Raw genomic sequence first — 109,411 nt, 5'->3', positions numbered from 1 at the left:
CATACTATCCTCTTCCATATATCAATATCTTAAGAGCTGCACTTAAAATCTTTTCATTTGCTTAACTTTCTGTTACTAAAATTTATTCATATTGCTTAAGACTATTAATCAAAAGTTCCTGGATCCCATGCTTGATTCCAGCTGCTGTTTAGATTTTGGATAAAAATTGTCAACAGTTGTGGCTGATGACATCTGTTACAAGTGGTTATTTTCGTTCTGTCAACAAACTTGTGAAATATGACAAAGGAGTATTCTGCTTGGATTGAGAAAATGCTTTTAAAGTTGGAAGAATAAGCAATGATTAACAGCATGAGGGTATACAAGGCAATGAGAACAACTGTCTATATATGCACAGGGAATACAGTAGTTGTAAAAGTTTCACGATGATCTCTCCACTGGCAGAAGTTTCTGAATTAGTGCCCCATTTGTACCTCTGGTAGGAGACTGCCAAGGGGTAAATAGCCATGAAATAAAGATTCTCTCTTAAAATATTCTGTTGGTTTTTCAGAAGCTGGAAATTCACAACTCTAAAAGTGGTAGGGAAGCTAGGAAACCTGAAAAGGAAAAAAGTGAACATCAATCTAGATGTAATATAAGTCTGTGATGTGAATTTGAAAGGAGGATTGTGGGTTCAATTAATATAGGGTAACATCAACAGCAGGAAAAATGGTGCTAGTATTTATTATGAGAATGAAGGTGGAACAAAGGACAAAATACTGTGAGCAGTTTCACAATAGGGGTCTTTATATGTCACAATTTACAGTGATCAACACACAGAATAATTGTCCAGCTGTCCATGCCTGCAGCTCACCCGATAGAAGAAGACTGGAGTCAGTCTCGAAGTGATCCAAAATTGGAGTCAGAGTTTGATGGAAGTTTGGAAAACATGACCAAACAATGCAGAAGGGATAGGTACTGTGAGAAACTATTTTTTAACATAGTGTTAACTATTTGCAAAATGTCACATAAAAATTTTGTGGTTTTAGTTTCAAGTTAAATGTGAGACTGAGGTACTGATCGTCAGCTGTGTTTTTGCATTTCATAAACATGTGTGATGCAATGCCAGTGCAATGTTCTCACTATGAGTGATATCTGAGTGATATCTGAGTGATATCCAGCAGTTACATGTTTGTGACATTAAGATACAGATAGCTTAAGGGAATGATCTGCACATAATGCTCAAACCCAAACATCCTGGCTGTCCCACTGTAGCTGGTTACCAAGCCCCCACAGAATGTATCTCTGCCTACGTAGATCAACACCTTCAACCCATTACATGCAGTCTCCCATCCTTCATCAAAGGCACCAACCACTTTCTCGAACGTCTGGAATCCTTACCCAATCTGTAACCCCAGAAACCATCCTTGTAACCATTGCTGCCACTTCCCTATACACAAATATCCCACACGTCCAGGGCCTCGCTGCAATGGAGCACTTCCTTTCACGCCGATCACCTGCCACCCTACCTAAAACCTCTTTCCTCGTCACCTTAGCCAGCTTCATCCTGACCCACAACTTCTTCACTTTTGAAGGCCAGACATACCAACAATTAAAGGGAACAGCCATGGGTACCAGAATGGCCCCCTCATATGCCAACCTATTTATGGGTCACTTAGAGGAAGCCTTCTTGGTTACCCAAGCCTGCCAACCCATAGTTTGGTACAGATTTATTGATGACATCTTCATGATCTGCACTCACAGTGAAGAACAACTCCAGAATTTCCTCTCCAACCTCAACTCCTTCGGTTCCATCAGATTCACCTGGTCCTACTCCAGATCCCATGCCATTCCTCGACATTGACTTCCACCTGTCCAATGGCCAGCTTCACACATCCATCCACATCAAACCCACCAACAAGCAACAGTACCTCCATTTTGACAGCTGCCACCCATTCCATTTCAAACAGTCCCTTCCCTACAGCCTAGGCCTTCGTGGCAAACGAATCTGCTCCAGTCCTGAATCCCTGAACCATTACACCAATAACCTGAAAACAGCTTTCGCATCCTGCAACTACCCTCCTGACCTGGTACAGAAGCAATTAGCTAGAGCCACTTCCTCATCCCATCAAACCCAGAACCTCCCACAGAAGAACCCCAAAAGTGCCCCACTTGTGACAGGATACTTTCCGGGACTGGAACCAGACTCTGAATGTGGCTCTTCAGCAGGGATACAACTTCTTCAAATCCTGTCTTGAAATGAGATCCATGCTTCATGAAATCCTGCCCACTCCACCAAGAGTGTCTTTCTGCTGTCCCCCTAACGTTCGTAACCTCTTGGTTCATCTCTATGAAATCCCCAAACCACCTGCCCTACCCTCTGGCTCCTATCCCTGTAACCGCCCCCAGTGTAAAACCTCCCACCATCACCTACTCCAGTCCTATAACCCAGAAGGTGTACACGATCAAAGGCAGAGCCGCTTGTGAAAGCACCCACATGATTTACCAACTGACCTGCCTTCACTGTGAAGCTTTCTATGTGGGAATGATCAGCAACAAAGTGTCCATTCACATGAACAGACACAGGCACAGAGCATCACCATGTGGCTAAACATGCCTTGGTGCACAGCCGGCACATCTTGACACAGTTTTACCCCATCCGGGTTATCTGGATACTTCCCACTGACACCAACCTGTCCGAACTCCGGAGATGGGAACTTACCCTTCAATATGTTCTCTCTTCACGTTATCCACCAGGCCTCAAACTCCACTAATTTCAAGTTGCTGCCACTCATACCTCACCTGTCATTCAACAACATCTTTGCCTCTGTACTTCTGCCTCGACTGACATCTCTGCCCAACCTCTTTGCATTTACATATAACTGCTTGTGTCTGCGTGTGAGTGTATACCTGTCCTTTTTTTCCCCCTAAGGTAAATCTTTCCCCATTCTATGTAATTCCAGTAGGCAATGTTCTGCGACTGGTGACTTATCAGACTGCTGCAGTCTGGTGTGCAGTCTGTGTTCTCGGCAACAATCTTCAAAAGCATACTGCATCTGACGTATATATTTGTTGCCATATTGGCAAGTCATCTGATAGATCATGGATTTCCATAGTCCAAGGCCACACCTGGCACCAACAAGCAGTGCATTTGTTTTAGCTGAAGGGTGGAATACTATCTTCACTTGACATTTCTGAAGAATTTGTCCTGTATTTCTGGATAATGCACCACAAAATGGAACAAACACAATGGCTACATGCTCCTGAGGTTCCTCTTCTGTTTCCATCAGTTGCACAGAGGGTCTAGGGTTGTAGGGCTCTCCAAATTTGCTGCTCCATGTAGCCATTTTTTTTTCTCCAGGTCTTTCAGAGAGAGGAGCACTTCAACTTCAATGATAGAATTGTTTTGGTGTATGGGACTGAGACTCAGGGTGATTCAGGAGGAATGTCATATAACTTGTGAGGTGATTCTATATGTTTAAATAAACTAAAAAAATCCTATGAACATGTTCTTGATTTTTGATCTTTAGGGAATGGGAGCAATTTGAAGACTACACACATTCATGAATGATTATGAAGACGAGTGTGACTATTACATACCAAAAATGCTGCGTAGGTGCTGTGGTGAACAGAATAATGGTGAGACAGATGACTAATCCATCCTACAAGAAATGTTCAAAAAGCCCCCCCCCCCCCCCCTATATCAATGTACTTCTCAATGTGTTGGAGGGTGTGTTGTGCTGCATATCAGTCATTATCTTGGCAGGCTTTAATGCAGGCAACAGTGTTGGCGATGTGAGCAACCAGCTGTTCAGGTGTATCCACATTCAGAGCATACACACTTCCCTTTAACCAGCCCTGTAAACAGGTACCTAATTGGGTTAGGTTGGGTGATGGTGATCTGGCAGATTAGTTAATGGGACCACAAGGGGCAATCCACTGTTGTGGAAATGTGTTATGGGATAGTTGTCTGGTACAGTCAATCAGGTTTCAGATGCTTTGCCATCATTGCTCTAATGTTATGTCTCCCAAAAGTGCAGGTAGATCTATTAGAAAATGTGCTTATGTTGCAACTGTCACATAATTTGGCAAGAAAATAGGGCAATCACCAGGTTGTCAATCATATCATATATCATATCATACCATACCATACCAAACCATACCACACCACACCACACCACACCAGACATTCACTGAGAACCTAACATGAAATCTTGTCTCCTTATTGTCATTTGGGTTCTCCATCCCCCATGTATGAGAACTGTGGGTGTTCACAATACCAATGCATGTAAATGTAGCCTCATCTGTAAATAAAATGTATTGCACAAAATCTCTGTTGCAATATAAGCTTTGAGCCAATAAGGCCTTTGTTGAAAATAGAACACATGCGCATGCTCGCGCAGAGCATCAAAGTGACTCGGTTATCAGACAACAATTTTATGAATATACAGTATACAGTCTTTTGTTGTGCCCATCTGCAACTCAGCATCTCCACTATATGATGAGTAGCAACTTCCCTTTTCGTAATATTGTTACATTCCATCCTGGTTTCCACACTCGTGTTTGTTGAATACTGAGCTGACAACTAATGCACCATGTACTGTTGGTGGGACTCCATTGTACCATTGCAATAATGTCTTCCCTTTCCTCAAGTGACCAGATGATACGATGTACAGCTGTTAGCTGTGAACTGTGAAGTTGCTTCTAAAACCTTTTTTATTTTTAGAATTTGCTTTATTCACTAGCAATTCATCAAGAACATTAACTCATTTAATCACACTATGTGAGAGTGGAAGTAGTTGCCAGTGGGTAGATGATGAAAACAAATCAAATTTCTTTCAACAAATGATATTTAGAGGGTGCTTTCTGATTATAATTATAATCTGTTTATAAAAAAAAAAATACGAAAGGCTTTTAGGAATAAAATTTTCAAGTGAAAAATTTGTTCTTTCTGCCTCTGAATAAATTGTAACTGTATCAGCTTTCCCCCTGAGAACCTTGCCGCTCCCTTTTGGCATGGCCGTAGTCACGAGCACTAACAACCACCTCAGAAATACTACACTGTCGCAAATCTGCAACACACCAGATTACTTTAAACTAAACATTTTAACAACTCACATAAGCACATAAACTATGCACCCCGTAGGAGGAATGAAAATGGTACAAAACAATAACATTAAAAGATTAAGTTGCCAATGAAGGTGCAACTGGATTAAAAAAAAAACAAACAAAAACACCCTCAACTCTTATGGTGGAAGGGTGGCAACTTTATATACTAAAATGACCATTTAAATAAAAATCCATGAAATGCTGTCTTACATAAAATACACAAGGTTGGCCAAACATGCTCTACATTACACATATACTGCCTCTTAAGATGACAGACAAGATAAAAAGATATTTCAGGAATTCAGCCGTTACACTTCAATCAATAAATTTGTTAACACCGAATCTGACAAACATGAGAGAGGCAGCTATTAACGTCTGGCAGATTGGCAGGGAGATTACCGAACAACCCGAACCACAGGTTGCTCTAACCCACCCCTACTCCACAAGGGAAAAATGAACCACCCAATTCATAAATAACCACCTCCTCGCGGGTGGGCAAACGGAGAAAAATGGTGGGATTGCCCCAAAACAAAGTGGCTGGTGACCTCACCAAGAAAACAAGTAGAATTTAACACACAAATGATGATAACATACCTCCAATCACTTAACTTCCAATAAACTGTGATTTCTGGCAAAGACCTGGTGCAGCACCCCCCCAAAAAGCTCTCCTGCACTGTCCACTGCCAGCTGCTTCAACAGACGCAGGAAGGTGCTCAGGAAGGCGCTGATCTCCTGTCTCATGGCATCGCAGCTCACACTGGCCAGACCGATGTTGTGGGTTGACTCCTGTTTCTCTCGTGTCGGCTGCGAAGCCATTACTCTTCGCTATACGGCACAACCCACTGGACTCAAGTGGCGACCTCACATGCGCCAATGCTCAAGGTGGACAAGTCATCTTGTGTCTCGGTGCGCGACTGACCGACTTATCGATCCAACCACTAATGACCGTTGCCTGAGCAACTCGAGCAGTCTGGCGGCCTAACACGCAGACTCAGATGCAGGAACTCAGCCCCAACCGGGCGACCACTGGTGGTGGAGTGGCAAGACTCCCAATTTGCCAGCTTTAAAGTTTGATCCAAATGACAGACATACCAGCACTCCACACAACAGACACACTAACTGCCTCACAAATGCGAACGAGACAGACCAGCAACTGGTGACGCCCCCTGCGGGTTTGGGGGTTAGATTAGGCCCGCGGTATTCCTGCCTGTTGTAAGAGGCGACTAAAAGGAGTCTCAAACTTTTCGGCCTTATATGATGGTCCCCTGTTGTGTTTGACCTCCATTTCTCAAAATTTTCTGAAGAGCAAGCCGATTGGGGAAGGGTGCCTTACTTGGTGCATTGTGTCCATCTTGCGATCAGACCTTTCGCCAGCTTATACACCATGTAACTGTAGTCCTGTCCACTCTCCATCTCTTGGGAATGACTCTGTTTCTGCATGCAGATAACACCTTGCACTGTGCAGTGCCTCTATCTGCAACGACGGCGACCATGGACCACATGTTACCTAACATCCAGCATGGTAGCCAGTTGGTTGTGGTGAGGCCGCTATGTACCCTGTTGGTTGTAGCCCCCTGAGAACACAGGGATCGCTCTACTGGTGCCTGTGTCGTTACCTCCCCATGTATGCCAAGGAATAGATGCCTATCCTCCTGGGGTATCGGGACTCCTGGCAACGGCCATCCTGCCAGGTGGCTCTTGCCGTGGCTGGGTGGCGGCCGTGGGGAGGGCCCTTGGTTGGAGTAGGTGGCATCAGGGTGGATGACCCACAATGTAGCATGGTACATCGTCTCTCGCTAGTGGCCAGCCGCCAGCAGTCTCTAAGCGTTCTCGGGCTCAGTTTAACGCTCAGAAGTACGATCCGAAAACATTCCCCTCCCTGGCCACACCGTGGGAGGAATGTAAGTCTCAGGAAGGCAGTAGCAGTTATTCGCCCCGCTTCTTAGTTTGTACGAGGGCTGATGGGGAGTCTTTTCTCTCCACAAAGCCTCAGTTCTTCGTCGAACCCCCAATGCAGTGCTTTAAGTGCTGGAAGTTTGGCCATGTGTCTTCTTGCTGCACTTCCAGCCTCACATGTCGAGATCGCGGACGCCCATCACATCCCAATACTCCATGTGCCCCGCCTCCCATCTGTGTCAACTGCGGGGAGCACCATTCACCTTGCTCGCCAGACTGCCGAGTTTTCCAGAAAGAGCGTAAAATCATGGAATACAAGACCCTGGACCAACTAACCTATACTGAGGCCAAGAGGAAATACGACCGATTCCATCCTGTGAGAATGACATCTTCCTACGCTGCTGCTACAACACCTGTGCTAGCCCCGTCTGTTTCTCCAATTGTGGCCGGATCGACGAGTAGTAAAACTCCTCCTGCCCCCTCGCCAATGGGGGGCTCTACCCACCGGGTTGCTCCTGCGCCACCTACCTCAGGAGCAACACCATCCCACCTATCGGGGACATCCGTCCCCACTTCTAAGCCGGAGAAGTGTCCAACTAATCCGGTTTCTCACGTTCGCAAGGGGTCGCTTGGGTCCCTCCCTTCCCAGGTTTCCGCCAGCGAGAAGCCTGGCGACCGACAATGGCGTAAGTGCCCGCAATCAGCTGGTCGTAGGGCTTCACGATCCTCCTCCATTCTGGAGACTGAATCGGTGAAGCCCTCCCAGCCGGTGTGACCCAAGGAACATTGTGAGAAACCCAAGAAGAGCTCTCAGCCCAAGGAACTCGCGGTGGCAGCCATCCCACCGCAACCTTCCAGCTCTGTGTCTGAGGGTGCGGTGGAGATTCTGGCGTCTGCTGAGGACCTCGATCTCGCCGGTCCATCAGACGCCATGGAAAGCACTATCACAGGTGCTAAATCGGAGGCAGCAGGTGACCCAGCGGCGTAATCTCCCTTCCCAGTCCCGTCAAGCCTTTCTCAGCCATGGACAACACCATCCTCCAGTGGAACTGCAGCGGTTTCTTCTACCAACTAGCTGAGCTCTGTCAACTTAGCAGTCTTCACCCTTCCCCCTGCATTGCTCTGCAGGAAACTTGGTTTCCGGCAATGCGAATCCCCACCCTCCGTGGCTACCGGGGTTATTATAAGAACCGGGCAGCTTATGAAAGGGTGTCTGGTGGCGTCTGCATCTATGTCCTGAACTCTCTTCACAGCGAGTCTGTACCTCTCCAAACAACTTTAGAGGCTGTCGCTGTTCGGGTGTGGACGCCACAGGCTGTTACCATCTGCAGTCTTTACCTTCCACCGGATGGTGATGTCGCGCAGCATGTCCTGGCTGCTCTGATAGCCCAATTGTCGCCACCTTTCTTGTTACTGGGCGACTTTAACGCCCATAACCATCTGTGGGGTGGGTCGGTGGCAACAGGTCAAGGCGCCATCGTTGAGCATTTATTGGCGCAGCTCGATCTCTCGATTTTAAATGATGGTGCCTTCACCCACTTCAGTGTGGCGCATGTCACATACTCCGCCATTGACCTTTCGATCTGTAGCCCTAGCCTCTTACCATCTGTCCAATGGAGAGTGCATGACGACCTTTGTGGTAGTGACCACTTTCCAATCTTTCTGTCACTACCACAGCGTCAGTCTCCTGGGCGCCCTAGCATATGGGCTGTGAATAAGGCTGACTGGGACTTGTTCTCCTGCACTGCCGCTATTGAGCCTCTCTCTAACGATGACATTGATGCAGTGGTTCAATCGGTCACCACCGGCATCGTTACTGCCGCCGAATCTGCCATTCTCCGTTTCTTCTGGGTCCCCTCGGCGGCGGACTGTGCCTTGGTGGTGGCCTGAGATCGCTGAAGCGATTAAAGCTCGCCAGCGGGCGCTCCAGCGTTACAAGCGACATCCCTCAATCGAACACCTTATCGCCTTCAAACGGCTGCGTGCGTGAACCCGCCGCATTATCCGCCAACGCAAGCAGGAGTGCTGGGAGCGGTATGTGTCCACCATTGGCCTCCATGTCACTCCATCGCAGGTATGGGCCAAGATTCGCCGCCTCTATGGCTATCGGACCCCTGTCAGCGTCCCTGCGCTCTCACTGAATGGAGCAGTTTGTACTGACTCCGACGTCATTGCAAACCACTTGGCAGAGCACTTTGCTCTGAATTGCGCTTCTGCCAACTACCCCTTGGGCTTCTGCTCCATTAAAGAGCGGATAGAGCATCGGAGCCTTTCTTTTCGCACCCACCATCCTGAATTGTGCAATGTTCCATTCAGTGAGTGGGAAATCCGCAGTGCCCTCGCCGCTTGTCCTGATACCGCTCCTGGCCCAGATAGCATCCACTCTCAGATGCTGAAACACCTTTCAATGGACTGCCAGCGACGCCTCCTCGACCTTTACAACCGTATTTGGGTCGGGGGTGAGTTTCCGTCGCAATGGCGGGAAAGTCTTGTTGTCCCCATTCTGAAACCGGGGAAGAACCCTTTGGAGGTGGACAGCTACCGTCCCATTAGCCTCACCAACGTTCTTTGCAAGTTGCTTGAGCCGGCGCTTGAATTGGGTACTGGAGTCTCTGGGCCTTCTGGCTCCGTCTCAGGGTGGGTTCTGTAAAGGCCGCTCCGCCGCCGACGATCTGGTGAGCCTGGAGTCGGCCATCCGTACTGCCTTTGCCCGCCGTCAGCATCTGGTCGCTGTCTTTTTCGACATGCGGAAGGCGTATGATACGACATGGCGTCATCTCATCCTTTCTACACTTCATGGATGGGGCCTTCGGGGCCCTCTGCCGATCTATATCCACAATTTTCTATCGTATCATACCTTCCGCGTGCACGTCTCGGCTTCATATAGTTCCTCCCAAGTCCAGGAGAACGGTGCGCCACAGGGTTCTGTTCTCAGTGTCTGTCTGTTTTTAATAGCCATTAACGGGCTCGCTGCGGCCGTGGGAAATTCTTTCTCCGCTTCCCTGTATGCTGACGACTTCTGCCTTTACTACAGCTCTATTGGCACTGCAGCTGCTGAACGTCAGCTACAGGGCGCAATCCGCAAGGCGCAGTCTTGGGCTGTAGCGCATGGTTTTCAGTTTTCGGCAGCCAAGACCTGCCCTGCGCCTGCTACATGGACGTCTGAGTCACAGCTCTTGTACAAGATAAGTAATTTAAGTAGTAATAAACTGTTTTTTAACACTTTAAACTAATTTATTACGTTAATTATAGTGCTCTGCAAGCGTACCATTAAAGGTTTTTGTCTTACTCGCGTATTTTCACAGTAATCACGTAAAGTTCGTTTTGTTCACATATCGCGGCCAGGCCGAACTTTTGAGTTTTCAGGTTAAACTTCATACCGCAATCTTAAGTGCATTTACTGATAGTTTAGTGTGCTAAATACGTTTGCTGCCCCTTTATATCTGTAGAGTATCGTCATCTCTTAAGTAATTTCCAGTAAAAAACTTCTGAACCACTGTTTACATAGTCGCGAGTAGGCCTAATTTTTCGTATACGTATTTTCATTGTTTTCCGGTAACTTAATTGTCTTTCTGTCACTAAAATCGATTTGTACCATGACTGTAAAGTGCCTGACGTGCCGTAGGATCGTTAGCTCCGGGGTCTGGTGTGATGGATATAGTAACTTTTTTCATTGGGGCGACTGTAGTGGCGTGGGAATTGGGAAAATGAGCGAGACTCGTCAGTGGTTCTGTAGGCTATGCAGTAGAGATAGGAAGATTGTGGAACAGGAGGGGAAAATTGCTGCCCTTCAGGCTGAGTTAGATGAGGCTAGGCGAGAACTGGGCAGGTTAAGGGGGAGAAGGGTAAACAGGGGTGGGAAGTGGCAACAGGCATGAGGAACAGGCCAAGAAATACTTCTGACAGCTTTGTTATTAATGTACAAAATAGGTTTGACCTGTTGCCTCAGTCAGAAACTGATGAGCCTCTCACAGAAGTAGATGTAGACAGGGCTCAACAAGCTTTCAGCAGCAAATTGATTAAGAATGTAGGAAAGTCTGCAAAGAGAAAGAAAGTCTTGTTGCTAGGTAGTTCGCATGCTAGGGGTGTGGGCCAACTTCTGCAGGATGAATTAGGGTTGGTTTACCAGGTCACAAGTTTTTTCAAACCTAGTGCTGAACTTGGGCAGGTTACAGAGGATTTGGGTTCACTATGTAAAGGTTTTACTAAGGAAGACACCGTGGTTATTGTGGGTGGGCCGGGCAACAGTATTGACAGAGATCCGGGGTACAGCATAAAGTGTGACCTGGCAAAGATTGCATCAGCATCGAATCATACCAGTGTTGGGTTTGTGTCGGTTCTGGAGCGCCACGACCGACCTCATTTGACCTCTTCTGTCAGGAGAGTTAATTTGGAGATGGAACGGCTACTTGGATCTGGTGCAGGGTCACACATTGGTGTGGTTCCTGTTGATTCACTCTGTAGGTGGGACTATACTAGACATGGCCTACACCTCAACAGGAAAGGGAAGGGTAAACTGGCTGGGCTGATAGCAGGAAATTTAAAGGGGGGAGGAACTACATCTCATGGTGGAAACTCTTTTTTAGTGTAAGATCAGTGTCCAGTGGGAAACTCAGTCAGGCAAGTACTAAAGATGTTAAAAAAGTTCAAGATACTCACAAAAGTAAAGTGAAAAATACTGTTAGTATATTTCATCAAAATATTGGGGGATTGAAGAATAAAATTGATGAGCTTCTGCTTTGTTTAGAAGATATAGAAACCAAGAATGTAATAGATATACTATGCCTGTCTGAGCATCACATTGTCACTGATATGCAAAAGGTTAGCATCAATGGGTACAAATTAGCTGCACATGTAAGTAGAGATAATATGATGAGAGGAGGAGTTGCCATATATGTCAAAAGCTTCCACAGTGCAAAAAATTTAGAAACTAAAAATTTTTGTGTAGAGCAACATATGGAAGCATGTGCCACTGAACTTAAACTAAATGATGGCACTTTCATAATTGTAACAGTGTATAGGTCCCCCTCAGGGAATTTCCAGCTATTTCTAGAAAATTTGGATGCTTTGTTGTGCTATCTGTCAGACAGGGGGAAGCAAATTATCATTTGTGGCGATTTCAATGTTGATTCCCTGAAAGAGTGTAATAGGAAGAATGACCTTTTAGTATTACTCAGTTCTTTCAATTTGAGCTCCGTCATTGATTTTCCTACTCGGATAACAAAGAACAGCAGTACATTGATAGATAACTTTTTTATAGACCAAGATAAGTTTAAGGACATAAATGCTTATCCTGTTGAGAATGGTCTTTCAGATCATAGTGCACAGCTTGTTACAGTACATGACATAGCTCCATGCAGTATAATAAAGCAGACTTTCAAAGCAGTGTGTTCAATTAACAATATAAATATTGCAAACTTTAGGGAAAGCCTACAGCAGCTAGACTGGGATGAAGTGTATAAGGAACCCGATGCAAACTTGAAATATAACTTATTTCACAATACATTTTTAAGGGTATTTGAAAATTGTTTTCCCAAGAAAATAGTTAAACATAATTCCAAGAAAACATATAAAAAACCTTGGCTAACTAAAGGAATAAGAATATCTTGCAACCGTAAAAGAGAACTGTATCTAACAGCAAGAGGGAATACTGACCCCGAAATTGTTCAATATTATAAAAACTATTGTGCGGTACTAAGAAAAGTTATTAAAAAGTCCAGAAGTATGTGTATCATGTCTGAGATCAGTAACTCTGATAATAAAATTAAAGCAATTTAGAATATTATTGAAAGGGAAACAGGGCAACCAAGAGCACAGGAAGACTTTAGTGCAATAAAACTGAATGACAAGTGCACTAACAAACAATCAGAAATTGAAAATATTTTGAATAATCATTTTTTAAATGTTGTGGAGAAAATAGGATCTAGATCTTCACTAGAAGAGGCAAGGCTATTAATAGAAGAGGCCATACCTGCGCAGTTTGAAACAACTGTAATTCCACCAACCTCTCCCTCTGAAATCAGTAAAATAATAAACTCACTGAAAAGTAAAAGCTCTTACGGAATTGATGGCATTTCCAGCAAAGTACTTAAAGCTTGTTCCCCACAGATAAGTAGGATTCTCAGCCACGTATGTAATAGCTCTTTGGAGCAGGGTGTTTTCCCTGATAGACTGAAATATGCCATTGTAAAACCATTGCATAAAAAGGGGGATACGTCAGATGTCAACAACTACCGCCCAATCTCTCTTCTGACAGCTCTATCAAAAATTTTTGAGAAAGTAATGTATTCAAGAGTAGCCTCCCATATTTGTAAATATAAAGTACTAACAAAATGTCAGTTTGGTTTTCAGAAAGGCTTTTCAACAGAAAATGCTATATATGCTTTCACTGATCAAATATTAAATGCTCTGAATAACCGGACATCACCCATTGGTATTTTTTGTGATCTCTCAAAGGCCTTTGATTGTGTAAATCATGGAATTCTCTTAGATAAGCTAAATCATTATTGTTTGAGTGGGGCAGTGCACAAATGGTTTAATTCATACTTAACTGGAAGAATGCAGAAAGTTGAAATAAGTGGTTCGTGTAATGTTAAAACAACAGCTGATTCCTCAAACTGGGGTGCTATCAAGCACGGGGTCCCACAGGGTTCGGTCTTAGGTCCTTTACTGTTCTTGATATACATTAATGACTTACCATTCCACATTGATGAAGATGCAAAGTTAGTTCTTTTTGCTGATGATACAAGTATGGTAATAACATCCAAAAACCAAGAACTAAGTGATGTAATTGTAAATGATGTTTTTCATAAAATTATTAAGTGGTTCTCAGCAAACGGACTCTCTTTAAATTTTGATAAAACACAGTATATACAGTTCCGTACAGTAAATGGCACAACTCCAGTAATAAATATAGAATTTGAACAGAAGTCTGTAGCTAAGGTAGAATTTTCAAAATTTTTAGGTGTGTCCATTGATGAGAGGTTAAACTGGAAGCAACACATTGATGGTCTGCTGAAACGTCTGAGTTCAGCTACGTATGCTATTAGGGTTATTGCAAATTTTGGTGATAAGAATCTCAGTAAATTAGCTTACTATGCCTACTTTCATTCACTGCTTTCGTATGGCATCATATTCTGGGGTAATTCATCATTGAGTAGAAAAGTATTCATTGCACAAAAACGTGTAATCAGAATAATTGCTGGAGCCCACCCACGGTCATCCTGCAGACATCTATTTAAGGATCTATTTAAGGATCTAGGGATCCTCACAGTAACCTCACAGTATATATATTCCCTTATGAAATTTGTTGATAATAATCCAACCCAATTCAAAAGTAATAGCAGTGTGCATACCTATAACACCAGGAGAAAGGATGATCTTCACTATGCAGGGTTAAATCTGGCACAGAAAGGGGTAAATTATGCTGCCACAAAAGTCTTTGGGCACCTACCAAACAGCATCAAAAGCCTGACAGATAGCCAACTAACATTTAAAAATAAATTAAAAGAATTTCTAGATGACAACTCCTCCTACTCATTGGCTGAATTTTTAGATATAAACTAAATAAAAAAAAAACAAAAAAACTTAATCATTAGTGTCATGCAATATTTTGTGTAATGTAATTTCTTGTACAGACATCTTTTATTAACCTGACACGTTCCACATCATTACGAAGTGTCGTATTCATGATCTATGGAACAAGTATTAATCTAATCTAATCTAATCTAATCTAATCTATGCATTTCTGCGGCGACGCACTGTTCACCCCACGCCGCGGCTTTATCTTGACGGCGAGCTTCTTACAGAGGTGGAGTTACATAGGTTTTTGGGGGTGGTTTTTGATGCCTGCCCGGTTGACTTGGCTGCCTCATGTTCGGCAGCTTAAACAGGCCTGTTGGCGGCATCTGAATGCTCTGCAATGCCTGAGCTACACCAGGTGGGGCACCGACCGATCTACTCTCCTATGGCTTTACCAGGCATTAATCTGCTTATTCTGCCCATGTTTTTAGCTTGCCCGGGCATCCAAATTATTGTGTCCTGTTCCCGCAGTCTGTCGTCGGTCTGCCAGAACGTCGGCCCCAGTCGGGTTGTCCGATTGCCGTACACGTCAAACAGCTTCTCTATGGGCTTGGGTGTTTCCCTGTACCTCCTCCTTTCTGGGCCCCTCTGCATACACCCCCATGGTGTGTGCCTAACCCTCGCCCTTGCCTTCGGCTCGATTTGGCACAGGGCCCGAAGGACTCAGTCCCTCCGGTGGCCTTCTGACGCCGCTTTTATTCCATCCTGGCCACGTATCAGGGTTCTGGCGTTGTCTACACCGACGGTTCGATGGTTGCTGATCTAGTCGGTTATGCACTAACTCTAGGGGACCATTCTGAACAACTTTCGTTGCCGGATGGCTGCAGTGTTTACACTTCTGAGCTGGTCGCCATCTTTCGTGCCCTAGAGTATATCCGCTCCTGCTCAGGTGAGTCCTTCGTTATCTGTAGCGATTCCCTGAGCGGTTTACGAGCTCTCGACCAGTGTTTCCCTCGTTCTCGTCTGGTGATGGCTATCCAGGAATCCCTGCATACTCTTGCCCATTGCGGCAGATCTGTGGTCTTTGTTTGGACCCCGGGCCATGTTGGGATACCCGGAAATGAAACTGTTGACCGCCTGGCGAAAGAGGCCACTAGTGCACCATCTCTGGAGATTGGCCTCCCGGCGACTGATATGCGGGCACTATTACGCCGTAAAGTTTTCGATTTATGGGACACTGATTGACGCAACCTGCCTGTGCCAAACAAACTCCGCCGTATCAAGGAGACGACTACTGTGTGGCGGTCATCCATGTGAGCCAACCGCAGGGAATCAGTCGTCCTTTGTCGGCTCCGCATTGGCCACATCCGACTCACGCACAGTTATTTACTGTGTCGTGAGGATCCCCCTCTTTGCCTGAGCACAGTTAAAAGGGCGCACTCCAACAGAATATGGACCACCATCAAGGATGCCCCACAATGACAGACTTTTGTGCTGCCTGATACTCTCTCTGCACTTTTGTCTGACGACTCTTCCATAGCGGACATAGTTCTGCGTTTTATTCGGGCAGGGGGATTTTATCACTTAATGTAAGTGTGTGAGTTTTTGTGTTGATTCTGGCCTATGGCCTACGATTTGTCTGATTTTTTTTCATGCATTTCTCGGTGGTTGGCTTTTCCCTTCTTTTTTTTTATATGTTAGGTCAACCACTGTCACACTCTGTGAGATTTTAGTTCATCTTGTCTGGTCTTTGTCTACATTTCTCTTGTTCTGTGTCGTCTGTCTTATCGCCTGTTGATCGTTTTTATTCTCTGTGGGTGTTTTTAGTATTTGGAAAAAGGGACCGATGACTGTAGCAATCTGGTCCCTTTAACCCCCACAAACCAACCAACCAACCAACTGGTGACGAGTGACTGACCCAGACTCACTCCAACTGACCAACTGGTGACGAGTGACTGACCCAGACTCACTCCAACTGACCAACTGACTCCCATTGGCGAGCTTACCACACCCTTTAAATGCACGTGAACAGGCAACCTTTCCCCTTTTCCACCAGAGGAAGACACCAAAGCTGTGATTGCCACAGTGGTGCCACCACCAGAAACGGAGGGAGACTGCTTCACACAACGCGCTGAGGCACACTCTTCAAAACAGCAAACTGTACAATAGGTAGTGTTCCAGATTCACATAATGTCTGAAAAACCTTGGGAAATACCCTTGCACATGGGTTCACTGATCAGAGAAACATCTGTGATATTCTGTACAGCCACATAGGTACTGTCATTATAGTACCTGTATAAACAACACATCTGCTTATTTTACCGCAGGCTCTGCCATTACATTGCCAATACAGGTACATGTCTTCATATTCTGCATGTGTGAACAAATGCAGCATGTTGGTATTCATGGACACAATGGACTTGCTCAATTAAACACCAAAACATCACTCAATGATGACACACGCACACGCACACGCATGGCTTCATGAATGCTCACTGATCCATCCCAGGATTGCAGCTGTTGGCTCGGTGAAGCATCACTGTGCAGACATCTATTGCAAAACCCCGAAACCTTTTGTAGAATGGATCAGTCATCTGTACCACCATTATTCTGTCCATCGCAGTGCCTATACAGCATTCTGATAAGTAAAATTTTCACATGTCTTTATATTCATTCATGGATCTTTGTAGTGTTCAACCCATTCCAGTTCGATAACAACTGAAAATTGAACACACATTCATAGGAATTTTTCCGTTTATTTTCACATGTAGACTCACCTCACGAACTGTGCAACATTCCTCCTGTATCAACCTGTGTATTTAAAGCCTGGGAACTTGCACTTAGACTAAGTAAGAAGAGGTAGAGATACCCAACAACAAACTGACTTAAAGGGGTAGACAGAGCAAGAGTAGAGATGCCACTAGCACATGTGCCTGGCTGTGGCCATTGGAATACAGTCATTCACACATAAACTATTTTGAGGTGAGTGATTCAGGGGAAAGGATGCTATCATTTGAAAAATTTATGATAATACTGATGAGACACCTTCAACTGAACAAGTTAACTCATTGTATCCATTTGCTGCAGGAAGTATTTGTGAGTATCTCTTAGAAATACATTGCATTCTTGTAATTTAATAAATGACTTTCCCCACAACGATAGGTCTTTCTCAACATTTATGATGTATTTGTAACTTCATAAATTTTCACTTACAAACAGTGACACACAACTGTTTTGAACTGAGGTAAATTTTGATTGAATCTGGGCTCTTTGTGCAATCACAGCAGTGGTCACATATGTAATATTATAACAATGTAAAAAAAATTAGGTACCATAAACATTTATGTTATAATAAAAAAGATCAATACAGCTCATTTCATATGTTACTTCAAGGTCAGCAGAGAATGAAGACATATGTCAAACAGTTAAAAGTTCATGTTACAGTTTTTAATTATTTTGATCACTACTACTTACAGAGGCTTAAGTACTAAAATTACATTACTTTGTGCATCCATCTATCTTATCAGTCATGTTTAACATTATTATCTACCTGTACTAAACAGTTCACAATTTCAGTAATTAGTCACAACACTGTATAGTGTTTTTATATCACTTCCTGTTTTTTATATCATTTGCTGTTTTTTTAATTTTATATGAGAGTGCCTGCAGTGCAAACTTGTAAATATGCTATTTCAAATTATTAAAATTTTATAATTTTATGTTGTATTTATCATGAGTAGGTGCTCAATTCACAGATTTTTCACACAGCCTTTTTTTTAGTATATAGTATAATTTTACGTTGTATTTGTCATGAGTAGGTGCTCAATTCACAGATTTTTCACACAGCCTTACATAAGGAATAACAAATAGAAATATAGGCATACAGCAATAATACAAAACATTACAGTACAGTGCAATGTGCTGGGACATGTCTCCTCACGTGGGGCACCACATGTAACGTGCTGGGAAATGTCCTTTTATTAGTGCCTCTTACTAGTTCATGTCACAACGGGATGTACCCATATTATAACATTTCTTCAACCAGTAGATAGTGCGCAGTGTTCTCGACCTACCTTGCTTTGCTTATTCAATATTGTCTTCCCGGTAGCTGCGTCTGTCTCACCTAAATCACACTGAAATTAAGAAGCTAGGATCCTAGGTTAAGTTTTCCAAAATGAAAAGTCAAGATCATATTCATTGTTAAACATTTACGTCAACCACAGTGTGATTTATTTGTTATCACTCGCACACACAATATTCATGTGACCAGACCTCTTACACTTAATCGTCACATTAGGTAGGTCAAAAGCTTCCAGTCTTTAACAGTGTTCACAATTACACTTTTTTGACACAGACTGGAAAAATTAACCGACTTGCTGCACTTTTCTTCCATAAGAATCTGACCGAGAACTTACTAGAGCTGCACCAGCTCGGACCTTATATAGAAAAGCGCTTGAATATTTGACTATTTCTGTTAATATATTATAGTTTATAATTTCCCAGGGTTAAAATGATCCTTTCTAACTGATTTTGAAGTTAACTATTGGGTTTTATTATTTAAATAACATGAGTGAGCTGTATCAATTTAAATACGTGGAACTAACTTAACCATGCGCCTTGGGAATTCCCAACTTATAACCATGGCAGCCCTTTTGAACAATAATTTTTACATATTTGAATTTACTTAATTAATGCACTTAAAATCTGTTGCCTGTATGACTTTCAGTGCCAATTGTGTCCAAACTACTAAATAATTTCGAGATCTGTTTTGATACTTTTGCTACCTTTATTTTTCTACGTAAAGTGACTCCAGTCTCAACTTTTTAAGTCTTAATATCTATTTAACTAACGGACTTTAGGTTAATTTAAACACTTTGCTGGAATTGGTAAAATTTAGGCTTTCCTTTGGATGCAGTCTTATAGCTGAATTTGATCTATTAGCTCACTCGAGTTTTACTTCATATGTATTGCACAATGTACGTCACTGTCCATAGCTGTTAATAGTATGCATTTCCAATAAAACTGATTAGCTCATTACTTTCAGAATAGACATTAGAATGTACTGAAATAATAGATTTTACTAGAGGAATTTTATTTAAACTATTTCTGAATTCTGTACTATGAGGCTGAAGGCCACAGAGTCTGTAGTCAGAATCTGAGTAGTGAAAATGGAAAAAACAATAAAAGTTTATTGCTTAACTAAGTTACTGAATGAGTGTAAAACCAAAACAGGATAGCAGTGGGCAATCCTGCTTCATTACAGATTCTTCATTAATCATCTGTATCCTGTAATGCAGTATGTAATCTCGATCTATTAAGTTACACACAGCAAGAATTTCTTGCATTAATTTATTCACGAGATGTGGCCAGAATATACATGAGACACACAAAGAAAGAAAAATGTAACTTCCAAAATTACAATGACACAGACCAAACTGAATCAGTGTAGGTATTGGTTTGTTACACGTGCCTCTGTAAAGAATAAGTGCTTAAATGGTCTTTTCCAACAAACCTAATTTGTGTAGCTGCCTGCATTGTGTGTGTGTGTACATTGATACAGAAACTTTAGTGTTTCTCACCTCCTTTGATCTTTCTTGGCTCTTTATCCTTCTACCTTACCTCAATTTTTGCTTAAATATTTTCAAAGACAATTACGAGTGTAAATTACTAAATATGTACAAATGTAGGTATAAAATGAGCGAAAAGGGCTCCTTTCTTTTTAGTATTAGCCTAATCCAAGTCCTTGATTACTTAATATAAAAGTTGCTTGTATATATAAAAAATAAATGATATAAAGGAAAGGCAACCGTTATAAACTGTATAAGTTATTTTATTGCTCTATTTGTACAGTGGACCACAGACTTGGCCAGTACATATACACACTCTGATACTTCACTTTCTCTTATTACTGACTGCCTATATTTAAAAACAATATGGAAAACATTGTGTTTTTCCATCACTTTAACACACTCAACACCCCAGTCAGGGTGCTTATCTAAACAGTAGGTTTTGGATAGCTGCAATATTTCTCTCCCACAATGTACTGATGAGTTACTTCCTGGATGATAGGGTGTTGCCTACACCTAATATTTTTCTACCAAGAACTGTTAATTTATTCCTCCAGTCCCTGGGCAAGAATTGAGGGCCATTGTATTATAGTGTGACTTTAAGTGCACTCACTTCTTCCACATATCAATCAGCTATTATCTTACTCTTCTTCTATCACTCTGATCGTTTGATAGTTTTATAAAGTTATTAATTACATCAAACACGAGAAAAATTCATTGGCCCCCACTGAGAGTTGTAGACAATGGATCAAACAAATAGTTTCCTAGTACATCTGCGTCAACACTCCACAAACCACCTGATGGTGTGTGGTGGTGGGTGCTTCTGGTACCACTAACTGTCCCCCCCCCTCCCTTCCCTCTGTTCCAGTCATGAACGAATGGCACACGGGAAGAATGACTGTCAGTAAGCCTCTGTATTAGCTCTAATTTCTCAAATCTTTTCATTGTGGTCATTTCATGAGATATATATGAGGAGAAAGCAATATATTTTCCATCTCTTCCTGGAAATATTCTCTCTGAATTTCAAGAGTAAACCTCTCTGTGATGCACAACGCCACTCCTGTAGCACCTACCACTGGAGTTTGTGTCTGTCTGTCTGTCTGTCTGTCTGTCTCTCTCTCTCTCTCTCTCTCTGTCTGTCTTTATTTCCTGTCAATCTTACCTAGTAAGGTTCCAATATTGGTGAACAATACTCAAGATAATACTTGAACAAGCCATTTGTAAGCCACTTGTTTAGAAGATGAATTATGTTTCCTTAAGATTCTTGCTGTGGATGTGTCTGCCATATGCTTTTCCAACTATTTGTTTTATGTGCTCTTTTGCTCTGGATAAATACTCATAACTCCAACACCTCATGTGCTAGAATATTCTGCGACTCCCCTTGAATTGCTATATTCATATGTTACTCATTTTCGCATCTATCAGAAGAACTGATGCACTGCTTTGTTCTCCTTTCCATAATCTTGAAAATAATGGTTCCTCTAAACTTTTCTTAATATTTTTGCATTCCAAAATAACCATGGTTGACAAGGGCACAATTAGTTTACCAATAAACTTCCATTGCCAACAAATCTTTCAATTTTAATCATCCTCCCCTCTTCTCCAAAACAGAATTCATTTGTGAATGGAGTAATGCTTACCTGTTTCAATATCTTATTGGTCAGTTTTATCTCATATCTCTTGTAACTGCTAATCCCTTCTTTTCGCAGTTTCCTAATGGATACCTTTATGTGCATAATTCTGTATTTTCCTTTGATTCTAATAAGATATCTTTCTGTTGATTGTCTTTGGACATTTGGGGAAATGCACCTGGTACCATATTTGGTTCCCCTTTCACATGAGACATTTTGATGTCAAATTGTTGTAGAAACAATGACCACCACATGACTTTATCATGTAGCAGTTATATGAAAACTTAATGCCAAATCACTCACAGATGAGACAAGATTTATACTTTTGCTTTGCCATGCTCAGCTACAGTTCCTAACTACATTTTCTAATGTTCCTTTTCAAAGGAAAAGGCAGAAGAAACCACTGAAAAGATGAGTGAAATAAGTATGTGTCAGTGACATTGAGAAATGACTTAAATCATTAAAACTGAACACAGCTGTAGTACCCAGTGGAATCCCTATCAGATTCTACAACAAATTTTCAGCAGAGTTGGCCCCTCTTTTAGCTATAATCTATCATAGATCCCACAAATATAAAAACATGCCCAGTAGTTACAAAAAGTAAAGAACACATCCATTTACAAGAAAAGTGACAAAAGTAGTGCGCAAAACTACTTACCAATATCCTTGACAGTGATTTAGTGTATAATCATAGACCATATTCCAAGCTGAAATATTATGAGATATCTCAAACAGAATGACAGTTAGTGTGGATTCCAAAAACATAGATAATGTGAAACCCAACCAGCACTTTTAGCATAACATACTGAAGGCAGTCAGGTCAGGTCAGTGCAGTATATCTTGATTTCCGAAAACCATTTGACTAAGTACCACATCTACACTTCTCAAGACTATGATCATAAGGGGTGTAAAGCAAAATTTCTGGGTGGATTGAGGGTTTTTGGTAGGGAGGATCAGTAAGTTATATTGGATGGAAAGTAATTGACAGAGGTAGAAGTAATTTCAGGGAAGTGTGTTGAGTACTGTTTATATTTATGTTAATGACCTTGTGGACAATATTAATAGTTACCTCAAACTTTTTCAGGTAATACAGTTTTCTATAATGAAGTACTCTCAAAATGAAGCTGCATAAATATTCAGTCAGATCTTGACAAGATTTCAGAGTGGCACAGACAGTGACAACTTTCTTTAAACATCCAGAGATGTGCCCTTCACAAAAAGGGGAAAAAAGGTAGTGTTCTATAACTGTAATATCATAAGTCGCAGTTGGAATTAGTCAATTTACACACATACCCAGTTGTAACACATTATAGGGATATGAAATAGAATAATCACATAGGCTCTGTCACAGAATCACGTGGTAGAGTTCTTAGTGGCAAAACACCGTGGAAGTGCAAGCAGACTTCAAAAAAAGATTGCTTACAAGTTGCTTGTGCAATCCCTCTGAGAGTATTGCTCAAGTGTATGAGGCCATTATCATGTGAGACTAAAATGTGATATTGAACATACACAGTGAAGGGCAGCATGAATAGTCACCGGTTTGTGTGATTCATGGGATAGTGTCCCAGAGATGTTGAAGAAACTGAACTGGCATACTCATGAAGGTAAATGTAAACTATCCTGAGAAAGCTTGCTTACGAAGTTACAATAACCAACTTTAAATGGTGACTCTAGGAATATACAACCTCCTTCGTATTGCCCACATATGCACAGTGAGGGCAAGTGAAGATTAATTACACTGTGCATTGAGGCATTGAAACAGTCATTCTACCCAGGCTCTATGCATGAATGGATTGGGAGAAAGCTTTAATAAATGGCAGACTGGGACTTAGCCTCTGCCATGCACTTCAGTGGTTTGCAGAGTATAAATGTAGATGAAGGTGTAGATGTGGACACTGCTTCTGGCATGTTAAATCTTTATAGGCCATAAAGATTATTCATTGTGTTTGGGGACATCATAGAATAAACTTCCTCAGACCACAAAGAATTGCTAGAGCTTTGTTCTTGTGGGTGCTGTAATTATTTTCACAGTCCATCAGTCTGCAGCAGTCAAAGGATAGTGTACCTCCCCCCCTCTCCCCCCCCCCCCCCCCACACACACACACACACATGATGATTAGCATCTGAAGCAAGAAAAAATTTGAGCATTGGCTGACATTCCTTTGATAGTTAAAGAGCTTGCTGGGATTCAGATGTCCGTATCCAGATGCTGTTCTTATTGACAATTTCACAAATTTTGGATTATTCAGCACTTGAATAGGAGTGAATTTATGATCGAAATCATTGCTAGGGGATTGGGAATTCTATTTCTTCTTGTCCTTTGGGTGAAGTGCTTCCTTAATGACTCTTACCGTCTGTAGGATTGCTTCACTTTGTTTCTGTGTGGTATCTAGTGTTCTAAAAATTTGATCCTTTGTTTTAAAATTCTAAATTTTCAGTTTTCAGAGTCATTCTGGCTCTAATGAGTGTGTGGAATAATTATTCTGGTTCTGACACTGTTCTTCCCAGTGTCCAGTAGCTATCAATAGGTCATGTACACTGAACAGCCAAAGAATGTTGTACACCTGGTGCATATCGTATAGGGCCCATGTAAGCACACAGAAGTGCCACAACATGATGTGGCATGGACTCAGCTAATGTCTCAAGTAGTGCTGAAAGGAACTGACACCATGAATCCTGCAGAGCTGTCCATAAATCTGTAAGAGTACAAGGGGGTGAAGATCTCTTCTGAACAGCACGTTGTAAGATCAACCAAGATACACTCAATAATGTTCATGTCTGGGCAGTTTGGTGGCCAGCAGAATTGTTTAAACTCAGAAGAGGAATTCTGGATGTGTGGGGTGTCACATTGTCCTGCAGGAATTTCCCAGGTCCTTCAGAATGCACCTGATTCAATGTCACCTGTCAGCCATATCTATGTAGACATATCAGGCATCCCATATCACTCCAACTGCACATGCCCCACACCATTACAGAGCCTCCACCAGCTTGAACAGTCCCCTGCTGACATGCAGGGTCCATGGGTTCTTGACGTTGTCTTCATAACAAATTTCCGTCTGCTCAATACAACTTGAAACGAGACTCATTCAACCAGGAACAGCCCAATGTTGGTGTTGATGGGCCCAGGTCAGGTGTAAAGCTTGGTGTCATGCAGTCATCAAGGGCACAAGAGTGAGCCTTTGGCTCCGAAAGCCAATATCGATGTTTTGTTGAACAGTTTGCGTACTGATGCTTATTGATGACCCAGCATTGAAATCTGCAGCAATCTGTGGCAGGGTTGCACTTCTGTCATGCTGAACGATTCTCTTCAGTTGTCATTGGTCCCATTCTTGCAGGATCTTTTTCCAGCCGCAGTGATATCGAAGATTTCATGTTTTACCTGACTCCTGATATTCATTGTACACACGTGAAATAATGATATGGAAAAATCCCCAAGTCATTACTACTTTGGAGAAGCTGCCCCCATCACTTGTGTGTTGACTGTAACACCACATTCAGACCCACTTAAATCTTGACAAGCTTCCATTGTAGCAGCTGTAACAACTGTGTCACACTTGTTATCTTAGATATCGTGTTGCCAACCACAGTGATGTATTCTGCCTTATTACTTATCTCTGTACTTGAATAAGCATGCCTATACCAGTTTCTTGGGCACTTCAGTGTAATAAACAGTTAGTTTCAAATTTATTCTGGTTCCCAAAACTCCATCTAATATTCTTAGAAATGCAGAAATAGATAGACTCATCCTGAAAGGTACAACCTCATACTGAAAATATTTTTCATTGAAGAGGACATCTGTGTAGTTTTGGCTGCCAGTACACACATATTAAATCACAACTGGTCATGTACCAAGCTCCTTTAAATTGTTTGCTCAGTTTCTGACATATTCTTTGACCCATCAGTTTCTTTCCCTCTAATTTTATTGATGTGTAAGGCATCCAAAACTACTCATACTGATCCATATTGTTCATTTACAACAATCAGTAGATTCACGTAGGCTGAATTAACCCTGTCACACACCACTCCTCGATTTTTCAAAGTTGTTCTTCAAAGTAGTTGTTTTGGCTAATGGTATAGAATATGGTTTTATTACAAATGACTGATGAGTTTATTTTAACCTTATATTCATAATCGCGTATGATTTTGGACAGATCAAAAAAGGCTCACTACTATTCCATCAGTAACTCTTTCAATGACTTCATTAGCTTGGTGGTAATATTTTCAGTGTTGGTCACTTTTTTCTGTTGTTTGCTGCTCTATTGTCTTGTTGCTTGTCGCTGTCCCATTCTTGTGACATGCTTCTTGTCTTGCCATATAATTCAGTTTCTTTTCTCTGAGTTTTAATTAACATATTCGTGTCTCCTTTTTTGAGACAATGCTATGAAATGACATTCTTTCTGTCCTATCATTTTTTGTAAGCTTAACAAATTTCCATCCACTGTCATTCTAGCTTCATACCTGTTTAGTATGTCCATTCCTAGTACAAAATCTGTACTGACTTTACACACTATTAAAAAATCTTGCTCTACTTCAAAACTTTCAGGACTTGTAGTTATGTAGGTATTCTTAGTAATCAGTTTAGGTAACATTCCTGTGATGATACCAGTTGTGACTTTTGATACCTCGATTGTTACTATTTTTATGTTCTTGGTGACATGCTATATCATCATCTCTGAGATAGGTGTAACTGTACTGCTGCTGTATAAAAGAGCTGCTTTTAGTATTCCATTGAACTTTATCTCTGTTTGAGACTAAAAGCTCAAACAATAGAAACTCCAGATACAAATAGGTTATCAATAAGGAAATACACACACACACACACACACACACACACACACACATTTCCTGCTTACTGGGTTCTTCTGGTTTGTCCTGTGGTTTCTTGAGTGTTGTTGAAGAAAACACACAACGGCTTTGAAAAATTTGCCTGGTTACAGACAAAGCACTGACAGATACACCAAAACCAATATTTTCTGGTACATCTGATTATACTGCAAACAGTGTCAATTTGTCTTTCTCTATTGACACAGTTCATGATAGTTTGAAAATTCCTTGCTCCTTCTAGCTGACACAACTTTCTATTAACACTACTGCTGCTTCAGATTCCCTTTCTTCTACACCTTCTGAACTATCGTGTCTCTGTTGGTTCTTCTCCTCCTTTTCTTGATCTAAATTATCTTCCTTTTTGTTATCTTCACCTTCCTTCTCCCAGTCATCTTCATCTGCCTCCCATTCTGTTCTCTCTTCTCGTTCCTCTTCTATTTTATCAAATTCACCTCCTTTGTCACTTGGGTCTCCTTACTCCCACCCTCATCACCTTCCTTAACTTCATCACCCATTGCACCTGTCTCAACTCCTTGAGCTTCTTTCTCCATCCAGTGCTTGTCTTCATCCTCCAATTGTTTTCCTGCTTCAGCATCTTCATCTTCTCCTTTCAGCTGCCTGCTGTACTCATGATCATCCTCATCCCTTTCTTCATCAGAAGTTTCTGCTCCTATATTTTCTCCATTGCTGATTAAACATGAGGATGGACATTTGATGTATGCAGCAGCAACAGAAGAGATCAGGAAGATGTTAATTTAATTTTACTTTCTATTATATCTTTATCTGCAACTTCTCTTCTTTTAGAGCTTTGATCTGTGACTAAACCTCCTATGGATCATAGCACTTGTCATATCTGTCCTGTTCTACAGATTCCATGTCCCCTGTGTTGTGTTACCATGAGTGATGTGATATCGGCTAGCCTTGTTGCTGAACTCTCCACTGACACTTTGACCTGTCTAGTGTGTGTTTGTTTGTTTGTTTCAGTTTTCCTGTTTGTTTCTCTTAAGATCTCTTGCCCTCTCTTCTCCTCGTATGTTTAGATCTCCCTCACTCATATCTGCCACGACTTCATCATGAGCCATTGTTGTTATTTCACATCAAGCCATTTGTATAGTTAATGCATTTTCCTAATGTTGTATATTTGTTGAAGTGTGATACTGCCCATTGTACTCCGCTCAGAAAACTATCAAACCTGTGTGTGCATTGGGGAATTTCTCTATGTGTGAATGTGTGTACTTTTGCTAGAGAAGAGCTATGGCTGAATAATTAGCCTTCCCTTATTTCATGTATTATTCCATTTGGGAATTTCCATTGTTGTTTAGTAAATTTTTCTTAGTCTGTCTGAAATAAACAATCTTAACATGGTTCTTCAGAGACACACTCACAACAAAACATAGTTTGGGACACTTCCCATTTTACCAGTCCAAAGATTCCATTGCACTTGTGTAGCAAAGATATTAAATATCACATTACACAGACAATATATTTTGTATTTATCTTTTCAGTGCTGAAACTTCTCCAAAGAAAGATATAAAAATGAATTCTGAATTTCACAAGTTTAATCTTCTGCACTCCAGTTCTTTCATACAGTATCTTGAGTCAGACCCTCTCCAATGGCTTTTGTAGCAGATCAGCTGACTGGTTAGTCCTATGGTGTTCTATTTCAAGGTTTGCTTTCAGTAACCATTCTCTAACATACAAGTAATGGACTACTGTGTCCTTTGCATTTTGATGTTGCATTGTATTTTTAGCCAACTCCACTGTACTTGCATTGTCAACATGGAGTGTGAGACGTGTCACTTGTTTGGAAGTTTGAGCTTCCAACATGAAGTTTACAAAACATTTGTTCCAACAGTACTGTGCCTGTCGGAGACCATTTTCTTCAAACATGTACACATCCAGTATCCTCCCCAAAACTTTCACTTGTTCCATGTACACATTTTCAAGTATACCAAAGCTATTTTTGTGTCAAACTGGTAGAACTTCATTTTTTTTGGAGTAGCCCCTGCCAACAGGATGCAAATCATATCTTATGCAACAGAGCTGAAAGTTCCTTCATAATCAATTCCCTACCACTACACATGTCCTTTGGCCACAAATCAATCCTTGAAGTGAAAATTCTCATTTTCTGGAATTTTCTTGCAAAATACCCATCATTTCTGCAAAATCTGTGCACCACTTGGACTCTCAACTAATATTAAAGTATTTTTCTCTTCCAGGGACTTCAATTTTTCATGAAATGACCTCCAAACACTGATTTCTGTGGCTAGACTGCTAACCTTCAGTTTACAAACTTGGATCCTTGTTCCCAATTACAGGAGAACCAGACATATAGAGAGAATATCCACTGGTCCTCGATTCTGGTTCATTCTTTTCATGTTTGCTTCTTCATTTCTCACTTCTCACTTAACACTTGACTTCTTCTGGAAATGACATCATATCCAAATCTTCTCCCTCTTCATTTAAACTATCTGCTCTTGTCATGGCTGGCATTTTCTGGTTCCTTTTCCTCATTGGAAGCCAGATTACCTTGACTCTGTCAAATGGTTTCATCATATCCATGCAGTGTCTTACTGTCAAACTTTGGAACACAATTTTGTGTGCATGTGCACACAAATTTTCATTCAAAGATTCTCAGATTATTCAGGTTGTCTACTGAGTGTATAAGGAGGTTTAATTTCAATGGAGGGCTTCTCTGTGTGATTCAGAAGGTATGTAGCAGTAATGCATACTTCTGCCCACAGTTTTTTAGGCGGTTTACTAAGGTTAAACACAGAACGTGCATCCCCTGCAATTGTGTAGTTTCCTCTTTTTGCAACATTATTCTGTGATGTGTGGGATGGAGTAATATTGTTACAGCACAACATCAAGTGCCGGCACATTGGCGTGGGACCATAACCATACCCACAGTGAGACTAGTGTTGGTATTGTATTGGTATTATGCTGATGTGTGCTTTTGAGTGTTGTGTGTGTGAATGTGTGCACTTTTGCTAAAGCAAGAGCATGAACTTAGAAACATGCAACAGGAAATAGTATTGACACTACCTTCCATGTGACACACATCAGTCAGCTGTAGGTGAGTGGTTGCCCTTCTTTTACTTTACTTTACTTTACTTTACCTTACTTATTATTCTATCCAGGAATTTCCATTGTCATTATGAAATAAAGTAGTCTATATTTAGCTTACTATTAGTCTCTTGGATAACTGTTCTCAATCTTCACTGTCCCATCTCAGTCACCAAACAAAGCAGTTTCAGTTTTATCCAGGTTATATGATATATAATTATTTTACTTGAAATTACATATCTTTACACTGTCTGCCTTCTACCTACTTCCTAAAATTCACAAACCCAAACATCCTGGCCGCCCCATTGTAGCTGGTTACCAAGCCCCCAGCCCCCACAGAACGTATCTCTGCCTACGTAGATCAACACCTTCAACCCATTACATGCAGTCTCTTATCCTTCATCAAAGACACAAACCACTTTCTCGAACGCCTGGAATCCTTACCCTGTCTGTTACCCCCAGAAACCATCCTTGTAACCATTGATGCCACTTCCCTATACACAAATATCCCGCACGTCCAGGGCCTCGCTGCAATGGAGCACTTCCTTTCACGCCGATCACCTGCCACCCTACCTAAAACCTCTTTCCTCGTAACCTTAGCCAGCTTCATCCTGACCCACAACTTCTTCACTTTTGAAGGCCAGACATACCAACAAGGGAACAGCCATGGGTACCAGGATGGCCCCCTCGTATGCCAACCTATTTATGGGTCGCTTAGAGGAAGCCTTCTTGGTTACCCAAGCCTGCCAACCCAAAGTTTGGTACAGATTTATTGATGACATCTTCATGATCTGCACTCACAGTGAAGAACAACTCCAGAATTTCCTCTCCAACCTCAACTCCTTTGGTTCCATCAGATTCACCTGGTCCTACTCCAAATCCCATGCCACTTTCCTAGACGTTGACCTCCATCTGTCCAATGACCAGCTTCACACATCCGTCCACATCAAACCCACCAACAAGCAACAGTACCTCCATTATGACAGCTGCCACCCATTCCATATCAAACGGTCCCTTCCCTACAGCCTAGGCCTTCGTGGCAAACGAATCTGCTCCAGTCCTGAATCCCTCGACCATTACACCAACAACCTGAAAACAGCTTTCGCATCCCGCAACTACCCTCCCGACCTGGTACAGAAGCAGATAACCAGAGCCACTTCCTCATCCCCTCAAACCCAGAACCTCTCACAGAAGAACCCCAATAGTGCCCCACTTGTGACAGGATACTTCCCGGGACTGGATCAGACTCTGAATGTGGCTCTCCAGTAGGGATACGACTTCCTAAAATCCTGCCCCGAAATGAGATCCATCCTTCATGAAATCCTCCCCACTCCACCAAGATTGTCTTTCCACCATCCACGTAACCTTCGTAACCTCTTGGTTCGCCCCTATGAAATCCCCAAACCACCTGCCCTACCCTCTGGCTCCTACCCCTGTAACTGCCCCCAGTGTAAAACTTGTCCTATGCACCCTCCCACCACCACCTACTCCAGTCCTGTAACCCGGAAGGTGTTCACGACAAAGGCAGAGCCACGTGTGAAAGCACCCACATGATTTACCAACTGACCTGCCTACGCTGTGACGCTTTCTAAGTGGGAATGGCCAGCAACAAACTGTCCATTCGCATGAATGGACACAGGCAGACAGAGTTTGTGGTAATGAGGATCACCCTGTGGCTAAACATGCCTTGGTGCACGGCCAGCACATCTTGGCACAGTGTTACACCGTCCGGGTTATCTGGATACTTCCCACCAACACCAACTCATCCGAACTCCGGAGATGGGAACTTGCCCTTCAGTATATCCTCTCTTCTCGATATCCGCCAGGCCTCAATCTCCGCTAATTTCAAGTTGCCGCCACTTCACTCATACCTCACCTGTCATTCAACATCATCTTTGCCTCTGCACTGACATCTCTGCCCAAACTCTTTGCCTTTAAATATGTCTGCTTGTGTCTGTATATATATGTGTGTGTGTGGTTGTGTGTGTGTGGTTGTGTGTGTGTGTGTGTGTGTGTGTGTGTGTGTGTGTGTGTGTGTGTGTGTGGTGTGTGTGTGTGTGTGTGTGTGTGTATACCTATGCTTTTTTTCCCCCTAAGGTAGCTCCCGGGATTGGAATGACTCCTTACCCTATCCCTTATAACCCACATCCTTTCGTCTTTCCCCGTCTTTCCCTCTTTCTTGAAGAAGCAACCCTTGGTTGCCAAAGCTAGAAATTTTGTATGTGTGTATGTGTGTTATTTTAGAAATTTTGTATGTGTGTATGTGTGTTATTTTATTATACCCCCGGCACATACTGTACGCTGCTCCAGAGAAAGAAGAAAAATGTCTTTTGACTGTTATGCTGCAAGATATCAACCATCCTAACACTCTAGAATGATAGTTTTAATCTGCCAGAAAGTTCATATCAGTGCACACTCCGCTGCAGGGTGAAAATGTGTGCTGGACTGAGACTCGAACTTGGGACCTTTGCCTTTTGTGGGCAAGTGCTCTACCAACTGAGCTACCCAAACATGACTCTCACCCCATCCTCACAGCTTTTCTTCTGCCAGTACCTTGTCTCCTACTTTCCAGACTTCACAGAAACTCTCCTGCGAACCATGCAGAACTAGTACTCCTGGAAGAAAGGATATAGCAGAGACATGGCTTAGCCACAGTTTTTGGGATGTTTCCAGAATGAGATTTTCACTCTGCAGTGGAGTGTGCACTAATATGAAACTTCCTGGCAGGAGAGCTTCTGTGAGGTTTGGAGAAGTAGTAGATGAGGTACTGGCGGAAGTAAAGCTGTGAGGACGGGGTGAGAGTTGTGTTTGGGTAGCTTAGTTGGTAGAGCACTTGCCCATAAAAGGCAAAGGTCTCGAGTTAGAGTCTTGGTCTGGCACACAGTTTTAATCTGCCAGGAAGTTTCATATGAGCACACACTCCACCGCAAAGTGAAAATATCATTCTTGAAAGAACCCCTAGACTGTGGCTAAGCTATATAGAACACCTGAATCATTAAAACCCAGCTTAAGTTCTCTCTAGTTTCTTTTTATTCATTACTAACTTCACTAATCCAGACTTGAAACTTTTTAAATTGCAGAGTTGCATATATAAAGTGATACAGAAGCAGTTACCATTATTATTAGTTTGAATGGATTCATTCAAAGCCTGTAAAATCATTCATGCAAAAAAACTCAATTGCATTTACAAATCTTTAGATTTTGAGGAGTATGGCTAGATGAACATTAAACACAAAATTAAGTCATTATTGTTATTCTCTTACTGTGCTGAAAAATTCCTGTAGAACTGATGTAGTGTAATGTTGCTATTTCACACTCGTGCGTAGTATGTTATAGAGTAACTATATGTATGTATTGCCTGTGTGTGCATGAGTGTAATGTGAATGAACAATCTGTGTACTGTGTATGTTTAATGTGTTGTGTGTAATCATCTTTTAAACGGATAATGGTTAATTATTTTTATCACAGATCTTCTTAAAATCTTATAAACTGAAAAAAATATTAAAACAAATATTACATGCAACACTTTGGTGTGCTAAATAATTGATTATAATTATTTTCTTTTATTGAAATTAAGTTGTCATTCAGATATGTTATTGCACACCAAAGCAAATACAACATATGAACATCATCTCTTGTAGTCTGAGGAATTGAAACTTCAGAATTCGTGTGAATGTACATTTATCAGTAGCATGCTAGTTTAATTTTAATTTCATTATAGCTTTCTCTGTAAAGGAACCAATGTAAAAACAGCGTACTTGATATTTCTGGCCCAGTAAGAAAATTTACATTGGAAAATGAAAATACAGTAATGACTTAGCTACTTTAATACTTTCATAAACTGAATAAGTTTCCCAATAATATCTGGGCTAGAAGAGACATAATTAACAAAAGTATTTGTACTGACCATAATGGTAGACAATAATAGTGTAAGATCAAACATTAAGGAAACATTCCTCACACACAAAGAAAGAAAATGTGTTATGTGGACACGTGTCCGGAAACGCTTACATTCCATGTTGGAGCTCATTTTATTACTTCTCTTCAAATCACATTAATCATGGAATGGAAACACACAGCAACAGAACATACCAGAGTGACTTTAAACACTTTGTTACAGGAAATGTTCAAAATGTCCTCTGTTAGCGAGGATACATGCATCCACCCTCTGTCGTATGGAATCCCTGATGCACTGATGCAGCCCTGGAGAATGGCATATTGTATCACAGCCGTAGACAATACGAGCATGAAGTGTCTTTACATTTGGTACCGGGGTTGCGTAGACAAGAGCTTTCAAACGCCCCCATAAATGAAAGACAAGAGGGTTGAGGTCAGGAGAGCGTGGAGGCCATGGAATTGGTCCGCCTCTACCAATCTATCGGTCACCGAATCTGTTGTTGAGAAGCGTATGAACACTTCAACTGAAATGTACAGGAGCTCCATCATGCATGAACCACATGGTGTGTCATAATTGTAAAGGCACATGTTCTAGCAGCACAGGTAGAGTATCCCATATGAAATCATGATACGTGCTCCATTGAGCATAGGTGGAAGAACATGGGGCCCAATCAAGACATCGCCAACAATGCCTGCCCAAATGTTTACAGAAAATCTGTGTTGATGACATGGCTGCACAATTGCGTGCGGATTCTCATCAGCCCACACGTTGATTGTGAAAATTTACTATTTCATCACGTTGGAATGAAGCCTCACCTGTAAAGAGAACATTTGCACTGAAATACTATTTTACACATTGTTGGATAAACCACTCGCAGAAGTGTACCTGTGGAGGCCAATAAGCTGCTGATAGTGCCTGCACACACTGTACATGGTACGGAAACAACTGGTTCTCCCGTAACACTCTCTATACAGTGATGTGGTCAACGTTACCTTGTACAGCAGCAACTTCTCTGACGCTGACATTAGGATTATTGTCAACTGCACGAAGAATTGCCTCATCCATTGCAGGTATCCTCGCATTCTAGGTCTTCCCCAGTCAAGAGTCATAGGCTGGAATGTTCCATGCTCCCTAAGACACCGATCAATTGCTTCGAACGTCTTCCTATCAGGACACCTTCGTTCTGGAAATCTGTCTCGATACAAACATACCGCACCATGGCTATTGCCCTGTGCTAATCCATACATGAAATGGGCATCTGCCAACTCCACATTTGCAAACATTGCACTGACTGCGAAACCATGTTCGTGATGAACACCGACCTGTTGATGCTATGTACTGATGTGCTTGATGCTACTACTGTAGTGCAATGAGTCGCATGTCAACACAAGCATCGAAGTCAACATTACCTTCCTTCAGTTGGGCCAACTGGCAGTGAATCGAGAAAGTACAGTACATACTGATGAAACTAAAATGAGCTCTAACATGGAAATTAAGTGTTTCCAGACACATGTCCACATAACGTCTTTTCTTTATTTGCGTGTGAGGAATGTTTCCTGTCAGTTTGGCCATACCTTTTTGTTACACCCTGTTTATAAAACAAAGATAAATTTGAAATTGGTAAAGGCATCTTCATCTTTTGAAAAACCAAGTGTAATGCTAAAAATATGGAATGAGAGAACATATAGAATAAGTGGAAAACTGTGTTTATGATGATGAGTAAAGATGCAAATATGACTAGAAATTACTTTTTCAATTTGTATAAATGATTCAGTATTTTTCAGCAGTATGGTATATGTTCATAAATTTATATACTCTCCTTATGCCTGCAAGACTGCTTGTAAATTAATACAGACTATTAGTGTTCATCATTGTTACATTACACTACAACAAATTTAATTTCTCATTGTTTTTGATGATATCTACAATAGTTGGTCACTGTTGGTTATCTTTCATCATTATTATTAATTAATTTTTTGTCATTTTGTATCAATCAAAAATTTTAAGCAATATTGTTTAATTGAGATAAAACTTGGAATGTGACATCGTGTGATAGTCCATGACTGTCAATCTCCTCTGATGCAGTAAAAGTTAATGGACTCCCGACTGATTCTTCTTAGTTGCTTGTTACAGTAATTATTAGAAACTCTGCTGAAAGATCTGCTCAACAACTCGTGGATAAAATACTATTTAATCTTATCTTTTTATATGATGACTCACTCTCATTGTACTATACAGATGAGTTCATAATATGAACATACAAAGAATGGTTAATGTTGTTGTCATTCTTGTTTGTCAGATATTTGGGTTATTAGAATGACTTGAAGCAATGTACAGCACATACATCTCTTTGTTGCACTTGTGGATTGATATCAGGTGCAGTTCAGCCAAACTCAGCACCATGCAGAGTCCTAAAGGAATACCTCAGACAGACAAACAGAACAGCAACAGCATGTATTCCAAAGAAACAATAATTCCAAATAGAGCTAGCCCTAGTGCTTGAGAAGACAATATTATCCCTCCTCCCAGTAACACAAAATTTGTCAAACTGGTTCATCTACATACTATTATGATATGGAAAATTCTGATTAGCCCACTGACTTTAATCAGAATTATTACTGGAAAAACCATGGAAAATCTCATACCCTCACAATGTGCCTAATATCATTGCAAGATATGTGTACGGTTTGGGTTAGTTTAGTCCATAGATCACGAGTCCATTTACCTGTCACAATTTCTGTCACAGCAGATTAATAAATATATTACTTATAGTATAAACAAAGATCATAATATGCTAATTGAGATGAAAACAATATATTGGATGTTTTTTTATATTTAGGCCTCTACTCCAGGTTGTTCCTGTTGGTTGCATGTTAATGTAAATTCTACCAAATAATAAATACATAACAACAAACTACCATGTCAGAAACTGATCCTCAATAACACAGAAAATACATTGGAAAATGGATTAGAAGGAATGACATTTCAAAGCATTCAACATGAAAATAATAATTTATTAAAATATCAAAATATCTTAGCAGATTCACAGAAATGTTAGTAACAGTAGCCTTTTACAACCAAGGCACGTGTTAGTCACCAGAATTTCTCTTCTGGTTTGAGACCCACAAATTGTTCAGTCATCTCCCAGAGCTTCTTTGCCATACCCTCATCTGCTGCCAGAGGTAATGGCTTGTCTTCCTGTAATGATAAAGAAACAGATTAAGTGCCTGTGCGCACACGCACACACACACACACACACACACACACACACACACACACACACACACACACACACACACACACACTCTCTCTCTCTCTCTCTCTCTCTCTCTCTCTCTCTCTCTCTCTCTCTCTCTCTCTCTCTCTCTCTCTCTCTCTCATAAATGTCAGGTAGGAAATGGTGGATGAAAGGTGTATAGTTATGGACATGGAAAGGTCATATTGACCATGAACCACATGATCTTCGACGGAGATTGGGCATTCAAGCCACCATGTTATTGTAGCAGTCTGCATTTATGTCTCGTGCTGTGTACATGTGTACATCTACTGTGGAAATATGTATTTATGTGCAGATATTTGTAGGACAGTTTGTTCAGTATACCTCTACATGCATCCCATTCCCATAATGTGAAAACAGTAATTTTCTTCAAGATATGTGTGACAAAGCATGGCAGTTTTGGTGATATGGAGTACAAATTTTGAATCTGGAGCTAACATTAAATGATTATTGACTATGTTTTGCACTATGTGATACATTGCTTATCAAGAATACAAACATGTTGAACTCTGTTGCAGTCCGATGTCATGAAATACTGTGTGTGAGATTAAACTGTTTATAGAAGAAACTAACTTGTCATGCAGATAATTGTAGGTTAAAACACTCACATATTGAAAATAAAACAATTTAATCAATTGTAAAAGCCAACAGTGGATTTGCTTCTCTCTCTCTCTCTCTCTCTCTCTCTCTCTCTCTCTCTCTCTCTCTCTCTCTCTCACACACACACACACACACACACACACACACACACACACACACACACACGGCCACTGTCATCTCTGGACACAGGGGCCAGACTAATTGTTGTTCTAATCTGGACTTTCCACTGTGATTGTTAATTCATTTTAGTAGATTGTCAACAGAATGAAACCTCAGTGTAAAGTGTTCTCGCTGGTGACATTCACATTCACAAATAAGTCAGTATAAAGTGTGTTTAACAGCACCATGTTTAATTCTGCTGCTGGATTTCATTCATCTGCTATTTATTATTCTTCCTCACTTAATAAGAATGAAAATAAAGGAGGAGGGCGAAAGATGACTGTCACTTGATACTTTCTCAATATTCTGCCTATCTGTGAAGAAATATTCCCACTAAATTGTAGATAAACAGTCGACCTGAAGGTCTCTTCCTCTTCCTTGTTCCGTCGTTTGTATGTCTTCATCACTTTGTTCACTTGCCTAGGTGAAAAGCCATTTCTCAGAAATACTTTTTGCACGTGTTCCAGTTCCGCTTGAAGACTGTTGGCATCAGAGATAGTATGGGTACGGTGGATCAAGGTTTTGAGAACACCCATTTTTTGTGCTGGATGGTGGCAACTAGTAGCTTTTAGATACAGGTCTGTATGAGTGGGCTTTCTGTACACTGAGTGACCAAGTGTGCCATCAGTCTTCTGTCGCACCAAGACGTCTAAAAATGGCAGACAGCCATCTTTCTCTATCTCTATGGTAAACTTTGTTTTCATGTATGGGGTTCATGTGACGTAAAAATTCTTGGAGATGGTCCAGACCATGAGGCCACATTATAAAAGTGTCGTCAATGTACCACCAAAATACTGTCAGTTTAAAAGTGGCAGAGTCGAGTGCTCTCTCCTCAAAATCCTCCATAAAAAAAAAAAAATGGCCACCAGGGGAGACAAAGGACTCCCCATGGCGACACCATCAGATTGTTCGTAAAATTCGTTGTTAAATATAAAATATGTAGAGGAGAGAGTGTGTTCAAACAATGCTGTAACATCTGCACGAAACATATTGCCAAGGAGGTGTTGTGAGTCCACCAGAGGCACCTTTGTGAACAGTGAAACCACATCAAGACTGACCAATAAGTCATTACTTTGCAGTTGTAGTGACTGAAGTCGACTGATAAAATCACCAGAATTCTCTATGTGATGTGCACACTTGCCTATCATTGGTTTGAGTAAAGGTGCCAAGAATTTTGCTAGGTCATAGGTGGCTGCTCCAATGTTACTCACAATTGGATGTAATGGCACATTTTCCTTGTGGATCTTAGGCAGTCCGCATAGCCTCGGTGGAACTGTTCTGTTTGATTTCAGTCTCCTGATGACCTCCTTGGGTAGAGAACTATTTGATAAAAGTTCTGCTGTTTTTTGCACCACTCAGCTCGTGGGATCCTTATCGATTTTGCGATATGTTGAAACACATAATGAAACATTGATCTCATTAATATAGTCATCCCTTGGTATGAGGACAGTAGCATTTTCTTTGTCAGATTTTAAGACTACTGTATTCACATCTGCTTGTAAGTTATGGAGGACTATCCTCTCCATGAGCGAGATGTTATTCTTCATTGGTGCACCGCTGGTCAATACACGGCAAGACTCTCAACGAACTTCCTCCGCTTTATCTGTATCAAGACAGCATACAGCTTCTTCAATGGCACTGATGAAATCCACTAGTGGCAGTGAAACAAGTGTGGGAGCAAAATTCAGTCCTTTTGCTAGCACAGACACAGTCGCGTCATCTAAAGTTTTCTCTGTCAAATTAACAACAGATCGTCGAGTTGGAATTTCTTTCTGCATCTGTTTAGAAAGTCTGTCAATCTTGGCATCAAGGAACTCTACGGGGCAGAGGTGATGGAATATGGCAAGAGTCCCTCTTTTTTCCCCTGAGGGTAATGCTGCAGGGCCAGAGTGAGAGTTTTAGGGGTAAAAGCAACAGTTCATTCAGAGCCATTGGCATATTGGTGCACTAGGATCATGCTGAGGCTGCACTGTGAGGTGTCAATCATCAAACGTATGTGCTGGTCTGGAGAGAACCTGGCTAAACAAGGGGTTGAGGGTAATTTGGGTTTCAAAATTTGAAAAGCACATTTGCAATCTAGTGCCCAGCAAAAAGGTACTTTCTTGCATAACATGGCATGCAATGGGTGGACCAATGTTTCTCACCCCAGCAGACCAAAAGGAGTATTGAAAACCAGAACTTGGCGAGACTCTTTGTCCATAGGAACCTGCAGATACACTTCAGACAAATCAATTTTAGAAAAGTACTGGCCACTCGATAATTTCACCAACAGTTCCTCCTGGTGTGCGAGGTGAACGTATCTGTAATCAATGTGTGTTGACAGTAGTACTGAAGTCACCACAAAGGCATAGTTTGCCCAACAGCTCCTGAACTACAACCAGTGGAGACAACCAAGCACTAGACATAACAGCTTGCACCGTGACAGAAGCTTGAAATACCTGAAATGAGTCCATCCTAAATAATTTCTCAGCACTGGCATCAACAACAATCAAAAATGTAATGGAATGAACCACTGACTTGTAAGAGCCAGATGCCATAAATTGTCAAACCAGTGCAATGGTCTGTTTTTTATAACTGAAAAGCTCCTGCATGACTGGTGTCAATGGCAGGTAGCCTAAACAGGCTTGAGAATTCAATAATGCCACTGCAACACTTGGGTTGACCTGTAGCTAGAGCACATGGCGAAAAACACTTACCTTGATGAACAATTTGGGAGAAGTCACAAGCATTGGAGACATACAGTTTTACATCCATGTCGATATGCTGAGCAACCTTCAGTGAATGACACACAGGCGATGTGGCCTTTCTTTTGGCAAGCATTACAAGTATCCCAGCTCTTGCAGCATGCTAATGTCGATTCTGGACAAAATGGAAAAGACAAGATGGAAACAGAGAACACTGACACTTGCCCTGTGGTGGTCACAGCTGTTTGGGCTGGCCTTGATCTGCTTGGCACTGGGCCGACATGTTTACCACCACCACTGCTGCTTCTTCATGCAAGCTATCTTTCATCCTAGTGGGCACATCTTGTGACACTACAACCACCTTGCTCCATGCTTCAATATGGTCACAAGCTGTCTGTAAAACTTCAAAAGCTGGCCAGAGTGGCCGAGCAGTTCTAGGCGCTTCGGTCTGAAACCGCGCGTGGCTACGGTCGCAGGTTTGAATCCTGCCTCGGGCATGGATGTGTGTGATGTCTTTAGGTTAGTTAGTCCTCTAGAACTTAGAACTACTTAAACCTAGTGACCTCAGCTGTTAAGTCCCGTAGTGCTCAGAGCCATTTTTTTTAAAACTTCAAAAGGTTGTGCTATTTGCAAAACTTCTGCCAAAGGAGGTTTTCACAAAGTAAAGCCATGATTGCGTAGAGCACCAAACAGTCTACATAAGTCATTAAAGGCAACAATAATGCTCTGACATTCAGCTACCCAGGGACTGTATGATTAGTTTGGTTTCTTGCAGCATAGGTAGAATTCAACTTGCTCTGCAATGGCATGCATTTGTCTGCAATAGTAGTTGGACTGTAACCTGCACATTCACACTGACAGCCAAAATATGCTGCCCGAGTCTTTTCTTGTAAGCTTTCAAACACTCGGTTGATGAATCATCGTATGGAGGAAAACTGGGTGGACAGATTGGTGGAATTGGTACCCTGACTGTTAATGGAAGCCAACAAAGTGGTCACTGCCAATGTAAGCTATTCAGTCATGGCCAGCACTACAGTGTCCATAATGACTTAACAAGATGAAACAGCACTTTACGACTGCACATGCAGAAACCATTCCAAACTCATTAACAATCATTTAGTAACCAAGTAACACAAATAGAACTTTATTCATAAACCTCCAAACAATAACAGAAATAAGCCTCTTGTGACTCTACATGTAACAAGATAAAAGAACCATATGAAAGTTGCAACATAAGAGATACATAGAACAACTGATGTGAATGGTAAAAAATGAAAGAAAATGGTGAGAATGAGTCAGCACTGCTCCACGTGTATATAGGTGCGAGTCACTGATAGACATTGCGACAAAGACTGTGCCTTGTGCACCCTTCCTACACACTGTCTCTAGTGGCCGGCCCTTGCTGGTACGGTTGGTGCTTGATTTAAGTATACAAGCATGGCGACACTACACTTGGCACACTTGGCACACTTGGCACACTTGGCACACTTGGCACACTTGGCACACTTGGCACACTTGGCACACTTGGAACACTTGGCACACTTGGCACACTTGGCACACTTGGCACACTTGGCACACTTGGCACACTTGGCACACTTGGCACACTTGGCACACTTGGCACACTTGGCACACTTGGCACACTTGGCACACTTGGCACACTTGGCACACTTGGCACACTTGGCACACTTGGCACACTTGGCACACTTGGCACACTTGGCACACTTGGCACACTTGGCACACTTGGCACACTTGGCACACTTGGCACACTTGGCACACTTGGCACACTTGGCACACTTGGCACACTTGGCACACTTGGCACACTTGGCACACTTGGCACACTTGGCACACTTGGCACACTTGGCACACTTGGCACACTTGGCACACTTGGCACACTTGGCACACTTGGCACACTTGGCACACTTGGCACACTTGGCACACTTGGCACACTTGGCACACTTGGCACACTTGGCACACTTGGCACACTTGGCACACTTGGCACACTTGGCACACTTGGCACACTTGGCACACTTGGCACACTTGGCACACTTGGCACACTTGGCACACTTGGCACACTTGGCACACTTGGCACACTTGGCACACTTGGCACACTTGGCACACTTGGCACACTTGGCACACTTGGCACACTTGGCACACTTGGCACACTTGGCACACTTGGCACACTTGGCACACTTGGCACACTTGGCACACTTGGCACACTTGGCACACTTGGCACACTTGGCACACTTGGCACACTTGGCACACTTGGCACACTTGGCACACTTGGCACACTTGGCACACTTGGCACACTTGGCACACTTGGCACACTTGGCACACTTGGCACACTTGGCACACTTGGCACACTTGGCACACTTGGCACACTTGGCACACTTGGCACACTTGGCACACTTGGCACACTTGGCACACTTGGCACACTTGGCACACTTGGCACACTTGGCACACTTGGCACACTTGGCACACTTGGCACACTTGGCACACTTGGCACACTTGGCACACTTGGCACACTTGGCACACTTGGCACACTTGGCACACTTGGCACACTTGGCACACTTGGCACACTTGGCACACTTGGCACACTTGGCACACTTGGCACACTTGGCACACTTGGCACACTTGGCACACTTGGCACACTTGGCACACTTGGCACACTTGGCACACTTGGCACACTTGGCACACTTGGCACACTTGGCACACTTGGCACACTTGGCACACTTGGCACACTTGGCACACTTGGCACACTTGGCACACTTGGCACACTTGGCACACTTGGCACACTTGGCACACTTGGCACACTTGGCACACTTGGCACACTTGGCACACTTGCACTCATGTGCACTAATAGCAGGACACAGCAGGCTTGACATGAATTTGAACCATCATCCTCCTGAAGTCCGTGGTGTATACGTATGTGTATTGAACCAGGAACCTAGAAATGATGGTGAGGCTTTGTCCCATCATAGCCCTCAATGGTTCACAACCCCCAACAGGCCACAGCAGTCCACCCACCCAAGCCCACTGCCGCTCCACACCGAGCCCGGGATTATCATGCAGTTTGGCTCCCAGTAGACACCCCCCCCCCCACCCCCCCTCAGGAACATCTCATACCAGATGAGTGTAACCCCAAATGTCTGCGTGGTAGAGTAATTATGTACATGTAAATGGAGACAGTGTTTATGCAGCAATCACAGACATAGTGTAACAGAGGGGAATAAGGGGAATCAGCCTGCATTCACTGAGGCAGATGGAAAACTGCCTTATAAACCATCCACAGCCTGGCTGGCATACCAGACCTCAACACTAATCCACTGGGTGGATTCATGCTGGGGACCGGCATGCCTTCCCGCTTGGGAAGCAGATCATTAGACCGCACGGCTAGCCGGGCGGGCAAGTCCAAGGTGCTGACCGCTGCGCCATCTTGCCCGGTAAACATTATTTGTTTTTAGTTACAATAGCATTGTAACAAGATTAATTACAAATGTGGAAGTGCGGCATTTCAGTACAGTAACTACTTATCAATGGTAGGGGATTTACTCCCTATTGATGACTACTATGTAAAAGAGTCTATTTTTAAATTATAATGCAAAGGACATATAGGGAAAAGTGAAAGTTATAAAACAAAAAATTTAATTAATGATATGAATATAATAGAGGGAAACATTCCACTTGGGAAAAATATATCTAAAAACAAAGATGATGTGACTTACCAAACAAAAGTGCTGGCAGGTCGATAGAAATACAAACATACACATAAAATTCAAGGTTTCGCAACCAAGGGTTGCTTCATCAGGAAAGAGGGAAGGAGAGGGAAAGACGAAAGGATGTGGGTTTTAAGGGAGAGGGTAAGGAGTCATTCCAATCCTGGGAGCGGAAAGACTTACCTTAGGGGGGAAATAAAGGACAGGTATACACTTGCGCCCCCCCCCCCCCCCCCCCACACACACACATCACACACACACACACACACACACACACACACACACACACATATATATATATATATATATATATATATATAACAGAAAGAAACTTCCACATGGGAAAAATATATTAAAAACAAAGATTCCAAGACTTACCAAGCGGGAAAGCGCCGGCAGACAGGCACATGAACAAAACACACACACAGAATTACGAGCTTTCGCAACTGGCAGTTGCTTCGTCAGGAAGGAAGGAAGGAGAGGGAAAAATGAAAGGATGTGGGTTTTAAGGGAGAGGGTAAGGAGTCATTCCAATCCCGGGAGCGGAAAGACTTCCCTTAGGGGAAAAAAAGGACAGGTGTACACTCGCACACATTGGAATGACTCACTCCTTACCCTCTCCCTTAAAACCCACATCCTTTCATTTTTCCCTCTCCTTCCTTCCTTCCTTCCTGACGAAGCAACTGCCAGTTGCGAAAGCTCGTAATTCTGTGTGTGTGTGTGTGTGTGTGTGTGTGTGTGTGTGTGTGTGTCCTTTTTCCCCCTTAGGTAAGTCTTTCCACTCCCGGGGTTGGAATGACTCCTTATCCTCTCCCTTAAAACCCACATCCTTTCGTCTTTCCCTCTCCTTCCCTCTTTCACATGGCCATTTTGCTAAAATTGTAACTAGTTCTGATGATAAAGGGTAGTTTATGCTCAGTATTTAGAATTTACATTTCAAGTCGTGCATATTTTGAACAAACTGATTTTTAAAAAGTTATTCTTACCGCACAATCCACAAAATATTTTCCAGTGATCTTCTCTAGACCTGGAGTGACTGCCAGGTGCACCAATGTCTGTGCCCCCTCATAAGGAGTCTTAAAAAAATATAAATCTTTATCTTAAAATACAGGTTAAAAAGCAATTTTTCTCAAGTATTAATAAAAGTTTTAGTATCAGTTACAAATTTTGACTGATCGTTAATAATCAAAATAATCTTTGTACCTAAAACAATATAAATGCTTTAAATGTAATGAATATATGTGTCAGACATTATAATATAAATATTTGATCATACTAATGTACTGCAATTGAAGAAAGTTATTTCTGACTCAATTCTGTATAGTACTGTTCTGCAGACTCATTATAAACATCTTCTATTTAACAACTGTTTCAGTTTGCCCTTTAAAATATATCCATTTAATTGTTTTATACTTTTTGCAACCGGTCATAGAACTATCTTCTAGGAGAATGTAGCATGTGGTCTACACCTCCTTTACCATTCAGTATCTAGTGACAATCATGTCTAATTCATTTATTGTAACAAAACAAGGCTCTATTCATTACACTTTTTTCTACATTATCTTTTAGAAAAATAATTGTCTTAAAAACAGAAGTAGACATACTTGATAAAATAGTCCCTACAGATTGATGTTTGACTATATTAGCAATTATTGCTGTAACTGCTCTCTTCTGAAACTGAGTACCCTATCCATGTGGTCTGTGGTTGTCACCTCCTCTCTCATTCCTCCCAGATTTAAATCCCATATTGGAAATTTGAGTGGATTAATCCATAATAGATTTATTTCAGAACAGGAGGAGTTGTTATATTTGTTAGGCATTTTAATAAATAAATATTGCTGTTTAATAAGAAGTTATCTGGAACATTATTTCATCTCATGGTAAATGGATGATGTCCATGAAGAATGAAGTCTTAATGCAAACTATGTGTATTCAGTTTTAACTTGTAATTCAGTATTCTAAAGTGCACAGCTGCAGGTCTCATTACTATCTCCACAAGATTATACACAGTCTAATGATGTATCAAACAATACTAAAAACTAAGACAGAGAATGAACAGTTGTGTTACCATATTAATAGATAGTTCTGGTAGACCATCAGTAATTTAATGCTACAGGTAACAACTATACACTGTGTCGGAACTGCAGTTCTGCAGCTTGACTGAGATGAGGGACTGTATCAGGTTGAATGGATGAGGGGAGAAAGTACTCATGGAACAGGAAGGAGGTTTGGGAAAGGATGGCTGAGAGGGAGGCAGCTAGTGCATGGGATAGGAGTACCTCATGGAGTAGGCACATGGGACAGGAACACATTGTGGTACAAGTGAATCTGTGCAGTGGATGATGATGATGATGATGATGATGATGATGATGATGATGATGATGACGATGACTTGATAACATAGAGGAATGGGTTGAGAGGGATTAAGAAACATAGGAAGGGAGAGTGTAGGGAAGAGGGTGTGGGTGCAGGATGAGTGAAGGTAGGATCCTGGGACACAGTGTAGGAAGGTAGGCAGCAGAGGGTAGTGTAGATTGAGCCCAGGAGGATTCTGTAATAGAGGATGTGTGGCAAGAACTTACCTGAACTATACAGAGAGGAATCCCACCCGTTGGCTTTGACCCGTGACGTAAGGCTATTATGGTGTGTGACATTATGATGGCATGGAATTTAGTTTGTGAGAGTGGTGTGTTTGTAGGCGTTGTTTTTAAGTGATTGGTGGTGCTCTCTGGTGGTGTGTTTATGTGTTGTGTGTTAGATCATGTTTTTGGTTTAGTTTGTGTGTGTGGCATGTTTATAGGTGGCATATTGTTGTGGTCGGTGGTTCTCTCTGGTGGTATGTTTATGGGTAGCGTGTTATGTGGCGTAGGGGGTTCATTTGCATGGTAGCATTGCACGTGTGTGGTATCAGTAGTGACTGTGCTTTCAGTGGAATATTTTTCAGTGAGTTAACGATTTTGGTTTTGTTATGTCGATGTTGTTGTAATTTTTTTCTGTTTGTTGTGTGTGAATTTTGCTAAATTGCTTTTTTTATGTCTTTGGAAGGTATGAATATGACTGGCAAGGTCAACAGTTTTCGTTTGTCAGCGATGATGGGGGACAGTGCGTGGTCTCTAATAAAATTTCTTCAACTATTCGGATTTTTGGATTAAGTTCCAGAAGCATTCAGTGTGTCATGAAGAAATGAAGCTTACTAAAGCTCTGGTGTCTCAGACCAGGGAAGGCTATATGTGGAGATGTCATAAAGATAACAGGTCAAGGGAAGTGTTCAATTCCAATTTTGTTGGCTTGTGTTTTTTGAGATAGTGATGATTGTGGACATGGTTGTAGTTTTGGGATTTATGATTTGGTATCGGTAGTTTCTATTGACCTATATATGTCAAGGGAAGTGTTCAATTCCAATTTGTGGTTGTGGTTGTGGTTGTGATAGCAGCTGTGGCTGTGCCTGTGGGTGTTCCGGTATCAGGAGTTGCTGTTGAGCTACTTAGGTCAAGGGAAGCGTTTGATTCCAATTTGTGGGACTGGAAGCTGCTGTTGAGCTATATAAGTCAAGGGAAGTGTTTGATACCAATTTGTGGGACTGGTAGCTGCTGTTGAGCTATATAGGTCAAGGGAAGTTTTAGATTCCAGAGGATATTGTGTTTAGTGGAATTTGGGGAGTTTTGTGTAGTCTGTTCTTTTCGTTATTTTGTGTGGTTTGGTATGGTAGTGTGTGTCTAAATTTGTTTATATTTACGTTGTCCCCACCCAAAAATCCCCATGAGTGAAATCTGGTGTTCCTCAAGGAAGTCTTATAGGTCGTCTGCTGGTTCTAATCTATGTGAATGATATAGGAGACAGAGTTGCCATCTTCAATTATTTGCAGATGACATTTACTGCCTAGTAAACTCACCAGAACATCAAAACCAATTACAAAATGATTTAGACAAGATATGTGTATAATGTAAAAAGTGGTAATTGACCATAAATAATGAAAAGTGAGAGATCATCCACATCAATATTAAAAGAAGTCAATTAAATTTTGATTCAAGACAAATCACAAAAACCTCAAAGTTACCAGTTCAACTAAATAACTAGGGACTACATTTATGAACAGTCCAAATTTGAATGATCACATAGACAATTTTGTTGCAAAGGCAAGCTAAACACTGTGTTTCATTGGCAGAACACTTAGAAGATGCAATGGGTCTACTAAAGAGACTACCTGCACTATTCTTGTTTGTCCTCTGCTAGAGTAGCAGTACTGCAATGAGGTATGGGATACTTAGCAAATAGAATCAACAGATAGAGTGCCATGGATGTGATACATCAGTTGAGGTGGCAATCATTAAACAAAGGCATTTTTCATTGCGGCATAATCTTTTCAGGAAATTTCAATCTCCAGTGTTCTCCTCTGAACATAAAAATATTTTATTGACATGCACCTACATAGGAAGAAATGAACTTTGTAATAAAATAAGAGAAATCAGAGGTTGCATGGAAATACTCTGTTTGAGAGTGGAAGTGGTAGAGAAATACAGTGAATGTGATTCAGTCAACCCATTACAGGGCACTTAAGAGTGAACTGCAGAGAAGTCATGTAGATGTAAGAATGAAAATTTGTGAAAAATAAGATATTTCTTGGAACTAAACCCTTCTAACTGGGAACAACATTGTACAGATATGTGGTGGATGATTTTTGTGAGGGGAGAGGGGGAGAAAGGGTTTAGAATGGGTTTAGCTGTAATACTAAAAATATATGTAGAGCTGCTAATAATTATCTGTTGTTGTTGTTGTTGTTGTTGTTGTTGTTGTTGTTGTGGTCTTCAGTCCTGAGACTGGTTTCATGCAGCTCTCCATGCTACTCTATCCTGTGCAAGCTTCTTCATCTCCCAGTACCTACTGCAACCTACATCCTTCTGAATCTGTTTAGTGCATTCATCTCTTGGTCTTACTCTACAATTATTACTCTCCACGCTGCCCTCCAATACTAAATTGGTGATCCCTTGATGCCTCAGAACATGTCCTACCATCCGATCCCTTCTTAGAGTTAAGTTGAGCCACAAACTTCTCTTCTTCCTAATCCTATTCAATGCCTCCTCATTAGTTATATGATCTACCCATATAATCTTCAGCATTCTTCTGCAGCACCACATTTTGAAAGCTTCTATTCTCTTCTTGTCCAACCTAGTTATCGTCCATGTTTCACTTCCATACGTGGCTACTCTCCATACAAATACTTTCAGAAACGACTTCCTGACACTTGAATCAATACTCGATGTTAACAAATTTCTCTTCTTCAGAAACGCTTTCCTTGACATTGCCAGTCTACATTTGATATCCTCTCTACTTCGACCAGCATCAGTTATTTTGTTCCCCAAATAGCAAAACTCCTTTACTACTTTAAGTGTCTCATTTCCTAATCTAATTCCCTCAGCATCACCCGACTTAATTCGACTACATTCCATTATCCTCGTTTTGCTTTTGTTGATGTTCATCTTATATCCTCCTTTCAAGACACTGTCCATTCCATTCAACTGCTCTTCCAAGTCCTTTGCTGTCTCTGACAGAATTACAATGTCATCGGCGAACCTCAAAGTTTTTACTTCTTCTCCATTAATTTTAATACCTACTCCAAATTTTTCTTTTGTTTCCTTCACTGCTTGCTCAATATACAGATTGAATAACATCGGGGATAGGCTACAACCCTGTCTCACTCCCTTCCCAACCACTGATTCCCTTTCATGTCCCTCGACTCTTATAACTGCCATCTGGTTTCTGTACAAATTGTAAATAGCCTTCAGAATTTGAAAGAGAGTATTCCAATCAACATTGTCAAAAGCGTTCTCTAAGTCTATAAATGCTTCCTCTAAGTCTATAAATGCTAGAAACGTAGGTTTGCCTTTCCTTAATCTAGCTTCTAAGATAAGTTGTAGGGTCAGTATTGCTTCACGTGTTCCAACATTTCTACGGAATCCAAATTGAACTTCCCAAGGTCAGCTTCTACCAGTTTTTCCATTCGCCTGTAGAGGATTATCTAAATGTCACAAAAAATTTGGCTTCTGAGAAAAGACTCTCAGAGCTTCGGCTTGCTATTTTCTTTTTCTCTGTTCCACAGGTCAAGAAACATTCAAGATGTGTCAGGTCAATAACACGAAACATTTCATGGCCTGATGTATGTTTCCAGTGACAAATAAGTGCATCACAAATAAATTATAAAGAGAAAAATTTGGATGTGGGGAAAAAAGTGCACTGATAGCATTTATTGAAACATTCACCAGTCTGGAGGACCACAGCATTACTTTTGTAATTTTTGTAAATTACTGAATGAATATTCATGTAGAGTCTCGCCAAGCATGGATTATGCCAAATATTAAATTTGTATTCCTACATAAGAAGTAGCTGAAGTAAACTTTTAAACACATAACCAAAACATTCGGAAAGAAGTCAGTTGTCCAAATCTACTTTTACGTACATACACTGCAAGCCACCATATAGTGCATGTTAGATGATATCTTTACCACTACCAGTCATTTTCTATCCTGCTCCACTCACAAATGGAGCAAGGAAAAACTGACAATCTGTATGCCTCCATATTAGCCCTAATTTCTTGCATCTTAGCTTCATGGTCCTTACACAAAATGTATGTTGGCAGCAGTATAATTTCCTGCAGTCAGCTTCAAATGCAAATTATTTACATTTTCTCAATAGTCTTCCCTACATGGATTCCCGTTTGGGTCCCTGAACCATCACCGTAATGCTTATATGTTGCTTGAACCTACTGATAACAAATCTAGCAGGCTGCCTCTGAATTGCTTTGATGTCTTCCTTTAATCTGACCAGGTACGGATCCCAAAACGCCTAGCAGTACTCAATAACAAACTGAAGCAGCGTCCTATATGTGGTCTCCTTTACAGATGAACAACCCTTTCCTAAATTTTCTTAATACACCAAAGTCGACCATTCGCCTTCCCTACTACAATTCTCTCATGCTCATTCCATTTAATATTGCTTGTAACATTACATCAAGATGTTTAAATGATGTGACTGTGTCAAACAGGACACTACTAATATTTTAACTGAATATCACCTTTTTGTTTTTCCTACTCATCCATATGAACATATATTTTTCTAAATATAGAGCTACCTGCCATTCATCACACCAATAAGACATTTTGTCTAAATAACCTTTTACCCTGCTGCAGTCATTTACCCAGCTGCAGTCATTTACCCTGCTGCAGTCATTTACCCTGCTGCAGTCATTTACCCTGCTGCAGTCATTTACCCTGCTGCAGTCATTTACCCTGCTGCAGTCATTTACCCTGCTGCAGTCATTTACCCTGCTGCAGTCATTTACCCTGCTGCAGTCATTTACCCTGCTGCAGTCATTTACCCTGCTGCAGTCATTTACCCTGCTGCAGTCATTTACCCTGCTGCAGTCATTTACCCTGCTGCAGTCATTTACCCTGCTGCAGTCATTTACCCTGCTGCAGTCATTTACCCTGCTGCAGTCATTTACCCTGCTGCAGTCATTTACCCTGCTGCAGTCATTTACCCTGCTGCAGTCATTTACCCTGCTGCAGTCATTTACCCTGCTGCAGTCATTTACCCTGCTGCAGTCATTTACCCTGCTGCAGTCATTTACCCTGCTGCAGTCATTTACCCTGCTGCAGTCATTTACCCTGCTGCAGTCATTTACCCTGCTGCAGTCATTTACCCTGCTGCAGTCATTTACCCTGCTGCAGTCATTTACCCTGCTGCAGTCATTTACCCTGCTGCAGTCATTTACCCTGCTGCAGTCATTTACCCTGCTGCAGTCATTTACCCTGCTGCAGTCATTTACCCTGCTGCAGTCATTTACCCTGCTGCAGTCATTTTCCCTGCTGCAGTCATTTTCCCTGCTTCAGTCATTTACCCTGCTTCAGTCATTTACCCTGCTTCAGTCATTTACCCTGCTTCAGTCATTTACCCTGCTGCAGTCATTTTCCCTGCTGCAGTCATTTACCCTGCTGCAGTCATTTTCCCTGCTGCAGTCATTTACCCTGCTGCAGTCATTTTCCCTGCTGCAGTCATTTACCCTGCTGCAGTCATTTAACTTTGGCCTCCTGCAAACCACAGCATCACCAGCACTCAGCCACTGACTGCTACCCACCTGTCCACCAGATCATTTATGAATACAGAAAATCATGGCAGTTCTACCACAGTTCACTATGGTATTCATGATGTTACCCTTGTCTCTAAGCCACTCACACATCTGGGAACCTATTCTGTTCATTAGTAGTCAGCAGTGTGGTACTCTGTCAAATACTTTACCGAAATCTAGAAATATGGAATTTATTCCTATCATCCATCATCAGGATCTCATAAGAGAGTCTCACATGAGCAATGCTTTCTAAAACATCTAATATGTGGACAGAAGTTTTTTCCCTATCTAGAAAATTTATCATATTCAAACTGAGAATATGTTCAAGGATTCTGCAGCAAGCCCATATTAAAGATATTGGTCTGTAATTTTGTGGGTGCATTCTTTTATCTTTATTATATACATGAGTCACCTGTATGTTTTTCCAGTTACTTGTGACTGAGTAAGGGGCCACTGCTGTAGGGTTCGATATGCAAAACTTAACTGGGATTACACCAGGAGCTGGTAATTTATTTGCTTTCAACTCTTTCAGCTGTTTCTCTTTGTCAACTAAGATAATTGCTATATCCTCCATATGCGAGTCTGTGCAATGGACAATTTGATGGTATGTTTGTGATGTTTGTGTGATCCCCCCCCCCAAGTGAATGATTATTTGAATGTGAAATTTAAGACTTTGGCTTTACTTTTGCTGTCTTCTACTAACTCATCAGACTGGCCAATGAGAGACTGGATGAAAGCCTTAGATTCACTTAGTGATTTTACATAGGACCATAATATTCTCAGACAAATCTTTTACTAAGGTATGATGGTGACATTTGTTGTATGCTTTACGCATAGATCTTTTCACAGATGCACAAATCTGTACCAGCCTCTGACTGTAATCATTTGTACATACCCTTCTGAACCAAGAGTGCAACAGCCTTCATCATCATCATCATCATCATCTGAATTTTGCTGTTAAACCATGGTTGGTCCATCCTTAATCCACTAACTGGGCACATAATTGTATAGTGCATGGTTTACAATCTGTTTAAACATTGTCCCAATTCTTCTGCGTCCATCAAATATGAAATAAATGATGTCAATTCATTCTCTAAGTGACGTGCTAACAACCCTTTATCTGTTCTTATTAGCAGAAACACACTCCTAGCCTTCATGACTGATTTATTTACTTTTGTGACCTACTCGCTATTATGACATCATGCTTATTAATCCCTGTTGGTTACATTCTTTGCTATGGAAGGGAAGGAAAAAAGTCAACATTTATGAGTGAATGATTTTCATTTAAAAATAACCGGTGTCTGGCGCAAAATATTGATTTCATTTCTTGAAAATGGGGATCAGTGTCTTAACAAAATCTTAACTATGAATTTGCCAAGACTACAAAAGTTGAAGACATACATGAATCTGTAATTCATGATCATTTTTATTTCCAAACCATTTTCTATGTGCACAGCAAAACATATTAAGAATGACCAAAACTCCAAGAGGATGAACATAAATAAATGATTTTGCAGCTTTTTAAGGAACCAGGGGGAGATTTTGGAATGATGAAAGTTAGGAAACTAAATATGCTCACATTACTGTAATTCTCAGCCAAGTTACTTGTTTATACTTATAACACTCAAGTTTCCAGCAAGCAATATGTTTGGAATTTGTAAATGGTTCTCTCCTCTCTTTGATGACAGGATTATACTAGGAGACTATGTTTGCGAGGGTTACACATGTAATTGCAGGTGGCAGTTGTGCCTCTGTGATCAAATTACATGACACAATAGAAAATCTATGAGAAATACTGCAGAATAGCTTGCACTTTTCACACATTTGTGTGTAATCAAAAAGGAAAAATTGAGATACCAGTTACTTTTGAAGACACAGGGTAGATATATCAAGCAGCAACCTTATTATAAATCTTTGTGATGATTCTTGCTTGTTTCACAAAGACATACTGAAAAGTTATTGCTCTGATTATGATTAGTTATAATTATGATTTTCACGCAAAAGAATAAAAACAAAGCAGCATGAAAAGGTAAACCCATATCTGGGCAACCAAAGAAACAATAAATTTTCATTAATGTGTTTGCTACTTTACCTTAAAATAGGCTTTCGCAATAACAAGGAATATACGGTAATAAAACTTTGGTATTCCCTTAAATATATCAGTTAAAACTGCACCAGGGTGAACACTATTCACAGTAACACCTGAAAGAGAAAAAATAATTTGAAACAAGCTTATTCCCTTTAGCACTGTTCTTGGTTACCAGGGGATGATTTCAAAACCATCTGATTATTAATTACTAAACACATCTGCCAAAATGATTATAGAAATGAATCATGTTAACAATGTAAGCTAAGTGTAAACATAAAGTGCTCCTTCAGAAATGCATCTGAACCTGCACCCAAGGTATAATCCATCCAGATGCACTCATGAATTATTGACAGCTACCATTCTTCTCATGTTTCTCATGATGCAACAGTTTAGCATTTTTTTATTTATTAGTTATTTTTCATCTGTTTATCACTTTTGTAATCATACTATATATATAAATGCATGATTTATCTGAACATATGATGTTTGTATAAATTTAAGGTATCATGTCAAATATGTATGAGAAAAAAACAGGCCATGATTTAAGTTTTACACTATATGTAGTTTCCTTGATTCACAAGAATTTCATAGTTTTTCATATAAAACTTAAAACAAACAGTTGTACACATGCACAGATCATTTTTACGTGATATGCCCGATGGCTGTTCAACCCTCTGACCTTATGACTGTCTGACTGACAATGAGGCAGAAGGTAAGCAACTCATGGGATATTGGTGCATTAGGTTACTCTGAAACCAAGGAGCTCGATATCACCATGACAGCTGTCAAGTAATTGGAAGCTTCTTCAGAGAGTTGTTGTGGATGAATTACAGGGAGTTTCATATCAGAGGTCCCAAATGTACCTCATGTTCCATCTTCTACTGTATGTCTTATCTCCTTTTCAGAACTAAGGTACTGGACTGTGTGTCACACGCACACAAATGGGTTCTCCCACTCCTTCTCCCTCCTGACACTCCATCCATCCATTCATTATGATGATAGGTGTTGTTGGAGACCCTAAAGTTTTGGAGCAAGGCTCAAAGAAATACCTACCATAGATGTTGAGATCTTCAGTCCAAAGATTTATTTATGCAGCTCTTCATGCTACTCTATCCTGCACAAGCCTCTCCATCTCCAAATAAATACTGCAACCTACATCGATTGGACTCTGCTTACTGTATTCATCTCTTGGTCCCCCTCTACAAATTTAACACTTCCCACATTTGGTCAAGTTATGCCACAATTTTCTCATCCCAGTCCTATTCTGTATCTCCTCATTAGTTATGTGATCACCCAACTAATCTTCAGCATTCATCTGTTGCACCATATTTCCGTTCTCTTCCTGTCTGAACTGCTTATTGTTCACATTTCACTTCCATGCAAGGGGACACTTAAGACAAATACTTTTAGAAAAGACTTCTCAATACTTCGATTTATATTCAATGTTGAAAAAATTCTCTTCTCCAGAAATGCTTTTCTTGCCTTTGTTAGTGTACATTTTATATTATCTCTTCTTTTCCCATCATCAGTTATTTTACTGCCCAAGTATCAAAAATAATCTACTACAATTAATGTCTCATTTCTTAATCTAATTCCCTCAGCACCACGTAATTTAATTTGACTACATTTCATTACCCTCGTTTTCCTTTGGTTGGTCCTCATCTTATATCTTACTTTCAAAATAGTATCCATTCTACTCAACTGGTCTTCCAAGTCCTTCACTGCTCTGACAGAGCTACAGTGTCATCCACAAACCTCAAAGTTTTTATTTCTTCTCCCTGAATTTTAATTCCTTCTGCAAATTTGTTTGCTGCTTGCTCAGTGCTCACATTGAGTAACATTGGGGATAAGCTACAGCCCTGTCTTATTCCTTTCTCAACCACTGCCTCCCTTTCATGCCCTTCACCTCTTATAACTGCCATTTGGTTTCCATGCAAGTTGTGAATAACATTATTTTCCTTTTCCTTAACCCTGCTATCTTCAGAATTTCGAACAGTGTAATCCAGTAACAATTGTCAAAAGCCTTCTTTGTAAACCTACATATATTATGAACATAGGTTCACTTTCCTTGACCTATCTCCTAAGAGAAATTGTATGGTCAGTTCTGCCTCATATATTCTGACATTTTTCTATAACACAAACTGTTCTTCCCTGAGTTTGGCTTCTATCAATTTCACCATTCTTCTGTAAATAATTTGTGTCAGTATTTTGCAACCATGACCTACTGAACTGATATTTTGGTAATATCACATATTTCAGCACCTGATTTCTTTGGAATTTAACTGCAACATTTTTTTGGAAGTCTGGGGGCATTTTTACCTGTGTCATACATTATGGACACAAGGTGGAATAGTTTAGTCATGGCTGGTATTTTCTCCTTTCTTCAACTAAATTCAGTTTCTCCTGTTATAGCTAAGGATTTCTACAAGGCCTTGCCTTTTTATGTAATTGATCCCCTGCTGTCTTCACTATATCTCGCAAAGCAAACTGTTTGCTTTCTACTGCATTCCTTTCCTCTGTGTTAGTCAGTAGTTGTTCAGTGTTCCTTTTGAAACTCTTAACAATCCAACTCCCATCTCCTTGATTTTCCTTTTTTTCCAACTTCTTTAATTTTAATCTTCAGTTTACAAGCAACAAATTGTGATGAGAGTCCACATCAATCTGCCCATGGAAATGTCTGACAGTTTAAAATCTAGTTTTGAAATTTCTGCCTTACCACTATAAAGGGTGGACCAATTTAATTCATAATAGGGAATAACTCCAGAGAGAGATGAGATATAGGAAAATGTTTCAGATAAAAGTATAGGTGGCATAGAGGGACACACATTGCTACTAATGATTTTCTAGGTGATTAGAAGGTTAAAGTGATTTTTTAAAATTGTAACCCTAATATTTGATTTTAAGATTCGAAAAGAGCAGCAAATTTTACACATATAATAATGCACTATGCAAGGTAATGGCAAGATTCAGTCAAGGTCAAATAAGGAAATATGTTGTTGGTTCTAGTAAATATTGGATACAAGTTGGAAGGGGGTAATGAATCACTTCTCATTACCAATAACCATTATTTAAAGGTAATTATCGAAGGTCAATATAAGGTTGAGTTTTGTTTCTGGAAACTGGTATTTGTGATGTCTGGTTATGAAAGAGTGAAGAGAGATTTGACTTTTAAGTTTTAATTAATGCATTTATGGGCAAAAATAAATACATCACAACAAATAAATGTTATTTTGACATTTGCAAGACAGAACAAACAAAGTTACTTATTTATGTTTTTCTGTCTTGCAAATTTCCTTTCCAATTATTATCAAACATTTTGTTCTGCTGCATCCCTCTTCTTTTCTGAGTTGATCCCTACTAGAACTAAAATCATTTTGCTTATGTGATCTTTGCTGAATCGTGCTGTGCTGTTGAATAATGTATCATTTTTATGTAAAATTTGCCACTTTATTTAAATCTTAAATCAAATATTAGGTTCGAAATTTTAAAACATCACTTTAACCTCCTTTGCCACCAACAAGTTTTATCTAAAACATCCTTCTGTATCTCATCTCTATCCCAAATTATTCCCCACCCTGTATAATCAATCTGAAACATTTCAGCGTCTCCAGGGATCTTCTACTTATAAAACGTCCTTTGATGATTCTTAAATCAACTGTTAGTGTTGATTAAATTGTGCTCTGTCCAGAATTCTAGCAGGCAGTTTCCTTTTTCAGAGTAAAAGTATCCCAGTGGTATTATTAGTGTTTTCTTAGGAAAATCAGACGTCACTGAGAACAGATTTATCAGCTATGACATTGTAAGAGGTGTTCATCTTAATTCTGATTTTGACATGTCAACTGATCAGCACAGTGTTATTGATCTGAAAAACTTATTACAACAGTTCGATATACAGTGAGTTAACAATAAACCTACTATGGAACTAGCATGCATTGACAATATCTTTGTTAATTTTAAATGTTCCCAAGATCAATGTGATGTAACAGTATTTCCATTTGCCAACCACAAGTTAGTGGCCTTAATATATGTTAATAGGACCAGCTCTGTCATTCTAAAGTGGTGCCTTGGACAACTCAAACACAGCCTGCAGTTCACAGTCAATAGTTTCTACATGGTGTGGCTATCAGGTGCAGGCATCATCCAACATCAGCATCCAAATGAGTGTAACAACCGCAGACCATGACTTGCAGTTGACACTTTGATGGACTGAAGCTATCTGAAAGTTCATATTTAAAGTCCAGTGGGTTCTGTTTCTTTAAGATAAAATTTATTGTGGAGTGTGTTCTAAATTGCAACTTATGTACTGACACTGACAATAAGTAAAGTTAATTTTTTAGGTGAATACCAAATTACAAAGTCTATTTGTTAGACAGTATTCAGTTATAACAGAAAACTTGTTAGGGGCATTTCATTAGTTAGTAAATGATAGAGATATAATAAAAAATATTCTTTACTATTAGTACCATCTTAGTCACAGAACTGGAATCGAAATTAACTATGTACAAGGGTAAGTCAATTACTATCTGCAGTTTAGTTACATTTTTGTTTATTTTGGTAGGAATGTCATTTTACACTGATGATGCATGCTTTGTTTATTCATTGTTATATCTTTGCAGTTTTCAATCTGCTAGGTTAGTTTTGTTATCACTGCCATGCTGTTACTCATGGCTGCTCCACTGTCTATTTGCACCAAAGAAGAGCAATGTTCAGTGATCAGTTTTTTTTTGGTCGTAAGTTATATCAGGGGACAAAATTCATAGCAGACTTTCAGTACAATATGGGAACAGTGTTTTGCTACAATGGAGTGTCTACAAATGGATTGAAAAATTCTGAAATGGTCACAAAGTGTTATGCCCAATGAATGAGCATTCATGTGAAATGATTCTCTTAGACAGATGATCAATTATTGACAAAGTGGCACATCATCTGCAAATTAGTCATGGCTCTGCCCGTAAAATCGTCCACAATGGACTTGGATTTCATAAAGTTTGTGCAAGAGGGCTTCCAAAACAACTCACACAGTTGCATAAACAAACACGCTTGGACATCTGCAAAAAATACTTAGATTGCTATGGTAACGAAGGGGACAACTTCTTAGACAGAATCATTACTGGTGACAACTTCTTAGACAGAATCATTACTGGTGACAAAACATGGATCAATCATTACAAGCTGGAGAGTAAATGGCAGATTATGGAATGGAAATATCCAAACTCAAAACTTCAGTACTCAACCATCCACAGGAAAATTGATGCTTATGGTTTTTTGGGACGCACAAGGTTCAGTACTGGAATATTATGGGAAAGGAGCACAACAATAAACAGTGTACGTTACAGTGAGATGCTCACTGCCAGGCTAAAGCATGCAATTTGAAGCAAACTCCAAGGATTGCTGTCAAAAGGTGTTGTGTTGTTGCCCAACAATGACCGTCTGCATACTGCTGCCAACACTGCTGAAACATTCCAGAAACTCAAATTTGAATTACTGGATCATCATCCATATAGTCCCAATATTGCTCCTTCTGACTATAACTTGTTTGGTCCACTCAAACAGGCATTAAGAGGCTGCCAATTTGCCTCAGACAAAACAGTGAAAGAAGCGGTGCATTCCTGGCTCGCAGCTCAACCGAGAACCTTCTTTTATGAGGTCACCAGGAAGCTTGTACAATGATGGACCAAATGCATTGAAACGCATGGAGACTATGTTGAGAAATGATGTTCTTGTAAGATTCCTAGTTGATTACAATAAAATTTTATAATTACTTTGCAGATAATAATTGACTCACCCTCGTACATTCATATTTGTTAAGAGACTGATAAAAATGCCTCTCATTGAGGAAATGAAGAATTCACATCAATTATGCAGTCCCTTACACAGCAGGACAAAAGGTTTTCTCATATGGAAGGAGAAATAAGCTGACAAAAGATTTTCTCAAATGGGTATTATGTTTTCTGAATTGAAGGGGGGACTAGCTAATGAAGACCTTAAAGAGATACACAATTTAGATGATTGTTACACTATCAGGAAGAAACAGTAGTCTGCAATGTTGAACGTTATTTTTATGTTATTTCAAAAGAGTCTGTACAGTACGTGAAGAGCAAATGTTATAAAAAGAATTACTGGGAAAAGCAGGTACTTTAGAACAAGTTATAATCAAAAATGAAGAAACTTATACATTAATTGTAAATAAAATGGGACTACAATTTGAGGAATTACATGCTAGTGTGGTATCTTTTGATAATGTAGGAAATGGTGGTAATACAGATTTGATAGAAGATAAGTCACTGTCTTATGTTTTTACCAACAAGTTAATAACTCTAGTTACTACTATCAGAGTACTATCAGCTGTTACTACTGTGGATGTAATACCTTTTGTTACTATTAAGAATATACTAGCTCCTGTCACTATTGAGATTTTGTAATCATCATTTACTATTGAGATCTTACTACTTGTTGCTACTACAAAACAAGTTGCTTCCATTTAATAGTTGAAATTTACCATTTTCTGTTACTATTTATAAATCATAATTGTTTTTTACTAACAGGAAAATACTGACTGCAGTTGGTACTGAAAAGTTACTACTGAAAATTTTCTACCTTCTGCTGTCAATAATGTCTTAAGCTACTGCTGTTAAAGTGGATGTTGGAACTTTATTATATAGCTTTAATGACAACAGATATAATACATGTGATTTAAATATTAAAACAGACTTCAATTTGATTATGTCAGACATGAGCTGAGTATAGAGTTAGATAATTTATATTTTGGACACAAGAAGTGCATGCTTCACAAGAGAAAATAGTATTATTTTAAAATTAAGTTTAATATTGTAAATAATTTAGTGAGAACTAATAGTTCATGTTAGAAAGTGAGTGTAGTTATTACAAGTGTATATCATATTTTATACTTACTAATACCAAGTTGGTCTACTGCCTCATGGCTGGGGAGAAATGGGATTCATACAGTGTGTAGCTGACACACACTGAGTGACAAGAACTATAACTGAATATGATAGAGAATTGCTGATGATACGTAATTTCAGAATGCAACAATTATTAAGAAATGCTTACCAAGTGACCAATACACTTGGTTTCTAAATATAGGGCATTTAAGTATCTCCAGGATGTTCAAATTTGTTGGTCATTTGGGATTGGAGAAAAAACATTTCGCAATATGATAATGTAAGAGAATTTTTAAGGAAGGCAGATGCTGGAAGCCACCTGTGGGAGGAGTGCAACCAACCAGGTCTCCACTCACTTACATATATGTGTGTGTGCAGAGCAGCACTAATGGCCCTCTTCTGTGTCTTTCCAATGTGCCATTCACTTGGTGAACTGTCATGTTACGTGTGGTTTCACAGGACACTGTTTTCCGATGTAGTTGAGGCCTTAATGAATAAAACCATATTTGGGTTACTTTGGACAGGTCTCATGTACTACAAAATTGCAGAACAATTGGTAAAAAGGTTAGGATGGTTTCCACAAGTACAGTCTTCATGTACAGTTTCATCAGGTTTATTCATTATGGACACTGTGCTACTATCACTGATTGAACAGTTATTTTGGCCGTGGCCACGTTGTCAGCTTCCATTGTTAAACAAAGTACCAGTCCATCCAGCCATGTTCCCACCATATAACGGTTCAGCTGAGAATTAGGAACCTTACCAAAAAAAAAAAAAAAAAAAAAAACCTCAAATAGCATTTGTTGGCTTTTGGTGTGAAGGACTTGAATTTGTACAAAGCACTCTTCCTCTCATGGATTCCACATACAGTGTAGCAAATTACTTGGAAACTTGCGCTTTACAAGAACTGGCAGCTCTTACTTTTGATTACATGTGCAGTTTATTGTCCAATTACTATTTCAAATGACCACATGTCATAGCAGCACAAATTGAACTCTACTGATCACACAGGAAACCAAACCCCTCATACAGGGCCTGGGCAGCCGACCTTAGCCTTAGCCCCATGTGTCAATTTGTTACTAATGCCCATAATGACTCTTTCAGACCATATGGTGCACTATACAATTATATGCTTAGCTCTGGACAAGGCACTCTGCCAGAAGGCATTACTCTGTGGTATTTGCAAAACTCCATCCAACAGTGTGTTTTCACAATCTTATGAAGTTTCTTAGGTTGTGAGTGGTGAAACTGAAGCATGAGGTGATGTGGCGGTAGTGTCACACCGTGTGCCCACTAGAGCAACAGATAGCTTGCAGGAGGATATGGCAGCGTTGGCAGGAAACATGCAGGCCCAGTGCCAAGCAGACCAAGGCCAGACAAAGCAGCCACAATCACAAACTCCACAGCACCAATGTTAGCGTTCTCTGTTTCCGTCTTGTCCTTTCTGTTACCATCTTGTCCTTTCTGTTTCCGTCTCGTCCCTTCTGTTTCCGTCTCGTCCCTTCTGTTTCCGTCTCGTCCCTTCTGTTTCCGTCTCGTCCCTTCTGTTTCCGTCTCGTCCCTTCTGTTTCCGTCTCGTCCCTTCTGTTTCCGTCTCGTCCCTTCTGTTTCCGTCTCGTCCCTTCTGTTTCCGTCTCGTCCCTTCTGTTTCCGTCTCGTCCCTTCTGTTTCCGTCTCGTCCCTTCTGTTTCCGTCTCGTCCCTTCTGTTTCCGTCTCGTCCCTTCTGTTTCCGTCTCGTCCCTTCTGTTTCCGTCTCGTCCCTTCTGTTTCCGTCTCGTCCCTTCTGTTTCCGTCTCGTCCCTTCTGTTTCCGTCTCGTCCCTTCTGTTTCCGTCTCGTCCCTTCTGTTTCCGTCTCGTCCCTTCTGTTTCCGTCTCGTCCCTTCTGTTTCCGTCTCGTCCCTTCTGTTTCCGTCTCGTCCCTTCTGTTTCCGTCTCGTCCCTTCTGTTTCCGTCTCGTCCCTTCTGTTTCCGTCTCGTCCCTTCTGTTTCCGTCTCGTCCCTTCTGTTTCCGTCTCGTCCCTTCTGTTTCCGTCTCGTCCCTTCTGTTTCCGTCTCGTCCCTTCTGTTTCCGTCTCGTCCCTTCTGTTTCCGTCTCGTCCCTTCTGTTTCCGTCTCGTCCCTTCTGTTTCCGTCTCGTCCCTTCTGTTTCCGTCTCGTCCCTTCTGTTTCCGTCTCGTCCCTTCTGTTTCCGTCTCGTCCCTTCTGTTTCCGTCTCGTCCCTTCTGTTTCCGTCTCGTCCCTTCTGTTTCCGTCTCGTCCCTTCTGTTTCCGTCTCGTCCCTTCTGTTTCCGTCTCGTCCCTTCTGTTTCCGTCTCGTCCCTTCTGTTTCCGTCTCGTCCCTTCTGTTTCCGTCTCGTCCCTTCTGTTTCCGTCTCGTCCCTTCTGTTTCCGTCTCGTCCCTTCTGTTTCCGTCTCGTCCCTTCTGTTTCCGTCTCGTCCCTTCTGTTTCCGTCTCGTCCCTTCTGTTTCCGTCTCGTCCCTTCTGTTTCCGTCTCGTCCCTTCTGTTTCCGTCTCGTCCCTTCTGTTTCCGTCTCGTCCCTTCTGTTTCCGTCTCGTCCCTTCTGTTTCCGTCTCGTCCCTTCTGTTTCCGTCTCGTCCCTTCTGTTTCCGTCTCGTCCCTTCTGTTTCCGTCTCGTCCCTTCTGTTTCCGTCTCGTCCCTTCTGTTTCCGTCTCGTCCCTTCTGTTTCCGTCTCGTCCCTTCTGTTTCCGTCTCGTCCCTTCTGTTTCCGTCTCGTCCCTTCTGTTTCCGTCTCGTCCCTTCTGTTTCCGTCTCGTCCCTTCTGTTTCCGTCTCGTCCCTTCTGTTTCCGTCTCGTCCCTTCTGTTTCCGTCTCGTCCCTTCTGTTTCCGTCTCGTCCCTTCTGTTTCCGTCTCGTCCCTTCTGTTTCCGTCTCGTCCCTTCTGTTTCCGTCTCGTCCCTTCTGTTTCCGTCTCGTCCCTTCTGTTTCCGTCTCGTCCCTTCTGTTTCCGTCTCGTCCCTTCTGTTTCCGTCTCGTCCCTTCTGTTTCCGTCTCGTCCCTTCTGTTTCCGTCTCGTCCCTTCTGTTTCCGTCTCGTCCCTTCTGTTTCCGTCTCGTCCCTTCTGTTTCCGTCTCGTCCCTTCTGTTTCCGTCTCGTCCCTTCTGTTTCCGTCTCGTCCCTTCTGTTTCCGTCTCGTCCCTTCTGTTTCCGTCTCGTCCCTTCTGTTTCCGTCTCGTCCCTTCTGTTTCCGTCTCGTCCCTTCTGTTTCCGTCTCGTCCCTTCTGTTTCCGTCTCGTCCCTTCTGTTTCCGTCTCGTCCCTTCTGTTTCCGTCTCGTCCCTTCTGTTTCCGTCTCGTCCCTTCTGTTTCCGTCTCGTCCCTTCTGTTTCCGTCTCGTCCCTTCTGTTTCCGTCTCGTCCCTTCTGTTTCCGTCTCGTCCCTTCTGTTTCCGTCTCGTCCCTTCTGTTTCCGTCTCGTCCCTTCTGTTTCCGTCTCGTCCCTTCTGTTTCCGTCTCGTCCCTTCTGTTTCCGTCTCGTCCCTTCTGTTTCCGTCTCGTCCCTTCTGTTTCCGTCTCGTCCCTTCTGTTTCCGTCTCGTCCCTTCTGTTTCCGTCTCGTCCCTTCTGTTTCCGTCTCGTCCCTTCTGTTTCCGTCTCGTCCCTTCTGTTTCCGTCTCGTCCCTTCTGTTTCCGTCTCGTCCCTTCTGTTTCCGTCTCGTCCCTTCTGTTTCCGTCTCGTCCCTTCTGTTTCCGTCTCGTCCCTTCTGTTTCCGTCTCGTCCCTTCTGTTTCCGTCTCGTCCCTTCTGTTTCCGTCTCGTCCCTTCTGTTTCCGTCTCGTCCCTTCTGTTTCCGTCTCGTCCCTTCTGTTTCCGTCTCGTCCCTTCTGTTTCCGTCTCGTCCCTTCTGTTTCCGTCTCGTCCCTTCTGTTTCCGTCTCGTCCCTTCTGTTTCCGTCTCGTCCCTTCTGTTTCCGTCTCGTCCCTTCTGTTTCCGTCTCGTCCCTTCTGTTTCCGTCTCGTCCCTTCTGTTTCCGTCTCGTCCCTTCTGTTTCCGTCTCGTCCCTTCTGTTTCCGTCTCGTCCCTTCTGTTTCCGTCTCGTCCCTTCTGTTTCCGTCTCGTCCCTTCTGTTTCCGTCTCGTCCCTTCTGTTTCCGTCTCGTCCCTTCTGTTCCCGTCTCGTCCCTTCTGTTCCCGTCTCGTCCCTTCTGTTCCCGTCTCGTCCCTTCTGTTCCCGTCTCGTCCCTTCTGTTCCCGTCTCGTCCCTTCTGTTCCCGTCTCGTCCCTTCTGTTCCCGTCTCGTCCCTTCTGTTCCCGTCTCGTCCCTTCTGTTCCCGTCTCGTCCCTTCTGTTCCCGTCTCGTCCCTTCTGTTCCCGTCTCGTCCCTTCTGTTCCCGTCTCGTCCCTTCTGTTCCCGTCTCGTCCCTTCTGTTCCCGTCTCGTCCCTTCTGTTCCCGTCTCGTCCCTTCTGTTCCCGTCTCGTCCCTTCTGTTCCCGTCTCGTCCCTTCTGTTCCCGTCTCGTCCCTTCTGTTCCCGTCTCGTCCCTTCTGTTCCCGTCTCGTCCCTTCTGTTCCCGTCTCGTCCCTTCTGTTCCCGTCTCGTCCCTTCTGTTCCCGTCTCGTCCCTTCTGTTCCCGTCTCGTCCCTTCTGTTCCCGTCTCGTCCCTTCTGTTCCCGTCTCGTCCCTTCTGTTCCCGTCTCGTCCCTTCTGTTCCCGTCTCGTCCCTTCTGTTCCCGTCTCGTCCCTTCTGTTCCCGTCTCGTCCCTTCTGTTCCCGTCTCGTCCCTTCTGTTCCCGTCTCGTCCCTTCTGTTCCCGTCTCGTCCCTTCTGTTCCCGTCTCGTCCCTTCTGTTCCCGTCTCGTCCCTTCTGTTCCCGTCTCGTCCCTTCTGTTCCCGTCTCGTCCCTTCTGTTCCCGTCTCGTCCCTTCTGTTCCCGTCTCGTCCCTTCTGTTCCCGTCTCGTCCCTTCTGTTCCCGTCTCGTCCCTTCTGTTCCCGTCTCGTCCCTTCTGTTCCCGTCTCGTCCCTTCTGTTCCCGTCTCGTCCCTTCTGTTCCCGTCTCGTCCCTTCTGTTCCCGTCTCGTCCCTTCTGTTCCCGTCTCGTCCCTTCTGTTCCCGTCTCGTCCCTTCTGTTCCCGTCTCGTCCCTTCTGTTCCCGTCTCGTCCCTTCTGTTCCCGTCTCGTCCCTTCTGTTCCCGTCTCGTCCCTTCTGTTCCCGTCTCGTCCCTTCTGTTTCCGTCTCGTCCCTTCTGTTTCCGTCTCGTCCCTTCTGTTTCCGTCTCGTCCCTTCTGTTTCCGTCTCGTCCCTTCTGTTTCCGTCTCGTCCCTTCTGTTTCCGTCTCGTCCCTTCTGTTTCCGTCTCGTCCCTTCTGTTTCCGTCTCGTCCCTTCTGTTTCCGTCTCGTCCCTTCTGTTTCCGTCTCGTCCCTTCTGTTTCCGTCTCGTCCCTTCTGTTTCCGTCTCGTCCCTTCTGTTTCCGTCTCGTCCCTTCTGTTTCCGTCTCGTCCCTTCTGTTTCCGTCTCGTCCCTTCTGTTTCCGTCTCGTCCCTTCTGTTTCCGTCTCGTCCCTTCTGTTTCCGTCTCGTCCCTTCTGTGTCCGTCTCGTCCCTTCTGTGTCCGTCTCGTCCCTTCTGTGTCCGTCTCGTCCCTTCTGTGTCCGTCTCGTCCCTTCTGTGTCCGTCTCGTCCCTTCTGTGTCCGTCTCGTCCCTTCTGTGTCCGTCTCGTCCTTTATGTGTCCGTCTCGTCCTTTATGTGTCCGTCTCGTCCTTTATGTGTCCGTCTCGTCCTTTATGTGTCCGTCTCGTCCTTTATGTGTCCGTCTCGTCCTTTATGTGTCCGTCTCGTCCTTTATGTGTCCGTCTCGTCCTTTATGTGTCCGTCTCGTCCTTTATGTTTCCGTCTCGTCCTTTATGTTTCCGTCTTGTTCTTTATGTTTCCGTCTTGTCCTTTCTGTTTTGTCCAGCATGTATGTTCAGCATGCCCTGAACACTTGGCTGCTTGTAAATGCTTGCCAGAAGAAAGGCCACATTGACTCCATGTGTTATTCACTGATGGTTGTTCAGGATATGGAAATGAAATAAACTGTGTAACTTCAATCCTTGTGACTTCTCCCCAATTGTTTATCGAGTTTAGTGTTTTTTGCCAAGTGAACAGCTATGGGTTGACACAGGTACTGCAGTGACATTATTGAAGTCTCAAACCTATGTGAATTCAGGCTCACTGCTATTGATACTGATAATGCAGAAGTAGTCAGTTATAATGAACAAAACACTGTATTGTTGGGACAATTTATGGCATCTGCCTCTTACAAGTTGGTGGTTCACCCTATTATATTTTTGGTGGTTGCTGATGCCGGTGGTAAGAACTTGTTTGGCATGGATTCATTTCAGACATTTGGATTTTCTATCACTGATGCAGTTCACCTTCTTATTTTGCATCAGGTGCTGAATTCTCTGCTGGAAACACTGTTTGAGGAGTATTTGGACTTCGTTTTGGAAAGTATAGAGTGTGCTACATTTTTTTTCTGCTGATATTTCTTTGAAATCCACAACTCGGCCCTGTTTTTGTCATGTATGTCCTATTCTTGTCACCATGAAAGATAAAGTGAAAGCAGAATTTGATAGACTCCAATCTCTACGGGTGGTGCAATCATTTATGGCTAGTGAATGGTCATCTCCACCAGTTGTAGTTTGGAAACTGTTGGGGAAGCTTTGCCTCTGTGGCAACTTCAGTAATGCTGTCAACGCGCATTCATTTGTTTATATTTATCCTCTCCCATGCCAGGAGGACCTGTTGTTGATATTATCTGTTTTCCAATATTTTTATAAAACTGATTTGTCTGAAGTGTATCTACAGGTTTTGAATACTCCTTTTGTTCTCTGTCAATACTTGCACCTTCCTTTTCATGTGGCTAGCACCCGTGCTATTTTCCAACAAGTTTCATTAATTATCTGTGTGATATTATTGTCATGGGCTCTGTCACAGCTGTTCAATTGCAAAATTTACACACTTTGTTTTCTGTCTTACAGTCCATGAGCTTATGGTGTAACCTTGCAAAATCTCACTTCTTTTCAACTTTCCATTGTTTATTTTGGGTTTGAGGGCTCAGATGGTGGGGTCCACCATCTATCAGACCACATCTCTGTTGTCATGTATATGCCTTGCCCCTTATCCATCAGCAGCTTCAGGCCTTTGTAGGACAGATAGCCTACTACCATAAATTCCTGCCAAAGGTGGCCACCTTGACCCACCTGTTGCATGTCTTGTTGTGCAAGAATATACATTTTAGCTGGAGCCCAGATTTCAAATGCACTTTTCAAATGTTGAAATCCAAACTAATCTCAGCTCCTTGTTTAGCTGCGTCCTCTCCAGACAAACACACAGTTTTGGCGACTGACACCTCACAGTGTGGCCATGGCACAGTCACTACTCACTAGTATGCCAATGGCTCTTTCAGAGCCTATTGCTTTTGCTATTAGTCACTCATTACAGCCCAGCAGCATTACTCTTAGGTGGAAAAAGAGGCTCTTGCTGTCAATTATGCTCTAAAGATATTTCACATTTCTTCTTATTTATTTTTATTTTTTATATGGCTCCAAGTTTCACCTTATTACTGACCATGAACCCTTGGTTTCCTTGTTTAACCCTCCAACTTCCTTGTCTGACAAGGCAACACACCATCTCCAACACTGGGCACTGTTCTTGCCTTGATACAATTACGAAATCCATTTTTTGAGCCACATCTAAACATGGCAACGTCCAACCTTCCTCTGGATCCTGATCCTGACTTTGGAGTGAAGAATTGCTTTTTTCCATCTTGATACTGAAACATAGGCTGTGGTTGAGGGTTTTCCAATTAAGATCTTGCACATGGCAGATGCAATTGCCACTGACCCAGTTCTTTGTGAGATGGTTTGGTTTGTTCAAGAGGGCTGGCCAGATCAGATGCTGGGACCCTTTGTGCAACTATTTTTCCTTATGTCATCACCTCTCTGTTTTTGATAGTGTTTTGCAGTTATCAGCGGAAGACCTCTCTCTCCAAGAGTAATCATTCTCACCACATTATGTTGCAACATTCTACACCACCTCCATGAGAGCCACTGGGGAGTTTCACACACTAAATTATTAGCTAGGAGACATGTTTTTGGCCAGGGATTGATGCAACATTGTCCATTTTGTCCCAGCTTGTAAGCAGTGTGCCCAACAATAAGCAGACCTCTCCAATAGGGTCACTGGGGAGTTTCACACATTAAATTATTAGCAAGGAGAGATGTTTTTGGCCAGGGATTAATGCAACATTGTCCGTTTTGCCATGGCTTGTGAGTTTTCCCAGTTTCATTACATTCTCCGGTGTCCATCAATGTTGACTGAGCTCAAAGTTTGTATATTTTAAGTCTGAGTTGCTTCACAGTTGGCAGCCACACATGCTCATCCACCTTCTGCAGCCAGCATCACACCCGCCATGGTCAGGTTGGTGCTGCTGATTTGTGCTGGGATCACCAGTGTGGTAGCAAATATTTGGTCACCAGCCCAAGTGGATTTTGGCAACTGTTGTCCGCAGCCAGTGGTGCTGTCTGTGTGACGTCCATTTGGTCAACGAGCTGGTAGCATGCCATATTGATCAACTGGTCCCTTGCTTGCTGCCAGAAGCTTATGGTTCATGGGTGCAGCCCACATCGCCACAACCCATGCTGCTGCCTTCTGTCTTGAGCCTGTCATTGCCTGCTGTGGATGAACCACTGTCCCATTGAGTGTATCTTCCATATGTGGCACCCTGAGGTTCTAGCTTCCTGGTGCTAGGTGCCAGTTGGTCTTTGGCTCAGTTCTGTTGTTGCAGCCTGCTGCTACACCTTTGCTGGCTCCTCCTCCATCATCACATCAGCTGTCCTTGATAGTGGGTCCAGCCCTGCTGCCACCACACTGGGATCTGCCTGTAGATGATGACATCAAGATGGTGATGCCAGCACCCTCCCCTCTTGTGCAGTCATCAGGCACCTCATGGAACCACCACCCTTGGGAGAACCTGTATCCCTTCACATTATGGCCCTTTGCTCCAGTGGCCAGCTGGCATATCATTCCACCCCCTCCACCAGTACTGGCTACCGCCACTCTGGACCTGTTGTATGCATCTCTCTTCAGGCTCACAGCATCTACTCTATTGCCTGGGTGACCATTTTGCATGAGGTCACCTGTGGAAGGCATCACTTCAGTGTACGGTGTTGTATTACATGTGGATTCACGGGAGTCTGTTCTCCATTGTAGTTGAGTGCTTCATAGTAAAGCCATATTTTGGTTACTTTGGACCATTCTTGTGTACGACATAGTTATGTTGTGATCTGAGGTCCTTTTGTGCACTACTTAGGTGGTGGCACTTGCTATGGTGAATGGTGGTAGATTAATATGGATGTATCATAATTAACTGGGTAAATTCGCACAGTTGAAAGTACACAATACTAGAAAGCCTCAGTAAATGCAGGGTCAAAAATGAATAGCTTAAGAGCTACGAAGAATTTTTCATCTTAAATACTGTGAAGCAAACTCTTCTACTGCAAGCTCTTTGCTTTTCACATTTTGGGAAGTAGTAGCATGGACCAAAACAAGAAAAAATGTCCAGTAAGAATTTGCTCTAACATGCGTACCTTAAAAGTTATGAGCAATTGTTCATTAGAAGAGTTGTTTTTCCAATTAGCAAAAATGAGCACATGCTCATAGCACTTCAAGGTAGGCATTTTAGAGCAAAATGGAGGGGGCCAGAGAAGGGGGGTTGCAATAGGGTCTACTGTTACAATAAATAGAATACTGCAATAAGTATAAAAGATTACTAAAAGTAAAATTTAGCTGGCAAAAAGGATAATATTGAATAAATACATAAAGATTAAGTCATTAACAAAATTGATAATTAATAGAACTGCTTTTATTAAAACCCGTGTGGTTATCTGACTTTAAAATAAAATTAAAATAATAATGATGAATAACAATACCAAAAAATTGTCTGCATTTATCTGATGCTTCCTGAGGTAAAAGCCAAGAATGGTACAAATACTTTAGTAGAAGAATAATTAATTTATGAAAAAGAAAGAAAAACATGAATTATGTCCAATATTTATTGTATAAAAATGACAAATTATTCTTGCTATAATATTTAATGCTCATATTAGATTATGTAGAAAATTGTAACACACTTATTCATTTATATACAGCAGCTTATGTGGGGGTACAGAATTTTTTATTGTTTAAAATTGGGAATTTTCCCATAAACATCAGAAATCTGAAGTTTTCTGTATCATCACCATCTATAAATGAGTAAACATGTTGGTAACTAATTTTATGCTGAACTTGCCACCTAGAACTCTTTCAGTATGTATTGTGTATTTTTGGTTAATGGTGTTGGGACAGAATCTCCTCACTGTGGATCTATGGGACAAACATATAATATATGTAATTTATCTAATCTTATTTAATACTTGTGTAATGGAGATGACTTTGGTAGCTAATGCAGTAATGTGTAATTTCCTTGAAAATATAGCATGTCCACAAATAATGGATACATTGATAACACAAACCGCACGAAAAAAAAAAACAAATTAGTCGGATCTCAAAGGCTATTCTGGTTGAAAAATTTGCAAAATGCATTTTAATAGTTAAAAATATTCCTGATCTTCCTTTGAAAATGCAAATATAAAATGGGACATTTATGTGGATGAACACGTCTTGGAATATGAAAGGGGAATGAGTTGTCACATACAGTCTATGATGCAGTCATACAGAAGATGAAATAGAAAATGTAGCAGTAAGTAAATCTTTGCTGCTCAGTACAGTAATACACGTTCTTCATATATTCCAGTAGCGGACCATCATCATCCAAAACAGGCAACTCCAACATGAGACATCTAAGAGGATGAAAGTACTACTCAAAGCAAAAAGTTTTGAGACAAAACATCAAAATTTTGGTAAACATAAAAAATGAACCAGAAGCAACCTAACCAAATCCAAAGATCTCAAACAATATGAAATTGAATTTTCAATTATTAAGCCATAGATAAAGGATATGAGATGAATATGTTAGAGAAGCACACTTGTAAATGGTGAAGAGAATAAGAACGTGGAATGGCACAGGCCAAAGCAAAGGTCCAGTTCCATCTCTGGCAGTTAGCTGCAGCTAGCAAAGCCAGCATTCCAACATACCAGCCACTTCTTTGTTCGTGGCGCAGATCTCCAGGCTCTGAACAGACTTCAGGAAGAGTCAATATGCCTGAAATATGTTTCAGTGTTTTCTGCCACACTGGCAAGGCTACTCTGGCCTTGCTAGCAGAGCAGGTGATAATCACAGTGGGGCCATGCATGAAACTTGCCTTCTATCAGTCTTTACTTGGGGTTGTGGATGTATTTCTGATACAGCTACCATCATCACAATTAGGCTGCAACCCTAATACTGCTGCCTGACAGCTCTGTCATGCTCCAAGGCATGAATGGGGAGGTCCCCTCAGCTTTCTGCCACTGGGATCTGCTGCAGCACTTCTGCCAATTGTCCCACCTTCATTCCCTGTTCAACTATTGACGGTTGCACTGCTGACACACTGCACCATCATGTTAGAAGTCTGCACTTAGCTCTATTTTGTAGCTTGAAGGAGCCAAGTGTTGTGATCACTGCCACTGAATCTTCATCCGGCATGTCAGCAATCACTGTGTAAGCATCCCATGAGGATGGCTGCAGGGTCTGCTGTGCTGACACGGGGACAACACCAGGCCAATCTGGGATGAGGGCACATACATGTTATTGTTGAGATTAATGGAATATTAAAGAATTGTTATTTTCATTGTTTTGCTACAGTCATCCACTACATACTCTTGTCTGCAGCATCAGGATACAAATCCAAGATGCCCCAGGTGGGATTTGAAAGAACACCTCCTGACCAGTGCATGATGGCTCCCATTGCCCAGTAGTGATCCACTTGTGATCTGGTACATTCTGGTGACAGAAATTGGATGGAATAGAGGGAGACAAGAGTGCTGAAGAATCAGTATGGACAGCAGCCATATCTGTGAAAACAGCTTGGATTTTAATCTTCACTCATGAGTTTCCCTTCATCCTTGGGCAGTACCTCTCATTATTTTCCACTTGATATGAGGATTAGATAGTCAGAGTATTAGATAAAGAGCCAGAAGCAGAACCAATAACTCTTGTAACATGCATCCTGTGCAATTTACCTGGATACTCCACTTTGTGCATCAAGTCATATGCAGTAGTACGTTGGATACTGCAATGAAAAGAGCTGCGTGCCAACCATTGCCATGAGTACACCTGACTCAAGCATGGGGAATCTTGGGTTCCCAAAAAGCTTAGGCATAGGTCAGAACAGCCATAGTGCTTTCCTTTTAGTAGGAATTTTAAATAATAGAGTGAATCTTTTAGGATGATTATGAATTATATGAGCACCATACCAATATCAGTAACTGAGTATAGAAATCACACAGGATTTAAGGTCATAGCTATTGAGCATAAATCAGGGATGTTGGAACATATCATCTTGAAAATATTAGCTTACAGAAATAGGTAATAGATACCACTAAGTTCAGTAATATAAGTTAAGCTGTGAACCAGCACTATTGAGTTTAAAAATTAATCAAACAATTCATTTTTGACTTTATTCTTATTATCTGTCCGCACATATCTTACAGCATTGTCTAAAAACAGTAAAAGCACTGAGATACCACACAAAAATGAGATGATCATCAACCGAACTGCTCCAGATTCCTCGAGAAGCAAGTTTCAGGAGAGCATTAGATACAGCTACAAGAGCCAATCTAGTGAAAGATGCCACTCTGCAGGAAAATAAATCAAATGTTAGGAAGATATGTGGAAGTAAAGGGATTTTTATATACATGGGACAGGTACGGTGCCTGTGGCCAGGGAAGAATTAAGGAGAATTATGGCATTTCGACAGCACAGGTGCAGCTGATGTAGCACCTGCAGGTGGGTCAGTGGTATCATACAGCTCTTGTAGCAGAGCATTTGGATAAATGTCTTGGAATAAGAGGAATTAATAAAGAGTAGAAAGAGAATTAAGTTAGTTCATGGAAGTTTGGATAGATTCCCCACTCCCAGTGTCTTGAGAACATGACTAAATCAATTTCTTAATGTTATTGATAAATTTTTCCTAAAAGCTATGATATAAAATATTGTACAATAGGACAGTGTGCAACAGTAGGCCAGTATCACCAAACAACAGGGCAGCACATGCGTCATTCAATTCATGTAGTTAATTTTGTTCCCCATAAGTTAGTAAAGGGCATAGCCTACAGTACGTGTATTCTGCTCGATAACTGTAAGAGACAGAATGTAAATTGTTAAAATGAACTATGAACCATTGATACCAGAAGGAGTAGATAAACACAAATAAGTTTGTATTGCTAGGAAACCACCCTGATACCCACTTCCACCCTTGAGGTGGAATGACACTTGCTCACCAGACGTAAAAGAAAGAGTTGAAATAAAATATTGCAAATAGAATGTACAGACTCCATGTTTGTCTTTCGTAGGTGTGGTATTGTAAACCTAGAGTGAATATTGAAAGAAATCAGGCACACTACAGTGTAAAGGTTATTCAAGTTAATCACTCTGTACTTATGCAGGAGAAAAAAAGAAAAGAAAAGAAACCTGTAATATATTAGAGCTTCTGTTGCAGCTGCTTGTTCAGACAGGAATGCAGTGAGCTGGATTTTTCCTGTGAGGGAGGAAATGTAACAACACAGGTGAAAGCAAGGAGCCAGTGTCATACCCAGGATGTTAGCTGCATCCAGCCAATGCAGCATATCAACATAATGGCCATTTCCTCATTTGAAATGCAGTTCTTTATGCACTTACCAGTCTTCAGGAAGTGTCAAAATCCCTGAAAAATGTGTCAGTGCTTGTCTGCTGCATTGAAAATCCCACTTTGGCCATATATACAACCCCCAGCCAGTAGATATGATGGTCAGCCCAGCAGGACCATGCACAACATCTCTCCCTCATCTCAGCTATGATGCAAACCTGTGACTATTGCCTGACTGCCTCTCCATCAAGCCACCTCCATTTGCAGCCAGCTCATGGTCTGAGGGATGAACAGAAGTCTGCCAAGCTCCTGGCTGCTGGAGTCCAAATTACCTTTTGCAGTGCTGCAATTAAAGATCCCAGGTTCATCTCTTGGGCAACTTCATCAACTGTCACATCACTGGGACACCAGGCCACAACTTAGAAGTCTTCACTTGGCTCCAGCTGGCTGCTAAATCAAACCAAGTGCTGCATCTTCCATTACACCTTAAATGTGTGGTGTGTCATGATTAGCCGTGTTAAGTATCCTGCAAGGACGAGCACCACAGCTGCTGCACTGGCACCAGGACAATGTCAGGCTGTGCTTGTGTGGCTGGGATGAGGTTAAATATGTGTTATGGTTCAAGTTTAATGGAATGATAAAGAACTGTTCCGTTTACCAATTATTTGACTGTATTCCTGTTTGAATAACTAGCTGCAACAAAAGCACTAATACATTACAGGTTCTTTTTATTTTTATTTTTTACACTTTATATTTTTGTACGCAAGTTCACAGTAAACACTCTTGAATAACCTTCACACTCTTGTGTCTCTGATTTCTTTCAATATTCATATTAGGTTCACCGTATCACTCCTATGAACCTAGGACACCCAATATGGGAGCTGAATGTCTCCTGACAATTGAAAAAACATCTTCCAACCCCCAGTAGACATCCTTGCAATCCCAGCCTGCTGCAAGTGAAATACAGATGATTTTGAAGACAACAAAAATATTAGAAACAGTTACATAAGAAAGTGATGGTATTTCACAGATGATGACTTATTTACAACGGCTTAGAGTGCTCATACAGTCAACCACTTTTATGTTGAATGGAAAAGTGAATACCTGAAGTTATCTATAAAACCTAGCAAATCACAGACGAATCTTTTGATACAATAAAATGGACCCCATTATGAGGACAGGGGCTGAACGTTTCCTGAAATGTAAGCATATTGTCCGTCTGAATTCACAACTAGCATAAATTATGTCTGCTATCAGAATAAACTAAATTCTAAAAGTGAAATGAATTCAGTATCTCTGCTGATTTTTGGCTCAGTGTCTTATTAATTTTCTCAGATGTTTACACTATGTGATCAAAAGTATCTGGAAACTGCCAAAAACATACATTTTTCGTATTAGGTGCATTGTGCTGACATCTACTACCACATACTCCATATCAGCGACCCAGTCATTAGACATCATGAGAGAGCAGAATGGGTAAAACTGTGGAACTCACGGACTTCCACATGGTCAGATGACTGAGTGTCATTTGTGTCACATATTTGTATGTGAGATTTCCACACTCCTAAACATCCCTAGGTCCACTGTTTCTGATGTGATAGTGAAGTGGAAACGTGAAGGGACATGACAGCACTAAAGCATACAGGCTGACCTCGCCTGTTGACTGACAGGGACTGCCGACAGTTGAAGAGGGTCATAATATGTAATAGGTAGACATCTATCCACACCATCACACAGGAATTCCAAAATGTATGGTCCACTGCAAGTACTCTGCTTGATGTAAGGAGCATAAACGTTGGATGATTGAACAGTGGAAAAATGTTGTGAGGAGTGATAAATCACAGTACACAATGTGGCGGTCCAATGGCAGGGTGTGGGTATGGCAAATGCCCAGTGAAAGTCATCTGCCAGTGTGTGTAGTGCCAACAGTAAAATTTGGAGGTATTGGTGTTATGGTGTGGTCGTGTTTTTCATGGAAGGGGCTTGCACCCCTTGTTGTTATGCATGGTACTATTACAGCACAGGCCTACACTGATGTTTCAAGCACCTTCTCGCTTCCCACTGTTGAAGAGCGATTCGGGGATGGCAATTGCATTTTTCAACACAAACAAACACCTGTTCAGACTGCACCACCTATGGCAGAGTGGTTACATGACAATAACATCCCTGTAATTGGCTGGCCAGCACAGAGTCCTAACCAGAATCCTATAGAACACCTTTGGGATATTTCGGAAACCCAACTTCATGCCAGGCCTCACTGACCAATATCGATACCTCTCCTGAGTGCAGCACTCCATAAAGAATGGGTTGCCATACCCCAAGAAACTTTCCAGAACCTGATTGAACATATGCCTGTGAGAGTGGAGGCTGTCATCAAGGCTAAGGGGGGGCCAACACCATATTGAATTCCAGCATTACCGGAGGAGGGTGCCACAAACTTGTAAGTGATCTTCAACCAGATGTCTGGATACTTTTGGTCACATAGTGTATATTATCTTCATGGTCAGATCAGGCAGCATTATTATTATTATTATTATTATTATTATTATTATTATTATTATTATTATTATTTCTTTCTGATCTCAGACTTTATGTCTGGTCAGAAGTGGAAAGTGACACGGACCTTGATCAAGTGTGACTTCCTTTTAACTGTACGGTATATGTTATATTGCATTTAGGAACTTTTGGGTAATTGAACATGTATCAATAATTACGGATTTCTGTAGTTGTATATATAAGTTTGGATGTAGCTGTATTGTATTGATGTACTGGTGGATATTGTGTGGTATGACTCCTGTAGTTGATAGTATAATGTCAACTTTATCCTGATGCCACATATCCTTGACTTCCTCAGCCAGTTGGCTGTATTTTTCAATTTTTTCTCCTGTTTTCTTTTGCATATTTGTTGTATTGGGTATGGATATTTCGATTAGTTGTGTTAATTTCTTCTTTTTATTGGTGAGTGTGATGTCAGGTTTGTTATGTAGTGGTGTTTTATCTGTTATAATGGTTCTGTTCCAGTATAATTTGTATTCATCATTCTCCAGTTCATTTTGTGGTGCATACTTGTATGTGGGAACATGTTGTTTTATTGGTTTATGTTGTATTGCAAGTTGATGATGTATTATTTTTGCTACATTGTCATGTCTTCTGGGGTATTCTGTATTTGCTAGTATTGTACATCCACTTGTGATGTGATCTACTGTTTCTATTTGTTGTTTGCAAAGTCTCCATTTATCTGTTGTGGTATTGGGATCTTTAAAAATATGCTTGCTGTAATATCTAGTGTTTATTTTTTGATCCTGTATTGCAATCATGAATCCTTCCATCTCACTGTATACATTGCCTTTTCTTAGCCATGTGTTGGATGCGTCTTGATCGATGTGTGGCTGTGTTAGATGATACGAGTGCTTGCCATGTAGTGTTTTCTTTTTCCAATTTACTTTCTGCATATCTGTTGATGTTATGTGATCTAAAGGGTTGTAGAAGTGGTTATGAAATTGCAGTGGTGTAGCCAATGTATTTATATGAGTGATTACTTTGTGTATTTTGCTAGTTTCTGCTCGTTCTAGAAAGAATTTTCTTAAATTGTCTACCTGCCCATAATGCAGGTTTTTTATGTCAATAAATCCCCTTCCTTTCTGCTTAATGTGAATCTTTCTGTTGGTGAATGTATGTGATGTATTCTATATTTGTGGCATTGTGATTGTGTAAGTGTATTGAGTGCTTCTAGGTCTGTGTTACACCATTTCACTACTGCAAATGAGTAGGTCAATATTGGTATAGCATAAGTATTTATAGCTTTTGTTTTGTTTCTTGCTGTCAATTCTGTTTTCAGTATTTTTGTTAGTCTTTGTCTATATTTTTCTTTTAGTTCTTCTTTAATATTTGTATTATCTATTCCTAATTTTTGTCTGTATCCTGGATATTTATAGGCATCTGTTTTTTCCATCGCTTCTATGCAGTCGCTGTGGTTATCCAATATGTAATCTTCTTGTTTAGTGTGTTTTCCCTTGACTATGCTATTTTTCTTACATTTGTCTGTTCCAAAAGCCATATTTATATAATTGCTGAATACTTCTGTTATCTTTAGTAATTGGTTGAGTTGTTGATTTGTTGCTGCCAGTAGTTTTAGATCATCCATGTATAGCAAATGTGTGATTTTGTGTGGGTATGTTCCAGTAATATTGTATCCATAATTTGTATTATTTAGCATGTTGGATAGTGGGTTCAGAGCAAGGCAGAACCAGAAAGGACTTAATGATTCTTCTTGGTATATTCCACACTTAATCTGTATTGGCTGTGATGTGATATTATTTGAATTTGTTTGGATATTAAGTGTGGTTTCCCAATTTTTCATTACTATGTTTAGGAACTGTATCAATCTAGGATCTACTTTGTATATTTCCAATATTTGTAGTAACCATGAGTGGGGTACACTATCAAAAGCTTTTCGGTGATCAATGTATGCGTAGTGTAGCGACCTTTGTTTAGTTTTAGCCTGATATGTCACCTCTGCATCTATTATCATTTGCTCTTTACATCCTTGTGCTCCTTTGCAACAGCCTTTTTGTTCTTCATTTATAATTTAGTTCTGTGTTGTATGTGTCATTAATTTCTGTGTAATGACTGAAGTTAATATTTTGTATATTGTTGGTAGGCATGTTATGGGGAGGTATTTAGCTGGGTTTGCTGTGTCTGCTTGATCTTTAGGTTTCATATAAGTTATTCCATGTGTAAGTGTATCAGGGAATGTGTATGGGTCTGCAATGTAACTGTTAAATAATTTAGTTAGATGTGAATGTGTTGAGGTGAACTTCTGTAGCCAGAAATTTGCTATTTTATCTTTTCCAGGGGCTTTCCAATTGTGAGTAGAATTAATTGCTTTGGTGACTTCATGTTGCAAAATTATCATTTCAGACATTTGTGGTATCATCTTGTACGTGTCTGTGTCTGCTTCTATCCACCGTGCATGCCTGTTATGTTGTACTGGGTTTGACCGTATGTTGCTCCAGAAGTGTTCCATGTCTGTTATGTTTGGTGGATTGTCTATTTTAATGTGTGTGTTACCTATTGTCTGGTAAAATTTCTTTTGGTTTGTGTTGAATGTTTGGTTTTGTTTCCTTCTATTTTCACTTTTTTGTATCTTCCAAGTCGTTTGGCCAATGCTTGTAATTTCTGCTTCTTTTCATCTAATTGCTCTATCGCTTCTTGTTGTGAGAGTTTACCTAACCTTTTTCTTTTTTTTTCTGACATTTGATGTCTTATAAATTGTATTAGCTGTCCAATGTCTTTTCTTAGTTTTTCTATTCTGATCTGTAGCCTGTGTTGCCATGCTGGTTTGGTGGGTTTCTTCTGTGTGTTGGTTGGTTCTGATCTCTGCCTAGTGTGTATATTTAGTGTAGTGAGTGCTCCTATATAAACCAGTAGTTGTAACTCTTCCATAGTTGTTTTCATTTATTTTGTTGTGTATGATTGTGTTGATAGTTTTTATTGTTGTTTCAACTTGTGGGTTATTTGGTGGTCTATGCAAGAATGGTCTAATGTCTGTATTTGTGTCTTTGTATTCTACATATGTCAGCTGAAATTTTTCTTCTATATCTAACATGTGCGTCACTTTGTGTTCTATTTGTACTTGTTCTGGTGGCAGTCTTAAGATTTCGTTTTCCTCTGATTTTTTAATTGATGCGTGTTGTTTTTTGTTTGTTTGCTCTGGGAAGTTTGAGTCCATGACTGTATTTTCTTCTTCTTCTTCTTCTTCTTCTTCTTCTTCTTCTTCTGATTGCACATTATTTTGTTCCAGTATTTGTTGTACTTGTTGTTTGATGTTTTCTAATTCTGACTGGGGTATCCTGTTATTTTTGATTATTACATGGATCTGATCAGCTAGTCGTTGTTCTGTTAAAAATTTTAATTCTGGGTATCTGGTAATAAATGTTGTGTATACTTGTGATCTGTATCCAGTTGTGTTGGTTCCTAGGTTTGTTGTTTGGTAATAACAGAACATGAGGTGTCAATTAACTTCATCTGACCGTCTCATCCTCTGTCTTTGTTTTCCTTCTAGGGTGGTTGCAGGAAGCATATCCTGCAAAACACCTCTATTTGGATTTAAATCATTTTCCGGTTGGCTAGCAGTGTCGTTACCATTGTGGGTGGGTACAGGGTTTAAGTGTCGTCCCTGACCATGATGGCGCTTGTCCGAGGCTTCTTTAGTTGTGTCCTTTTTGTCGCCTTTTACGACTGGCAGAACATACCAGAGGCCTATTCTTTTCCCAGGCCTCCACGGGGATTATTATTATTATTATTATTATTATTATTATTATTATTATTATTATTATTATTATTATAAGTAGAAGAGACATTATTAAAACTGTTGCAGAACATACCTGTTTTTGAAAGTTTTCGAGCCAGCTCGTTGGAAAACAACATGAGGCACAGTTTACTGTTGTTGTACAGCCTCTGTGAACCACATGCCTTACGTACATTGATGGTGTTCAAATCTAGTTTTGCATATTTGTGAGCTACTGAAGAGACCATTATTATTCTGCTGGGTGCTGACTTTTTCAGTAAATCTGAAATCATTGGGAAATATCACTTCAATTTCATATAAATTTATCACACTACATCAACAGAATGTCACATTAGAGACGCAGAGAGTAGTTCAGTGTAGTATCAAAAATTTTGGCATGTAAACATATCTGCACACTCTTAACAAAGAACTTTCTAAATCCTTTTACCCAGTCTCTCTTTGTGGTTGAGCATTCATACTCAGCATCTCCGTCTCACTGCCAGTGTTTGTATATATGTCTCTCTCCCACTACTTCCTTTCATCTTTCCTTCCCAGTGGCACTGTCTCCACCATACCTCAGAAGGTGAAAACTTCTTTTGGGGGGATGGGGGGGTCAACTTACTTTTTACACTTTACCCATGTGTTTAAAATTTTGGTCTAAAATGTGACTGCTCCTATACTGCCATGTTAACGTTCATCTGTGTGGCGATCCAGACCACCCCAAGCCTTTGTATGGCCTTTACTTATCTCTATTTTTAATTTACAGTGTCCCCTCTCTATTTTGCATTCAGTGAATCTATCTCTACCCACATCTCTTCCTCTTCCTTTTTCACTGTCATTGTCTCTCACTGATCTCAATATCTCTTTTCTCTTTGGTCCATTGGCACAGTCTCTTCTCTCTGTCTCTCTGCTCCTCTCTTTGAGCACAGAAAAGCATAAATATGTTTTGCGTGGAAAAATGTTTTGGTGAATAATGTGGAATGAAGATTAAGGCAGCTAGTTCTCCACTTTTCTGTTAGAATCTTTTAAAGAGGAACATATTTGTCTTTTTTTGTTCTCTGACAGGAGCATTTTTCCACTGGTTCCAGCATGGTGTGCTGCTTATATAAAATGAATTCTATAGGTCAGTAAAGCTTTGACAGTTTATTATATACTTGAGCACATTTATATATTTTGAAACTTATAAACAACAAATAAGTACACGTGATATAAGGTTAACACAAAATTGTTTGCTTTACATTTTTTCTGGGTACTTTGCTCATCAATTTCAATTCATTAAATATACCCTGTTTATGAGTTGTCAAATGAAACTATGTGCTTCCAGAGAGGATTTCACACATCTGTGATGTATATATGCAGACTGAAGTGACAAGTGAAAATGTGTGCCACTATACCTCCCTGGCACAGTGGCTTTGCACAACTGCACGAACAACCCTAGCATGCCTCACTCCTCAATCCCAATTCCATTTCTTGTCATAGCATACTTGGTACTCCTACTGAACTTGAACAGTATTGCAGAGGCTTGCCAACTGTATTGGAATAGCACCTCGGCATCAAACAGATCATATAGTTTCATTTGGTTAAAGTACATATGCCTGGCTTTTACAGAGGAGCTATTCCAGTACACTTGAAGAGCCTCTGCAGTGCTGTTGAAAAGTACAGGAAAAATCAAGTGAACTGAGGTGTAAATTTGCTTTGAGGAGGGAGGTATACTTAGGGTAGTCAGAATAGTTATACAATGCAATTGTGGCAGGGTGGCATAGTGGATTGCACATGTTCCAAGTGAGCAGATCTGCTTGACCTTGGCACAAACTTTCATTCATCCCTTCAGTTTGCATACATATGTCATAGATGTTCGAGATTTCAGAAACTGTCTGGAACTACATAGTTTCGCTTGATTAAAGCACCAATGCCTGGGTTTCAGGCAGGATCTCCATTTCATCTGATGCTATGGTGCTATTCCAATACAGCTGGAGAGCCTCTGCAATGCTGTTCAAGTTTAGGGGGAATACCAAGTGGGCTGAAGTGTGAATTGGAATTTACATTGAGGACAGAGATGTACTAGGGTAGTATATGCAGTTGTGCAAAGCCATTGTGTCAGCCAGGGTGTTTTGTAGTGAGCTCATCTGCCTAGTGAGGACACACAAGGTTTGAATCCTGGCCTTGGTACAAATTCTCATACATTACATCAGTCTGCATACATACATTTATGATCTGTATTTGAAGCAAGTAAACATGTTATTGGAAATATTAAACTGAATTTGCAGTCTTACCAGAGTTATGTAATTTTTGGAAGTCATTTTAGTTCTTTCTAGGCATGTTAAGGCACTTCTTAGTCAATTTTTTTGTCACTACAGTACCATTTTGAGGATAGCTGAATATGCATGAAGTACTCATTATACAGAGACAGTGCATTCTAAAGTTCCATTGGCAAAAAATGCTAACTAGAGACAGTTTGGCAACCTCAAAACCTTTGCAATGACCCTAGAACCCTTTGTCATGTGGTCACAATGTCATTTAAAACTACATTTATGCCTTAGACCAGTTTTACATGCATATGTATGGTAACTTCTAACCTCTGGGTCTTGGTAACAGACAATGATATCAAATAAAGTTTCAAGGCTCCTTAAAAATACCATCTTAAGAACATATAGAAAAATTTTGATGATTTTCCAAGAATAAAAATTGTAGAAGTGACCATCTCCACAATTCATACTTTCGGTAACCAAGAACCATGCTTTGAGTGTGTACAAATATCTTGATAATGGATACTGATTTTCAAAAATGAGAAAATGATATTTCTAGATGAATATCTAAATAATTTAAGTTAGTATTTGAGCCATTTACTATGCTTAATTATTATAATAATTGCTGCCCAGGGTGTAAAAATGGCTAAGAAACGGTTTTTGTGCTTTTCCGCATAATTAGGGTACCTCTGAATCTCTGTCTTTTGGTAATGGTTAATCATATTAGAAAAGGTTTTGATGTTCCCTGACAGCTTCACCTTAAGAACACATGGTAAAAATTTCAACAATCTGCATGAACAGAAATTACAAAAGTGGCTGTCTGCACAGATGGTGCTTTACCTGCCAAAAAATCATAGCTTTCCAATCTCCACCCTAGACCACACCTAATGCAAAGAATCAACAATTTCCACAATTTACGTGGGTTGGAAGAGGATATAATGTTTATGATTTGCCCCTGTAGTGTAGGGAGGATACAGTATGCCCATATATGTATTTAAATGGTTGCTAGGCCAAGGGCTATCAAAAACATTTAACACCTTATCTCTGTGACAAACAGAGCCTGAGGTATGACCCCATAAAGAAATTGCATTTTTGTATGAGCTGTTTTGGAACATTCCATATCTATCAACCCATATCAATCCATATATATATCAGTTCATAACAATCCATATCTATCAAAACAGTGCAGAAGAACGTATAGGAGGAAAGTGATAAAGAAGGTGGGGAAGTAAAATTCACCCGTACTATGATCTGACAATCGATTGCAATGCAAGATACATGACAAGAGTAAGAACAAATCAGAATTCTCAATGTATATCATACATTCCTTCATATATCACTTCCATAGGCATCTGCACAGGTCAGATCATGAAACAGCACTTTTTTTTATATTACTGAGTTGGTCAGTTTTGAGACATATCAAACTACAAGAACAAAATCTTATAAGAAACTTAAAAAATTTGCAATTTCCCAGAAAAATTATGGTTATCCATTCATTTCTAGAAGTGTAAGAGATTTCTGTAATGAATGAAAGCTCTGTATTCCAGATTCCAGAGGGGCCAAGTGCCCCTTCTTGCCTCTCCCTTGCAGATGTCTATGATCACTTTAGCCACTTATTTTCAATGGGGAGTAAGTTGATGTTCCTCTTGGATCTAAATAATGCAAGTAAGCATCATTCACTACTTTTTTGGCCATTGCTTTCATTTTTGTTAGGTATAGCAACATTATTCACACATTTTACTGTATTAGGATGTGAGTTTGATAATCCTGAGTGATAACTCATCATTCCTCTATATAAGATGGTGCATCCCCAATGTTCTTTGATAATTAGAAGCAAGCCAAAAATGCTGTCAGTTATTGACTGATACATTAACTGTAAATGCTACTAACAGATTAAAAAAGTAAAATAAGTGTATACTAAGAATAGTGATGCACTAACAAGGGAGGCTCAGGAGAATATTCAGAAAGGAAGACAAGTTAATTGACTCAGAGTAAAGTTATTAAAAATAACTGGGAAATATATTACACACTGCCTAGAAGTAGGTTATGTTGAATTAACAGTATGAATAGAAAACCATACAAAGAAAATGAATCGTGACCAATTTCTGCATCTGTCAAAATCATACACTATTAACACAACAGTTTTAGTGGCCAACAACATCAAGAATGAGTAAGTAAGTCATACATTTAATTACATTGCTTTCCCATGTTATTTCTAGTATTTTTTAACCTGAAATACAAATCATGGCTGGGAATTGTTTCAGAGAATTATTTAAGAAGACGAAAAATTCTGATATCCATTATCCTGAGCAAAAATTTTGTGTTCCTTCCTTCCTCCTCATACAAAGCCCCCTATTTTCTAACTTTCTATGACTTTTTATTCCCAATTTTCTCTCTTAATAAGGAACTTCATCAATCTGTGTTGTCTTTGGAGTGTTTTTATGTTTCGTATCATATTTCTCCTTCAGTACTCAGCTGGTGTAGCTGAGACTAGCCAGGCAGTGTCAAATTAGGGGTGTGCCTGTTTGGCCCTAATAATTCCAACACACAACTAATGAAGGCACATGTCACATCAGAAACATATGTCATTGGATTGACTTAATTGCAACTATTATTCACTTGACATCAGGAATATTAATATGACAAAATAGTGTCAGTAGATGACATGTACATTGATAACATGACAGCGTGAAGGTGAGTGATTGTTTTGTGAGTTAAAGCAATTTATTTTTCCCGCTGATCTACTGAGTTGTAAATCTGCATCAGTTGCCCATAATACATATTGCTTCCAACTTGACTTTCTCAAGAATGGTGTCGAGCGCACAATGCTGCTCTGAGTGATAACTGCTCCCATCTGCACTTTTTCTCCCAGTCAAGATGTACTTATTCAGTCCACTGCTGGCTTTTGTAACAATGTTAGTCCATTTTCATATTCTTACAATCATTTTTGAAAGACTGAAGACATACATATAACTATACCATTTTGCTTCCAGTCTTAGTGAGACAGAGTAAAGAGAACATAAAATCCTCAGAAAATTTTCCTTAGCAAGACACAGTGATGATATATTGGTGAACTGACTATCCAAAGAATTATACAAACACAGAGACACACTCACAGACATGATCAGAAAATGCTGACTAACATCTATGGGCATGTACAGAGAATGAACAACAGACTCACAAAGAGGATTTTAGTGCAAAAAACAGCTTAATCAAAACAACTGTTCAAGAAATAGAAGACCAAACACAATCAGGGATCAATAGGTAAATGATGCAGGAAAGAGACAAATTCAAAAACAAAATTATGAATGCAAAATTTGAAGTAAAAAGAAAGAAATAAACAGCGAAAAAATGGACATAACATAGGAAACAGGAACGTAGTCAAAGAATGAAGAAATTTGGGAAGAGGAAAACAATAAGGAAGCAAGAAAAGTTGAATATAAGGCAACATTCAATTTTGAACACTGTATAAGGGTAAAAATGTGTAATGGTAATAATAATAATAATAAATGCATATCTAATAGATGCAATTGAATCAACAATGGACAGACCAGGATGGAGTAACAACAATATGGAAATCATAGATTGTTACTCACCACACAGAGGTCCTAAGTTGCAGACAGCCACAATGAAAAAGACTGTCAAAACATTAAATCCCCCAGGAGGCTCACAGTCCTTTCGTGAGTACGTGCATGGCATGCATGGGGCCCGAAGCTATTGCAGCCTTCCTTCTTTCCCAGGCTGCATTTCCTTTCCTGTCCCCTCCTTTCCTGTTATTGCTCCTTCCCCTCCACCCTCTCCTCTCCTCTCCCTCTCTTGGTGTCCTTGTTTATATTGGCCCCGCTACCCTCCTGGTTATGTTGGCTTTGCGATTTGGTTTGAAAACACGGGGATCACACTTCTGATACCTGCGCTGTGACCACCACATGTAAGCCTAGGAGTGGTTGCTTATCATCCTGGAGCCAAACGGCCCTTACTGTAGCTGGGTGGCGCTCATGGGGAGTGCCCCTGATCGGCGTGGGTAGTATCAGGGTGGACGCTATACAAACGAAACGCATACGGGTCCAGAACTCTGGCTGTTCTTCTATGACCATTCTTCTATAGCCGTTTCTTTGAATGGAACTGATTTTTTTTTAGTGCTGCTTCTTCTGCCCCTTCCCTTCCATGGCTACCCTCTGGGAGGAGGGCCAGGCTCGTCAGCTGGGGGCAAAACCTTTCCCCCACTATCTGGTTTGCATCAGGACTGATGGGGATACTTTCACGAATACCAAACCTTTATTTTTTGTGAAATACATTGAAGACAAGTTTGGTGAAGTGGACTCTCTGAGCAAAATTCGGGTTCAGTGTTGACCGAAACTGCTTCAGCTGCCCAGTCTGCATCCCTTCATGCCTGTGAACATCTTGGCACAATTCCTGTGCCCATTACCCCCCACCAATCTTTGAATATGGTTCAAGGTGTAATTTTTCACAGGGACGTCATCCTTCAATCTGATGAGGAACTTTGGGACACTCTAGGACAGCAGGGTGTTCACTTTGTTCGGGATGTTCAGAAGGGCCCGAAGGACAATTGCATTGCTACTAGTGCATTTATCTTCGCCTTTGAAGGGGATACCCTCCCTGAGAAGATTAAGATTATGGTTTATTGATGTGATATGAAGCCATAAATCCCACGACCTATGAGATGTTTTAAGTGTTTGCATTCTGGACACATGTCTTTCCACTGTTCACAGACCCCTCTCTTTGGTAAGTCTGGACGGCCTCTCCATGAGGTGAGTTCCTGTTCCCCCCCTCCTGTGTGTGGTCATTGTCATGGCAATCATTCTCCACAATCACCAGATTGCCCAGGTTATAAGAAGGAAAAGAAGATACAGGAGTATAATAAGTCTCTTGATTGTCTAAACTACACTGAGGCTCACAAGAAGTATGCACATCTTCATCCTGTGTCAATGACGTCTAGCTATACTTTAGTTACATCTTCACCCCCTTCCTCACCCCAGTCCCAAACCCCTCTCCTCCCCCCCCCCCCTCCCCTCCAGGTGCCGCTCCCCCTCCCCAGCTGGAGAAATGTCCCACTTCTTCAGCATCTGCTGGTCAAGGGCACCCCTCCCGGGACCTCCCTTCCCGGCTCCTTCCAGGCCAAAGGTCTTTTGCCACATGATGACCACGAGAACCACAGTCTGTGGGCCCCAGGTCACCAGCTCACTTTCTGATCCAGATCTTGCTGCAGGTGGCTCCCTTTTGCAGTGCAGCCCTCCTCGATCTCAAATACAAAAGAAGACGAAACATAAGTCCCAGGAGACAAGGAGCCTCTGGTGTTGCAACCTGACTGTGACCTGCTGTTCATGGATGTCACCTCCTCCTTGTTGGTGATGGATGGTGAACCAGTGGCATGACTGGCTTTAGCCTGTTCACGCCCCATTTGAATCATCATTCTGTGGTTATCCAATGGAATTTTAATGGATATTGCTGTCACCTTCCAGAGTTGAAATCCCTTATTTCTTTTTACTCTGCAGCTTGTATGGTTCTACAGGAATCTCGTTTTACTGATGTTCACTCACTGACCCTCTGTGGGTTCTGTGCTTTCTGCCAAAATCTGGCTGGCCCCCTGTGGGCCTCAGAATGTTGGTAGCACATGGATTCCTCTTCCAACTACATTGGAAGTGGTTGCTGTTAGGGTGTACCTGGACTCTGGGGTCGCATTTCATAATCTTTATCTCCCTCCTGACAGGACTCTTACACCTGCTCCCTAAACTGCCCTTCTTCAGCAACTTCCTCCTCCCTTCCTCCTCCTTGGGGATTTTAATGCTCATCATCCCCTGTGGGGTAGTGTATTTCCATCTAGTCAGGGTCTTCTCATAGACCAATTTCTTGCAGAGCGCAACTTGTGCCTTCTTAATGATGGCTACCCTGCCCATTTCAGTGCCGGTCATGGTACCTTTTCTGCCATTGACCTTTCTCTTTCTTCTCCCTCCTCCTCCCTTCATTACACTGGTCGCCATACGATGACCTTTGCGATAGTGACCATTTCCCAGTGATTCTCTCACTACCTCCCCACTCTCCAATGGACAGGTAACTGCAATGGTCTTTCCAACATGCCAATTGGCCTCTCTATACCGCACAGGTCGTTTTTCCTCCCTCTTTGTCAGGTTGTATTGATGACATCCAACATGACATGTCTGATGTGATTGTTCATGCTGCTAGCCTTGCTATCCCATGATCATATGCACCATTTCGCCACTGGCAAGTCACGTGATGGAGTACAGCCATTCCCATTGCCATCCGTGATCACCGCCGAGCTTTGCAACAACTTAAGAGGCACCCATCCACTGTCAGTCTCATTACCTTTGAATGCCTTCATGCCAAAGCCCATTACTTAATGAAACGGAGGAAATGGGTGGGTTGGGAATGATTTGGTTCTTCCCTCGCTTCTACTGTCCCTCTGTCATGGCTGTGGGCTACACTTCACTCTCTCCAAGGTTGCCATTGGCTGTCTACCCTCCCAGGCCTTGCCCTCCCAGATGGCCTTTGCTTGGACCCACTGACTGTCGTGGAACATCTTGCAACCCATTTAGCAACAGCATCAGCATTAACCTCCTATCCGGCTGCATTCCTTCACCAGAAACAGTGGGCCAAAGTTTCCACCTTACGTTTTACCCCTTGTCAGTCAGAATCTCACAACAAACCTTTTACTGAATGGGAACTTCTTTCCGCACTTTCTTCTTCTCATGATATGGCCCCTGGCCCAGACTCCATTCATAGCCAATGGCTTCAACATCTCAGTGCTCCACAATGACAACATCTTCTCTGGGTGCTTAACCGTATTTGGCTACAGGGTGACTTCCCTTCTCAATGGAGGGATAGCATCGTGGTTCCCATCCTTATGCCTGGTAGGAACCCCCTGTTTGTCAAAAGCTATTGACCAATTAGTCTGACAAACATTGGTTGCAAGCAACTTGAATGGATGGCAGCCTGTTGGCTCAATTGGGTCCTTGAATCTTGGGATTTATTGGCCCCTTACCAGTGTGGCTTCCAAGAGGGATGGTCTCTGATCAATCATTTACTTTGCTTGGAATTCACAGTTCAGCAGGCTTTTTCTCAGCACCACCATTTGGTTGCAGTATTTTTTTACCTTCATGAGGCTTATGACATGGCTTGGTGCCATTATATCTTACTTACACTTCATGAGTGGGGTCTTCGGGGCCAAATACAAATTTTTATCCACCAGTTCCTGTTCCATTGGCTGTTCAGGGTTCGAGTAGGCACTGTTTTTAGTTCCCCATGGACCCAGGAGAATGGCATCCCACAGGGTTCTGTACTGAATGTACTTCTTTTCCTCATTCCTATAGATGGACTTATGGCCTCTGTCGGTCCTTTGGTCATGTCTGCTCTTTATGTGGATGATTTCTGCATTTGGGTTGGTTCCTCTTTGATGGCCTCTACAGAACAGCAGCTCCAGGGAGCTATATGGCATGCCTCTGCATGGACCCTGTCATGCAAGTTTCAATTCTCTCCTTTAAAATTGCGAGTGATCCAATTCTGTCATCATACTATTGTCCACCCTGATCTGGAGCTCTACCTCAGTGCACAATGATTACCTGTGGCCCCACAGATTTGTTTCCTCAGTCTTCTTTTCGACAATGAGCTCACTTGGCTGCCTCATATCAGACTTCTGAAGATAGGATGTTTCCTTAAACTCAATGTCCTTTGCTTCCTTGCCTACACCTCTTAGCGTGCAGATCATTCCACTCTTCTCCACCTTTTTGGGCTTTAGTGTCGTCTTGCTTGGACTATGGTTTTCAAGTTTATGGTTTGATGGCTCCTTCCACACTGCACCTTCTGGATTCAGTCCACCATCATGGTATCCGTTTCGCCACCGGTGCCTTCCCTACTAGCCCTGTTGATAGTCTCCTGGTCGAAGCTGAGATTCCCCCCGCCTTTATGTTCAGCGGTCCCAACTTCTGGTTTCTTATGCAATCACTATCCATTCCTCTCCCACTCACCCTTTCTATTCTATCCTGTTCCCAGTCCAAGGCCGTCGTGCACCTGATTCCCGCCCTCGGGCGGGTTTACCAGTTGGGCTCCGCCTTGTGTCTCTTCACCATGATTTTCAACTTCCTTCTTTGTCCTGTCTCACATGTTCCCTCCCCAACACCCCCCCCCCCCCTTCCCTTTGTTAGTTCCTTGCCCCAGATTCGCATGGGTCCCACTGAGGTCCAAAAGGTTCCACCCCTGATGGTGTTCTGTTGTTTCTTCTGCCGAATTTTAAGGGAGTTTCAGGATGCTGTTGTTTTTTACACTGATGGTTCTAAATCTGCTGATTGTGTGGGATGTGCCTTCACGTCCTCTGTTGGCATGGAAAATCATCTCCTGCCAACTGTATATGGGGTGTTTACTACGGAATTGATGGCAATTTCCCAGGCCCTTACTTTTATTAAACACTCCCATCTCAATTGCGTTTTGTTATGTATGGACTCAATGTGTGGCCTTCAGGCTATTGATCATTGTTTTTCCTGCCATCCCTTGGTCCTGGCCATCGATGTCCCTCTCACTTATCTTCACCATGCTGCTTGACTTCCTTTGGGTCCCTGGCCATGTGGGTATCCCAGATAATTAGCTTGCTGATCGTTTGGCTGCGGGAGCAGTCACTTACCCCCACTTCTCTGTAACCCCTCCTGCTGTGGATGTAAGGCTTCATATCAAATCCCACGGCACATTCATGGGCCAACTCTTGGGAGGCTACCTCCCTGTCAATAAACTTTGTGCGATTAAGGTGATACCAGGCCCGTGGCGTTCTTCTTTTCGCCTCTTCTGAAAGGACTCGACCACCCTGTGTTGTCTCCACATCGGTCATACCAGGCTGACCCATGGTTTTCTTTTGTGTAACTTTGTGGTTGTGGAGCCTTCCAGTCGGTAGCCCATATTTTGGTGGAATGCCCCCTTCTTTTGGCTCTGCGCACTAAGTGAAGACTTCCCTGCACTTTACCTTTAATATTGGTGGATGATTCCTGGATGGTTGAACTGGTTCTCAGTTTCCTCCATGAAAGTGGTTTTTATTTTCAGTTCTAAGGTTTTTAATCTCCCTCTGGCATAGGGGCAGGGTGGTAAGGGTTGGGGTATCTCCCACTGTAACCTATGTTTGGAATTCCCGACTCCCCTTCCTGGCCAAAATCCTCTTTTCTCTCCCTTTTACTCTGTTTTTATCACTTTTTAGATTTGGTTAGTTTCCTTTTACAATACGCACTTTTACATTTTTAGCAGTTGGAAGCTTTTGAATAGAAGGTGATCTTGCCTGTACTGCATCAGAGGTGGGATATTTCCTGCCTCTAGCATTGCCTTGGGGTTGCCCACTTGCGGACTTCCATCCTTTTGTTTTCACCATTGACAACACAACTTCACTTTTATGTTTTTTAGCCTTTTACCTTTTATCATTATGACTCTTCTGAGATGTAAATCTGTCTGAATGGACCACCTTTGAAACAAGGGGCTGATGACCTTGCTGTTGGTCCCTTCAACCCCAATGAACCAACCAACCAACCAATCAACCAGAACATTAAAACTTTCAAAGTCCTTCTTATGCTATAGAAAACACACACACACACACACACACACACACACACACACACACAAGCTACGGTCTACTGACTGCTCCAGTGCACTGAGAAGTGGCCCTGTGTCTGTGAGTTGCTCTTATGTCAATGTATGTGCATTTTCTACAGTAGGAGGAGGAGTTTGCCGAAAGCTTTAATATTTTAGCAGTATTTTTTCATTGTGCATGTGAATGGGTGTTTTAAGAACAAATAAATGGTTTCATTATTCAGAAGTTCCCTTCTCATGTGTGCAAAGGATCTAATCATGGGTACAGCAACATAGAATTATTTTGATGTTGTAGACAACACTTACCAATCAACAGAAGTGTGAGAAGGACTGTAGAGAAATAATTAACTTGCATTGTTGGAAGCAAGTTATCTTCTGTGTGCCTCTGTGGCATGGCACCAACTCCTGCATTGTTTATCAGGATATCTAGCCTCTCTTCACTGGCTTTGATATCAGCTGCAAACTCCCTTACAGATGACAAAGATAGTAAATCCAGTTTCTTGATTATGATATTTTCATTCTTTGTACTTGCAATTATCTCATCTGAAAAGATGAAACTTTTCATGAATTACATAATTTATACAAATTTATAAGTCACATCAGTATAAAATTTATCATAATAACCATAAAATTCATACAAAATTACCTCTTGCCTTTTTGGCCTTTTCGAGGTCACGACATGCCAGAATAATCCTTCCACCTCTTCTTGCCAGGTCCTTAGCAGTTTCTTTTCCAATACCTGCATAAATATTTCCATTCAGTACATAAATGTAGTTTCAAATGCCAGAAAATATGAAACTAATGCTACATACCAGAATGGATCGCATATAAAGTGATCTCTGTTTCTTGTAATGCATAGTTACATGTGAGGGGAGCAGTCAAATATGGAATAAGTGTAAGACCTGCCACTATAGTTCCATTGCAAGCATAGCTACAGTCAGGTAATAGCTTCCAGCTTAAATGCAAATAAAATATTTTGTGGTATGGATTGACAAAACATTTTGTGAATGAAAATAGTGAGTTGATCAAATTTTGCAGATACATTTTTTAAAGGAACACACCACCATTTGACTCTTTTATAGTTTGTCTTATTTATTGTTTATGTCTTTAACATATATTGCAGAACACCTAACTTGTTGTCAAACTCAAAGTTGGCTGTACTCTAAGAAAAATATTGGTGTCCCACAGAATGCCAGATGCAAAATGGGGGGATGGGGGAGTGTTTGGGCAGGGAAGGATAGTGATCCATTAGATTAGGTTGATATAGTAATGCTTGTAGGGCAGAGAGCAGGAGATGAGAGAATGTCAGAGAGACCAAAAGACTAGGAGGAGGGGGTGATTTGGAAGGGGATAGTGGTGTGGAAGAGGGTCTGATTCAAGGTGGATTACTCATATTCTTTGATTTCACTACCATTACTGTTTAGGAACATGTGCTCATATTTATTTACTGAATGTGATGTGCTCCCACAATTATTTACTGATCTGTAAAAACATGGTGATTTTTACATCTGGAATTTCATGGGGAGCCAATATGTTCTTAATTTATGACCAACTTTAGAATCTTGACAACATGTTAAGTGTCTTGCAATATATGTGAAAGACATAAAGTGTAAGAACATATTTCATAATTATACACCAGTTTACAATCATTGTAAAGACATTTTACATCTTTTGAAATTTTACACGGGCTTACGTACCCAATCTTGCTTTTAGCAAATATTTGAAAATGCCATAAAGGGCCAAAACTAGTGTTGTAGTTAAATAAGCAATAAAACAGTCAAAGTGCAGTGTGTTCCTTTATAAAATATTGTATGACTGTCACTCAGAAACATCATAAACTGTTCAGATAATACAAAAAATAAACACTATTGAAGTCTTATGTCAAATATTAGCATAAAAGATAATGTGAATTCCCAGCTAAAGCTGTTTATTTACTTATTTACATAATTTATGCCCACATTGGAGCACTTTATTCAATCCATATACATTTAAGTCTTAGTACTAGTTGTAGATTTGGCTTTCCTCTTCTTCTAACCAAAACTTCTTCGTCCTTTCTGAACTGGCTACCCTCTCTTCATCAGTTATGGTTTATTTTTTGTTTGTAAATGTCTTTAGTTTAAATCTGGGGTCACTGTGTGTCAGGTTCTTCTTCTATTCTCTGCCTTCAATTTGTTGCATTGTCAAGCCTAACTCATCTAAATCATCATGAACTTTTCCAAAAGTAGGTGAACAGTTGTTTCAATAGCCTGTTTTCTGGTAGTCTGGAAATGTGACAGAAAAAAGCAACCCTCCTTTTCCACATTGTGTCAATTATTGACTTAGTTTCTTCGTATACAGCTTTGTTAGGTAATAGTTACCACTGTCCCTCAACTTGGTATTTTTTCTTTATAATTGTTCTAAGGATTCTTCTGTTTGCTTTCTGTAGTTTGTCTTTGGTTGACTTGGTGTTCATACTGAACAGTGTTTCACTAGCATAGGTTGCTTCAGGGTCAGCAGAGTGGTAGTGTCAGAGTTTTGCGTTTATCGAAAGACATTTCTTCTGGTATGTTGGGCAGGTGATGTTTTGCGTTTATTTCAGTTTAGTTGTTCTGCTATCTACTGACATTTTCTCATTTTAATTCCAACTTATAACCTCCCCAAGATATTTAAATTTACTTACAATTTTAATTTGTTTGTTATCATTCAGTATAATGGTTGGTGCTTCAGCCTTGAATGATGGCATCATTTCTGTCTTTTCAAACAAGATCCGTAGTCCAACATTTTGCTGCTATTTTTTCTAGTTCTTCAATTTGGTGTTTAGCCTCATCCATGTTATTTGCAAGCAGTGCTAGATCATCAGCAAAGGCCAAGCAACTGAATTTTATATTTCTGCCAGTCTTGATGTTTGATTGACAATTCTTGTTCCACTCTCGCATGACTTTTTAATACTATAAAGATATTTAGTATCTTAACTTTCTATAAAAAAATAAAGGCCAGTTAATATTAAACATTATCATATAGTGATCAGGCACCCTAACTGTCCTAGACAAACTCCAAAATCTGACCCAAGGTACTCCTGCACAAATATGCAAGGTTACACATTTTAATGGAGAGGAAACAGAATTGGGCTACTCTTGAACACCCTTTCATTAGTCTAGATCACATGAAATGTGCTTTCCCCAATATTCAGGCTACTTCAGGAAGTGTTTTAAGAGCAGAAATCATGATGCTGTTACATCTGAAATATCATACCCACTGGAAAATGTACCAAAAGACAACATAAAATATGTTGAAAAATGCAAAACTCTTTATTTGGAATATGGAAAAATGTATAAATGTTCACATTTGATCCTTTTTTCTATAGTGTACTGAATCAGAATCACAAAAACATGGATACACAGAAATTTAAAGTCGCATAGTATGAAATGGGAAAGAGCAAAAACCTGTGAGCCAATGTTACCAATTTGGTCGACCCCCCCCCCCCCCCCCCTCTCCCCGCCATTGGAAGCTGAGTGGTCAGCATGACAGACTATCAATCCTAAGGGACAGGGTTTGATTCCCAGCTGGATTTGAGATTTTCTCCGCTCAGGGGCTGGGTGTTGTGTTGTCCTAACCATAATCATTTTCATCCCCATCGACGCACAAGTCGCCGAAGTGGCATCAAATCCAAAGACTTGCACCAGGCGAGCGGTCTACCCGACAGGATGCCCTCATCACATGACATTATTATTATTATGTTGTCAATTTGGCAGCCATTTTGGAAGCTGCCATCCTGGAGGCAACAGGTAATTTTCAAATGAAAAGGGGATCATGTGATAGGAGAAACAGTTAAATAATTACATAAGAAAAGCAATGGTGTCTTTCATTTGAATATAATTTTACACATCCTAGCATTATGACTGATTATTTTTTTCCTTACAGGTGACATGAAAGCTGAGAGCATTAACACAAGTTGAACACATTGAGGGTATCTTGACATCAGGAGAGGAGAACCCGTGTTATTGCAAAGATTTTAACTAACACCACTCATACAGATCACTCATTACCAACTGGGAAAACTTCTTGTGAAATTCTCTGAAACTAGCTCTTCTACAGACTAACCAAGAGCTGACTAATTGAAAACAACTGTGGATGAAGCAAATCAACCAGTTTTCTGGCACTGTTCGATAAGAGACACAGTGCAGTAGTCACTGCTTCTCACAGGAGACTGGGGTCCACCATACAACAATAATGATAAATTTGGCCACACGTAAGTGGCACCCTTACAAAATGCAACTGCTACAACATCTCACCAAAGATAATCCAGATTTTCAGTTACAGTAAGCAGAACAGGTAGACACAAATGGAGAATCAGAGGTAGTTAGATACCCTCACTGGACAGGTCCTCTGAGAGTAACTGTTGCAGTAAAAGTCATAGTTTGGTATGGAATATGTAGTTTTCTTATTTGTGTGTCTTCTTCATTAAGGGTATGCCAACAACAAACTGTTATCTGTTGTTAGATAAATGTGTGCTGCCATAACTGCTGGCTGAAGGTAGGACATTTCCAACATTCGTTCAGTATGATCATGCTCCACCTCATCATGGGCTAGCTGTCCAGACATCCCTGGACATCTAGTTACCCCAGAAATGGATATGCTGTAGAGGTCTGATGGAGTGGTCACCACATTCCCCAGATTTATGTCCTTTAGACTGTTATCTGTGAAGACATGTGAAAACAATATTGTGTACATTGAAGACCAGAAACCTTGCACACCTTGGTGAATGGATAGTTGATACTTGTGCTCATATTCTGTGGCATGTGCTGGTTGAAGTCCGTGACAAATGTGTGGAACAGTTAACAATAACATTACAACATGCTGGACAACTCATCAAGCACATCTTCTAGGCTTTATATATGCTATCGTCAGCATTTGCCTTTTCTGTACAAAGTGCAACAAAAGTTGAGAACCAATTTAACTATGCTCAAATGAAAGAACCATTGTTTTTCTAGTGTAATTATCTATCTGTTTGGTATTTCAAATGAACCCCCTCCCACTCTTTCCTTTTGAAAATTACAAATAATATTCTAGATCGTGGCTTCTAAAATGGCCACAATCATGGTAAAATAGCCTCAAAGGTTCTTCCCAGGGCTCCCCTGACATCTTATACAACTCGATTTTAAATTTCTGTTCATCCAGAATTTTTTTGTTTTAGAAAGGTGGTTCCACATCTGTGCATCACCCCGTGAATCAATCATTTTCTACAGAATGACAGAGAGAAAAGGGTTCCACTCCTTACCCTCTTCTCTAAAGCAAATGACAGCTGATAGGCACTGGCGGACTGATACATTCTCTGTCAAGAATGCTTGGAAAGCTGAGACTGCCTGAGGAAGGTAAAGTTTTGGATTCAAGAGCTTGCTCAGCTCTGTTTTGTTGTTAGCGAGGTTCCTAAAACATGAATTACTGAATTCCAGGACCTCCTTTTTTCCTACAGTTTTTACATTCAGGACATAAGTTAATAATTTTTAATAATTATTGGTCAGTAAAAGTTAATAAGTTTTTCTGCAGATCTGAAAATTTTGTTCATGTAACACTACAGTGACCCTATGAAGAAACATGAGAAAACACCAAAGTGCGTATTACTGCAATTTTTCACAATTTATGCAAAATATTTTTTAAATGAATTACGCAAAATTTATTGACACTTTTGTGAATGTAAATTTCATTAGAATACAGGTTCAACTGATAGCTGGTTTACCAAATATGCAACTATTAGTTTATCTTGTGCAAATCTGTCAAATCTTTATTTGTGATATTTATTTACAGACCTTCCTTTGCAGAAGCCGGACTGATAGAGTATTAACAATTTACTGAGACAGAAGTGGGTTTGAATTGTATCATAAGCTATTTTGTCATAGGCTATTGAAAACCTAGAAGAAATGAGATAGTGCTGTAAGTAAAGTTCACTTGCTCATCTTCATTTTTGTAAATATATGTTGCTGTATATTTAATATTGTCAGTACTTACACTTCAGGTTTTTGTTTTAATTTGTGAGGACATTGAATTTACAACTTCTCATGTCAGTCTAAAATTTCAGTTCTCAACCAAAAGAACTACCATTTTTCAATGATTCAATGACTTTTTTTGTCACTTTCTAATTGTGTCCTCATAAGTGGTGTCTGTGTAGTGTGACTTCAGTATCTACCTAAGTAGATCCACTGCCTCTGTATCTGACTTCTCAGTTTTAGGACCTATGCTTTCTTCCCTCATAAAGATGACACATGAGATTAAATGACCAATGACCAATAATTTCATTTTATCATCGTTTAGATTATTACTTCAATGTATTTTCTTAATCACTTTGTACAACATGTGCCTCTTCATTAAAGATTAGGAGCAATAATGATGAAGCTACTAGTTTAATAAAAAAAAAACACTCAAAGTTCACAATTTTACCACTTTTCTTTTTTTTTTTTGTGGGTGTGACAGCACTGTACGCCTTTCTCCAGTATTGGTGAGTAGTGTCCAGTCATCATAGGATAGTTGTTCTTTACTTGAATTTTTAAGATATTGATCTGTATAACATTGGGTACTTTATCACTATGTCCGTCATTACCTACTGTACGTGCAAGGATTTGTAACTTTAGAGTCATGATATACAGAAAAATTACTGAAGCAGTAAATAAAATAAGTTTTGAATTTTTTTAATACTTGCATTATCCAAATTGCATATGTTATTAATGGTGGTAGCTTGTTAATAGCTTATACATTCGGATAGGAAACCTCAACCCTTTATCCATTAGATATGTCTGCCAAATCTGTGTTGGAACAGTTTTCGTATCTTCTACTACGGTTTTAGATAAAACAGATTGTTACTGTTACAACTGTTGCATAGAGGATGCACTGAGTTGCAGACAGGGACAACGAAGAGGAATGCTAGAAATATTTCAGCTTTTGGATAAAATCCTTCTTCTGAAGTAGAAAATTCGCACACATTCACACTATAACACACTCATAATCCATTCCACTGTCTATAGGCACTGAGGCCAGTATAAATTTAGCCTTAGTGCCCAGAGATAGTGGACAAACATATGTGAATATCTACATTTTTTCACTACTATAAGTGTTTCAGCATTCAGACACTCTTTTTCATTGTGTATGTCTGCAACTCAACACCTCCTCCATAAGGTGGTTATTACTGTCAGCATCAAATGCCATTAGAGAGTATATGGTATCAAAATAAATCATAAGAGCTGCTACAGTGCTGAAACTTCCTGACTAATTTGAATTGTTTGTTGAACCAGTATTTGAACCCTATATCCCATCCTTCCCAGGAGCTCTTCTGCATTTGCTGAAACCTGGAAGAAAGGATGTCACGAAGAAATGATTTGTTTATTAATTCTACATAACAAAGAATAATTTTATCTCAAATTATTGTCACACTGTAGTGTGTAGAAAGGACACTTGGTCTACAATGAGAACGGTATAAACTACAGGTTAGAGTCTACAGCTCACAATGACATTGTTTCAAAGAAATATGATGGTGTCAAGACAGAATAAAATCTATATGCATTTCAGTTTTTATATAGATTATCAATAAATTCGGACCCATTTAAGACAAAACAGCAGCAACATTAATTGTTTGTTCCTGATTCATTTCATATCCTTGAAGATTCTCTCTGTCTAGAGAAATTTACACTGTGTGTGTGTGTGTGTGTGTGTGTGTGTGTGTGTGTGTGTGTGTGTGTGTGTGTGTGTGTGTGTGTGTGTGTATGTGTGTCCCTCCCTTTGGTTCTTCTTTGATATAACTATAAATGAATGTCCCCCCCTACAAAAATATATCATCAAAGTTGTTGTCTAGAGAAATTTACACTGTGTGTGTGTGTGTGTGTGTGTGTGTGTGTGTCCCTCCCTTTGGTTCTTCTTTGATATAACTATAAATGAATGTCCCCTCCTACAAAAATATATCATCAAAGTTGTTGACTCAAGGAATTTGGTTAGTGGTTCAGCTATGTAAATATTTTTATGGCAAGTGTATTGTGTATTAATTCATAGTGCAGCTCTGTAGTCTACCCGCATTGTAGACATTGCAAATATTTTGTAGGTGTTCCTAGCATATATAATTATTAAACACTCTTTTTAATTGTGTGTTTTTGACAAATAGTACAACTGAACATTTCAAATTACAAACTACTCTAGAAAATTATGAAATCATAAACAAAATAGCAATAACACCTCATAGACATTAACTAGTTCTTTCAGTGTGGCAGAGGAAAGCTTGTATACAGTACTGTTAACTGAGTCAAATGCTATTGAGATAATGATTACCAGATGAACCATGAACTGATTGATAGGATGTAGGACAGATTAAGACATAAGTGATCAAATGTATGTGAACTATAGTAAAAGTTTCTAAAGGGCTGGTATGTAAAAGGTTTGTTCAAGTGTGGTCAGTCTCCAAGAGTTGTATGGATTGATATTTACTGTTATGCACCCAAAGGAGTAGGTTTTTGAACTCTGTTATTTGTTGCCACCAGAATACCAGAGATGATATAATTGAGTACATATGCAGAAGATTTCATGAATGTGGAGTGCATGTGATGCAGTCAGCCATCTGTGTACTACCCACAGAAGAAACTGTCTGCAGTTTTCACACCATTGTTTCCACATGCTACAATTGTGGGACCATTTTACTCATAGGTGAATCCTGGCCCAGTTTGCAAAGTAACAGTAGATACTGTTGTTGCTTTGGCAAGAAGCCTGAGTCTGTCATCCATTGGACACCAGTCAGTTTCTAAAGGGACAGCAAATGTGCAAGTGGTCTGCTGGTGTCCCACCAGACGATGTGTCCTGTCTCCCAGCCAACTTATAAAGGGCTCACCACACTGGCTCATTCTCATTCTGTATTGAAGTTTCCCTGAGTCAGTTTAGATGAGAGAGGTCCTACCTGGCAAGAGCTGTAGACCGTGTGCTGTACAGACTAGTGAGTTACAGACAACATGTGGGCTGGACTTCTGCAGAGACATGTTGAAGCCCTAGAGCTCAGGATAGTGTCAAACTGAGATCAGCTGGGATAAGGAACTTACTAATGGTGACAACATCCTCATGCACTGACAGTAATCACTGACCAACAACTGAATTAGTGAGAAGTATTTCAATCATTTGCTTCCAGTCTTTTGGTGTTCTTCAAACAGTGACTGATGTTCCAATGCAACTAACCTTGGCTAAATTCATTTGGTTGCTAAGTTATCACCAGCTTCTGTGATGGTAGGGCAGTGCAATTTAATTTAAATATTGTTTCTAATACTGTTATAAAATTGTGAGGCAATACCTTTTTTCTTTGTTTCTGTCCACAACAATGGCCTTTTATATTGGATTTGATTAAGGGCTGATCTGTGTTCTGAAGGTCAATAACTTTTTTTTCTTTATTAATTTTGATCAGCAGTTTCCTAAAAAAGTTGATAGCTTTGTCAATTTCAGTAATGTCTGCTCTGAGTTTGAAGATCAATAACCTTGATAATTTGATTAATTTTACCTGTATATTTTCCTACATTTGAAATTCCTGGACTTTTTATTTATTTTTTAATTTTATTAATGTATGCTGTGTGTTTTTGAAATAATAACTTTGCTAATATTTGGAAACTTACTGGGAATATATTCGGAGCTTTGGACTCATCTCATATATAAATATAATCAACAGCAGACTGCTCAGCACATTGAATATTTACTTTGGTCTTTTGAGCTGAATTTTCAGATAGCTGTTGTCAGATATTCTCATGGAATATGTCATCCTAACATCATTAACAGCTTTGCACAGTTTTTTAGTTTCTGTACTGGTGCTTGAGGCATTTATATGACTTGTGCAATATCACAATGAGTATTTCATTTTGATAATTATAGTCATATTCTTTAACTAATAATTATTGTTTTAAGTTTTTTAACTTGTGGAACCAGTAGGTTTCCTCAATATCTAGCAGTGTATATACTTTATATGCTGGTTTTTAACTTTTGTTAAATGGACTGACAAAACTAAAATAATTAATGTTTTACAGTAATATTTGTTTGCTAAGCAGCAATATTATGAGAAGGATAGTTGCTACTCACCATATGGCAAAAGTGCTGAGTTGATTGAACAAGACTTTTATGCTAATCCCAAAATTACGTTAAGAGTAAAAATGGACTGCCTTAAAAAAAGACATTGTTTTTACTAAGAATGTATTAAACAGTGAGTGTTAATTAACTATTACTATTTATAAGAATATAACTCCTTTGAAGTGACACCAAATCAGATCCTAACATTATTATTTATCTCAACAAAATGTAAAAAATTAAGACAGAGGGAATATTTACCAATATTTAACAGAAATTTGTGGTGTACTTGTAACAAACAGCAACACACCAAAACATGATACACACAGAGCACTGAAACTAAGTAAATTATTGAACTGAGTATTTCATTTCTTAGCTGTGTTGACTTCTGTGTTAAGAAATACATTTGTCATGAATTTTAACTTCACTTCTACAGCATCTACAACTGTACAAAGTGAGACCATGAAGAACTCACACAACACAAAAGGCCCTAAGTGTTGTGTTTAGTTTCCATGTCATGTGGCCCCATTCAAATAGTAGTGTTTGAGTCCTATCACAGCTTTAATATGGCTTTTATACCAATTATAAATTTCAGTAAAAGAAAAAATGCACTTTCCTAAATGTAATAGTGTAATTACTAAGAAAATGTGTGGTCAATAAGATATTAAATGGTTACTTTTTTCCTTCTGTGTGTTTACACTTCACTATTTTTATTTAGAAATGAGAATATTTTCCCTTTCCTGTGCTTTAGTTATTATATCTTAATTTTGAAGTGATAAATTATTTCCTGCAATGAGGATTGGCTTATAATATCCCACTGTAAGTGAGACGCAGAGTTAGAACCCAGGTTGAAACAATTCAGAAAATCACAATCTTCAGCACAGTATTTTAAATCATTGACTCAGAATCAAGGGCCAAAATTCGCCTCACAATAGGAAAATACTTTCAGTCAGAGAGAATGTTTACATAATTTCACATGCAAAACACATTTTTATCATGAAACCATTTTGGAACTTCAATTACTTGCATAAATGCACTGAAAGTTTAAGGAAAATGAAAAAGTGCATAATAATGTTGCCAAGCTATGTGCCAAAATATGTATTTCAAATCTTGCCTGTATTAGCTCCTGTGATAAGAACTGTCTTTCCATGGATTGTAGCATCACTTCTGCAATATCCAGTTGTAAATTTGAGGTACAGCTTTAGCACAAGCAGCAAAAGCGCCACACCAAATGTGTATTTGTTGAAGAAGAAAGATAAAATGTTCCAAATGAGAAACATGATTTTCACAATCTGTGATCACAAAATGTTGTTTCTATTCACACATAAAATTTTACAACAGTTTATTCACAGTCTGAGTTGTTTTAAAAATTTCTGCACAAAACACTAATTCTGTTCCCCACTGTATAATTATATTGAAAAATATTCAAACTATTTAATAATTACTCTGCTGTACCACAAAGTTTAACCCCAGAAAAGAATTCTGTACAAAGTAAACACTAGGCAACATTCATCCAGTTGTGCTTTATCTCATATGCAGTTCCTTCTCTTCTCCTTGAACAGCATACTTGATAAGCAAATTCCACAATTCAGACTCCTATTCAGCTTAATCAGGAGTTTTATAGGAGCTTCTGCTGAGCCATCAAACAACACACACATGCATTCTCCCCCCACTTCCACTCCAGCTTCAGGCAGTCAGGTATTGATCTGAGCTTTGCTCAGGGAGTCTATCTCTGTAGGACACTCAAATGGAAGGAGACTACTGCAACAGTTGGCTGATAAGCTATCACGTGGTTTGTGTGTGGCAATATGAGCTCCTTGACTGCATTTTAATGACCTCAGCTAATGTAATCACTTAGGATTCCCACGAACTCTGCCACTAGGCATACATCACCCATGCAGAACAGAATGTGTTACTTATATATGCAGTTCACACATGAATTTAAATTTGTAATGCCTTCCCATTTTTCAGAACTTTCTGCATTCACTGATAACCTTTTATACCTGTTTGATAATAACATTTAAATTTTGTGTGCTAAGTTTTTATTTAAAATCAGGCAACAGGAACTTTTCAGAAAAGCTTTTTTAATCATGTAATTTTAACAAATACATGTGTGTGAAACTATCTCTCTCAGGTATTTGAGAAGTTAAGCAAAACAGATTAATAAATGTATTCATATCCATGAATAGGAAAAAGCTGATGTGACCAAAACCTATACATCTTCTCAATTGGTACATACTTACACATATTATACATATTTAATCAACAACAGAGCAAATTATTGATAATGTATAATAATGTAGAATGTGTCTCTGTAAAAAAAATATTTATTCAAAATAATTTTTAGTAATAAATTAATTTGTGAGCATTTAACTTTCAAATTAATTAACTTGGTTTGGATCATCTTTATCAGGATTTTATCCTCACCTTTTGATGTCACAGTAATAAAAAATTTGTAACTGGTATTTGTTTCAGTATGCTATAAATGTGTAATGAGTGATGAACAGCTGCTGAGAAAGTTGTATCCATAAGGCATCTGCTTCTTTTCATTTTCACTTCTTTCAACATTTACACTAATTTGTGATTTAATATCAATACTCAGATGAATTTTATTCTGTACTTGGAAATTTTTGCTTTAATTCAATTTCCTTTTCTGACTAGTGTTCAGAATTTTACAGTATTGTTCATAGTTACATTACAGTTGTTTTATTTTTCTGATTAAAATGGAGATAACCACTTATAACCACTTACTGAATTTCCTGCTTTATGAGGTCAAAATTTTCAATTATCTTCAACCTTCCTAATGCACTTTGAACTGAAGGCATATTAAACATAAACATAAGATGAAACAAGATTTCTGATTTATATTAAAGGGAACCTTCTGGATGAACATTGTCCTATGTTGTTGTAAAGAAATTCTGTCCATTGATTGTTTCAAGTTTTTGTTTGTATTTCAGTTGTATAACCTTTTTCCTCTTATGGTCACCTAGCACTACTGGTATACTTACATCAGCTGGTCTTAAAACTAGGTTCTTCTGCAAGTCACATCATGCTGCTCTACCTTAATAATATAGTTTACTGTTGGGGAAAAAAACTGATAAAGGAAATATCTCTAAATGCCCTCATGCGCACAGTTCCATAAAGTAATTTAACATTAAGTGTCTACACATTCTAAAGTCAATTTAATTCTCAGAGAAACTACATTACCTTAATTAATGGAGTTTTGGTGGAGCTAAATAAGAGAAATTATCCCATTGAATTTTGTATCAAATAGAGATCTAGCACTTTGTGGATCATAAAATCATATTTGGGAAATGAATCTACTTTGGTGGTAATTGCACTCCTATGTACATTTCTGGATTATTAACTGTATGAAAGAAACAGATGAACATACTGTTTCACTATAATAGACTAATGTAAAATCAAAATGGGGATACATTAAATGCAACATCATTCAAGATAAAACAACCACGTCTGCTCTTGTCATTAAGTGACTAAAATATGTCTCAAGAATAGTGTAGTTAGAACATGTTAAAGGCAAAAATCAGGAATGCAACACATCTTCAGATAGTTTACATGGCGTCTTTATCTCCAAAACCAAATGCAAAGTTTCAGTTACATTATCAGACTGTAGCATAAGAATAAAAGTAAATTTAGAAGTAGTGTACATCCAAGATGGTTTAACTTTTCTTACCAGACTAATGAAATTTTTTCTGTTCATTAAGATGTTGATATGGTCATTAGTGGTTGTTTGAATTTTGAGTAGAAGAGAATAAAGGTCTTTCATTAACATTCTACATTAACATGGAATATGCAAAACAAGTTTGCAGTAGCATGCTGAATCAAACAGTAATCGGTGATACAAAAAAACAGAATTGGAAATAAATATAGAAGTCACAAAAGAGCGCTAAGTGCACTCAGTATTGCACTGTTATGTAAATTACCAAGAAATGAAAACAACACCAGTGAAAAGGAACAGAATTACTAACTCTTTATTTACACTCTGTAAAATATAAAATATACACTGTTATAGCACATATAACAAACAACAGGAGTTCTGACAATGAAAAACAAGGATGTACATATCTGTAACTTGTGTTAAACCACTTGTAATTAAAGATAAAACAATAATATCAATGCTGGTGTATACCATGATGAAGGATTGATGAAGCAAGCAAGAAATGGATCTTTTGTGACACCACTTATACAATAGATGCAATCATTTACAATGTGCTACTACCCAGAATTGTGAACTCATGTACACAAACTACAAGGGGATATGCAGTTTTGTATAATATCTGTATGTATCATGATTAAACATGGGGCAGAGGGAAAAAAACTTGATACAAATTGTTAACTTAGTATCAAACTGCAAATCCAAAGGTTCATGGCTGAGAAACACTGTTGCTATGTGACTGTGTATTCATTGATAAATTTGAATAGTGCACAGACATTCACTCTTTCATATTAAAAAAAGTTAGTCATTAAATACTAAAATATTGTGGATGTTCCTTATGAGAAGCTTAATTATAAAAATGACCAACATTGTTTTCTAGATTTGTTCAGAAAGGTAGAGATCTGCTATACATATACTCCATATGGCTGCTAAGTTGGCCTTTGGACTTTGTTTGATATTTATCAGTAATGCCAGTGTGTGACAGTAATTCCTTTTTAAATTTGCATATACTGTAGTGCATGGAGAAGTTGTTTTTTACATTATTGCATTAATAAAAATTTCAAACACCTTAAACCTGTTCTGACTGACTAACTGCTGCTTTCAAGGCAGTATGACAAGCAAGCTATGATTGCCAGACATGTGATCAGCATATCGCCAATTCCTCCAGTCATTATTGCTAGTAGATGAGTCCTTATGTTACCACTGCTTTTTTATTCAAGTAGCTCCTCAACTGGGCTTAAGTGGTTGAGTGAGCCCTATTCCAGGTCTCTCTACCTCAGAAGTTATCACATCTTTCTGCACTGAAGGCAGGGAACTACCTCTCAGATCATTTAGGCCAAACATTAGTGCTAAAATGTGATACCAAATTCAAACCAAGAAAAATGTACAAGGCCAGGTGAATATTATTTGCAAACAATATTGCTACACTAAGACATAGTTTAAGCCAGGAATCATGGGAATCAGTTATGACTCCCATTAGGGTCAACAATAAATGGAACATGTTCACAGAAATTACGACTGAGCACTTAAATAGAGCCATGCCATTAAAAAAAATGTGGGTATCCAGAAAAATCAACCTTCAAAATCAAAACCTGTGCCACTAGATTTTAAACCAAAAGATCTGAAAGAAAAAATGGAAAGCTCACATAGAGTGACTAACTCAGAGTTACACAAAGAACTCTACAAGCAGTACAGATATAAGTACCACAAGGAAGTCAGGAGATTGAAACATTATCTGAACCTCATATCTGTTGGCCGATTCTTTCTGATTTTAAAGACTTGCTGGTCAGTTGTAAATAAAATCAGAAACAATGAAACAGACACTAAAATTAATAATGTACAATTAACTGTGAATAAGGAATTTATCTCTGATCCTCTTCAAGTCAGCAATATTTTTAACAATTATTTCACAGATACTGTTGAAAATGATGTGTCTGTGAAACAGTATATAAAGTACTCATTTGAGTCCAGTAACAAACAGAACTGCAGTACACTAACAGCAGTAAGCACATATGACATTCTGCAGGTTATTGATAACTTCAGAAACAAAAAATCAACAGGATTGGATGAAATTTCTCCACATCTATTGAAGAAATACAAACATGCACTAATGAAACCACTAGTTCATCTAATAATCTGTGTTGTCAAAGATGGTGTGTTCCCTGACAAGTTGAAACTGTCTTTAGTGAAACCAATACACAACAAGGGGGAAATAAAGCATGTACAGAACTACAGACCCACTGCGTTAATCTCAGCTTTAAGCAGACTGATGGAGAAAATAATATTTAAAAAGATCCTGGAACAGTACAACAATGTTGACATATTAAGAAATTTCCAGCATGGTTTCAGAAGAGGTCAAAGTACCATGTCAGCAGCAGTGTAATTTGGCCTTCATGTTGTTGAAAAAATTAATGAAAAATACCAAGCAGCAGGAGTATTCCTTGACCTCACAAGGGCTTTTGATAGAGAACATCATGACATGCTCTTATCAAAAATTGCAAAGAGTGGTGTCACTGGGAAACTCATGCAATTTCTAAAAACATATTTAAAGGGTAGACAACAGTGCACAGAGATTATGTACTCTATGAAGAAATACTGGAGAAGAGAAGGTCAAGTACATACATTTTGGTGTTTCTCAGGGCTCTGTTTTAGGCCCTGTCCTATTCATATGCTATGTAAATGAATTTCCAAGTTCTCTTGGCAATAAGCAGTTGATCACTATGTATGCAGACAATACATCTGGTGTCTGCTATGCAGACAGTGAGCCCAGCCTAGTTCAAGAGATGCATAACTTTACT

At 40.4% G+C, this 109,411-nt stretch overlaps 2 protein-coding genes across 2 annotated transcripts; both read right to left on the bottom strand.

The window, feature by feature from the left end:
• Positions 1 to 26,722: 26,722 nt before the first annotated feature.
• LOC126355319 (acidic leucine-rich nuclear phosphoprotein 32 family member B-like) lies at positions 26,723 to 35,852 on the bottom strand. The gene is made up of 3 exons (XM_050005612.1): positions 35,794 to 35,852; positions 26,964 to 27,172; positions 26,723 to 26,919 (listed from the first exon to the last, which is right to left on the bottom strand). Exons 1-3 carry the CDS (start codon positions 35,850 to 35,852, stop codon positions 26,723 to 26,725), a joined length of 465 nt encoding a protein of 154 aa, XP_049861569.1.
• A 590-nt stretch (positions 35,853 to 36,442) lies between these two features.
• LOC126354302 (retinol dehydrogenase 14-like) lies at positions 36,443 to 108,661 on the bottom strand. The gene is made up of 7 exons (XM_050003856.1): positions 104,052 to 108,661; positions 93,537 to 93,629; positions 93,197 to 93,433; positions 81,148 to 81,333; positions 54,097 to 54,206; positions 44,869 to 44,958; positions 36,443 to 36,647 (listed from the first exon to the last, which is right to left on the bottom strand). The coding sequence occupies exons 1-7, from the start codon at positions 104,215 to 104,217 to the stop codon at positions 36,543 to 36,545; spliced, it is 987 nt and encodes a 328-aa protein (XP_049859813.1). The 5' UTR covers positions 104,218 to 108,661; the 3' UTR covers positions 36,443 to 36,542.
• Between the last annotated feature and the right edge of the window lie 750 nt (positions 108,662 to 109,411).

The sequence above is a fragment of the Schistocerca gregaria genome, chromosome 3 (assembly GCF_023897955.1).
Source record: "Schistocerca gregaria isolate iqSchGreg1 chromosome 3, iqSchGreg1.2, whole genome shotgun sequence".
Lineage (NCBI taxonomy): Eukaryota > Metazoa > Arthropoda > Insecta > Orthoptera > Acrididae > Schistocerca > Schistocerca gregaria.
This window is presented reverse-complemented; position numbering and strand designations above follow the sequence as displayed.

Coding starts and splice junctions, on each gene's coding strand:
- LOC126355319 (XM_050005612.1), bottom strand. CDS start 35,852: ATGGTGCTGAGTTTGGCTGAACTGCACCTGATATCAATCCACAAGTGC. Junction 27,173..35,793: donor CACAAGTGCAACAAAGAGAT/GTATGTGCTGTA, acceptor ATGTTTAATCAG/CAATGGAGAAAATATAGGAG. Junction 26,920..26,963: donor GGAAGGTGATGAGGGTGGGA/GTAAGGAGACCC, acceptor TTGATAAAATAG/AAGAGGAACGAGAAGAGAGA.
- LOC126354302 (XM_050003856.1), bottom strand. CDS start 104,217: ATGTTTCTCATTTGGAACATTTTATCTTTCTTCTTCAACAAATACACA. Junction 93,630..104,051: donor TATCACAGGAGCTAATACAG/GCAAGATTTGAA, acceptor ATATTTATGCAG/GTATTGGAAAAGAAACTGCT. Junction 93,434..93,536: donor AAAGGCCAAAAAGGCAAGAG/GTAATTTTGTAT, acceptor TCATCTTTTCAG/ATGAGATAATTGCAAGTACA.